This window comes from Prinia subflava, chromosome 1, assembly GCF_021018805.1.
Source record: "Prinia subflava isolate CZ2003 ecotype Zambia chromosome 1, Cam_Psub_1.2, whole genome shotgun sequence".
Classification (NCBI taxonomy): domain Eukaryota; kingdom Metazoa; phylum Chordata; class Aves; order Passeriformes; family Cisticolidae; genus Prinia; species Prinia subflava.
The window spans coordinates 62,055,508-62,199,686 of NC_086247.1; the positions used below are offsets into that span (position 1 = coordinate 62,055,508).

Sequence of the window (144,179 nt, forward strand, 5' to 3'; positions counted from 1 at the left end):
CTCTCTGTGTCCAGAATTGTGGCAATTTATCCATAATCTACTCTGTAGGGTAGAGTACATGCTTCTAAATGAGAATTACATACTTTAATTAAATAAAACCAAAAAGTTATTTGGTGACTTCAAATGTGGCATTTCAGAGGAGAAACGTAAGTTAAATACATCAGACAATAAAGCACCAGTGCAGAGGACACGCTACATCTTTATGGAAGTGTCTTTATAAATAAAACACTTAATTGGTAAGAGCAAGAAAGGATTTCTCAAATGGTGAGGTTTTGGCTAAGACTTAAGAATTTTTATAACAGGAAACTGGGTTTAGCTCATTCCTTAACTTCTAAAAAATTGCGCAGCTTTTGTGACACATTGAATCTGCTTAAGTAAGGGTCTCGACTAGTTTCAAATTGCTTTGGTTTGAAAATTGTTAATGTAGATATGAATAATGCTCAAACACTTGATATATATCATTACCAATATAACCTCTGACAAAAGGAGGGTTTTATCTGTTCACACTCCACGTAACTCTCTTGTGATCTTTCGCTGTTCTGTAATGTACTTGTTGCTTCTGGGACTCAAAATGCTACACAAATGCATCTTATATTTTACATTATCTTGGTTATGGTTTTAGCAGTCTTGTCTCTCAGAACTGTACTCACTACATGCATGGTGTTTATTTCCATGCAATGTTACCTCACAGCTCCTGGATTGGTGTGTGACTCACTGGTGAGTGATTCTGACCCTGGTTTCAAGCCTGGCTGCTGCACTCACAGGAGTTAATCTGCAGAGCTCACCTGCCAGCCAGCTTCAGCTGATCCTGTGTGTTGAATGCATTCAGCACCGGGAATGAGCCCCCACTGCTACGACAGCTCCATGGTTCTCTGACATCTTCACAATGATTATGAAAGATCAAATCCTATAATTCAGAAAATCCACTCCAAGTTACTGCAAGTTTATTGACCAAAATTTTGTAATGCTATCAGATAGAAATTTTTGGCTGTGGTGCATGCACTGACTGGCGCAACTCAGATTTCTCTAAATGTCAGATTGATTTACAATAGCCTGCTCTCTCCCTTAATTTTTTTTCTGAATTTTTTCCCATCAGCAGACTTAGCCTCTTGGTATTGGAGGAATAAATATTAGTGGAATATAAACTTGGAGATCTGCAGAGATTTATGATGTTATTAGTTTAAGATGGGAGATTAAATTACTAGATGTTCTGGAGTCCTACAATGACTAGTTATTATGTCCACAAAAAGGTTTCCAAGCCATGCCAGATTGCCTTTTTTTTTTTGGTGTTTTTTTTTGGATTTTTTTTTGTTTTGTTTTGTGGGGGGGGGTTTGTTGTTTGTTTGGGGCTTGTTTGTTTGTTTGTTTTGGGGGTTTTTTGTGGTTTTTTTTGGTTTTTGGTTTTTTTTGGTGGTGGTGGGGGTTGGGTTTTTTGTTTGTTTGTTTTGGGGTTTTTTTTGTTTTTGTTTGTTTTTGTTTTGTTTTTTGGTGTGGGTTTTGTTTTTGTTTTTGTGGATTGTTTGTTTGTTTGTTTTTGGTTTTTTTGTTTTGTTTTGTTTTTTGCTTTTTAAAAGGACCGGTCTTGTTTTAGTGGGCTAAACAACCAAGGATCTCTAAGTAATGCTTTCCTTGTGTAACTTCACAGGTAGTAGCTTGTGTATCTGTCCTAGATGTCTACTTGCTCAAGCTCATATATAGTCTTTATGAACCAAGAGATATTTTTATTAATAGGCAGAGTCAAAGGTACAGATCACACCGAAGACAAAAAGTCAAAGTACAGAATTAATTCTTTACTTGCTCAGTTCCTATCTCCTACAGGCTTTCTAAACAGGAAAAGATTCCTTTGGTTCATGATCCATTCAGACTTTGAATTCTGCACAGAATAATGATTTAGGACGGTTTCCTGATATGCATAAAGTGCTCTCAGATGTCAAGGGTTTTGGCAGGGAGTGCAAAACTCTAATCTGTACAATATACAGTACGTGGGAAAAATTATGACTCCTGACAATTTGAAATTCTGCCAATGCTATAGAAATTTTTATAATGGCACTAAAAGACACCTTTCTAACTCAAAGACTCTTTTCTGCCAAACTCCCCAAATATGCTGCTAATCATGATGGAATTGGAGCTGTTAAAAGTTATAACCATTTTATTTTATTACAGAAAGCACCAGACAAACTGCATTAGAGGCTGCTACTCCTTCAATCATAATGCCTATATGGTAATGAAATAATTATGTCAAGCAATTACTTAAAAAAATATTCTTTCAAATTTCAACTATATGGGTCTAAAAAGCTATCTATATTGAAGACTGAAAATGCAGTGCTTACATTTAGTTTGATAAGCTACCAAAGACTTACAAGCTTCTGACAAGCTGGAATTTTTCTTTTTCTGGGAAAAAAAAAAAGGGGGCATCCTCTTTGAAGCCACCATTTTAGTACTGGAATGCTGTGATGAGATCCCTCCAAGCCCTCTTGTCTCCAGGGAGTGACTAACTCCAGTGTTTCCTGAGAGGTCAGGTTCTCCAATCCTTTGGTCATTTTCCTGGTCCTCCTTCAGACTCTCTCCTCTCCTGTGTGTTCTGAGCTGTGTTCTGGGGACCAGAACCGAACACAGTATTACAGGCACAGCCTGATGTGTGCTGCATAACTGATCCTGTGAATTTTACAAGTTGGGATGACCCTTATTAATGAAAACCTTTTTGTTGTGGCTTCAAACCCTATTTTTAATCATGTAAAAATTAAGGAAAATGCAAACAATTGCTCATTTAAATCAGTCGATTTTAGGCTCAAGTAAAAAGCTTTGGGAAGACAGGCTATGCTTCAAAGGAAGGAGTAAACCATGCCATTTGTAAGACACAAATCCTGCAGTTTATATAAAAACTTACCAAGAGAAAATGTCCACAGAATTGAGAGTTGCAGATTTGGATCAGCGCACCCCATAAGCAAAACTACCATGGGAGCAGACAAGAAAGGAAGAGAATGCTGCTTTGTCCTTTTTGGAGTATGAAGTGTTAAAACCATCAGACTTTCTACACAGAGATATCATAAATTACACAGTTTTAACAGTAGCAAAGGGACTGAAGTTTTTAGGAGAAAGCACTACTAGCCATGTTTTTCCTATAAGTGTAGAGAAGAAGCTTTCAGTCAAAATAACTATTGCAAATGTGGTTAAAGACACCACAGATAAACTGCTTTTAGAAGATTTATTTGCAAGAAAAAGAAAACCAAGTTTTAGATATTAACAATGGAGGCCTACTAAAGCTTCCACAGGATTACAGTATCCAAAATATAAAAGATTGGCAGTAGCATTTTCTTCTTTTCTTTGATGCAAATATATGTCTTTTTTACCCACTGTTCAGAAACAAACCTTCTGGTCTAAAGAATTCATTACTGTCTTACCATTTTTAAAGCTTTTAAACCCAGCAACTTTTAATGCTGCTTTTCTGGTTTTGCTTGCTACTTATCTATTTTCAAGGAAGAAGGTAGGGTTGTTTAAACTCTCCTCTCATCAGTTCCCAATGATAAGCTTTTGCCTTGTTAGAATGTTTGCATACATATTCTTCAAAAATTATTATTTTTCCACAAAAAGAACCCTAAATATAAAAATATTGTGTCCGGAAGCTGTAAAATTTAGTTTTTGAAAATAATGTTCAAAACATCTGTGGAGAGATACAAGGAAGAGAGAGCTTAAAATACTGTATTCTAAAAATTAAAAGACCTTGCCAGTAATGAACACTGACAGTAAACTGAATGATATGATGATTTTGCAGCTGCATTCTCAGCTGTCCATAATTAGAATGAATACCACACATATATAGAACAATAATTATTGAGAATCTGTCCCAACATTGTGCCTCAGCTTCAAATGAACAATATCTATCCTACATGGACTTGTAGGATATGCATTCAGGCACAAAATTATCACCATACAAAAGTGAAAATTAACATCTTAAATTAAGAGTTGCTTCATGATTAACAATGTTATTTACAGTAGGATATGGAAAACTAGGGTATTCCATAAATAATATTCTATTCAAAAATGCCATTTGGTTGCCATTATTCTATTAGCAACAGTTTTCTTCCTCTTCCACTTGGTAACAATATTGTATATTACTTCATTTTTGTAAGTGTGAGAAAGATGAATGTCCAGAATCTGCTGTTATGTGAGTTAGGCAACCAAACATATAATCAGGAAACTGAGTGGTTACCATGGAGCAAAAGTTAAGGAGAAATGTGCTTGTTTACAAAAGACTTGTTCAGAAGACTGTGGAATAAAATTGTGTAGGGCTTGTAGGGCCCAGGGAGACTTCAGAAGGTGCCAGACTTCAGAAATCAGGTTAATTTCAGATTCTCCACTTATTTATTTTGTGTTAAGTAAATGGTCTGATCCATCTCTTTGGCTACTCAGCAAGCTACAAGTTTTTGACAATTTCTGGGACTACTACCATCACCCTTCCCAACCCTAAGTTTGATTCCTGACTAAGGCACAAGAAAAACTGCTGCTGCCAGAAGGCACAAAGTCAGACACTGGGACTTCCATTGTTTTGGAGCTTGAACAAATTTCCAGTAATAATGGTTAAAGTGGTTAAACACCTTGCAGCTCACATAGGTGACAGGAAGGTCTTACCTAGTGTCAAGAAGATACTGACAACTTAACCCATACCTCTATATCGTCAACCAAATCATCCCAAGCAACACTTCTATGTATGTATGACTACTTACTTATGTTTTTGGCTGTTCAAATTGCTTCAGCTCCCAAACCTACTGACCACAGCTTGTAGTGCCTGAAATGGGCTGTCTACAAAGAAGAGTTTAGTTTTAATTTTTGTGTGACCATGTGGGCAGATGCCAGCTTGTTTTAATGACATGGATGCAACTGCATTACTATCTGGCACCAAATAAGGTTTTCAGGAAGTCTGGAGAGACAAGTTATGACTTAGTGGATTGCTAATGTTGTCCCTGACTTATCGACTAGAGTGGCCTTGAGTGCTGTTTACTCAGAAAGCAGAGCTTGTTCTTACCTGCCATCCATACATCAAAACAACTCAGATAAAGAAAAACAGAGTCACAGAATACCCCGAGCTGGAAGGGACCCAGAAGGGTCACCAAAGTCTGAGCTCTGACAAAAGACAACCCCAAGAATCACACCATCTTTGTATAAGGAGCATAAAGTAAGTATAATGGAAGACTGGAATATGCAGGTCACAAGATAAAGTGATGAAGGAAATCTCTGCAGAAAATAATACAGCAAACGTAGCTCTATATGAAATATTAGATCTTTCTGCATTTTGCATCTTTGCATCTTTCTATAGTAGCCTTCTCCGGCTTCTGACTGCAGAGCTAGAGATTGTGGAGGTTTCATCATGAGTCCAGAAATAAATGATAAAGTGTGAAATATGGTCCAGAAATATCTGGTGTTCAACTTCAAGTTATTTGAAAAAGACTATTTTGAGTTTCCAGGCTCATGTTTGCAAAAAAACCTGAAAGCAGAGATTGCTGAATCATCTGATATCAGAATCCAAATTTTATTATTACTTTAATCTTAAGAGTGGAGACTTTTAGTCACTCAGGCCTGTTTTCAGCATTAGGCTCACTGTTTTTTAACAATTATGATTTGTCCTTCTCTTTTCCATGCTCATTTCTGAAATACTAAAGTGCGTGTGAATCAAGTTTTCTTTCTTTCCCCTGGAACTCCAAGCATTAGAAATATATTTTAAAGACACTTACACTGATACTCATTTCTATAAATATTAAATAAGCAGTACCTTGGAGTTTTAAAATAAACACCAGAAAACAAAATTCCATATGGAGTCACGAATTCAAAACAGGTAGATATTAAGGTTTTTATATCAAACACACACATTAATGTAAATTCTTACATTTATGTCTCCATTCCACTCTATGAATTAAGCTGTAACTGCTTAGGAGACAGAGCACACAGGATACCTGGAGGCTTTTCTGATCCACCAAATTTGAGTCAGCAGTGTGAGAAATGAGATCATGAAAAATCACCTTTCTCCTTTTCTCACAAATTGCACTGTTAGTTAAAACATTCTCCCTGGAGGACAGGACTTCTCCCACTTCAGGTTTCACTTTTGCTCCATCCTTTCAACTCGTAAAAGTTAGTCCAAGTTACTTCTTGGGCATTGGGTTGGTGGTTTCAGGTAAGCATCTAAAACACCCCTCAGTGAAAAATCAGACTCAATAGTGCTGCACTAAACAAGCACACGTTCCCATTCCATCAGGGACACCCACCCAGGACTGGCTTCAGCAGATGGTACAGGCAATGTTTGTCATGTATCTGTGGTATCCAACCAAAACATCTGATCTCTGCATTTGGTGAATGAAGCAGACTGCATGCACCATCCTTTCTTGGGACACCACTTAGGAGGGGATTATTTCCAGGAGGCTCAGAGACTACAATTGAATTGTGTAACTGCTACACCATATTTTTTCTTCCCTGGTAAAAACATTCCAGTAACCCTCTGTAGAAAACAAACTTTTCTCAGCTGTGGAGGAGGGTGAAGAGATGTGGTCATAGGGTCAATGTTTATACAATACTAATTTTCTGGCTACTCACTTGCTACCTGATTTACAAACAGGCCAAGAACCTCACACAGGACCCTTTACCATCAGTGCAAATTTTTCCTTTTAAGAACTTAGTCAGAAAAAGCTTACAAACTTGGTGCTTAGACTATTTTGCAGCAAGGGTAAAAATCCTTTTTTTCCTGATTGTTGCCAATCAGAAAGGAGCAGCTCTGCAGGAGTTCTCAGTGTTGATAATGTTGCTGAGCAAAACCAGTGGAAAAACTCAGAAAAAAACTCACAGAAAAATTGCAGACTTGAACTGGAATTCTTACATACAGAGGAGGGTTTTTTTTTGGCCGTCACTCATGCTCTATTTCCAATTTTGTTTCTCTGTTTTACTTTTGCACAGACATCTTGAAAGCATAACTAGTGGGAGAATTAGTATCTACTACATAAAGTACATAGACTTTTGTTACTTTTTGAATGTACACACATTAAAATGCATTTTAGTAGCTTTGTGTGATTGACTCAGATCTGTGAATAGCTCCATCCAGTTATACACTTCTAACTGTATTACTAAGGAGTTTTGTGAAGAAGCTTGCTCTCAAGCTGAAGGAAAAAGAACAGGCAACTGCTTTACAAGAGGAAAGTTCAAAAGGGAGTAGGAATGAAAAACATTGGAAAGCTAAAACCTGGAAATTTTCTTATGTCCCAAACAGAGGAGAGCACTGAACTGCCCACACCTCACAGCAGAAAATGAAGTGTAACACCTCAGCGAATTGTGATGACTGAACCCAGACAAACTGTAGCATCTTAAGTAATGCAGCAGCACCCATTTTGTAGGGCTGAAGAAAAACCATTCAGGGCATTAAAGGACAGGCTGCTGTTTTTTCCTGGAAAAGATTGTTAAGAAGTAAACCAGCAAGCACAGCTGAAAGCTGTACAAAGGAAAAAGTACAGAATTTGACAGCTATGACATGAAAAGTACCTATGTGCTTGAACATTTCAGGCAAATAGAATTGTGTCTGAAAAGTTTAAGTTCGGGACAGAGTTTTAGCAGCAGCTATGAGGCCACCAGATCACCTGAAACAAGGCAGAATGAAAAAGCGAGTACAGCACAGCATTTAGTGTGCTGTCAGTGCCCAATAACAGATACACTACTTACCGAGCTGTGGTTTTGTTGTCACTGTCTGGCAGCAAGATCATTTGTTTTAATGACCTTCTGCCATCATGTGAAAGCAATAGCTCTTTTGATTGGTCTTGTGGTAAAATTAAAGGCTAATTGGTATTCCACTGACAATATACAGTAGGTGCCTCATTGTGCTGCTGACAAGATCTGATGGATGCTGCTTCAGGTTCAAAGGAAATTAGTTTGATAGGAAAAAAATTTCTGGCCGTGCCAGGTTTTCAAGTTATCTACTGGTGTTCTCTTTCACAAGAGATATTATACCATCCAAATTTAATAGGTACCAGCCAGAGGAAAACATAGTAACAATAACATTATTGTGGTATCTCTCTGCTGTGTAAGGTTACTTTTGTATCATAGTTTTGAAACAATCACAATAGGAGGCAGCAACATTTAACAAGAGTTGATGACATCAGTGTAACAGTTTATCAAAACAGGCAACTCTTGAGACAAACAACGGGTCTTTTACTACTAGAAATGTTACAAGAAGTCCTCAAGAGTAGAGCTGGGCTGCTGAATATTTAGGAGCCCTACGCAGGCCAAGTAGTTGCAAAGGAGTAGCTTATCTAAAGTGTTGTAAGTGCTACATGCAATTCTAGAGTTTATCTGGTTAGGTACAATTAGTACAACACACTTTGGACACTGTCTGTTCTGCAGAATGCAAACAAGCAGCTGTGGCATGTCCCAAGAGCTACCCAACACACACAATGCTATTTCTTTCCAGAAAGTGCAAGAGAGAAATACAGCAACACTTTCAATGTATAGAGTATGCAATAAACAACTCTATCTGTGAGCCAGCATTTGTGTCAGATCAGGTTTACTTCTCACAGTGCATTAATGGCATTCACCAAAGCTTTACTGGTCAGAACTCCAGGTTACAGTAAAGGCAGGCTTTTAAACTGGTATGGGAACACTGGATCTGGACTGAAGAATAGAAAGAAGCAGGCTTAGATTCTGAGATGCTGAGTACTCATTAGCTTTGATGATTTCAAAGGCATTTGGGCTTGAAAACTTTGATTTTAAACTTGGGATTAGGAAGATAACTTCCCAAATGCATGCTTTCCAATTATCTTCTGTATTCACCAGAGAACCGAAAATACAGCAAAAATTGCAGTGCTCATACATGCTTTTCAAATCCAGCTTTTAACTGCCCTTTGCCAAGTAACATGATCTCCAAAAATTTATTCCAACAGTACATTAAGTAGCTATGACTTCCATTATAACAATCCATTTTCAAAATACACAAACGAAAGTAGCATCACTTTTCTGTTAGGATAAAGCAAAACAGGGTACAAAAAAAGAAGCAGGCTGCATCAAAGGAAAGGGTGGCCAGCCATAAATCCAGTCCTGTGTTCAGCCCAAATAAAAGAGCCACATCAGAGGTCATCCTAGTGCAACATTCCTTTTACAGACACTGCACTGAAAACTGGAGAGAATATGCTGCTACCACAAACATCATTCTTCATCACAAATTTTCCAATTGCAAGTGAGTGTTGCATGGTTGGCTCAGGTAAAAAAAGTGAGGGCAATGAGTATTGAAAAGCCCAGTACTAACCCAGTGAAGCTGGCAGCCCACCTTTGCTGACTGAGCTAGGGCATTGGAGATTCAGGCTTCTATTTACACAATCAAATGTGTAAAAAAAAAATGAACAAACAAATGAGGAAGCTGTTGCTTCTGTATTTTTAAAATATAACTTTTTCTAACTAAGCAGAAAGTTGCAAATTAAATAATTACTACCCCTGTAGTTTAGATACACATGAAACATGTACATTCTATGATGCAGAATCTCTTTGGCAACTTTTAGAAGTAAACAAAAGCTCTAAGCACCAGATAATAAACTGTACTCAGACACTTTATTATTATATTTCTATGGCACAAAGGAACAGAATCTCCATCCTGGGATACCTTTTAATTATGTAGTGAAATCTCCTGTGAAGATACATAATAACTTATGCTACTGAAAAGCATGCTATGCATGAATAAATGCTGTTTCTCTCTTTCTTCAGCATCTTTCAGTCAGTAGCACCTACAAGAATGTATAAAATTATTGCATATTATTGTACTGTGTATATATAACCTTGATATATAACAAAGTGCATTTTTTTTTCTGCAATTCTGAATAGGTTTCTCTGGAGTGTATATATATATATATATATATGTATACATATACATACATATATATATATATTTTACTAATTTTCTCCATATTCTTTTCTAGTATATTTTGATGCTGCCTACACTGTTTTCCTGAAAACTTAGTCTTTCTGCATCTGAGATCTAATGCCACCACAATAGGAAAACAACAATAATTCCTAGTTTACCCAATCTCATTACCCAGTAGAGGCGAGGCTGTTGCTGCTCTGGATCCCTCTGAAATCCCAGGGTCTCTCAAAAAAGGTGGAGGTGCACAGTACCCACACAGAGCCAGTCACACAGCCATCAACCAAAACACAGCCCCCACGCAATCACCAACAGCACCCACATCCTGTTCCTCCATCTGGCTGATTAGGATGAAAGCCTGTGAGCAAGGAATGCATACATGGATATATAACACATCCCTCCAGCAGCTGCTCCTAGACACTCCATCTGTCTAGTTACTGGCTGCTGGATCTTCTGGTGTCTCCAGTTGCTGGCACCTGGACACACAAGCCCCTGAGGCCCGTAGCCCCACAGGCTGCTGGCTCCCAGACCCACTGGAGCATGTGCACACATGCACACACTGACACGCACCCTGTGGCTCTCTCTGGTCTCAGTCAATCTGTACCCAGCTTCTGAGTCCTGGCCTGACAATTGCCTCACATACAAACAGGTTCTCTCACAGCCTCATCCCCTAAATCCATGGGTCCTTACACAGCTGGCCTGGACCTCCAGCCTAGTGTTCATCAGTAATCATTTCCACACTCCGATGTACACAGCCACACAATATGGACACTCTCCAGTCTTTCCAGTTGCTGTCACTGCAGACACACAGACACCTATGACACACTTGCGGCCACCTGCCCGCTTGCCGGCACCCAGACCACCACACATTTGTCCTTCCAGCTGCTGGTATCACAAGCAAGGCCCCTGTAACTCCTGGTATCCTCTCCAGACACTGGCACTTATCCATCCACACAGGACAGACAGACCCTCATGCACAAAGTTACAATGGCATTCAGGAACAAGGCCGGAACAGCAGCAGAGCATGTTCAACTACTTACCAGCAGCCCTTATTGTTATCTCTTCCCTATCTTCTCATCCTGTCCCTTCTCACATCACCTTGATCCTCCTTTTACACACCTTGGTCCTTCCCCTAAACATTTTATAAGCCTTGCACAATCCCAAGGATCTCTGTCCCTGCATCCCATAATGACTTCAATGTCCCTCTCAGGGTGACGGGATGTCTGCAGTGATCCAGCCAGCTTCTTCCATCAACTTATCTGATGAATTTCACGTTTGGTCCCAAGGCTGATCCTTCTCCTGTGACGGTCCCAGATGCAGATGAGGGCTTTTCCCTTGTGCTTATCCAGTGACTTGGTCCCTGGAGTTTCCCCTCAATTCACTGCTCCTCTGTGCCCATGGCAATGAGCCTCTGATAACCTTACTTACAGCTTATGCCAAGACGCTTTTCTGCATTATATTGCTACATTATCAAGCACATCTTAACAGCTTACAGATTATTTTCAGTACTGATATTCTACATGCATCATAAGCATTGAAGAAGACAAAATATAATCAGAATTACTGAACACAAAATTGCAGCAGACCCAAACTGCAAAGTTTTTGGTTTATAAGTATCTGTGATCATATGCTCAAATCCCTAGGGAGTTCTTCCACAGACTTCAATAACTGACAGATCAGGCTAAAGGCAAAAGATGCTCTGCAGGGGGAAACAGCGTAACTTTAGTATTTGATTTCTATTCTTTACTATTTCAATCATTTCAGGGCATATTCTTCAGAAATTATTTGCAAGCAGGTCATGTCTATAGCCACGGTTTGTAAGAAAACGGATGAGACAAGTCAAAGCCCCACCCTGGTAGTTAGCACTTCCCCAGACATCTGTGCAGCTAAGCCCAGCACAAAAGGATCCAATGCTCTTGCTGCAGCTTCCAGATAATTATCTCTTCAGCTAAAACCTCTCTGTTTCAGAGAGGTCTTCAGAAAAGAATTTGTTGACATGAGAATGAGCCACTAAAGAAATACAGGAGCGCAGAAGAAGGTCGTGGAGATTCTTGCACAAGGAATTCTGTACTGCCATATATTCCTACTTTTTTATTTAAGAAATTACTGTTATGTTTTTATGCTAATTAAAAACAAACAAAAAACCAAACCAAAACTCCCCTCCAGAGCTCAGCTTGTAGGCTTCTGAAGTATTGGGAAAATATGTAGCCATTTGGGAGACATAACCAGTAATACCAAATTTTTTTCCAGACAGTATTCTAAGGATTCTGAAAACCACCATAGAACGTGCACACAAACAAACAAAGGATACTGCTACATTAAAATGTATCTTTAAGACTTAGAATACAGTAACATCAAATATGCAATTGCCAACTTGTTGTTCAGCATAGTACTGAGAAGAACATATTGGAAAAGTAACAAGGAATTAATTCCTGATTCAGGGATTTCTTTACAACTGTGAAGAGTTAGTAGAATAAAAGGACTGCTGGAGATTTTAAAGAGAGATATGGGAGTTTTGTGTGAGATTTCAGCTGTCCAGAAATTGTATGGTAACAACTTCACAGTTTAAACTAAAACCGCATTTTTTAATTTTCAGAGTTTTCATTTATTTTATAAAACATTTAATATCTCTAATCACATAGCTGTTCTCAATAAAAAGTTAAAAGGCAAGAAAATAAAAAGCTTTCCAAATCTCAAGAAAATTTTAAGGGTAGAAGCTTAGAAGGACCACAGAAAAGTGGCTCTCAGCATCATGCTCAGGCCCACTTCCCCATCATCACCTTCATTAAGTGCATAACGTTGAGCTCACAGCAGGGCTGTGATAAAGCCTTGCTAAGAGCCTGGAACTGCACCTAGAGCCAGCTCCTTATGGTAAGTCTTGAGGCATTTGCACTGGCACACACTCAGCACAGCAATCAAGAAAGTTTTGGGCAACGCCAATCATATCAATTAAACATGGGGTGTTATTTCACAAGCTTTTCCACTTCCATCCTCTTCTTCCTCATCCATTTTCCATGCTGAAATGGCTGTCACTTCCTGAAAACAAACGAACAGAAAACCCCCCAAAATCCCAAAAAAGATGATCTTTTTAATTCCAAATGTACCCTTTTTGTAACAGGGGCCTGGAGCTACAGGCTATAGTTAAGATACAGTTCCATGAGGGGCTAATTCAGCAATCAAGCTGCTCCCTGGTTTGCACTCCACCAACTCTCTAATTAATGCTTCCCATTTGTCCATGGGCTGAGAGATTTTTATACATTCATTAAGCCATCCACAAGGGTCACCAAGACCTTTATTTTATGTAATCACAGCTACTCCAGAGCCCACGGCAGGATATGTATTCAGGCTAAAACACTAAATAACAGAATGCGAAAAAATTATTAAAGTACTTTAATTTTACCACAGGATAAACACACTGACATCAGATCAGGTAAAATAGACCTGACCTGAAGTTTTACTGCAAATAGGTGTTTTAGGTGAATTGTTTTTACTGTAATGGATTCTTTTTTTGCCTAGCTGATGTGTGTTAACAGTTCAAATTCAATAAAAAAGATAGCACTGAAGACCAGTTCCGTGTGACCTAAGCTCTGTTACTTGGGTTTGTAGGGTAAATGACCTTGACAAGATGTGAGGGGAAACTCCAGATTTGACACAATTAAACAGAGACAGTCACTCAAGAGGCTAGAAAAAGAGGCTGCATCATGTAGCAGCTGTAATTTCAAAAGGTTAAAAAAATAAAACAATCCACAAACAAACGCCTAACAGTAGCATCTTAGGCATAAATGTTGTGTTACTGAAATAATAAAAAGGCGTCTGGTAAATAGTATTCATGGAAAATGAATTTGCATTAAACAAAAAAAAAAATCCAAACACACTAACTCCACCCACTCCTACACTTATAGCCTTCCTCTCTTTCTTCGGGGGAAAAGAAAAAAAAAGAGTGGGGTTGAATGACACAAATTTTTTTTCAGTACTTCAAAAGCGAGTGCATGGAACAAATCCATAACCTTCTGATGTGTTGCTCTCTATTTCTGGAGCTGTTCACAAGGCATACTTCCCTTCTGTCCTTCAGTCAGCTGAACTCATGAACAAAGAGGTTTAATTCAGTCAGCGAGTGGGAGGTATTAGACACACAGAAGAGACATCTGTCACCTCCTGACTGGTGAGCAAGGTGGCACTGTCAGGAGTGCAGGCAGCAGGAGAAAGATGGCTGAGAAGGGTTTGGATATTAAGTTTAAGTCACTGTCATAACATTCAGAAGTCATCAGTAAAGGCAGATACTAGGGCAGGATTCAGTGCTGTCTTCACACTCCAGCAAGCTGAAAAACCTTGGCAACTGATCACACAAGAGAGGCCAAATTCCAGAGGCAGCAGGCATGGGAAAGCACAACTGCACCCACTTTACCAGTAACATTAATCATGTGGTGATAGAGAGAAAAACTCTGGAAATGTTGGAGACAGAAACAGGAAGTGTTAGAAAGCCTGAGCCCGGGACCGAGCGGTGAAGGGCTCATGATTAGTTAGAGTGGTACAGCAAAGCAACATTTGAAAAACACAGTAATTTTTTTTCAGAAGAAAGCAACATGTTTTTAGCAAGTTTCAAGCCCTTCTCCATGGTGATCTCAGTCCTTTCTCACTCTCTTTGTCCACTCGTGCGCAGAGTGATTCTTCTGCAGATCATTAATTATAATGACAGGCCTGACCGAGCAGCGCTCCCCGCCAGGGCCTCGTGGATGCCGTGGAACCCCGGCACGCCTCGGACACCCCGGGCCATTCCCCCGCACCTTCGCTCACAGCCGGCCCTGCCTGCCCGCATACGTTCTCCTTTCGGGACCGGGAGTCCTTGTACCAAACCCTTTCCAAGCCTCCAAGGAACGCCACCACACCCAGCTCCATCATCCAAACCCCGCTGCCAGCCCCGAATGACTCGTGTTTGCTGGGAGGAAAAGACCTCTCCGACCCTCACCCTTTTAACTCTCTGGGGATTATTCACACCTCCCCGAAACACTAAATCCAGACTTCAGTGTTTTCTGGGGCAGGGGTCCAGCCTTCCTGCCGGGCCCCTCCGCGCTGCGGGCCGTGCCGCGGCCCTGCCGGCGGGCCGCAGCCGTGGGGCGGCCCTGGCAGGCCCCGCGGCGGCTGCGGCGCCGTCGAGCGGCGGCGCTGGGCCCGCACGTGAGGCGGCCCCGCCCGCAGGGCCGGGGCGGCGCGGCCGCCGTACCCGGAAAAGGAAAGGGAAGCGAAGGGGCGCGGCCGGCGCGGGCGGGCGGCGGCGGTGCGGCTCAGCCCGGCCCGGCAGCGGGAGAGGTAACCTCGGGCTCCTTTTCCTCCCCCTCCTCCCCCTCGTTCCACTCGTGGTGCGGCGTGTGCCCTGCCCGGGCCCCGCCGCAGCAGCCGCGCTCAGGGCAGCGCGGGCGGCCGGGGCCGCCTCTGGCGGTGCGGGGTCGCAGCGGGGGCCGTGGGCGCTGAGCGGCTCCCGCGGGTCACGGAGGGACAGAGAGGGACAGGCTGGGAGGGATCACGGATGGGGCGTCCGGTCCCGCCGCCCCGCTCCAGCGCGGTCATCCCACAGCACGTGGCGCAGGATTGCGTCCGGACGGTTCGTGAGTCTCTCCGGCGAGGGAGGCTCCACACCCCTCTGCACAGTCTGTTCCAGTGCCCGGTCACCCGCACAGTAAAGTTCTTCTCGTATTCCGGGGCCATTCCCTGTGCATCCGTTTCTGCCCGTTGCCTCTTGTCCCATTGCTGGGCACCACCGAGAAGAGCCTGGATCCATCCTCTTGGCACTCCTCCTTCAAATACTTACGGACAACGCCGAGGCCCCCCTCGCAGCCTCTCTTTGCAGAGGCGGTGTGGAGTTTTCCAGGCTGACTAATATTTTTGGAGATGGAGGTTCTCCCTGTCTCCCTGGAAAGGGCTGAGGCAGCACAGCCCTGCACGCAGTCTCCATAGCAGTTAATTCGCTGCCCTGCTGGAGTATTTATGGGATGAAACACACCAACGCTCACACTTGTGAGCATCTGGTCCACAGCAATGGCCTGCCCGCCTAGTAAAAGGAGCCGTGCGACACTAATGTTAAAAAAAAGATATAACGTGACAGCATGAAAAACCAAATTTTTGTGGAGTGCTGGAAATACTTGCCCAGCTGGTTTGCCCAAATCTCTGCAAAGTCTGGTGGTGAGGGGTTGGGAGTTTCGATTTTTAAGCATGAACGTGTAATATATACAGCTTATTCATTGCTAAGAGAGAAATTACAGGGCTTATTTTAAGCACGACAAAACCCTAACCTAGAACTTAGTTGGTGCACCCTTGAGGGCTCTCACTGTGTAGCCCGTATTAGCAGTGACTCAGGCAGGGCTGAACAAAGCCAGACTGGCACCTGGGGAGGTGTTCATGGCCAGTGACCTCACTGTGGTATTCAGGTTGTTCTGTTGCCTGAGGCAACACATCTGGGAGAAGTGCTGAATGTGCAAGAAATTTTAAATGTCTCTTTCTGCATTGATACTTTGAGCAGGGTTTGGTTTTGTTTGTTGTGGGGTTTTTTTTTTGTTTGTTTGTTTGTTTTGTTTGTTTTGTTTTGTTTAAGCAAATTATGATTGTGTGTTACAGAGGACAATGTGATCAGTTTTATGCAAACTATTTAAATTTTCCTCTTTTTCCAGGTTGTTTTCACCACTGAAAAGGAACAGCAATGGAGAGTACGGTATCAGTTATTTTCCTTGTATCATTTTCCACCCTGCTGTGTGAAAGTTATCACCGGGGAGTGGAGACAGCTACTGTTGTGCATACGTCGGAGAGAGCGTTTCCAGAAAAGACAACGGGTGTTAATACTGACTTAGCAGGACTAATACAGAAGTTGCACCTTCAAGAACTTTTTAATCGTTATGGCGAAAACAACTCTCTGTCAATTGACGGGTTTAGAAAACTGCTGCAGAACATAGGCATAGATAAGATGAAAAGGATTAAAATGAGCCACGATCATGATCATGACCACAATCATGACCACCATGATCACGATCATGATCATGACCGCAATCATGACCATCACGACCATGACCACGATCATCACTCTCATCACAATCATGTTTCATCGGGTAAAAGCTCTGAGAAGACCGCTTGTCCAAGCCACGAATCCGATGCTAGCAAAGACCGCAGGAGCAGCCACGCGAAGGAGCCTCATAAAGGCGAGGGTGCGGAGCGGCAGCAGAACTTTGTGCGCAGCAAGAACGCGGTCCACGAGATCACGGCGTCCGTCATCGCCGGCGGCCGCGCCGAGCTGCAGAGCCTGCCGCCCGGAGACGGCAAGACCGTGCTTCGTGTGGGAGCGGCCGGCCCTGGGGCTGGGAATGCCACCGGGGGCCGCAACGCCACCTGGCCTGGCGCCACAAAGGCAAACGAATCTCGCGCTGCACCCAAGGAGCTGGAGAGAGGGAGCTACCTCTATTCTAAACTGAAGAAACAAAACACTCAAGAGGTGAGGCGGGTTCTGTTGGATTCTCAGGAGTCCAGATCCACCAGGAATGTTGCCATGGCTTATTTTTCAGGTGCTTAATGTTTACCTGGGTGCAGGTTTTGTGGTGTAACAATAACCATAGCCAAACATTTGCAAACAACTTGCCTTGGAACTTAATATTTTGAGGGAATATGGTGTTATGTTCACAAGCTCAGGGGAAAATTAAGTATAAACATACACTTGTTTTAATCACAGAATCACAGAATGACTAGGTTGGGAGACCTTCAGGATCATCGAGTCCAACCCATGCCTTAACACCTCAACTAAACCATGGCACTGATGCATTTATGATTTATATATTTAACTGTTACTGAATATTAAACTGTTTCTAAACATGAAAAACATCTACAGGTTTAAATGTGCAGTTCTGCCTTAAATCAGGAATCTCTCTTGTTTTCCTATTAATGGAGTGAAAGTAAAAAAATCCAGTTAAGGTACTGTGATTCTTATCAAAGCTGTCTCACACTGTGGTGGGGTAGAACCGTCCTCCTCTTAACACCTTCCCCTCCCCACCTAACAACTGTCTGTAAAAGCAACACTAAAAAAGATTGTGGCAAAATGTCACGTTTACTTTAAGATAGTATGAAATTAGCACTGGTAGAGTATAGTTGTGTTGTGGACATTTTTCTTAAACAGTCAGATCCTTTGCATTAAAGGCTTTAAGAAGCAAGCAGGATCTTAATGTTTGCATCCATGCCAGGTAATTCCGAGTTAACAATTTCAGCTGTGTGGCACGTGATGGGGGTACTGAATTCACAAGTAGTTGCTGTGTTCTGCACTGTCAAAGCAGAAGTCCTGCTGTTCTTTGAACCCACTGAGACTGTGTAAGTTGTGCAGTGGGGAGCTGTTTACTCGAGGGAGTGTATGTACAACATGCTCTGTACAAGACATTCCACAGCAGTCACTGCTGCACAAAGGGATTTGACCTTGTTCATGCTTCCTTACGTGGCCTTTAAAACTGACTGAAAATATTAGGCTTTTTCTATTTGTACATCAAAGCATCTGACCCATTTGGGCTGAGAATGAGTAATAATTACGTGTCATCTACCCAGACTCCCAAACCAGCTTTCTGGAGCAGGATTGGAGTGTAACCAGTTACCAGTTTCTGAGCTGTGTTGATATAGCTGCTTTCATGTGGTGCCACTGCATTTCAGTTAAGATGGGATGTGCAGTCCTTTTAAGATGTATTGTATTATTTTGGTTCTGGTCAATCTTTAACATGTCTCTTTCCACAGTGCTCCAATGCATCCAAACTGATGCAGTCGCATGGAATAGGCACTCAAGTATTGCTGACTGCTACAGAATTCAGTTATCTCTGCCCAGCTCTTATTAATCAGATTGATGGCAAATACTGCATAGTCCATGCTGCTAGTGAAAAAGCTGAAACTCCTCCAAAAAGTTACTCTCTGCAAATAGGTAGGCTGGTGTATTTTTTTTTCTTTGTAACATCAAAGCTTAATAGAAAAATGTTTATGTTAGTTATAAATCCAAGAAACCTATTTCATAGTTGTAAGAAGTGTCATTTTCTTTTGGCACTTCACCAAGATTATAGAGAGAAATCTTTCTGGCATACCTTTTGTAAACATCTGATCAATTTAATGGCTGGGTGTGTTTGATAACAGAAATGTTAAGCAAACAAAATCATGTATAAGTAAGCTGTTACTTACTATTGTTACTATTTTATTTTCTTTTGCCAGCTTGGATTGGTGGCTTTATATCCATCTCTGTCATCAGCTTTCTTTCCTTGCTGGGTGTTATATTGGTACCACTGATGAATCGAGTATTTTTCAAATTTCTTCTGAGTTTTCTTGTGGCATTGGCTGTGGGGACCTTGAGTGGAGATGCCTTCTTACACCTCCTTCCCCATGTAAGTATTAATTACTGTTTCATTCATTATCTCAAAGCAGAGAACTTGACAGCTGTATGTATTAGTGCCCTATGAACTAATGGTATTAGTTCATACCCATTTGATGAGTCATTTCTCAACCCTGTTATGCAGGTTGTTTGATGGAAAGGTTTTCCATTTGGAACATCTGTATTATTCATTTCACAGTCTTCAAATAAAAGTTCAAAAGCTTCATAGCATGATCCCACTCTCTATTTCTTGTTCTTTGCCCGTGCTGCCGTGTCCCTTTATTGTTCCTTGAACACAGGAATTTTGCATAAATTTTCTTAGTGGTTTATTGCAGTGCTGCCCCCTTTTTTTCCCCCTCAGTTTAATGGACTTTAGAGACAGTGGAAATTGCTCACTGAACACTTTAAATGTGAAATGAATAATCAACTATTTTTTGTTACTAGCCACTTATGTTGATGGCTTACCCATTTTGATATTTTTGTTGTTGTTGTTGTTACCAGAATCGATAATTTCTGAAGTCCTGGGGAAAATACTACTTGATAGATTTTGGAATTGCTGTTGTGTAATAGGGACAATGAAATGGGGACATGACTGCTAAATTTCTGCCTTTCTTGAAGTCCTTAAACAGACATTCTCCCCTCACTCCCCTCCCCAAAGTAACTTGTTCCAGCTTACAAATAAAATGGATAATAGTGACTGCAGATTCTGTGGTTTCCCAGTCCTGCCTGTAATCCACCAGGTAGATCTTTTCCCTTTCAGTTAATTTTGCATTTGCTGTGGGAGATAATGTAAGTCAAAACACGTGTAAATGAGATGTGCAAAAAGATTTTTTATTTCTGAACAAACCAGTATCCAGTAAAGAGAGGAGAAGTGTCAGACTTTCTTTTAAAGAAGGAAATTACAGCCAACTTCCTTGTAGAAAAAGTTGTTTGACATCTCTGAGTTTTCTTAGACGGGAAGCTAACTGGTGTGCAGGCTGTGACACTACTTTAAATGTGGTTTCCTTGATGGTGTCAGGAGTTTTTGTGTACACCTCGGATTAAGCAGTGTCCATGCAGTTTCAGTGTGTGTGTGCCAGTGCCAGGCCTGTTCTCAGTCCTTGCAATGTTTCTTCCTATCAACAAATTTCCAATCAACAGATTCCTTTGTAATCGTTTGAGTCTGTAAGCAGAGCATTTGCCCAGAGAAAATTGTCAAGTCTGAACTCCAGACATGAGGAAAATGATGTGAAGAATACTTTTTATGTTTCTTACATTACAGTTCTTTGGAATATAATGACTTTCCCCTTTTTGTTCTCCCCTTAGTCTCATGGAAACCATCACCATCACCACGAAAAGCCTCTGCTTGATCAAAAAGGCTCCATGTACAAACATCTTGTTTTTCAAAGTACAGAGGAGAGTGCTTACCTGGATTCTACATGGAAAGGGCTTACAGCACTTGGAGGCTTGTACTTCATGTTTCTAGTGGAGCATTTGATCACTTTAATAAAGCAATTTAAAGACAAGAAGAAAAAGGTAGGGAGACTATTACTTTGAAGCTCTATTGTATTGCATGCTCATTTCTGAAAACATTTATTAGAAAAACCTTCTATGAATATCATATATTTCGATTTAATAGCAATGGCTGACTGGATTAGTGTTAGAATTTTATTTTTATTAGGGACACATACACTTCTAAAGTATGTGATAACCATTTTGGGTGATCCTTTTATTAAGGGCTTTTCCCTATTTCCATAACCAGACAATATAGTACAGGCTTTGATATTGCAGTGAATTGTTTAATAAGCAAATGTCCAGTTGCATCTTTAGTTTTAGCAGAGTGATTTAAGAACTCACTTCATTACTGACTTCCTTCTGACGTGTTGAGACATTTATAACTATCTGAACTGGTTTTATTATTATTTTAATTCCACTCCTGGATGCAATAAGTTTGCACTGTACAGTTGAGGAGGGCACTTGCACAGACAGGTAAGGGTGGCAGTAAGTGCTTACATAAATAAGCATCCAAGTATGCTGTCGAAAATGACTTTTTGGAATAGCATGCCATGAGGAAATACAGTCTGTCAAGCCCCTGGAAGCTTTCCCTTCTCCCCCCCAAAAATGCAGCTCTCAGGTTGTTATGCTGATTTTTATGGTTTTTTTTTTTTTTTGGCAGGTCATTAGTGTTGGTAACTTGCCAACAGAAAACTGGTAACAGTTCTTTAAAGACCAGTGTAGCCAGGAATGAAGAATTATATCAAAGTTGACTCAGTAAGAAAGATTAAGCAGAAGTTGGTGATACAATAGAATCATAGAGTGGTTTGAGTTGGAAGGTATCTTAAAGGTCATCTGGTTCCAGCCAATTCTAAGCCTTGCTTGAAGAAAGTTAGTAAATACTAATTACTTAGTTTAAAAATAGCTAATTGCTAGGCTACCTCAAAGACTGGTAATCTCTGTTTAGTTTTCTCATTAAATTGGTCATTAAGGCAGTAGTTGCAGGGCAGATTCCATGTAAACTCTTTGATCATGGGAGGTTGTGTTGGTGTGGTTTACACTGAAGCTAAACTAACTGTGAGATTTCCCTGTCTCTGGTTAAATTTGTTTGACAGGAAAGAACATGAAGAGTTTCAAGCAAAGCAAGAATTTTGTCTCCTCCCTGCCACAAGGAATGGATTTCCTGTTAGATTAATTATGCCCTCCTAGATATTGAGTCACTGATCATAAATTGTTGTGATACAGCCTTTAGTGGGCAAGGAGGAGAGATTTTACTTGGTTTTCCTTCTTTCCATTATTAAAAAGCATTATATTGACATGATAGAAAAGAGTAGTAGAATAAATTACTCACCATTTGATGTGTTTTGCTTCTCAGATGAAAACCTTCTGCTTATTTCTTGTGAAAAATGTAGGGCATTTATGTGTGTGGGTTGGTTTGTTTGTTTGTGGTCTTCATTTTGTTTTGTATTTTCTCCCCTCCCATGGAGCCTGAGGAACCTTTGTCATCTTACTTTAGTTTCTAGTATTCCTCTTCTACACTCTTTATACGGCTTCCGTGTTCTCCTCTTTCTGTGCAGGCTGCATAAATGTTGTGAATATAATGTTGCTCATGTATATCCTGAAAAATAAGTAAAATAGTCATAACTGCAGTATTTTCTTTTGGAATAAGAAAAAAATTGAAGATGATGGAGAAAGTAAGAAGTTTTCAGCAAATGAAGAGAAGCTGGATGCGGATGATCGTAAGTGTCGTTGATATCACACCGTTGTTACTTGGTGGCAGCACTGTTTAAAAAGCACCTGACTGATGGCAGCTCGTAGATCTCCTCCTTACTGTAGGTTGGGTCCCTGCCTATTTGAATTATTTTCAAAACAAAACCTGTCTGTCTGCTGATATGTAGAGCACTAGGTCTATTTGCTGCTTTCCTTTGGAAAGGACCAGTGGGTTAGAAGAATTGAATTCACAGTTTTGGAACTTTAAACCTTTTAATTCTGGATTTAGCAGCAGAAGTTGAAGTCATTCTGTGAAAGTTGCAATATAGCTGTACCTACTGACTTCTGCACTTCTCTTTAGACTGTTAGATGTTATAGCATGACTCAGTATTTAGATTTCTGGGATTTGTTAGTTTGAATATGTATTTATAAGGGTAATATTACAAAATTCTAGACAATACTTGAAGTTCAACATTCAGAGTGCAAATGGCCATGTATCCCCAAGATCATGCTTTAAGCCAAAACACACCAGACTAGTTACTTGTTAGCTCTTGTTGCTAAAAGAGATGTTCAGTTTTTCAGAGTAATTTTATAACTAATGGAATACTTGTCTGTAATGTTAAAAAAATATGTATTTATTAATTTAATTGCAGAGGAAGAGTTTATCAAGTTTCAGAAATTAGTTAGAACCAACTGTGGTGTGTCAGCAATGTTTATATGAGGGTATTTCATGGTCTGTATTGATGACTTTGTTTTTTAGTGTTTATTTTCCAGGTGGTAAATACAAGTGTCAGTATTTATTTTGAAATATAGGAGTTTCCAAAATTATCTATAACATAATCTTCTGTATCCTTTTTCTTCAGCCAAGAGATACTAATTCAGAGATAACTAAATGGCACATGTTTCTCAGATACTTGGTTTTTCTGAAGCAATTGAGCTAACAGTCTTCATGCTCTGAAACTGGGCCTTGGAGCCTTTTGCTGTTGTGTTTAAATTGCAATGAGTCTTAGAGGAAAAGATTTTTTGCCTTTTAGGAAGCATTTGTGGCCAGAATGTAAGGGCTGCTTCAGCAGTAGGGGACAGAAACTAAAAGTTTTCCTTATTTTGAGGTATCGGGAATTATCTGAGAAGTCTGAATAAGCTGTGGAAATGTTTCAAAAAATCTTCAGGTTCAGAAAATTGGATTATCAGTCTCAACCTCCAAACTTCTTTACTGCTTCACATAGTCAAACCCATCGTTCATTGTATTTCACATCGTTTATTGTATCTTTGCTGCTTAGGTGATTCTAAAAATGTGTAACATTGTGCTCTGGGTTTTGTAACAGGGCCTGAGGGCTATCTCGGGACAGACTCTCAAGATCCATCAACCTTCATTTCTCAGCAGCCAACTGTACAAGAGGAAGAAGAAGTGATGATAGCTCATTCTCATCCAGAGGAGGTTGACAATGAATATGTGTCCAGGGGCTGTAGGAACAAATGCCATTCTCACTTGCACGATACTCTGGGACAGACAGACCGTCTGAGTCACCACCACCACGACTACCATCACATTCTGCACCACCACCACCATCAGAACCATCATCCCCACAGCCACAGCCAGCGCTACTCGCGCGAAGAGCTGAAGGACGCGGGGATTGCAACTCTGGCCTGGATGGTGATCATGGGAGATGGACTGCACAATTTCAGTGATGGGCTGGCAATTGGTAAGTGCTAACTTGGATGTGAAGGCAGTGAGGTCTTCTAGCTGTCTCTTACCTCTGTTAAGGATGTAGCTAATTAGCAGAGGATCTTTGAAGCCTAAACTTTTTTCTGAGAGCACCATCCTAATGAGTAAGAAAAATCTCCAGCTCAACAACCTGGAGGTAAGTGATACATGAAACAGAAATTATGTGTTTACAGCTATATTTCTTCAGAAAATCTTTAAACTAGGCCTCATTTCCTACTTTTGAAGAGTTAAAGCTAGCATTTTTCAAAACTAAAGCTAGGTTTATAAAAAATATGTAAGATTGCATTTGTATTTCAGTGCCTGCAAGTGCTCAGCAATTTTTTAAGATTATACTTGTTTTTAGGACAAGCTTGTATTTTTTGTCACATACAAAATGACTGTGTGTTTTTTGCTTGAATCAGGCCACTGGTATCATTGGTTTCTTTACCTTTTTTTTCTCTTTCATCTTCTCCTGTGATGCAGCCAGATCAGATTCCATACTTGGCATATCTGCTTGCCTGCCTGCCTGGGCCTTGGTTCCACATCAGTGTTGCTCTAGAGCACTGATGGGTAGGGAGATAAGGCCCTGGTATCAATCTGTCTTAGCCTGAAAATTTTGTTTTCTGAAACAAAATGCTATATGCTATACCCAAAACCTTGTTCCTAAAGCATAATAGTCCATTTTTAAAAATTTGAACAGGTATAAACAATTATTTTACTTGTAAACAAAGCATTTATCTTTTTGTTCCTGTTTAGTTAATGCCCTTATTTTTCCCTTAATATGTGTAGTTGCTCAGTCTTTTTTGATAATGCTTCAGTGAAAATAGTGCTTTATCACAAAAACAGTAGATTCTTGGACTTCTGTCTGGGAGGTCAGGTTTGGGAACTCTCTCATGTTTTTCCTAGAAGGAGAACTAGACTACAGGTATATTGAATTTAAAAGGTTAAAGGAAGTTACAGAGAGTGAAGTCAAATCAATAATCTTCAGTACTTATGCTAATCTTTCCTGATCTTGACTATTGTATTTGAGACTAATCTTTACAGGTATTGGATTCATTTCCAGGCTGTTTAGCATACTGGAGGCAGCTCAGCAGTATCAGTCTTCCTGTAAATTTTATTGTAGGAAAAAATTCGTTCTTGTTTGAAGAGGAAACCAAATAATAACTATTTTCTCACAGCAATATTTGCAGTTGTTCAGATTCAGTCAATTCAAAGTGTAATGTGAACAGAGACTTTCTGATTTAATCTCATTTTTGATGAAAGTTGAAGCATGAAATGTAAATTTTTGAGCAGATCAGTAGTGAAAAATGTGGTAGAAGGAAGATTTGCATACAAATGACACAGAATCAATTACCTCTTGGCATTAGGGAGATTTGGGAAGGAGCTATGACTTTATAGTTATGAAGGGAAAAGTATGAGAAAGGTTAATAAAGGCTTATTGAACAAGTGAGAGCAATAGCTTTCAGAAGTCCTGCTGTGTAGCTTGTTCAGGCTAATGGAAATATGGGTTTCTTTCAGTTCTGTGTGTGTTTAAAAGTTTTTAAGATGTTTTATGGGAAAACATCAATTTGATGGTGGTGTGAAAATGCCAATGCTACTTGTGTAGTAGTTCATCTGTATTTTAAAGAAGATGTGAACACTTCTGTAAAGATAGCTTTAGCCAGCATAACCCTTCATTTAAGTTCATTCACTTCATGTGATTTGTTATTCATAAGTTCCATCAGTTACTTTTTTCCTCAAATCTGTTGTGCTAATTATGTAGGAACAAGATTTAAAAGTGCTTATTTTTTTATTAAGGCGTGGAACTGTTGCATCTGACTCATTTGTGCAGAAGGATCATCTGTGATTTGAACTTTTATGTGTAATTACAACTAAATAAGTAAAATCCAGAATACTATTTTTACACCAGTCTTGCATACAAGTTTTTTTCTTTAGCTTTTGAGAGAAGTCGTGTCTTAAAAGTATATTTTGAGATAAATCAGCATCTTGAGAGGGGATAATGCCAGATATATTAATTGCATTTTCAGTTTGTTAACATTTCAGGACTTCTTTTTTAGCAGTGAAAAAATAAAATGAGATATTCTTGATATTTAAGCTTGTACTTTGATTACTTCTTACTTTTCCTCTTAGAACTTCGTAAGAATTAAGTTTGCCATGGTTTTGTCTAAAGCTCTTGTGCTTGGTGTGTCACCTCAGCTCTTACTTTCTGCCTGCTTTCCCCTAAATTTCCTGTTGGTGCCATCTGTTTTATCTAGATCATTAGTGAAGATAATGAAGAAAATGAGTTGCAGTTTTTGTCCTGGTGAGCTCTACATCTTACCAGCCATCAGGCCCTGTTAGCCCAGCAGTCCAGTCAGTGTGCAAGCCCATATTTCTTCTTTTCCTAGATAAGATTGCTATAGGAGACAGCATCAGAAATCCTACTTAAGTCCTGTTATGTTCATGTGTATGGTCAGTCATCTCCTCAAGCTGGGTGCAGCTTTTGGAGAGGGATATTAAGAGGGTATTGCGCGTGATCTTCTCAGGAACTGAGATGACACTGACCGCTCCTGAGTCTTGTTCTTTGCCTTTCTTAAAGATGGGAATAATGCTAGCCTTTCCCCAGAGTTCCTGTGGGGCCTTCCATAGCCATGATTTTCCACACGTGATTGACAGCAGGTTTTTAGTCACACTAGTAACTCTGTCAGTACCCTCAGGTGAGTCCCACGCTGGGATGCACCTGAACATTTCCATTTTTTTTCTGCATTTCTCTGAACTATTGCTTCTGTGGTTTGCTGTCTCCTTCTTTCTGGAATGGAGCTGGTGTCTGGCTTTGTTAACAAAGACTGAAATGAAGGCTGTGCTGGTGCTTTGCCTTTTGTTGCTGCTTATTTCCCTTCCTCATCTATCAACAGACCCGAATTTTTCATGAACTTTGTTTCTCAGCTAACATTCTTGTAGAACTGTTTCTTGTTATCCTTGGAGTCTTGTTAGTTTTGGATCAAGCTGGGCTTTGGTCTTTCTCCCTTTTGTTCCACTGCTTTTAGCTTCCTTGTTGCCAGTCGTTGTTCCTGTTTCTTGTGTGCTTCCTTTTTGAATCTTAATTTATTAGGACGCACTGCTTAGCTGGGCACATCTTCTGCAAGTGTTCCCATACAAAGGGGCTTGTTTGTTTGTTCATCTCTGTGCTTTACAAACTGGCCACCCCTTCTGGGCACATTATCCCTATTGACTGATTCCCAGGGTATTCTACACTGCAATTCCTTAAATAAGTCGAAGTCTGCTTCGTTAAAGCCTAGAGTCCTAATTTTGCTTCTTCCTCTTCCAGCCTCCTCCTGTGTCTTGAACTCAGTTACCTCATGCTCACACGATATCATTTTTTGCTGTATTTGTCGTCAGTTTTTCCTTGTTTCTGAACAGCAGATCAATTTACAATGCTAATCCTGGCTGGCTTTTGTGTCACCTGTAGTAGGAAACCATTACCAATAGAATTAAGGAACGTCCTGGTTTGTGTGCCCAGTACTGTTACCTTCAGAGCTGAAGATTCTTTGTGTGAATGGTGATGTCCTGTGTTCATAGATAGGCTTATCCACCACCTTTCCTTGGTTAGATGATTTGTAACCTTATTTCTAGGTTATTCTGATTGACCAAGAGACTGAATAGACATGTGCAACTGCAGTTCAGACATGCTTTTATACTGGAGGTCTGTGTGGTCAAAGAATCCCTTTATGGAGGCAGCCAAAAAAAACCCAAAGTGAATTGTATTCTGTCCCTGTAGGCAGTTGGTATCTATCCATGACAGGCCAGACAAGCTTTGGTGGTGTCTCTACAGCATCATTCAGGCAGGCTCTGGGCATCCCTGGACCACAGGTCAGCAGGTCTGTCTTTGTCCTGCATGGGAGGGAATCTCCTATCACTAAAAAAAAAAATCTTTCTTTTTGTTCATCTAATCTGATGTATTGAACTGCTGGGCAAGGCAGGACTCACCCAGCCTCTCACTGCTGCCGGGTTCTTGACCATGCTCTTGAGATCAGTAGCTGCAGTGGGGATGGAAGGTTCTTCCTTTGCCAGACTTCACTTTTTTCAAATGTTACTCATCTCAGAGTTCATGTTTCCTGTTCCAGTGCTACTTTGGTCTTGCCTTCCTCTTAGTCTCATGGGCTTGGGCTTTTGCCTCTGTAGAACCTCTTCTGAACACCTTCTTGATCCCGTTTGACACCACCCATCCAAGGTGCCTGCTCACCACATCCTGCGTCCTCTTGCCTGGATGCTACAGCACTCATCCCAGACATAATGTTGCTGCTGCTGTCGTCACTTCAGGGGGGAGTATCAGTCATTTCTTGCACTTGAAGACCTGGAGAGCCGTGTCTCCCTCAAGAGTTAGGTCAGCATGCAGTTTCCCCAGTGAAAAGAAGGAATTGTCGCCAGTGGAGTCATTGCCATTGTATTGCTTCCTCTGGGAGCAGTACTCCTTGGTCCCTTCTGTGCCAGCCACTGTGACATGGCTTTGTGCCTCTTTGCTTGTTGGCAGCATCTTGTCTGCTGGCTCCTGGAAGCTGAAGAGGAAGCTGGATGTGGCTCTGCACCCTTGGAGAAGCTCTCCATGCAGCTGGGGACCTGACGTGGCGTGTGTGAGCTGTGCTGCAGCTCTGCAGCCCTGCAGTGTCCTGCGTCCTCCTCAGCTGCTGCCAAACAAGACAAATGGCCAGCAACAGGAGGAGCAGAGAACGTGAGAAAGATGAGGATTGTTGGACCAGTTTAAGGGGCTTTTGTGGGTTTGGGGCTTTTTTGCTCCACTTAAAAACAAGCTGCTGTGGTATTTACTTAAAAGCAAGCTGCTTAGAAGTTGATCTGTCACTGTTGATTTCATAGCCTCTCTTATTGTTGTCTTGACTTTCCTATCCTAAGGTGTTTGACCCTCAGCTGCAGTTGAGCTGCTTTGTTCCCTTTGTATCTTTAAAAAAACAAGAATTTTCGGGTGGTAAGGGTTGTGTTGCTGGAATTTATTTGTCTCAGTTCAAAAACAAGATAGTGAAATGTGGTTTACTTTATTAGCAAGATTATGAAGAAGAATATTGTGACTTAAGAGTCACAAACAACTGTTCATTTAAAGTTTAAATGCTTCCAGGAAAGATTTAAATGAAATATATGTCCCCATGTGACACAAGCATGTGCAACAGTGCTTCTGCACTTGATGCCTGAATATGTAGTAATGTTTTGTTTGCTTTTTTTTTGTCTCTTCGTAGGAGCTGCCTTTACTGAAGGGTTATCTAGTGGTTTAAGCACTTCTGTGGCTGTATTTTGCCATGAATTACCTCATGAGCTAGGTAAGACCCCAGCATTTCCATATGCTGCATGTGTATGTACTTACAGGAGCATGGGGGAGAATAAAATTTGATCAGAATACTTCATCTGTGTCAGGTTGTCTATTCAAGGATACTTCTGATTTACTCAAGGACTGTTTAAACATTTCTTAATTGAATTAACAGTTTAAAAATCTAAATATTTCAGCTACTTTATTTAAAACTGTTTCTTGTACTTACAGCTTTTTCTGTCTACTTTAGGTGCAGTTTTTATTCTCCTTGTATATTACACAAGTTGTGAATTGCAGGAGAATGCGTGACAGAATTTGCTTTTCTCACTTCTCTCCTTAATTTTATTCTCGTGCTTGTGCTGCTAAAAAGAAGGTCACGATTAGTCAAAGTACTTTCCGCATAAAATTTGCTGCTTTTTCATTAAGTCTTGCAAAGAACTGCTGTAGCTCTAAATTAAACTTGAAACTCCTTAGAAATCTTTCTGGAAACAGTCTGTCTTTCAAGCCCAAGTGATTTAAATTCGTGTGCAGTCCCATGAGAGATTATTGTCGTGTCTTACAATATGAGCTCAGTATTTGGCCCTTTTGAAGGGCAGCTGGTGAGAACAGGATGGATGTGCTTAGTTGAACTCCAGATGAAGCTGATCTTTCCAGCTGTCAAATCATTTTGGATGTGCAAATGGTGTTTATTTCTTAGCTGTCATGGCCACAGTCATTCTTGGTGTATAGAATGAAGAAAGAAGAGTTTGCTTTCACTTTTTCTAAGGTTTAATTCCTCTGAGGGGAGAACACTCAGTTTCATTTAATGGAGCTTGTAAACTAGAATGTGTAAACATTAAACCCTCTATATAAACAATTTGATATATGTATATACAGTAATGTTATACAGAAATACCTTATTGTGGAGAAAACATACCTGATTTTATGGGCTGGGAGGAATTGAGTCTCGTTCATACTAATCATGGAACTTGTATTAATTACATGTACCAAATGTTGTCAGTTCAGATATAAGAAGTAAATTCATCTTACGAACCTGATAATTTTAGATTCAACTGTTCTGTTGGTTTTAGAAATAAGAAAAATCTTTCCAAATTTAAATTGTACTTCTTTAATCAGAACAGCAAACTTGACAGGAAATACTTTCTTTACCAGAGGACATGAAGTGGCATAGAAAAATGGAAACAAATGGGAGTAGTTGAAATTAGAAGCTGGAAATAAAATTGTATCGTTGTTGTTAATGCTAAGCAATGGTTTAAATATACCAGTTCGTCTTAATCACAATAGCTTGTAGGAAAGCCTGTTCTTACACATTACTCAAATCAGCTTTGAAAATCACTTTTGTTTACTTTAACTGGAGATAACTTATAAAGAATCCATTTTATTTTCAAATAATAAACTTATATTACTCAGGTTTAGAAAAAATATGTTCTGAATTACAGAAAAATCTGTTTCTGGCTGGTGGTCTATTATTCCTTCAAGTAAAAATAAGATGCTAAAGATCATTTGCAGAAATTAATGAAGAAATTATTTTAAATTTATAAAACAGATTAAAAGTACAAAGAGCAGTTACAGAATAATAAATTGAATTTGCAATTGAGTGGGAATATTTTATTTTAGGAACACTCAGGTGTATCAGGTACTGCAGCATTTTACACTGGTGGTTGAAACTCAAACTGCTTGAGGATCTGAAGCTATTAGAGACCATGAAAAGGAGGGGAATGAAGATGGTGAAGGGCCTTGAGGGGAAGCTGTGTGAGGAGTGGCTGAGGTCACTTGGTTTGTTCAGCCTGGAGGAGACTCAGGGAGACCTCACTGCACTCTACAGCTTCTCATGAGGGGAAGACAAGGGGAAGGCACTGATCTCTTCTGTCCTGTGACAGGACCCAAGGGAATGGCCTGAAGCTGTGTCAGGGGAGGTTTAGGTTGGATATCAGGAAAGGGTTTATCACTCAGAGGGTGTTTGGGCACTGGGACAGGCTCTCCAGGGAAGTGCTCACAGCACCAAGGCTGAGCATTCAAGGAGCGTTTGGAGGATGCTCTCAGGCACATGGTGTGACTCTAGGGGCTGTCTTGTGCAGGGCCAGGAATTAGATTTGATGATTCTTGTGGATCCTTTCCAAGTCAGAATGTTCTGTGAGTCAGCAAAAAGCTGCTTCTTTCAAAAATACAAAGACTTTAAAGTTACAAGCTTACGGTATTTGCTGCTGTTTTGTTCATGTGCACCCTTTTAAGTTTCTGTCCCTCAGTGATTTCTGATTTTATGAAGGAAAAAAAAGAAGGCAAATTACAGCATAAAAATAAGTTTAGTAATCCTGTAAGAGAACTGTAAGAAAGACAACACTGCAGTACTTACCCAAGAATGAAAACCTTGTCTTGTTTTTTTTTTCCTCCTGTTATAGGAGACTTTGCTGTCCTTCTAAAAGCTGGTATGACTGTCAAGCAAGCTGTGCTTTATAATGCTCTGTCAGCTATGCTGGCATATCTTGGTATGGCAACTGGGATCCTTATTGGCCATTATGCAGACAATGTTTCAATGTGGATATTTGCACTTACTGCTGGCTTGTTCATGTATGTGGCTCTTGTGGATATGGTAAGTGCCTAGACCTATTTGAATTTTGAATAATACAGCTTAAGAATTAATGATTTGAAGCGAGTGTTTCTTTTGAAGGCATTTAACACCTCCTTGTTTGTTTAGGTACCTGAAATGCTCCACAACGATGCCAGTGACCATGGATGTAGCCGCTGGGGATACTTCCTGCTACAGAATGCTGGGATTCTCCTAGGTTTTGGGATAATGCTGCTCATCTCAGTATTTGAACATAAGATTGTATTCAGCATAAACTTGTAATCCTGGTTGTCAGGAAGACAATTTGGTGTTAAATTATAGGTGGTAGGGGTTTTTTTTCTACGAATTTCCTTATTGGAAAGGTACATTTGATATAGACTAGATATTTTTATTGGTGTGCTTTGTTGTTGTGTTATTCCCTCCCTTCTTGCCTGATAGAAAGGAACACTGTAAAGTTTGGGGTTTGTTGGGAGTTTGGGTTTTTTTGTTTGTTTGTAATTGTGTTTTTTTACTCGGGATTTAGCATTGCTTATGGTACTGTGGAGAGTGGTACTTAGTAAAACATGGCCAAATCTATATTATTTGTATTGTCTGTATTGTTTGGGGGGGTTAGATTGTTTTTTTACTGAATTCATTCACTGTATGTAATTATATGTATTTTTTTACTTCAGTGGTTCTGTTGATTTAAAGAAGTAAAACAACAGTGGTTTTTGTTTTAGCACAATTAAAATCAGTGGATACAAAGCACAGTGAGCAAAGTAAAACAAGAACAAGACGTAATGGTTAGCATGTGTTTGTTGGTAAAAACTCATCTCTTCTGCATCCACCTGGTTTATACAGAAAGGCAGATAAGTCCATTCCATCCTTTGTGGTGGTGCTGGTTCTCTCAGTAGCTTGTGGATTCCTGTGTCTTATTCCAGTTGGTTTCTACTCCAAACGAATATAAAACCATGTTCCAAGTGTTTACATCAAATGTTTAACTTCTTTCATCCCTTCTGATATGAGTTGCTCTTCATTGATTTCTCAAATCAGCTGCAAAAGTCCAGTTCTTAAATTGCCAAAGCTTTAAGATATGTGAATTCCATCAAAAAGACTTTCAAAGCAGTGCTGTATCCCACTTGCACTGCCTGAAGTGACAAAGGTGTGTTAAAGCCTGTCTGATATCAAGGGGGAGGAGTGCTACAGGCTGAGAGAAACAATCATTTCCTCCAACAGCTTCCTGAAGTGTTGGTTTACTTTGGGAAAATGAGCTGAGTGGGAGAGCTGCCTACTTCTAGTTCAGAGTGATTGCACACAAACCTGGGCTATATTTTTTGCAAGTGCTAAAGCTGAGAAATCCAAAATAACCAAATTTCTTTGGTTCCATATCTAGAGAAGCAGTGTGTTAAGGATAATAAGTGTTTACTGAAGTATGGAGTTTAGGCCTGCAGTGTTGGTGTGTTTAACACCCTGAATGTCACTGAAGGAAGAAGGTTGAAAAAAACCAATAGCAAAATAAATTCTGCATTTGCAGGGAAGATGAACATGTCAAAGTTTAATGATGAATAAGTAACAGAATTATGCTATCTTACTAGCTAGGTTTAAAAATCCCAGAAATAAAACTATTAGAACCTATTTCTGATCTACTGCTTCAAATCATCAGCTGAATAAAAAGCTTGAACAAGAGAAATGTTTGAAAATACCATGTATGACAGGTTAAAACAGTTTTTTGGAAGCCAGGAACCATTCTATCACCTCAGAAACAGATGTTTTCAATTAATTAAGAGGTGAAGGGTTTTTAGGAGTTGAGAAATAGATACCACAGGAGTTTTTGCAGCCAGTGTACTATTAGCTCTTCCTCCTTCAGCCTTTCCTCAGGTTAGCAAGATTGTTGTTTACTTTGCTGCTCACACTGATGAAATCCTGTTCTGGGCCTCCCTTGAAGCCAGGGGTTGAGAAAGGTGTACTTCCTTCAGCTCTCCTCATGCATCCCTGTGTCCTAGCAGGCTTTTTAGGGCTTGGGCACGGTGTTTACACCATGGGTGTGGGGAAACTCCATAAATGCAGTGCACTTCACCCCATGTGGCTTCCACATTCTGCACCGCAATCCTGGCTGCTACGGAAACCAGGCATCTCTGTAGTCCTGGGGGATTTCATACTTGGATGAGCTCAGTTTGCTTTGAATTTTTCACTGCTGGTTTCTGTTAGCCTACAGCCATAACAGCTGCCAGTTCAGCTGGGCTTCTCTTGTCTGGATATGACACAGGAAGCGGGCAGGTAGCCTACTGTTGCTCAAGAGATTTTAAGATCAATGACTAAATGATGGAGATAAATCTACAAATTTCAGTGTTTCCAGTGGGTTCTTGGCTGGCTTTTGATGTACTCAACTGAAATTAAAATATCCACATATCAAAACACATTGCTAATTTAAGAAGAAGAAAAATTAGTGGCCTTTAGAGAATGTGGACAGAAATCTCTTTATCCTGTACACAAGCATATTCCATCCATTCAGTGCTCTTCAATCATTGATGGAGAAATGTCCATGACAGGCAGCTGTCCAAACTGATAACTGAGAAAGCTACAGACTAAAACTTGCTGTAGTTTTGTATCAGCAGGATGACAAAAGGTTGGTTGTTCTTTTTGTTTGTTTTGAGTTGGTTTGTTTGCTTTGTTGTTGTTTCTCTTTGTCATCCTTATAAAGTAGAACCTGCATCTGTTGCAATGTACTCGTGTTAGAAATACTCATGGTTTGGTAAACTGGTGGGGCAGAGCCTCTAAGTAGCCCTTTATTTTCATGCATATATTCTCTGCAGCAGTTTTTAATGTGCCTGGCTACTTTGGATAATAAATGCAAGTGTCTGCTTTGTGTATCTGTCTGTAGCTTAATAATGGTACAGACCATGATTTTTATGTTGTTACAGTTGCCTTTGGTGCCTGTGCTAGATGCTGGTAAACAGAATAGGCAAACAATGCTGGAATCAATTTTGGTGGTGTTTTTTTTGTGGTTTTTTTTTTTTTTTTTTTTTTTTTTTTTCTTCCTGTAACATATTCTAATCGTTTTGGCCTGTATTTTTACGGAAGAGGTGGGCAGCAGCAGTCGGAACAAAGGTGTGGAGGTTCTCAAATTCTCCCCTGCTGGACTGGGGATCAGGTGCTGGTACGGTTTCTCTGCATCCTTTGTGCCTAAATGTGGTGCCACGTGTGTTGTGGGAATGCAGGTCTTATGTTTATATAAAACACAACCCAGGCTGAAACGGAATTCAACGGCTGAAATGAAATTCACAGAGGCTCTCCTGCTGCCTGAACTGAGACACAGTTCAGAGCAATTAAAATCTCTGTGGGAAAACTGGGTCGTTCTGTTTTCCACGAGAAAAGATGTTTTATTGGAATGTGTTTCTTTGGTTGGTTTGTTTTTCAGGGGTTTTTTGTTTTGTTTTGTTTTTTGTTTTTTTAAAGTACGTTTTTGGTGTGTGCATATATGGTCACTGTAGCTGTTACTGTGTTGCTGTGTGCTAGAGAAAATAAACCACTGAACCAAACCGCAGGCGTCCGAGCGTTTTTCTCAGTGATGCGGATACGGCGAAAGATGTTATAGCCTGGAGAAGAGAGAGAGAGAGAGAGAGGAAAAAAAAAAAAAAAAAAAAGATACTACTGTATTTCCTCAGGGTTTCCTCAGGGTTTCCCGGGGCGGGGCCGGGCCGGGCGGGCCCGCGCTGCCGGGGCCGCCCTCCGCCGTCATCGCGCCGCGCCGGCGGGGCCGGGCCGGGCCGGGCATGGCTGCGGGGGCGGCGGGGCCGGGCGGCGCCGAGCGCTACTTCACACGCTGGTACAAGCCAGGTACCGCCGGGGCCGCGCCGCGCCGGGCCGGGCCGGGGCGGCGGGGCCCTGACTCCTCTTTGTGCCCTTCTTGCAGACGTGAAGGGGCGGCCGTGCGAGGACTTCTGCGTGCTGCAGCACTCCAACAGGCGAGTGGCCCCGGGTGCGCCGGGGCCTCGGGTGCGTTCGGCCAGGGCGCTGCCGCAGCCCCGGCCCGCGCCCCGAGGGAGCGGCGGCGGCTGCAGCAGCCGGGACACGGACAGGGCTGGCCTGGGACACGGCACCGGGCGAGCCTGCGTTGTCCGGGAAGGTGGGAGGTTGGAGAGTGAGAAATCGGCCTCCCCATGCTTTAATTGCTGCTCCAAGGAGAAGCGGTGAGGCTTGGCCTCTTCCCCGCTGAGGCCCCCCACGCTCATAGTGCTCAGCGGTGTCCGTGGTGCTGCCCTCGCTCCCTGGCACCCCCTCCTGCTGGAAGGGCCCCGTACCCGTCCCTAGGAGTGCTTATGGAAAGCCTGGACATGGGGCTCATAGCCGGGCTCTAGTTGACACGGTGGTGTTCGGTCGTAGGCTGGACTGGATCTCTGAGGTCTTTTCTAACCTAGTTCATTCTGTGATCATCAGTAGCAGGAGAGCTACGTTCCAAAAGGCCTTTGCCTAGTGACATTTTGAAGGAGTCGGTTTAACTTGATTTAGAACTCTTTCAGTTTGAACAAACATTCAGCTTTTTCTAGATAAAACTTCACTGCTTTTCCGTATACACGGGCACACTAATGGATGGTGAAGGCAAGATAGGAAAGTGTCTTGCTTCTGCTTGGATGTAGCTGGATATCCAGTTATTCGGAGTATATCAACCTGTACCTGGTGTGAGGTCTCCTTCCACAGCTTACCTCCCCCTGCTGCAGCCTGTTAGGACATCAGGAACATTTTTGGAGTGTTTAGTCCCAGTGGGAAGAACAGAACCTAACTACTGTCCACACAAAACCTGGCAGGGCCAGTGGCTCATGGGTTGAGGGAAGGTGAGGCAGCATTTGTGTTCCCGGTGAGTTGCCTGCTCTAGGAATTCAGAGTAAAAGGAAGGGCATGCTTGGCACAGGGCAGAACCATCACCTGGCTGCAGCCTTTGGAGTTGGAGCTTCTCTGTGGCTGTTTCCTTCAGTTCTTCCTCAATTCTTTCAAAAAGAAAACCAGAGTACCTTCAATTATCAGGAAGGACACCCTTCCATTTGTACTGAATACTAAATATAAGGTTACTTATCTCAGGTGTCTGATATAAACAATCTTTTAAATCCTATTATTTGTTCAATTCTCTATGAATGCTGTTCTGCTACTTTGAATTCTGAAATATCAGGACCCTTGGATTCCACAGCAGCTTAGTCAGATGTTCTGTATTTTACCATTATTATGTACGGGGCTGTGGCTCAGTTTGCTGTTTCTAGGCAGTGTAAAGTTGTCTCCTGATCTTTTGTTTTGCGAGGTCTCAGCTCCATCAGCTCGAAGATAATTTGTCGTCTTCCCCTGAGAAGGAGGCTGGGGTGAAGGGAGGTGGCTTTGCTGCTAGGACATGCTGGATGCATTCAGCAGGATCCAGCTCCCTCTTGTGGGCGCCGCGAAGCCAGAACTCCCCAGGAGGAGTGTGGGATACAGCATCCACGGGGAGAGAGATCTGTTCTGTGCCCTGGTCATCTCTGCAGTCACTCTTCTGTTGATTCTGGTGCTTGCTGTAGGTTTTATACTCTCAAACAGAATATCTTCCACTCTTCATTTACTGGCAAGTTCATGCTTGTGCATTAGGCACGATTCTAGGCCAGGCAGGCTGGGTTTGTCTCAAACTGTGCAGTGTCATGGTAAGAAATAACCCTTCTTTAGAAAAAAATGACATGCGAGCAGCAAGTTAACTAAGGCCCAGATCATCGAAGGATTCATCATTTGTAACTGCTCACCACAAAGGGCCTTTAGCTGTTGAGAAACTCAACATGCTTTGTGTTACATTTTGTGACCAAAGCACACCATGCTCTACTTGTCTTAACGTGCGTACCTACTTCAGCTACTGGCTGAAATGAGCCAACCATGCTCTCTTGGGGTACAACAGATAGAGCAGCACTGGCTTATATATAAAAGCAGTGGTTCTGTTTCAGTAAGAAGTGTAGGGCTTTTGACAGTCCAGTCTGGTATCTCAAAATGAGGCATTTTTTATGGGAGTGGCTTTAGGTCAGAATGCCACTTTCATCCAGTTTGGTACAGCAGGTGTCAAATGAGATAGGCAGAGAAGGTCGTGGGACTTGCTTAGAGCACAAAGGGGTGGCTTCTTACAACTACAGTAGAAAAATTGTATTCTTTTTTCTTTTGCAGAATCTGTGTCATCACCTTGGCAGAAGCCCACCCTCTTCTTCAAAGTGGGAAAACAATTAAAAACATTAATTACCAAATCAGTGCAAACTGTAGCAGACTTCAGAATAAGGTGTCTGGGAAGTCAAAAAGGGTATGGCTTTTGGATTTCCATAGTTTTGTTTAATCTCTCACACTGCCTCAGATATTTCTGTCCTTTCTTGGACAGAAACCCAGTAGATTACTTTTGTATTTCATTTTAAACCAGCCCCCCTGCACTTGAAGAATTTAGACTTCCTCAAGAGGTGCCTGGCTGCCTGTCCCAGCCAGGATATTGCAGTGGTCCTACAGCACTGGTGGTTTCCAGTGTTGCTGAAACCCACTCGCCTCCAGTAATTTTTCTGGTAATGTACAGAGGGACATACACATCCCTAAAAAATGAAAATTTATTTCCAAGATGTAAAGGAGTTGGAGACTGTTTTTTTTCAAGCAGATCTAGGTAGTAGATGGGCCAGTTCAATGTGGTGGGTTTTGAAGATGCAGTTTAACTTGCTTACACCAAAATCGGTGGTGCTTTTCCTCTTTTCTCACTCCTGACTTCAGTCTTATCAAAATACAAGTTTGCTAGTCTGCAAGAAACTTAATTATGACTAAATCTATAAGCTTGTAACAAGCTTCTTTTTTTTTATTTGTGCACATAACTAAGTTGGCATCTTCCCTTCTGTAGGGAAGCACACCTCTGGAACTTGGAATGGTCCATAAATAGCACACATCCTTCCTTTTAGACATTGCTGATGGTGATACTGTTAGAAGCCCTGTGTAATGAAAACTACAGACATGTTTATTTATTTTCCAAATGCAGGGAGCTCAGTTTCTAACAGAACTTGCCCCTCTGTGCAGGATATCTTCATCAGATGGAGAGGAATACACCATTTACAGGTAAGGTTTTTCCCATTTTTTTCTTGCCTTGACCTACCACACACATCTACAGAATCTGCACACTTTTGCAGTTGCATACGAGGGCGGCTGATTGAAGTGAATGAGAACATCCTTAGTAATCCTGCTCTTCTGCAAGAAAAGGTAAGACACTTTCTTGTTCTTTATTTTTCAGTTTTTATTTCACTGCTAACTTCAGTCTCGCTTTTTAGCCATCAACTGAGGGGTACATCGCAGTGGTTCTACCCAAATTTGAAGAAAGCAAGAGCATAACTCAGGGACTTCTGACACAGAAGGAGTACGAGGAAGTTTTGTTGAAACGCCGCAGCTCTGCTTCATGAAATCAATTCTACACTTCCTGTGTTTGATACTAAATAAGTGACTTTTATTGCATACACTGTGAGTTTTATAGTATTGAAAAGGCCCAGTGCCAGTTTTTAAAAGTGGAACTAAACTCTTTGATTCATAAAAGAATAAACCAGTGCAAATAGTTTGTATATTAAAATTTCTGTAAAAACTTGATGTAAATTTTGTCTTTTTCTCTGAATTCTGGGACTACAGGTTTTTAAATAAGCTCAAAATGACATGTTGGAGATTATTTACGTTGCACAATCAGCTTTGCTTCTGCTTAATGCAAGCATAGTACATATAGAAAAATCATAGCATTTAGCTATCATGTAATTTAGCTAAACTAATAAAATATGGAGTTTGCAACAGTGAATGGAAAATAAAAATGCAACAAAAGCCTATGTACAAAGAGCAGATAAACTTGAAAATACATATTTCACACCAAGTTGTACTTTTGTAGTATCCTGAAGTCAAATAATGCCCTTTGTACAGAATTTTGTAATAATCAGTATCTATTGTCTTCAATTTTAAATGGCATAATGTCAAGTCTGCATAGTACTTCAGTGGTTCTACAGGCAACTCAAATTATGCTCAGTAAGTTTTAATAAAAAAGAAAGCAACAACTGCCATCTACAAATAGGGTAAAAGAAAAAGGGTTTGAGTCAAGACTCTTAATCACTTAGAAATACACTTTTTGTAGAGATGAATTATGTCAAGAGTAAAATTTAGGGATGCAGCTATTGAAAAGGTTTTTTTTTTTTCCCTAGGACTACTTCATTGCAGATATAACTTGTAACTCAGGTAACATTTCAGTGCGTCAGGCTGCAGCCTTTCAGACTATATTCCTGATTCTGCTTTATCAAATACATAGACTGAAATAGGCCAGAGCTGAGTTTACAGACTTCAACAGTAGTGTTACATATAGCGTATGCAGCACAGGGGTCTTTACATAAAATGTCTATTAGCAGCATCTTTGGGTGGACACATCCATTAAGACATTCATAAGCATTAATTACAAAATCGGTATCAAGAGTGAGCATAGGAAAGGCATTCACATTATAAAAATACAGAGCATTTAGACTAGCTGGTGTTTTAATGGCTAAGTAACGGGACATCTATTAGATGTGACAAAGGTCAACAGTTTTATATCAAATTAACCTGGCTTGACTTTCCACAAAAGAAAGCAGTATTGAAGCTTCAGCAAGTGTTATTTTCAAATGGGAGTTCCTGCATTTCTCACAGTGCTATGATTACTTGCTCTCTAAAAATGTCATGTTTGTTACATGATTTTCTAAAGACTTGATGCCAAATGTGTCCACTCTTCTTTCTGGAGTACATGCATTTGCACCAGTTCGTATTCTGTCTTCTTTCCATGGTGGAGCAGGCTTAAGACAACCATTTCCCGCTTTACTCTGCATATGTATATAATAAAGAATTCTTAAAAACAAACAACACAACCAAACATACCCCAAAACTTTCAAATAGTACAGATTAAGCTAGTACTCACCTTTCGCAGTAATTTGCAGCAAAGTGGAAGAAGCTGACATAACAGAGTCATCACATTCCTTGTTTTCAGAATGCATGCATCAACCTAAATAAGACAATTAATAGTAGGGAATACCACTTGTGTTAGTTAGGCAGTTGTTTTTGGCATGAGATGGTTATCTGCTTTGAGCTGGGTTAAGTAATACTTGTCCTTTTGAAATATCTCCTAATCAAATGGGTTTGCTTACATTTTTTAAAATTTCTCTGTATAGTACATGTAAAACACGAGCATCCCTTCTGTTTAGCACAACTTGAGCTATGATGCAGACACATCCCAAGGGAATGAACTACTAATAATATTATATTAAACAGTAACAGAAGTCTATTGGAAAGGAGCTCTTACAATCTAAGTATGAATCATCACAATTCTTCATGGTTTTCCTTTTGTTTTATGTCTTGCTAGCATGATTTAGAAAGCCATGCATCATCTAAGTCTTAGTTTGATGTTACACTGAAAGTTATCTTAAATCTTAACACTCAGCACAGGTCACAAGTCTGAGCCATGGAACATTAGTTTGAGAACCTATTATTGCTGTGTACTGATATATCACTGAATAAACAGACTGGAGTTCCCATTTAATACAGAGAGTGTAAAACAAACCACGCAGTAGCCCCAAGGTGCTCAGTTTGGTTCTGAGTGCTTGCATGCTTTAGCCAGTTTCACACCCTGCTGTAAAACTGAAACACCCTTTCCACAGCCAATTGGAACAAACATCCAGGTGCATGGAAATGGTCTTGCTCACACTGATCACTGCTGGCTAAGGGATACTGATCCCCTCTGATCTTTGCAGATCTACACCTTGTGTTAACAGTGACGAAACTTTCATGGCAGCTGTCTCTGTAGGAATCTATAGCAAGTATGAATATTGGAAAAAAAATCTGTGCAGTCCAGGGTAGACACTACCTACTGAGAAGCCAATGTGTTTCAGTAGTGGAGTTGGGGGTTTGGAATTTCTTAATTTATGTTAATCATCAGTAACAATAATTACAGTAATTATTACAGTGAGAGAAATACATATTACCTTCATTAAAATTTAAGTCCATACTGAGGTACACTTAATTACAGTTCCTGTTTATTCAAATGGAGTTCTAGAGGATTACAGTACTACTGCAACCTAGTTCCATATTTTAACTGGAGCATAAATTAGCAAAGTACTTTATTTCAAAAAAAGTAGGTGTTAAGAAATATATATAATTTTTACTTTACCTTTGTAAATGTAGCGCTTTTACCCTGAGCAGAAGTTTTAGCTGTTATCTGGAGCTGCTTGCACATAGAAATGAGTTTTTCAGCTTCCAACAGAAGCAAAGGCTTGTCATCGTGTACCTGGTATGTGGTCCAGGAAGACAAAATAACTGTTAGACTCCAACATGAAGTTAAGGGAGAAGACAGCACAAGCAACTTCTAAGCAGTATCACTGATGTCACAAGATACATCACCTGATCAGAGAGAGCATGAAGAGCTGAAGCAAGCTTTGTGCCCTCTGTGGCAAAAATCTGAGAGGAGAAAGCATGTAACAAAATGAATCACAACAGAAGGTAAGGCTTTTCCCCTCCTGTTTTAATAGTGTGCTTTTAAGTAAAAAGGTAGTAGGAAATACTTGTAATAATTGTATACATCTATAACTCACAAGTCAGCAGTTTGCAGTGATTTCTGAAATAACAAGCTACACTACAAACTGCCATCCTCACAGATAAGCAGAGTTTAAAGGCTTTCCCTTTACATATAACAAAACCCTCAACTTCCAATTATTTTTGGCACTGTGGCAGCTCACAAATGTTTTGTGGGTAGATGACACTGGCCCTGTTTTATTGTCCTTTCAAAGGTAATCCGGTGTCCTGTTACACACAGGCATGCATCTTGGAAATAGCATCCCACATCCCTTCATTTGGGCCCTTGTCTTCTGTTTGCATTGTGCAAGTTTTTGCATCTTCTTTCTTTCTCAGGAAAGTCCTGCTGCTCAGGCTAGGATTTAGTATCTGTTAACACTAGCAGGGACTGAGTGACACAACAAATATTACAAATGTGTTGAAGTCCACTGTATTTGCCATGATGCCAGTTTGCTATCCCTCCTCCTAGTTGGAATCTATCAGTGTAATGATCCTGTCTGAAGCTACTACTGCAACACTGGGAAGTTCACTTTCAGATTATGTACCAGAGTTAGGCTGCTCAAAATCTACAGCTGCCAGTCGATTCAGGGTACACTGTACTTATGTGTAGGAAACAGACACTGAAGTTCCTGTTTGGCTTCATTCAGAGTGTCTATTTTTTGTCCTATTTTGTTAAAAATACATTACCTCTGCCTGATGAAATAAATCTTGAGTAGTTTTCAGAAGTCCTTCTCCTCTGTGGGAAACAACAAGAGCAGAATATACGCCATTTATAGACTGCAAATTATTTTGGTTGCTACTTAAAAAAAATTATAGTCTCACCACTGAACATTTTACAGTTCACTGGTGTGAACTGTAAATATCAGTCTTTGAGAAGATACTAGACACAACAATAACTACCTACAGGAACTGCATTAAAACTATTACTCTAACACCTCAGTAGCTACAGCACTGTTGGGGAATTAACAATGGCTCAGTTCTCATAAGCTAAACAACACTAGAAATCCACGTCTCTGGCATACTGAGTATAATTGAACTAGTAGGTAACAAAAAAAAAATCTCAACTCTGGTAAAATAATCCCCAGCAAACCTGAATTCTTCAAGTAAGAAAGCTGACATTGCACAAGCAAGTTTCAGATAAACCCTTTTCAGTACAGCAAGGATCAGTAATCCTCATCTACAGTTATATCTCATCTACAGGTGTATACTTGTGCTTTAATTCCCTTTATTTTCAAAGTATTTATGAACATACTTCTTAAAATGTTTTCTGTACCCAAGAGACCTTCAAATAGATGCCCTCCAACAAAACAGGTGTTTAGCCATTTAAAAATAAAAGGGGGGGTTAAAATTAGAAGGTTTTAAAACAGCTTAGAAATCTACAAAATTTTATAAAGCCTACAGACAGAATCAAGTTCTTTTCTAAATGGGTCCCAGTTATTATGCTCTGAAAATGAAATTTGTTCTTTCTTATAAACACTGTTAATGCTCTTTTTTCCCACCAAAATTTGCCACGTGCAGTGTAATTACCTGGTAAATAAATACATGGAGTAGGCCATACTTGACATGCCTTGCCCATGTTGCACAATCTCATTCTCTTGATCCTCCCATTTCTCTGTCTCTGAATCCACATCGGATGTTAGCAGATGCAATTCTAATCCAAGTTTTGCAATTTTCGCCTGTTCCTGTAAATGGTAACCATATTTATGGCACTTAAAAACATATTCCTTAGACAAGATAAAAATATGAGGTTTTTTATTAAAATGATGGCATCTTACCTCAGTGTCTAGTTTGACTGGCTTTAATGCTTTCAGATTTGCATTATGCTTCTGTTTCAAACAAAAAATAATATTTTTAAATAAAAGGAATTGGTAATCGTTTTACTAGCAAATCTTAAAGAGATAGCTCTATATTCAGAGAAAGACTTTGCAAGAGAGTTCCAGAGGTTCAAACAAACTTCTCAGCAGGAACTGAGAAGCTGTTCTGATCTGTCTATCCTGAAATGGCAGGTGCAGATGCCTTGAAATTGCAAGGGAAAGACCTCTTCCACAGTTTTCAGGCTCCACTTCCTAATCTAACACAGTCTCTTCCCTTTTTTTACCCTGTAAATCCTCAATAATACCCAGTACTAAACAGTCTTAAGCAAGTACTCCTGCACTGATTTTTCTATTGCTGATGATACTGATATAACAAGGATGCTGATTTGGCTAACAGCAAGCTGATGTAGGCTACAATCCATATGAATGCTGGTGTGAGGGGACAGCCCATTATTCTCTGTCACTCTGGGCAAGCAGCTGTAAACGAATACTGACACAGTGCTCTTTTAATAGGTTTCCTTATTTTATTTAGGTCATGAACTAGCCAAAATATCAGTCTGGCTGCAAGCCAAATACTAGCTCATATTAAACAGTAATTAGTGGTACTGATGTGAGTGGACTACCTGGTAAGGCAGTGCTTGCCAACTGCATGACACACTTAGGCACTAATTCATCATTTATTTCATAATTATTTGCTGCTCTTGGCTTTAATTTCATGTGCTGGTGCTGCCACTCTGCAAAGACAGCAAAACCACCAGAAGTGGGAGGCACAGTCCACATTCAGAAACTGGACTGCAGAGGAATAGTACAAAGTTGGTGTCATAACTTGGAGAGGTGTGAGGCACAGGAGGAAGCTGGATAATCTCAGTGCCCAACTGAGAGCCTTGTCTGAGATTCTGAAAAACTCTGAAAAAAACCTGCTGCTGTTCATTAGTGGGAGTACTTGGGCAAATTAGGCTCAGTAATGCCTGCAGGGGAAAAATAAGCAAGAAACAACACTGTTCATTGTGAACAGCATCAGAAATAAGATTCGGGTGCCATCTCCATCTCTCACTTCAAGAATCTGAGCAAAAGTACTCATACTGAAGTCTGTAGTGCAATTTGGTGCTCAGTTTTGCTTTCTGCCATTTCTCTTTTCCCATCCAAAAATGTTTAAATATTCTGAATCTTATGAATGTCTACCCAGATTAGACACTGCAATTCTGCCTATGTATCAGAAATGTTGATCTCATATCAAAACATTTAGCACAAAGACTGATACTCCTAATTGAGATTTGACAATACTGCTTATTAGAAATGCTATTTCAGAAATGCTGTTTTTAAGGCAGTGTTCTTTAAAAAAGAAAGGAAGACAAAACCAAACTAGATTTGTTTGTAAGCACAAACTTTGGTCTAGAAGGTATGGCAAATATTTAACCTACAGAGTGAAGGGTATTCAAGAAAACTAGCACTGGTTACAAGAAGTCAGTTTTTCCATCCACAAATAACTAAACAAAACTCAGAATGTTTTTGCAGTTTTCTCCACTCTGGTGTTCACTTGCATTATTTGAATAGTACTGTTGTTAAAAGTCAGATCAGTAGATATGTTATGATTCAACACTTTATAGAGAAAAAATATGTATTAAGTACACACATGAATCATCACTGCTGCTCTGGTCCTCATCTACAGCATGGTCTAGGGTGCCTGCCACTCATCACCAGCAAACAGCAATTAAACAGATGTTACAAAATGTATGATCTAATTAGATTGGCAGGAACAGTGTGGCCTCTGTGCAGGGACAGCGTGGGTGTCTGCCAGGCACAGCAGATCTGTGGTGGCAGCAGGGGGAGGAGAGGCTCTGCTGAGAGGAACAGCACCAGGAAGAGAGGCAGTTCCACAGCTCAGAGCATCAGTTAGGCAAAGAAAATGCTCTGTGAAGAAACTCTGGTGTCCTATGGATGCAATCTACATTTTCTGTCTACTTTCAAACTGTGCATTTGTAACTCCCCACAAGGGTAAGTAACTTGCAAAACTCAAAAACAAGGCAGCAACTTTTCCAACAATAACAAAGCAGAACTGTTTAAATGCTGATCACAAATTTTTTATTGAGGTATTTTTAAAACCATATGAATCCATGAGTGGGACTCTGACTGCAAACATTTAATCTCTAAATTATGAAGTCCAGAAGCTATGTATGTGTCTCAGTCAGAAACTGGTCAGGGACAGAAACCCTATACAAAGTTTCAATATTTTGTTCCATAATTGTGAAATTCACCCATGCTCATGCAGCCTAACATATTCTATTTAAGTCTGTAGATTGGATTTCTAACACTTTTTTATAAATATTGGATTTATAAAGCTTTTCTCTTTTCATTAAAAATCAGAAATTGTATTGTGTTTGAAGCTGTAGAACTGCACAACAGAAGACATAGAGACAGAAGACCATTTCAGACCCAAATTCCTCAACAGTACATGTTAAGGAAAGAAATCAAGGAGAGCAAGAAAAAAGCTAGAGCTTACTGTATCTTTTGAGACCATTCTTTCCCTTTTTCCTACCCATGGAAAGATTCAGTTCACAGCAAGTGGATCAAATGACCAACTACATGACACTGGCAAGGTTTAGGAGGCTTCCTAACACACAGACGCTCTCAGAAACATTGCAATATCAATATAATACAATCAGCTAAGGTTGTTAAATACCTCACACCTAAAAACTGGGTGTTTGGTGTAACTTTTTTCTCTACATTAAACACACTTAAGATCAAAGAAAGAAATAAGAACCCATTATTTAAAGAGGCTACAACAGGCTCGAATATGAACCCTTGTTCCAAATAGGTTAACTCAGGCTACAAGGTTAAGTTTTGGAAGTATGATCTATTTTTTTTTTTAGTTTTCACTACATTGCAGTATATTCCTACTGTTTTAACAGCAACAATGCACTTTATTATACGGCATGACAGTAGAGTATGTGGTAAAAAAATTAATGAACGGGAATTAAAGTTTATGTACAATAAAGTGATTAAAGCACATTACATAAGTAGTTACATTGGTCTTCAGATTATTATTCATTATTATAAATGAATAATATTTATTATTCATTTAATAAATTGACAAATTTTACTATTTTACTTTAGCCACCCAGTCAAGATGCATGTTACCAAGATATTGTTATGTCCTCATCAAGTTGTAGCAGGGAAAAAAGTGAAACAGAGAATAGCAGATACAAAGTAAACACAACAAACCCCAAAGCAACTTACCCCTGGTCTGGGCAGTGATAGGTAGACACGCTTCTCTCCTATGAAGAACACACAGGTTTATACCAAAATTTGTATGCAGGTTGTAATCAGAGGGATCAAATGCCTTACTTCATTCTTCCTTAAACTGCAGTACTATAAAAGCAAATTACTTACCTGTAATTCCTCCTCTCTGAACACTGCAGAAGATCCTCTGTCTCATGCTTTCAGAGACAGGCCAAGGGCTCTGTACTGCTCAGATTTTAGCAACTGGCAATTAAGAAAGCTCTGAACATTTCCCTCAGTAATATGTCTAGTCTCCTGCATATTTCACAATTAAATAAAGCAACTCTCTCCAGTGACTTACTAGCTACCTGCAGTTATTTTGTTGCAAAATACAGAACACAAACGTGTAGCTCCATGTATGGCTTTTCTTGGCATGGGCTGAATGGTCTGAAATTTGGAGCAGACAGTGCCACTAGTGAGAAAAACCTAGGCAGGTTTTCCTAAGTAACGCAAATACAACTCTCATAATAAAACTGCACTATACGTATCCCATGTGTGCTGCATTTTATAAAGAAGGAAGTTCTACAGCATTTTACACGCTTATTGAATTGTTTCTTGTATTGCCAGAAGCCTTCAACATTCCAAGTCTGAGCAAAGCAAATTAAGAAAGAAAAAATCCTTTTTGGGTATTACCTAGAAGTTGATAAGAAGACTTTAGTTTCAAGAAGAAACAGTGCCTGGGCTAACAGCCCATGATTAGAGTTTCAGTTACCAGAAGACGTAATAGTCTCTAAAGACTTGCATTTACTACAATAGATTCAGGAGAGGAAGGTCTGCTAAACCAAACTAAAATATGTAAAAATCTTAAGTGTTAGTAAGACATTGGTACTATCAAAAAACCCCCACCCCCACCAACTAAAACCCAAGGGCTACTACAATGGAGGTCAGTACAAGTTTACATAGAGAGGATGCATTGCAACAAAGGACAAGCAACAAACCCCTCTACAAATGCTCATTCCTCCTCTTGTATCAGCTCCTAGAGAAATTCCACCCTGAGTCCTCAGAAGACAGTTCTTTTGTGTGTTGAGGACTTTTTGAAAGCATACCCTTTATCTCCCAACCCAACAGGAAGATCATAACCTCAGTGTCTAGGCAACTGACTCCTAAAATTTTAGGATGGCAGCAAGCACCCCTATGCAGTTTTTCAAATATGAATGAGCTAACAGGGCACAAACTGCATAACCATTTTTTTTTCAGAATGCAGAGTTATTCAGATATTAATTGCCCAAACAGGTATCCAAGCAAGATTTCTCCCTAAAGACTGCTACAAATTATAAGAAGTCATTTACAACATCCTATACATCAAAACATCAGCTAAAGGGCATGTAAGAAAGCATCTAAGACATACCAAGAACAAAAGTGAACTTCCAATTTTAAATACTGCAGCATAAAAGATCTCCTTGGAGCTACATAAAAACTTTTTGTGCCTTGTTAGGAAGTTCAAACACAAAAAGCTTTGACATGATAAATAGAATTAAAATGCTCACTGCAGTGACATAGTACTTGCACACACAAGGCAGGCATTCAGAATTACGGAAACCAAATGGAAAGTGGTGGCAAACAAAAAAATTAAAATTGCCTTTGCTCTTCTAGTAATTCCCAATATTTGGCTTAGCAAGATTTAGTTGCTCACCATATTCAAAAAGAAGGAAGATGTAACTATTTCTTGGAACATTTTAAAAATCTCTGAAGACTACAAAATACTCACACAAAAAACACACTTCACTGGACACACAGATACCAGGCCTTTCAAAAGAGCAGATCAACTCAGGTCAGAGATAATCCTACTTAATCAGAAAATACTTAATTCCATCAGTGTAATCACAGAACTTTTATTTTATTCCATTAACAGAATATACATCTATAGTTTTTCAGTATTTAGTTTCCTTAATTTGTGTGTCAGATCTTTGCTCTTGTATCAAGAGGCTTTTTTCACCACATGATGGTTTTCTTTTTATTTGACTCTGCCTTTTTTTCCCCTGTGTTTCCTTAAACATGTTTTTCCTTTTTTTTCCCACTAAAATTAATTTTCATTATTTCATTTTCTTTGTCTTCCAATTTTCTGCATTCTACTAGTTCCAATCCTGTTCTTTCCTCCATAATAGCCCAATTACAACTTTTAATTCCCACTTTTGATGTCACTTCTTCTCTGAGAGTATGGCAGCAGGCCTGCTTCACTCTTCTTTCAAGAATTTGAGCTTCCTAATTCTGAAATTTTGATCTGTATCACCTATTCATCACCTACAGCTCTTCAAAAACCTCATGGTCATTCAACTTCTCTCAAATCAAGTGGGCAAAACAGAAGAGAAGGGCAGAAAAGTATGTTACCTTCAGAAACCATTCTCTCACTTCTGACCCAAGTTACAAAGGAGCAAACCAGAAGATTATTTATTTACATTATTCTCCACCGTTCAAACCAAAACATTAGAAAAAAAGGCTGACATCCTGCAGCTTGGATTGAGGAAAGGTACTTTTGTAAGGTGGCTCATTTCACAGTGCGAAAGCCTGAGAGTTAAGCATCAAATGGAAATGAACCAAACACTCCCTCTGTGGGCAGAATCAAACTTCCCATGCCTGGCAGGAGCCACCACCCTCTGGAGGAGCCTGTCACCCTTCTCATCCCAGCCTGGACACACCAGCATGGTGGAGAAGAGGCCTCCTCACTGCTAGATCAAAAACTGGTTTAGGATTGAGTAAAAGGAAGACAACTCTGCCTTGCTGTACAGTTCTGCACAGTGCAGGAATATTTCCAACATACAAATGAGGGTTACTGGGCTGTGCTCACCAACCTCCCCCCACCATACCTGTGAATCCTGCTCCCCTAGAGAAGCCCTTTTTAATTTGGGCATGTTCTGGTATAATTTCATTAAAATTGAATAAAATATTGCTTCACTTTCAAGCTAAATCCAGCTCCTCCCATGCGCGTTTGGAACCTCAGCATGAGAAATACCTCATTTTATGTTATGAAAAAAACACCAGATAAGGAGCTATGCCATTGCTCATAAAAATAAAGAAATGAGTATAAACAATGTGGATCTAGTGTAATCAGAAAAATGCTTCTTTTATTTGATGTGTCCAGCACATTTAGTCACCATTCAATTTTTACATCTTAAGCTGTATTCTGAACTCTCTAACAAAGCCAAACATTAAAATCGGTAGTACAAAAATACAAGTTTTTAAACTGAGGAGAAAAAAAAATATACCTCTTACTGTAATTCTATCTCTTGTTACATACAGTCACAATTTTACTAAGAATAAAGCACTTTATACATTTTAGTCTGTAAAGTAAAGACACTTCTACCAACCTCAACGTTAAGACAAAGTATCATGAATTACGAGAAGAATAAAGTCTTAGCAAATATTGTGAAACTTCATCGTGTTTGGAGGCAAAAGTTTTGTGAATGCCACTCCCATAATCTCTGAGCAAGTAAATTTGTTTGTTTTATTTATTTACTGGATCACCAGTTGTGTTTTCTCGGAGAAGGAAAATGTTGGAAGTGGCAAAGTAACTTAAGGGTATTTTCTGGTAGAAAATAGGTGGGGGTATTTGGGCAAAATTTTTCCTGTCCCTCTTTTTTTAATGACAAGAGTCACTCTTTAGTCCAACAAGAGAAAACAAGCAAACAAAACCAGATGAGCCCACAATACAGAGGAAAACTTTGTAGAGGACAGGTGGATCTAAGAGACAAATTACTTCTAAGGACATAATTGGTAGCTACTATGAAACAATGCAGATTCAGATGAAAGTCTCTTACTAGGCTGGCCCATGTGACCAGGAAAATGGAGATTTCTTAACAGTGTTCTGGCAATACAAGATCTAATGTACCCAAGGCCACAGAGAGAACACAAGCTATGGTTAGTGCATTACCAGTGGAGGTATCTGAACATTTTATGCTGAAAGAAAGACTGAGGAAATGAGAGACACTAACAAGAACACACTTGTGTGGTTATGCCAAACAAGAGAAGGCTTCTCTGCATCACTCACAATGGCCTCCAACCTGCTCAGCAACACCTACCCATTCTCCTTTCCCTCCTTCAAACAAGGATGTTGGGTTGCCCTTGTGAAATGATGCTTAAAAGAAAGTGAAAAATATCTTTTATAGAAAATATGTTATCTGGCATCAGCAGCCCCAAGAGAAAGTTATTAACTACAGAACAGGCTGGGCATCTGACATCAAGAACAATTTGTTTGGAGAGCCAAGGATAAGCTTTGCTGTGGCTGCATGATTCTCATCCTATTATTTTTAAATACAGTAATATCTATATATATATGTATGCACACACACACAGATAGATATAAATATATAAAAAGGTTATCATTCAACCTTGATAGACCATTGTATGATTATGAAGAAATCAGATACTGCATGATGAGCCCTAAAGATTCTGAATTTATTCTAACACATTAACAATAGCATAATACCACAATTTAAGTTTTGTTTTATAAAATATTCTCTTTAAGTAAAGACAGTGTGACCCTGGCTCCCAAAACAAACAAACAAAAAAATCTGCTGAAAGTTAAAAGGCCCATGAACAGGTTTCTTTTTTTTCTCTGATTGCTGCACATATTTATGTGGTACTCCAGACCAAGGTGGAAGAACAGCTGGGATAACAATCATGTTTTTCTCAAAAGTCTCAAACTTACCAATAACCAATTGGTTAGCCAATAACCTACAGTACACACAATTCTTGTAAACCCACTCAGAATTTCAACCTATGTTTCCTTTTCACAAGTCTTGAGACTCAGGCACACATTCATTCACCAACCAGCAGCAAACAATTTAAGACATTACACCTGGTGATTGGTTGCTACTGTGCTCAAAATACTGGCAGAAAAGAACTGCTTACACAAAAAAAAAAAAAAAAAAAAAAAAAAAAAAAAAAAAAAAAAAAAAAAAAAAAAAAAAAAAATCAAGAACAGGAAGTTAAACTGCAAAATAAAGTCTGAAAATAAAAAGTGGTCTCAATAGCAAGATGAAATATTGTATCATAGATCAAGTGTCATCTAACCTGAATAATGATTTATTTTTTCTGGTTTTGGAAACAAAAACTTAAGTGCCTGTATTTAGTTAGCTAAGCTTTTGAACCTGAGCGATTTTCTTAAAAATACAAGACATTCAGTATTATTATATATTACATTCTATCTGTATGCAATTATACCTTAAAGACTGAAACAAACACGTAGCTCTAGGAAGCATGGCAGGCTACACTAAAGACATAATCTGAAAGAAAATTATGTGGTATAAAAATGAAAACCAAAATGCCTTCAATTTTAGAGGTAAATTACCCTATGCTAAAAGTAGACACAGATTTTTTTTTTTCCTTAAGAATGCAAGCTTTCTTCTACATGTTGTACAAATACCAATAAACTTACCAACCAAAGAAAATATCCCAAGATTGTGCAGAGTCGTCAGAAATTCCATCCAGGAGAAAGGACAGCAGTTTAAAAATCAAATAACTACATTCACTACATTATGAAGTGAATACAAGGCAAGCTGACAGTATAGAATATATATGTATATATGTATTTTCCACAAATACAGGGCATTAATTAAACATATCACAATTCAAGTTCTATCTTGACTGTCATGAATTGATGATGTGTTCTAGATAAAACAAAGGGTGGGTGAAAGTCCTATATCCCTTGTATTTGGACACTGCTGGCAAAGAGCTGTGTCTAAAACTTTTGTGTCCTTTGAATAGTTTCATTTGATTTTGCTAGAACTAATCCCAGAGCAGAAAATTAAGCATAGCTAAACTTATGTAAATCAGACCTTTAAATATATGGCTGCTTTTATTTGAAAAAAACCACAAAAAAACCAAAAAAAACCCCAATAAGCAGCCTGATTTGACATCCATACAAACCCAACATATTTGTGTATTACTACCTAGATCCTATGGGATGCAGAACTGTTTACTGCACTCCACTCTTAAGAAAACAGAATTTCCTAAATACCACTTAAAATTCTTAGATTTGAAGTTACATTTTTCTATTTCTACACAGCATTCTTACCTCTTCTTCCTTCAAACACATCATTGATTTCTCTTAGCAACAAAGACATGTCACTCAGTTGAGATTCCCAGGCCTCACAGAACACCTCAAGATTTTCTTTTGCAATCTTGCTAGATGGATGTAATGCCAGGGTTTCTGCAGCAGAAATTATCTGGACAGAGAACAAAGCATTTGCTATTGCAAGTCCTAGTACACAGTGTTCCACATGAATTCACAAATGCCTCCAAAGGCAAAACACAAAATTAAACTGCTACTATTACATCTCTGTAGTGTATTCATCTGACATTTACAGGCTTGATGATCTTTCTTGTGCGTTCTTTTAGCTACCACCCAGCATTAGAGCAAAATTCCTTCTTAGAAATGACAGCTTGGAACAGTTAAACATTAGGTCTCCTAGAAATTCACACAAGTAATGTTTGATTTATGTGTAGTAGAAGAGGCCAGTTAAAAGCTGAACATACCTGTGGGCCAGTGACCTGAAAGGTATCTTCTGCATGTATGCAAGTAATCTCCAGGGGCTCAGTTCCAGAAACATGCCTCAATAAGCGACACATCTGAATTATTTGAAAAAGAAATGAAAATAATTGTAAAAAATGTGCATTTGTTAGTACTGAGAAAAGGTGCACATACAAAAATATACACAAACACAAAGTTACTGATTGTCCTTTCAAATATTTACTGAGGACTGCACAGCTGGGTGCTTCTCAGGGAGAATTAAAAATAAAAATGGGGCTAAATCCAGACTTGAAAGATGTGGAAAACTACTGAGAAAGGAAAGTCCTAATAACTAAATTAAAGTGAAACAAAAACAATTTCACATATTTATGACTGAATAAAACTGAAAGTAAACACACACATTTAGAGCCTGGAAAAACTGTAGCACAAATAACTTTAGCAGAACAGGCTTATTCAGCAATTAGCAACCATGTGGAAAATTTAGGCTTTTCTCATCCAGGGGACTGAATTATCTTTGAGCAAATCAGTGTCAGATTAGTTTAGGGAAGTAATACGGTTTCCTTTCTCTCTCTCTCTTCTTTTTTTTTTTTTTTTTTTTTTTTTAAGGAAGATCAAGAGTGAACCTTGAGTTGAGAAGGATCATAGAAGTTTTCAGATCAAAAGGAATTTGTAAGACAGAGACAGCATATATAAAACTTATTGCACTGTCCATCATCAGACATGCTTGTAAGGTTTCACAAGCAAGCACTATTTAACCTTGTGGTTATGCCTGAAAAAAAATTACTGTCTAACTGGAACACTAAATAGCCATAGTTCAAGGGCATATTAGAGCTGAAATTAGGAATTCAAAGCATTGTTCTGCCAATCCTGGAAGTTCAAGGGTGTTGACTCTGCATATTCATAGTTCTGTACAGGATATACAGTCCTGTATATCAAATTTTTTTAGAAATCAGGTTTAGATACCATGCAAGTACAGCTGGTGGTATCACTGTATTTCAGATCAATGTTATTTATATTTGTACATCTCCTGTTGGCATAGGTACCTTTGTTTGTCTGTGAGAGAGAGAGAGCAAAAAGGTACACATGGCTGACATCTCCTCCACACACTGCTTTTTCACAAAGGAGGGAGATTTTCAGTGGCTCTCTTGACTGATCTTCAAAAAATCAAACTCACTGTGTTCAGAAACTTAACCATGTTGTTCCAGCATTCTCATATACCTGGATTCAGCTATTGCTGGATGCCTGCTGCATGAAAAAAAGGGGTTATCATTTTCTCTTGGATCTAGAATCTTAGTTTTTTATTAATATTTTAGGCCAAATGTCTACATACAGATTGAGTCTAGATCCATGAGGAGAACTGGGGACAAATGTAAATCCCTTCTACAACACCAGCTTGCCACAGTGACATCTCTGGCACAGATCCTGACAAGAACAACACAAAATTCAACAGCATACTAGGAAAATAAAATAAAGTTTAAAAATACAGACCAAACCCTTCCTAAAGAACAGATTGATACAAATCCAGCCACTCATTTTCTAAATATCCTATAGAATGAAAGCAGCTGTGAACTTACCTCAACAAGCTGCTCTTTCTGCTCTGATAGCTTGCAAGTATATTCTGCTACAGCTTCAAGATTTCCTTCTACTCCTGTAATTTTTAATGCTCTGAGAACCATATGATCCGTATGGTATTTCAGAAGATCTGCTGCCAGAGATGTTGCTGCACTGTGGACCTTGAGTAGCAGTAAAAAGAAGAGATAAACCATGGAATGAAAAAAAAAATCTATTCAGTACCAAGTCAAACAAGTGTAAAAGACAGATTAACTTTTTTAAGAAGCAAAAAATTTCCTGCCATGAAAGCTCATATACAGCTTGTTTATTATCTGGAGTTTTTATTTCTTCAATTACTATTCAAAGAATATGGATAAAATCCACTGCAATAAAAAAAAGCCAAAATACAAAGCCAAAAACCTCCCCCCACAAACAAGAAAAATCAACTCCACAACCAAATATGGGAAGAAAGAAAAGACCAGCTGGGTAAAATGAGGCCATGAAGTTATCACACTGCAGCTTTCTGATTATGTTACAGCTGGGGAAAAAACAGGTGCATGAATCTGTGGGTCACCAAGTTCAGCATGAGCAAAGCACACTGGCCATTCCACTTCTCTTAAAGAAAACACATTGAACTGTGTGAATCAGACTGAAACCACACAAAACTGTATTTATTAGAAATAAGAATTATCAGTGACACAAAGAAAAGCTTGGATATATTCAGCTTGTGACACAGCCTTAGGAAAGTATAAAGCATCTTTTCTACAAGGAGACGTGTCTTGAAGAAAACTCAATCAATCTCCCTACACTCCCAACAAGCAAGGAGAAGCTTCTCATTTGCACACATCCCTAAATCCAGACACACACTCAGAAACTGTGTGACTCTGGTTGACAACAGCCATCAGTTCTGGTAAGCAGACACTAGGTTACCTGCGCCCTGTAATCAGCCCCATCTTAAGAACATTGGTAAAACCAAAACAGCAACAGCAGAGCATGCTCATGGGACTATTGTAAGTGTTGTAGTACTGCACTTACTTTGCTAGACTACACTGAGTACAGAACTAACGTGGTGGTCAAGAGGAAGTATTTTCCCAGCTCTTATGAATGCAATGAGCTTGGAACTCACTCTGTAGAGAAGAGTTTACTGGAATGGTATGTTGGGGTTTTTAATTCACTGGACTCCATTTTTGCCCCTTTCCTCTGGCAGTACTTCCTGTGTATCATAATTAAGGTCTTCTGGATTTGTTTTTTAATTTCACAAAAGGCAAGACAACTGAATTACTGCCTCAAAACCTGCTGCAATTGTTTTTTAGAGCGGGAAAAAACAGCTATGACAACCTGTTATAAACTATTTATATAACATTGCTCACATGGCATTAAAAATTAGCACAAATCACTTATCCCAGAAATGAAGTCAGCTCTGAAGAAAGGATATCTGAAAAGCTTGTAATGGTGGAGCAGGAACTGGCAAATCTCATTTATATGTAGACTACATAGAGATCACCTTTCCATCAGAGACTCTTTTCGTCCTGATCCAAACTAGAAATATACTTCTACTTAATGCTGTGTCTGATCATTAGCAGTAAAATCACTTCAAGAAAGGAATATAACTTCTGCTTCTTCCATAAAAAGACAGAGATGGGTGAGAACTACTTCCACAAGGCTGTCTTTTGTTCTCAGCCACTCAGGCTATCAAAAACATTTTAATTAGAGTCACAATATTTGAATTTAACCAGTAGAAATCCTGGTTGCTGACTGAAACACTGCAGCACCCCAAGTCATACTGACAGGACAGCCTTCAGCCATGTACAGAAGCGTGGCCACTCTGCGATTGATTCAATCACTACACAGAGAAAAATATAACAATTCTCTGAACTTCCTTTTAAGAGCATGAATCTTTTCTTTTACACAACATATTCCAGCCACCTGTGGCTTTACGATCTATGCAATTAAATAGTTACATCCTAATCTGACTGGGAACTCTTCCACCTCATTCAGCACCTGGAAACAATGTTACTCAAAAAGGATAATCTCACAGTTAAAGCACTGTGAAGAGCTCAAATTCCAAAGTGAATGCCACTTTGGAAAAGCTCTGCTCCTCATTTTCTCCATAATGGTGACCAATTACAAACCAGCACATAATCAAAGTTCAAAAACTATGTATCCTCCACTTTCTGGAGCCAAACATTCTGCCTGACAGCAGAACTGCAAATGAATTGAAACAGACTGAAAGCACTGATCAAATCTTCAGGACAGCTGCAGGAACTATGGTCCAGAAGACAAAATTTCTCATTTAGCCTGTGGTAAAAAAGAGAAGCATGATTTTTCCAACAGTTGAGGTTTTCCAGTTACAGCAATTGACAGCTCAGCCTAAGCAAGTTCACCACACTTCTCTAACATCTTTGCACTGCTCTGTGTTGAAACTCTCACTGTTCTTAATCTTCATTTCTCCATCTGTTTAAAGGAGCAGCAATTTGAAGCAGTTGAAAAGATAGCTGAATGATGTGCAAATATTTAAGAAGCTGCCAGAAACCAGATTCTGTATTTGCTTCAATTCTGTGGAACAGACAAGGCAGCAATGCTATCCTTAACAGGAAAAATGAAGACCCTGAGCAGCAAGTGCAGTCCATCCCATGTACCAAATGAGGCAGCTGTTCCATGTGTGTATGCAAGCTGACCTCAGCATACTTGCACTTAGGAAAAGAATAATGATTTACCACAGACAAATACACAGCTGCAAACTGCTGAGAAAAAAGAGCCCTGAGTATAAGGCACTGTCATAACATATTTCTGCTAAGGAAATCGATAGGAGTGGTTAAATACAGATAAACTGCAAATGTAATTTATTAATTTAGGTACATACCAGAAGAAAACATATTTACAAACAGTGATGGATACATCCCCAAGGGGAGTTTGCCCCTACATTTAAAATAATGATTACATACATAGTACTTACTTCCAAACACTTCTTTTGTGTGGGTTAGCAATGAGTCTATACAGCCAACAGATTTCTAATCAGTAAGGACAAAGATGATGTAGCTAGCTCCATGATGTAATTCTGATTTGGTTACTCTTGTCTATAAACAGACAATAGTCCTCCTGGGTACAGGATCCCATTTTACAACCTCACATACAAAAAGTAAGAAATTCAAACTTTTATTCATCTGATCTGGCTCAAGCTGTACTTACCTCTCTTTTAAGTTCATTCATGCATTGGCACGTTTTTAAAATGGCTACTTCCAAGTCTTCCATGAGATCCTTTGTCTTTTGGTTTTGCTACAAACCAAACAAAGAAGCCAACAAGACATTACACAAGAAACCCAGCAAACCCCATCTTCACATCATACGTCATTAGCTCAAGAAACTTCAGGAGACAGCCTGTTCTTTCTAGGTGAAATACTTCCACTTGTGCAGCCTGTGTATATTCTACATGAAAAAATATTTTCTAGAAACATTTATCACCAAATTCAATCTAAAACCAACAGTGATGCAATCTGATTGACTGCTTGCATTCAACAGGAATTTATTTCTAAACCTTATCGAGCTTTTTTCAGGAAAAGAGTTTCCTTGACATCTGCCAGAAATATTCTACCTGACCATCCTAAAGTAAAACAAGCATTTATGGCATTTTTTTAATATAAACACCCTTTTAAAATAAAGTGGTACCTAAAATGTTATACCAAATGTTCTACATTGAATTATAAAATGGTTCTCCAGAACATTCATTTTGCAACGAAGCTGTTGAGGTGAAACCAAAAATCCACTTCAGTGAGCTGTTATTATTTTTTCTGCTACTGTGTCTTTAGTGACAACTAGGCTGGGTTATTTATTAATGAAAACACTTAATGCATAAGCACACATGTGCATGCCCAAGTATTTTCACAGATCATATATATGCATAATCTTGTACTAGGCTCTCATTTCTATTTCTTGAAACATAGCCTATAAATTATTTAGAGGTGATTATTTTCCACCAGTACTAGAGCTTAGAAATAACCAAGTGTCCTGGTTTTGGCTGGGATAGAATTAATTTTCTTTAGAAATGTGGCACGTTGCTACTTTGGATTTGTGATAAAAGCAGTGCTGACAACATGGGTTTAGCTATTGCTGAGCCGTGTTTGCACAGCTGCCTACCAGGGATAACCACTAACATCAAGCTTAACACAGGTTTAGCTCCTATAGTTAAAGGGGGTCTATGCAATTGACTGTTCTGTATGTCTTGTTTGTCACAAAAATATTCTGTATTATCAGTAAGATTTATATGCCCTTCAAACTACACTACTGCATTAAAAACATCTGAATGCAGTACTTGATTCAAAGAGGAAAAAATGAACAAAAATGTTTTCTCATAAGAAATACACTCAATTAAGTAAATATCCTATACCAGGCCATAAGCCATATTTCAGAGTGTTGATAAGACGATACATATCCCCAGGAACAAGACTGAAAGCAAGTCAGCATGAAAACCAGAAGCTGCATTTTCCATCTCTGCTTTCACTTCCCTTTTTGCATGTATCTTCTATCATTTTCAAGGAACAAGTAAGATAAATGACAGAGGCAGGTTTAATGTGCTTCTCTAAAAGCTATCATCATTTAAATCATGTAAAAAAGGACAAACAAAACCAGCCAGTCTTATTGTTTCTCTTCTCTCTCCATAATATTAAAAAAAAGTCGATTTTTTACAGTGTTTCCTTTTCCAAGAGTTTAACTGTTTCCAATATTCCCTTGAAAACAAGAAAGAAAACTGCTGTCACTGCTATGGGATCAAGACAATTGAAATCTCTGAACTACTCCACCAAAAGACTTCCCTGTTTAAGAGTGTGCAATGATACTTCAGTTGGCTGCCTTGTTTCCACTCACATTTTCATTAAAATTAGTCTACTACCATCAGTAGCCTAATTTAGCCATCAAAGAATCAGTGAGGCAATACCACTGGGGTAGGCGGAGGACAGAACATATGGAAGCTGCAGAAGCACAGAACAAACTGTGGCTTCCTAGATCATCTCCCACTGGGAGGAATACACTCAGCTCTCTCTTCCTAGACCAGAAGAAAGACTGCATTCAAAATTTCTTTTCAAAGTAGAGGTGAAAAGATTTACTTTGCTAAAAAGCTCTTACAGCTTGCATCCACACTGAAACCAGCTGCTCTAGTTCCATTTTAGCCTGTTTAGACAGCTCCAAAATGTGTTCTCTGTGCTCATGGCTGGTATAGGCAGAGTCTGTGAAGTCTTCTGTATGTTCCAGGATAACTTCCAGCATTGTTGAAAGGTTCTCTTTTGAGAGAAAATAAAGATTCTCACGGAGACCTTCCACCTTATTCTGAAAAAGAAGCACATAATTTCCTTGAGAATTTATATGATTTAGTTGTGATACATATGCAGAAAGCAGATCCATCATTTCACATTTTATTTTTCTCCTTAGTGCTTTTTAAAATTTTTCCCTTATTTTCAAACTACTCCAACAATTTGTTTGTGTCCAGACCTGCAGTTTCGGGATGTCTTTTAAAAGTGATAACACAATCAGTAGTTTATTAGCCCCCTTATCACGAATAACAGCAAATACATCATTGTTCTACTGCTGTCAGTAACAAGTTTCTAAGCTTCTAAGTTCAGTAAGTTTCAGAAATTTAACATGTTTTCCAATTTTGTTTGATCCTTCCACATCCATGTAATCCATTTTGAGCAGTTTTCTAAAAATGTGTATGTAGCAAATTGAATACTTTGGAGCACTCTCAAAGAATTTCAGTTTAAATTTAAAGAGGGAAATAGATAAACAAATAAATTGAATCGAAGTGACAGGCTCAAAAGCAGTAAGCTATGGTTGCTCATTAACCGTTCTTAATGGAGTATGAAATTTAGAAAAGCCTTTATGAGGAAAAAATTCCACTGAGCTACAGGATACAATTTCAATTCAGAACATTTCTTTTGAACAACAGTTTGCTCTTTTAAATCTTTGTATTAATATTTTTGCATGCAGTTTTAAAAACACTAACAAACTTTAAAAAACACTAACACTTACAAAGCAAGAATTCTAAAACAACAACTATTTTAGTGAAGGTCTGATCAGATACTTCAGTTTATTCAATGTCAATGCATCACCTCAACAAAATATTAGAGTTCTGAATGCATACTGGTTCAGAAGGAGAGGTATATTTTGGCAATGACTATTAAGTTACAGTCAACTCTTGACAGATTCTTTAACATTTTGGGACAGTTATTTAAGTCAATGCTGCTGAAGAGATGCAGCTCCATGATCTCAAATCTAAAACCACTTATTTTTTTCCCAAAAATCCTAACTAATAGGTACTTTATTGGCTGTAGAAAACAGTATTTTTTCTACTCTTACCTTGAATTCTTTGATGCCAGAATATATGCTGATGGGGGCCATTTCACTTTCTCCATTTGGTCTTGAGTCAGTTACAATTTCTATTACCTGTTCCAAAGCTAGTCTCATCCGGTGAAAAACCCCATCTTTGTTAATACGAGCAGATTCACAGTCTGGATGCCTCAGACAAGTCTTTTTAAAGAAAGTAGAACAACTATTATGAAGAGTACCTATGCAGTATATTGAAATTAATGCTTCCTGCTAAGGCAAGTCTAAAGAATGTGTTTAGAATATGGTGAATTCTCTGTTAAACTGCTGTTAAGGCCAATTCACACTGTTACTCAGAATATATTTTCTTTCCTCATTTTTTATACTTTTACTCTTCTTTAGCATGAAATCCAAAGTGGGGCTGAGAGAGGACAGTCAGCTCTCCTGGCAGATGCCATGCTTTGCGATTTAGCTAAGCTGTGTAAGGGTGCACAAACTCACTCACCTTTGAAGCAGTCAGGAGCATCATAGTGCACTTCTCAAGAACAGCCCTAGATGCTGCCATTCTAGCCTTTTTCTTCTCATCCTTCAAATCCTAAACACACACACACAAAAAAAAAGGCCCAAACATTACACAGTATTTAAAATATTAACTGCTTGTGAGACTGGAAAAATGAAACTCTCTTGCAGGTGAATGGATTGTAAGAAAGCTTTCTAATTTCTGACAACTGCTATTTTCAGCCTAACTCATGATCTAGAACTTACTTTTCAGACAGATTTTAAATTATGCATTTATTCTTGGCTCTATTCAACTCGGATTTCAAAGAAGGAAGATGTCCAAGATACAGAGCATGTTATGTAAACTGTTGCTAATTTTGATACCTTTATCATAAAGCATTATTCATAAAACAGAAAAATGAGGTGAAAAAATAGCTGACAAGAAGTATTTTCTGAAATGAAGGGGAGGGTAAGATAGAAACAGAGAACATCTGCTTTTCGTTGTACTGCAGTGGAGGAAATGTAAACTAAATCTTTTTTCTACTTGAGTGTTATATTTGCTACGTACCAGTAATAAAATAATTTTAATAGGTTGAAAAAGCAATTCCTCAGTATTTCTCTGCTTTGAGTACAGAAACTTATCAAGAACTTTCCAGGGAAAGATGGATACACCTGCAAAACTAAACTATATCACCAGCAATGCTCATCAAAACAGAAGAGTTTAGACTCCAAACCAGGATGTGGGGTAAGAGGGCAAGACATGAATCCCTCAACATGTAAGAGAGTCAACAAGGGGAAGAACCTAGCTACAATTACAGTCTTCTCACTGCTCATAAAGACAGCTGAGTGCTGAGTGTCAAACAGGCAATTGAATGGGACCTGCTGCAGGTTTACAGGATGTAATTAATCCTAATGTACCCTAGATTAACAAAAACACCTAGATAAATCACAGCAGCAGTCTGTTTTGACATTTTTATCATGTTTGTATTTAGCAACTACAGAAAACCTTTAAAATCAAAATCAAATTAAAAAACAAACCAACAAATCAACCAAACAAGTGAACAGTTAATTTCTGAAATTCTGACATTACACTCTGACAAATCTGATGGCACTCAAGAGCTTAAGGCATTCTTAAAAATACGAGGGATGTTTCCTCCCCATGAAACTAGAAGCGCCATATAGCAGTCTAGACACTGTAAACTGAGCATACCATGAAAGTCCTGACACAATTGAAAAAGTGGTAATGTAGCACTCTTTCCAAAATAGCCAAGTAGGCAAGGAGGGGAGAGCAGAAGACCACTTAAAACTGAAAATCCAACACTGTTGAAAAGACTACAACTTTTTAATAATGCATGTTTCACTTTCAAAAGAACAACTGCTTCAGGGAAAATATACTTCAGGGAAAAAAAAAAAAAAAAAAAAAAAGAGTTCACTTCTAAGCAGGTATTTCCTTTCATTTTAAGTAGCTTTTCCAATAATGATTCTTTGGCACCAAGCATGCACACATTAACAGTAAAATGAAACTCATGATGTTGATGATGTTGGCCAGTTTGTTTATACAAACTGAATTCTGAATTTTGCTGGATATTAGGGAATATGTATATTTATATCAAACCCTGGTTTAGCTCTGAACAGAGGACTGGATTGTCAAGGGAAAGCAACTAGAGCTCACAGCAGAAGTCTTAACCCTCATCAAACCCTTAAATTTACATGGAAGTAGTGGGAAAAAAGCTTCCAGTATGAATGAAAGGCTTTGAAGGAGTGGCTGCATGTGAGAACAAAAAATCATTGCCCTAACATAAGAAGGTTTCAACCTAAACCTAGAAAAATATTCCAGGATGATAACAATCAAAAACCAAACTCTAACAAGCCATAAAGTAGATACTTTATTAGAATCTGTTTGGAGTTTTCTAAAATAATGATGTCCTTTCACTACATGCAAACATCAAATATTTCTGTCAAGCAACAACAGACAAACTCTCTACCAGAGTAATGAGCCAGAAAAGTCAGAGCCAGAAGACAGTGACTGAGGCCAAAAGACAATGCAAATAACACACACTCAGGCTTCTGGAAGATATGCAGGGCAAACAGTGCAGCCAGATTTCTCAGGCTGAGCTTAAAAATCAGAAGGTGTGTTTTGGGTGGAGCAAGGAGAGGGCAGGCTCCAGAGACAGGACACCAGCAATTGTTTTGTTTTCTTTTATCATCGCAGAAGAACCCAGACTTTCCTGGTAACAAGCTGAAGATGATACTGTGCAACATTTCTCACAACCTTTTACCTACACTTACATTTTGCCGATCTCCAGTTAAATGGGCAAACTCCACCATTTCATTTCCAAACTGGCTGAATATTTGTACAAACTCCTGGAAGCTACTGACTTTTTCTAGTTGGTCCATTGTTGCAAGAACCTGCAAGATAAGGGAAAACACTGTAGAATATCAAGATGCTGAACAAAAAATCATTGAACTAGGGGTACTATTATTTACAGACACTTCTAAGTTGTGTAGTTTAAAATGTATATATTTTTTTACTATTTAAGCATTAACAACTCAGCAGCTAGAAATCAAATGAAAGTTAATCATCATGCTTCATTCAAAATGAGTCGTTTATTGTCAGCCCTCAAAAAACATTTACCTCGCTCCTCACAATATTAAGAGTAACAGTATTAATGGATTCAGCTTCCAGATTCAGGAAAAAATGTGGTTTTAAATTTAATATGACAGTAACAAGTGCAGATTATATCCCTGTGTTATAACTCTCCATTTCAGTTGCCTAACTTTTAAGGGCTAAAATCACAGTTGCACAGATGTGTTTCAGTACTCTGCATATTAAAAAAAAAAGCAACAGAATTCAACAAATCTGAACAAAAAAAGTTAGAAATAAGTGAATACATAGTTTTATACATTTCATAACAACCTACTCTAACTCTGGAGATTTTTATTAGTTGCATATAAAACAAAGAATTAAATTTATCCAAGTTGTATCAAGCTCTTACTCAAGATACACTAAAGCATGTAAAAATCAGTGGTTTTTTTAAACATTCAGCAAAGACTATCATAGAGCTTATAAATTACTGATTACTGAAGGTATCCTGTGAAGTCACTATATTATGGATTATAACAGAAATTAGTATCTGCTTTTTTCAGGTTAGACATATACTTGCTAATCTCAAGCTGGTCTTTCAAATCCACTAAACGTCTTCAGAAGGGAAAACACTCTAAGCAGTTCTGTATTGTCTTTCAGACTGGAGATAAGACACAGCATGAAAATTTAACTGACTTTACCTGAAAGTGAGAAACTTCAACTGATTTTTCCTTTTCTATGCCAAAAGTATCTTCCCCCAGCTACAAAAGCAGTGTACACACCTGACTATGACAAAGTCTCCCATCCCCCTTCCCTGCAACCCTGGCAAACTCTCATAGAAGCACCCATTTGTCTGTGGCAGAGCAGCCACTCAATCTCAGTTGTACCCTAAGTAAAGAACTTGTCCCTCTAAACCCTGCGACTGCTGTGGAATTCACTGCTTATTCAAGCAATATTGGACTGCACCATCTGTTTGAGTATATTATGTTGGGCAGCCAGTTCCACCAGAGCTGCAGAAATAAGGAGTTTTCCTGATTGAGGTGTTGATGCATGAGAAAGGCTGGAGTATGAAGGACTTGGAAGGAAGATGCATAAAGATGTGAAAATAGCAGTATGAGAGTGAAGAAGAAAGAACTACAGGAAAGTGAGGATGTAGAAAAGTAAATGTGGATAGAAGAGAAAAACATACAACCTAAGGTCCAACTTTCTCTTCTAAGAATAGATAAAAAGAAACATTAATGATGCTCAACCATTCTAGGTTTAAGCAGATGTAGAACTTTATGAGTATGATCTTGGTTGCAAACAACTGTTACAGTTTTCTGTGTTTCTCTCATGACAAATTTCTTGTCAAATAAAAATTTCAGTGAAAGCACATGCATTTCCATTACACTGAATAATTCTAGACATCTCAGGCACACCTGACATTCCAAAAAACTGTATAGACAGCTCTAAATTTGTCTGAAGCTTATTCAAGATGCTGATACAATACAAAATACCTGTGATGTCTTCATAATTTTTCATTTTAAAACTTTTTCAACAAGAAACACACAAATAGTAATGAAGACATACATTTTTTAATTAAAAAGTTAAAAAATGTAAAAACCTGAAGGCTTTAAACTCTTAGTAACATCTAAATTAGCACTGGGTATTGCACAGCTACTGCTGCAGGATGAATGTTGCCTTGCAGACAGCAGTTGTAGGCTGACATCACTTCAGGGCACATCCACATTTTGATCCAAAATGAACAGTGCAGCAACTCCCCCACAATCTGTCACTTCCCTGCTTATTGTTCTGGCTCTCCTAACCTGACTGGTGACAGCGAGTGGAGCAAAACCTTAAGCTGTGACTTAGTCAATGCAGTGACTAAGTCTGACGGACAATGAAACTGATTTTGTAAGGTAGGAAAGATGTGGGCAGGTATGGAAGAAAATGTATGCAATCCAAGAAACAAGGACAGCATATATGGTGCAAAGAATATGGAAGCAGAACTGGATCACTGGGAATCCAGAGGCTGGATTCCAGAACAGATCACCATTCTGGAAGATCTCAATCACATCATCTGTTTAATGGATTGGATGTCAACCACTCATCTGTTTTTCTATCCTTTGCCCTTGATTGACTCCTTATTCAAATGAGGAAGACTCTGACAATGGAAAAAAAAAGTGTTCAGAAATATGCAGAAAAAAAAAAAAAAAAAAAAAAAAAAAAAGGCAATAGCAGTTTAACATTAGGCATGCAGTCTCCAAGATAAAAATGGAGCTGAAATCTTCTGGAACAGTGATGCATTTCAAGAAGCCAGAATCTTCTCCAGCTGGCAGTACTGATGATTCTCTTCCTACCTTTCCATCCTCTTTGCCATATTATACTACACTGTCTCAGAGTACTTGTATGCACTTCTGAAATCCCTGCCCAAATTATCCCCCTACCACAGTGTCTCCTACAGGAAGAACCTCTCTGCTGTCCACCATAGCAGTGTCTGATACACTTTTCAGGAGGGTACTTTACAAAAATCAGGGCATATATAAATATACGGCCTGTATAAGACACCATCATTTGTTTAATCTGGTCCTAGAAATGTGAATTGCTCTACTGGTGCCACAGACAAAATCAGACTTTCCCAAACATGTGCACTATGCACAGAAAGGAAAATGCACTAAATCCCAGGACATCACAAAGACTAGCCCTGTCTTGGGGTTCATCAGGCACAGCATGGCCAGCCGGGCAAGGGAGGGGATTGTCCTGCTCTGCTCTGCAACAGCCTCACCTTGAGTGCAGCTTTGCCTGCCACACTAGAAGTGGGATATTGAGCCATTAGAGAGTGTCCAAAGGAGGGCAACAAAGATGGTGAAGGGCCTTGAGGGGAAGCCACATGAGGAGAGGCTGAAGTCACTTGGTTTGTTCAGCCTGGAGGAGACTCAGGGAGACCTCACTGCAGTCACAACTTCCTTGTGAGGGAAGAGGAGGAGCAGGCACTGATCTCTGCTCTGTGGTCACCAGTGACAGGACCTGAATGGCCTGAAGCTGTGTCAGGGGAGGTTCAGGTTGGATATCAGGAGAAGGTTCTTCACCCAGAGGGTGGTTGGGCACTGGAACGGGCTCCCCAGGAAAGTGGTCACAGCACAGCCTGGCAGAGTTCAGGAAGTTTGAGCAATGTCTTGGGCACATGGAGTGACTCTTGGGGTGTCCTGTGCAGGGCCAGGAGCTGAATTTGGGTCCCTTCCAACTCAAGATATTTTAGGATTCTATGTCTATGGCAGTCAGATACACTTACTCTGGACTATGACATGGCTTGAAATGCTTTCAAAATTAGATGTTGCACCTATGCATACTATATTCACATCAGTGTATACATGACAATATTTTCATATATACTTAAAATTAGCAGCAACCTAGCTTGCTCCTGGAAGGATATATCCCTTCTTATCCTTTGATGATACATGCATTTGCACAGTTGCTCCATAGCCTAAACCCACCACTTCAGGAAAGGTAAATTAATTAGGATTTACTGCATGGCTGCAGATGAAAGCAGAAAAGCAGCAAAATGTACTAAATGCATCATTCTGGTCCTCAGAGCAAAAAAAAGACCAAAGCTGCAAGGAACTTCAGCAAACTGGTATTGATCAAACTGCTGCCAACTGAATCAACCACTGGGAGAAGAAACGAGCACAAAGACAGCAGACCAGTGCTGCCAAGTCTAACGCCAGAGAGAAGCAGGTGATTTCACTGGTTTTGAATCCTGGACTGAACTAAGTGTTTTGGACCTAGGTGATGCAAAATAGAGACCAGCAGGTTTGGAAAGTAAACCGGGACAAAGGAATAGAGACAGCATGAGGAGTCAAAAGTGGAAAGAGGGGCACTGCTCTGGATTACAAGCTCAAAATTAATGGAAAACTCCAGGCCTTATCTGGTTCTCATTTTTCAAACATAGGATTTTTCTATTTTTGTTTTAGCACATTGTGAAGAAAAAAAATGGAAGAATATCCTACAGACAAGACAGTGAAGTCTGCACTGCATGAAATAGATTACATTTGAGGTTAAATGGGCCTTTATACATTATTTAAACCAACCAAGTGGTTTCATCCTAAGTTTCAAGACCTAAGTTAAACTGCATAAAAACCTTTTAATCGGTAAACCTCACTTCCCTGGTACAGATTTTTATGTGCACTCCTCATCTAAGCTTTTTGCTTAGATGCCATAACACTCTCCTTGTCTTGATCCTGAGAGTACAAACATTCTGTCATTAGCAAGTAGAAAATTTATTGACCATTTTAGCAATAGACACACTTTTCACCTCACAGCAAATTTAAAGTTAAATAAGCAATAACACAGCATCTTCTCCAGCATAATAAGAGAATAAAACAATGTGGGTGACACAAAATGCAGAATCACTGAAAATTATTATTTTAATCTTGATTTAGAGCCATCCACTTTCAGATACCTGATAAGTAAACATGTGCAGGGCATTCATTTCTATCTCTTTATTTTTTAATTCCTCCAGAGAGACAATGACAGTATCACATTTACCACCACTCTTTTGCACTGACTTACAAGTTAAACAAAACAGAAAAGAAGCTACAATACCTTGTTCCTGGAAGTTATAATTTGCTTAATAACAATTCTGTCTGCTAACACCAGCACCTTTGTGACAGAAGAAAGCAACAGCCTTGCAGCTTTTACCACACCCGTTTTGTCCGTAAAGATTGTTATGTGGCTATCAGATTCCGGATTATCCAAGCTTGCCACATCTGTAAGTTGTGCAATTGTTTCACCTAGAAGGAAAAAAAAAAAGTGACTTTCCATACTTAGAAGAAAGATACTGGGCTGTTAGCATTCTTAGTTTTTACTTTTGAGGGATAAGAATTTCAGACAACTCTTTTTATTTCACTTCACTTCCTTCGACTGACTGTTGGTGGCACTCTCTCCATGTTTAAATGTGGATTACTATTCCCTACTCTCATTCTTCCATCCGTGACATCCGCTAATTTTCTTACAGTAATCTTCAGCTATTTGAGGGGGGAGTGATGGGCGGAATTAGGGAGTGTGGAGGGAGAAAACGTTCATGGGAGGCATTTTTCTGATTTTAATAGCAAAAGTCAAACCAGTGTCCACACTTGCAGCATCAATCCATTGAAAGAGTGGGATGGAGCAAGGAAGAAAGAACTACAAATTCCCTTCCACTCTCCACATTTCGATTAGCATTCCAATAATTTATGAGTTTCCTATTCCTGTAGAAGTCTCCAGACATGGATAATAAAGAGATTCCAAACAGTAACTTTACAGCTTCAAGGACTGAAGCATCATAGTGAGACTATTGCACTTCACATTCAAAGCTACTAAACAGGGCACTGTCAGAGACAGGAGAGGAAAAAAAGGCAAAAAAGTGCTGATTTTCGGTTCATCACTATCTTTTTATTCAACTTGCATTTAGTTAAATAGGTTTAATTGGCCAATTTCGGATTTTTTTATGCAGTTAAAAACTCAACATCCACTGCAGCTAATGGACTTCCTTATCTGAGAAAGAAACACAGATCCTATCCAACTGAATCTTCTGGAGTACTTTAGATAGTAGTGCAATACAGGAAAGACAGTAATTTGCTAGTCTGTAACCAGAGAAGGGCTGCTGGGAGACTGAGCTCAGGCAAGCTCTGAGACATGATTTTTGTTAGCGTGCAAGACAGGATGATCAATCTACAGCTGACCTATAGATCATCCTTAAAGAAAAAAAAGCTAGGTGATTTGATCAAATTCCCTATGACTCATCTTCCAAACCTCAACAAAAGCAATTCATCTGAGCAGACAAAATACTCCAAAAGCCTGCTAAAGCCAGAGCTTCCATTTGAAGAACCTGCATTATTCTGGTACTCCAGAAATACCACACACTATAGAACAAGGAAGGCTTAACACTCCTTCAAACCACAGAGCTCCACATTTCACAGTGCTTCTCTCCTCTGATAATCATAATCCCTTGGGTTCTTAAGGTGCCAAAATAGTTTTGAATTATGGAAAGGAACTTGCAGTACATTTGCTGGCACCAGGCAAGGTCACAAAAGATATGCTCCAAATAATCAGAGCATCACCCCAATATATCGTACTACAGTACAGTCTGAGACAGTGAGTTCCACAGCTGGAAGCCCTGAAAATGGATAGAGGCAAGAGAAGTCATAAAAGTACAGCTACAGTTCAAAGGGTGATGGGCAGCCAGATGCACTCCTGTGAAGCTGTAGGACAAGTCTCCAGTCAGTAGATCCAGGAGATCATTTGACAGTAAAACACATTGGGCATTGCCTTCCCCACAGTCCAAGTCATTTCACTTCACACCAGTCTCTACTTGTTCACCTTTGTCAGCAGATTTATCTATTTCTTTGACATCACAGTATCTGTGACAACACAAAATGCTGTAGAAACACACAGAGAACAAGTAAAACAGATGCAAAGTTCTTTTGGTAACCCAGAAAGGATGAACACCATTACCCCATTTCTTATGCTATGGGATTTACCTTCCTGAGGATGAATCAAGTCATAGGTGAAGCAGCTAGTCATACAAAGCATTATCAGAGAACACTGAAACACCTGGAAATCTGCCTGTCAAAAGCTCCAGCCAGCCACAGAAACTCAAGACTTCTGGTAACAGAACAAAGGCTTCCTTTTCTGCCTATAGCTCTGCAACTACGGGAACAGGAATTACCCTGGGAGTTAGTTATGAGGAACAAGACCTGTTAGGGTAAAGAGAAGGAGCTAGGGAAGCTATACCCAGCTAGGTGTACATCAACACATAAAACACATCTGAGCATGTCAAAGAAACAATTCAGTGTCACTGTAATTCTCCTATCATGACTGAGAGATTATGACAATTGGGTGATATTTCCAATGATAGAAAGACAACTGCCACATCTATCTCAAAGAAGGTTAAAAAGAAAAATTTAGGCAATTGTGGGCTAGTCAGCCTCACATCAGGCTCCAGGATTGCCACTAAAATAATCTTGGAAGACATTACTACATTAACCAGGAAAAGACAATCAGGAAGAGCCAGCACCGACCTGCCAGGGTGAATACTCCCTTGTTGATCTGAACACCTTATACAATGAGATGACACTGTTTTTAAAAAAAGGAAGTAACAGATGCTGTGCATCTCTGCTTCAGCACAGCCCCTGCCATGATCTCCCACAGTTTCCTTATAACTTCATCAAGGCAGATGAACTAAGTGAACAAAAGGTGGGTAGGAAATGAACCTGACTGTTGGGCTTGGGATGCTGCTATCGGGTACAAAGTGCACGGGGCAGTCAACTTCCAGCAGTGCTCCTCTGAGACTGACAGGAGTCATCCAAACTATTCCCTGGATGATGACTCAGCATGTTCACAAGTGTGTGAGTGTCTGATACTGCGGAGGGCAGGGCTGCTAGACAGAGACACAGGCTGAAAAAAATGATCTGACAGAAAATCTATGAAGTCCAACAAGGGCAGTGAATACCACAGCTGGGCCAGGGTAACACCACTCAGCCCTACATGCTGAGATCTGATGTCAACAGGGAATCTTTGTGGGGAAAGACATGGGGGCCAACAAAGACTTGAACAGGAGTCAGCAATAATGGCCAGCTGCACCTGGAAGGCTGCAGAAATGATTCCCTTATTTTTGGCACTTGTGAGGCAGCATTTAGAGTTCCACATCCACTTCTGGGCTCCTCAGCACCTCACCTGACAGAGAGGAAGCAGTGACATACAGGAAGAGGGGAATTTTATTCTGCCCCGAGAAGAGAAGGCCAGTGGCAGAGCTTTCTGTGCTCTACATCTATCCCCTGAGTGGGCAGGTATGGAGAGACACAGAGAGAGTGATCCCAGTATGTATGGTGATGGAGCAAGAAGCAAGGAACAAGATGTAAGAAAATACTTTCGCCACAGCAAAAGTATTGTACCCGTGAGTAAGGCCACAAGAAAGAAATAAGAAATGAGAAGCGTACAAGAAATTGCATGATCTCCATTCCTGGGAGTTAAAATGCCCCTTACAACTTCAGTTATTCTGTGATTCCATTTATCCATTTAAATTTCCATTTTTCAGCCTTCTTAATTTAGCCCTCTGTACTAAAACCCAAAGCAAAAATAGGAGAGAGCTATTTATTGCTTTTATTTTCTTCCATGTCTTCCTTTAGGGCTACATAGTCAACTGGCACAGAATACTGGAGAAGCTATGACACTTATTCCTGATGTGCTTTCTCTTTTGAATTAGCCAGTCTTTCCTAGTTTTAGAGAGAAAAAAACCAAAAACCAGCCACAGATGGGCATCTAAAATGTGCTTCTTTAAGTTACATTCCACTACTATATTGTCATTGTAAACATTGATACAGTGCAAAAATAATGTTAGGCAAAACCTGCTACATGACCCCCTGCAGTGTTTTAGGATTCTATTTTGAGTCAATCAAATTACAAGGTTTATTACAAGGAAATAGTCATAACAAGTCTGAAACACTTCAGATCACTGATTATACCCTTCAAGACAGATACAACATCTGTCATCCTTCAAAGCCTCTGCAGGGTACGCAATTGATTTAAAGACTCCCTACTTTTCTCAGAAATTGAGATGCTTAATGTTCTAAATCCTTTTGTGTTGAAATCTATCTTTTATGCCTAACAAAATCTCAATTTCTGAGACACAATCTAATTTATTGTCTAAAAAGAAGTATGAACAGCTCTACAAGACTCCCTGCCCTAAAGAGCAAAGGCTTTCTACTGTCTATGCCCTCAGAACACAAGGTTCCTTAATATGGGTCAATATTCTTGGTTATAACAGTCCAGGACATTTATTTGGCTTACTTGGGAACATCAAAGTTATCAAAAATTGCAACTGAGTAACCATGTTCAGAAAGTGAGTTCAAATGACATTTCTCCATAAGAATTTATCTGCTCAAAGTCTATGTTACATTGTCCAACACTGAACAGTCCACAGAGATACTACTGGCACAAAAAACCTTCCATCAAACAAGTACCCAGGAGCAAACGTTACTATACTGAATTTCCCCTGTAAGTTGTCAGTTAGATCTCAAATGTAGGAACAACTGAGCCGTGCCAAAGTAAACGTGAGGCTGACAGAAATGTAAACAGCCCATATCTTCACTCCTCTAGACTGAGGCTATTACTGCATAACAGGAAATAAAACTTACAATGCCAAAGAACTATAGTATTTTGCTGGGATAAAGTACCGCAGACTATTTTTAGGTTCTGAGCTCCTCCTGCACACAATGATAGGGAGAAAAATCTACTTAACCACAGCATAACTGGCAAGTCAAGAAACAGAGATTCAGACTGCACTGCTCTTCCAGCAGCTGAGATTATCGATGTGAACCTTGGCAATTTTGGCTTGTCAGCATTTTACTTGGATCTCTGAAGAGAAAACACATGCTTCACATAACAAATGGAATGTTTTTTAAATTAGGACATTTCTGTTGGGGCCAAGTTTACTGGGGCAACTAGGAATTTTCAGTCTAAAGTTTATCCAGAACAGTCCTTCAAATCACAAGAACAATCATTCATCATCAGTGTGTTTCTAGACATTGTGACTCATTGTTGAGGGATTTTCAGAGCACTTGTTACAGCATCATGCCCAATTTCTAAGCTTCTTTTCTCGTTTAATCACAAATAACTGCATCCCCAAAGTCTGAGGTCAGAACAGCGATTCAACAAGATGTACCCCAGTTAGGACAGCAAAGACAAGTTTTGCAGGACTCTGAGGCCATTTCAAAGATAAAATACCAAACACCCACCCAAGCTCCCTTCTAAATTTAACAGATGTGTTTCAAGTACAGTCACCCACATCTTGGAGTAGAATACTGCTCCATCCTGCAGTAATCAAGATATTAGTGTTGAAGGGTTGTTGAAGGATCATTTATTTGTCCCCAAAACAGAGCTCAAGACTGTCTCCCTGAAGCCACAGCAAGCAGAACGTGTGTCACACTTGCAGGTTCATCCACCTGCTCAAACTGGGAAAGCTTCAATTAGAATTTCCCATAATCCAAAAGTATTTGAAAGAAAAAATAAAACCTCACCCCACTAACAACAAAAGTAACATTCTATTAGATGTCATCTTGAAGCCTTCACTGGAGATCTAAGAATATGCATTTACTGAGGGCCACTGAAATATTATGCAAGGAATAGTATTTAGTATCTAGGAAAGTAATTTCTAGCACGACAGTGACCTTCTCTTACAGCATCAGAGAATGCAACCCCCCTATTCACCTAGACAGAATCTTCTGAGGGAAGGAGAGTGAGAGCAGGCAACTCAATTATCCACACTTCACATTCAATTCACACCACAGCAAGTTTGCAACAAAACCTGAATCCAGCAAAATGGCAAGCACAATATGATTTTCATTTTACTGAGGGGAGTCATCAGATGACTGATGTGAGTCATCTTACAGAGTCCTGATGAAATACGGGTTGACACTGACCTTCATTCAGACACTGAGATTTGGAATGCAATGACCTCAGTAGCATAACACTCAAATAACTTAAAATCTTTCACTGTTTTAGCTTGGCAGCAATAAACTCTAAAGTTGTATTCCCAACACTCTGTTCTTTGTCTGCAGTAACATCGTAAAAAAAAGAGCAGTCAGGTAATTCCTTGTGGCAAATGATCCTATAAAAATCAAAGCCAACACACAATTCCATTCCCTATTCATAAGATGACAGTAATTTAAGTAAGTGACAAAATCAGGTAACAGATCAGGCCTTGAATGAACCAGCAGAGGAAGGTTAGGCAATTAAACAATAAAGTTCTTACATTATGCTTGACACTAAAAATAGTGTGCCAAAAATGGCACAAGTACAATTTCATGAGTAACTACATACCTGCTCTCCTTGCCTCGATGCAAGCAACGCTCATTTCCTCCTTCAGTTCATGGTTTTCGTTGGCTATGGCTTCACCCACAGTAACAAATCTCCCCACTGCCAGGTTAACGGCTTGGCCCACTCGCTGGATTGCTTGCAGGGTCTTGTCTGAACGCTTTGGCTTATCCTTATGATTAATAAGGGTAGTTATCTGCAAGCAAGAAGAATTATCTATTAGAACATTTTAACTTTAATACTAAAGGCAAGTTTTGAATTGAACTGAATGACAGGTTTGTACAGTACTTCACTAATAAAATTTAGTTTTGTGCTGTGTCATGAAGTATGATTTAATTTCTCAGAGAATGAAAAAAAATTGAAGTGTAATTAAGGTTGATCACCTGCTCAGTTTACCTCAAATGAAAAGACGGATTTTTATTTTTATTCCAATCCCATCTGCAGTATTAAAATAAGCTGCCCTGGGTCTCAACAGCCTTTTACACTACACACACTGCCCTCTCCTATTAAAATATCCACCATACTCATAACTTAAACATCCTCAGTTACATGTGTTTCCTAGAATTTAGAGAAAGGTTTCCATTTAGATATAAGTTATCAGTAAGACAATTTGTGAGGACATTCCTATTTTGAACTCCTGACTTGGCTTTTCTGCCCACTGCAAAGTGCTACACATTCCCTCTCAGATCACACGGACTGGAGATCAGATGCACACCAGCTGCAGGAGACTGAAGATTTGTCCAAAACACCAAACATGAGGAAACAAAGAGATCATTTCCCCTCACACAGAAGCAGCTTCTCAACCAAGGCATCAGGTAAACATGAGAACAGTATGCAATCCTGCCACTCACAATTAACTAACTATAAACTGCATTACAAAAATGAGCTTTACATTTTTTGCTACAACTCTTTTCTAGTGAGAAGCAGGAGAGAAATTAAACTCTGTAGTTTCAAACATCCTAAACCAGCATAAAACCCCAACAAAAACAGTCCTGTCCTTGTCTCCCACACTCATGTTTGCAATGAATTTATCTAAGGTGGGTTAAACCTCAGTTGTAGAGAAAGTGATGCTTGTTGTTTTAGTTTTCCCCATAATCAGGTCCCCAGTCTGGTTCACTGCACAGCTTCCTGAATATATTTGGTGGCAAAAGAGAAACAATACAGCCTGAGGAGAGAAAGATGGGCAGATGCAGTCCTTTCAGCAGGAGTAGTGTTTAAAATGCCCACAGAACTCCACTGTAAGCACATCCTCAGGAGCTCAAAGATGTCTGTTTAGAGAATCTCAGAATTACATGTAAGTGTCTGAACATCTCAGCTACATCAGCCTGATCACAGACGTCTTTGCCGCTCCACAAAAAAACAAACCATCATTCATTCACTCCTCTACCAGTGAAGCCTGTGGTGGGACAGGAGCACACAAGCTGTACCTGTAATGCTCACTATGGATTCAAGGACATAGCAGGAAGCAGTGTAGGAAATGTTCTGCTTCATGATTTGATCAATGCCCAAAGTTTACCCTTCAGGTATCACTGAGTCACCTTTCTGGAGAAAAAAAAAAAAAAAAGAGTGGTGTTGTTTAACACCTTGCTGAGGCTGGTTTTGAATGCCAGGAGCTGGTTTAGCCAAGTTTCCAGTATTAAACTCTTTGCAATGAGAAATATCAACACTTCACAGAGTGCTTTTGCACACACAAGAAAAATAAAAAAGCAAACAACCTAAGAACAGTGCTGCCCTAAGGAAGACCTATGAGAATGGAAGGATATTTTGTTCTGGTACCAAACATCAGTACAGAAAAGCATTGTCTGCTCATTGCCTTCTTATATGTGCCCTACTTTTCCAATTTGTACCCAAGGTACGAGGTCTAAAGGAAAGCAGCTTTCTACAGTTCATACAACAAATCTGTCCCTGTTAGAGTCCCCTGGATCACCAAACTTGACTCCAAAGCCTATGAACCCCAGATACCTTTACAGTGAAAATATTTTCTTATGATGAAAACACAATCCTAATAGAGAGTAAACAGAGGAAACATCTGAATAACTTCAAATTTGTTTTAGATGAGGAATGACATTCCTCAAAACACACAAATACCATCACCTCAATGGAAATTCAGACCAACATGAAATTCATGGTAAAAACAACTGCACTATGCAGCTCTCCTGAATTCTTGCATTGTAGGTACTTCAGGTATACAGAATTAAAGAATACCTGCCAGCAGCTAATCTAACAGTGCCAACTGCTGAATTCTTGAATAGGCATGGCTAGCAAGCCAACTGAGAGCATTAGTCCAAGTGCTGAAGAAAACCAAACTGACAGAGGGCCACAACTTTGTTTCTTCAACTGTTTTTTAAGCAAACAGCAACCCAATATTGGGTTAATATTACATTCATACAGTTATTGACTTCTCAGCAGTATATATAAAATAACACTGGCCTAAAACAAACTGCAAGTTTACATACTGGCTGCAGGTTTACCTCCCACAGCATTTTACACCAGTAGAAGTTCAAACATGTTCTGCATAACCCTGAAAAAATTGCATATGCAAATAACACTGCAGAGTGAAAGGAATCCCACTGTCTCTTACAAATCATCAAGGGCATTTATTTTAATTCCCATGTTACTGCAGAGGTATGCAAATAATAAAAATCATGAAGATATCACAGCTTAAATTGCTTTACTAGAGTCTTACAAAACACTCTCAGGAACACGAGTGCCTTTTACATTTCTATAATTTGTTTAGCATTCTCTTCAGAGGTCATCATAGTTTTTGCAGCAAAAAACAACCCTCTATCCCCCCTGCCAAGGTTAAGCAAGAAAAAGCAGCTGTTTTGCTGGGTCTATCACCAGTGTCATCTTAACCTCATGAAGTTCAACAAGGCTAAACACAAGGTCTTGCACTGGGGCTGGGACAATCCTGGGTACCAGTGCAGGCTGGGGGATGCATGGATGAGAACAGCCCAGCAGAAAATGACTTGGGGGGACTGGTGCAAGAAAAACTGACCATGAGCCAACAATGTACTTGTATCTTGGGCTGTGTCAAAAGCAGCGTGGCCAGCAGGCTGAGGAATGGGACTCTGCCCCTCTACTCAGCTCTGCCGAGACCCCACTTGGAGAGGGGTGTACAGCTCTGGGGCCCCCAGCAGAAGGACATAGACCTGTTGAAGGCAGTACAGAGGAGGGCCATGAAGATGGTCAGAGGGATGGAGTGCCTCTCCTTTGAAGACACACTGAGAGAGCTCGGGTGGTTCAGCCCGCAGAAAGCTCCAGGGAGACCTTACAGTGGCCTTTCAACATATAAAAGCGGCTTAGAAGAAGATTAGGAGACTTTTTACCAAAGCCTCTACTGATATAGAGAGATCAACAGTTTTAAACTAAAAGAGGGTACATTCTGATTGGACTTAAAGAGGGAATTCTTTACCATGAAGGTGATGAGGCACTGGAACAATTTCCCTGAGCTGTGGAAGCCACATCATTCTAAGAGTTCAAGGCCAGGTAGTTTGAACAACCCAGGGCTTTGATGGTGCTTTAAGCAACCTGGTGTAGTGGAAGGTATCCCTGCCCATGGCAGGAGGGTAGAACTAGATGGTTTTGAAAGGTCCCCTTTAACCCAAACTATTGTCTGATTCTACGACCTACTCTAGACACCCACTTGAGTAGCTTGTATATGAGGATTAAAACTCAACCTATGGTTATACACAGGAGTGGAGGCTTTGCAAGTACCTCCTGGAATAATGAACTCCTGGCTAGGTAATATAATTCCTTCTCAGACTGGCCAACTCAGGGCCAGTATAGTAACTATCTTTAGCATTGGAATGGAGGGAAGTTGGTTAAGCTCTATAACTTTTTCTTTTCAGATAAATCAGAAAACTCTATGGATTGACAGTTAAAAACAACAATTGTGAGAGAACCAAAAGAGAAGTTGGTCAAGTTTGAAACACCACAGCAAACAGCTTCATGTAACACCTCTTTCAAGCGTGATCAACATTATGTAGCAAATGCAGCCTATACTTTTGCAAATCTGATGATTTGCAAAAGAGGTTTCCTATAAAAAACTAAGTAACAAACAGCCCTGAAATACGAGTAGGTAGGTCATGATAAAAGAAAATGAAAGATATGAAATATAGATTAGTTAAAGAAAAAAGGACTGAGTTTGGTTCTAGAAACACGAGTTACACATAACCCAAATGTAATAATGTCAAAGGCATGAGGAAAGCTGTTTAGATACAAGATAGGCTTCTCAAAAACACTACTTTACGAACAGGGAGAAAGACACTTTTCAGAATTATGCACTCTTATTTCCTCACAGAGTGACAGGTGATCCATGTGAAATGAAGTTTTAAAAAAGCAGAGGTAATGGCAGCTGCAGTTTAGGATTCTTTTCAAGACTGAATTAAGCTTGTAATTAACAGTCAGGGTTAAAAAAATAACAAGATCTTAACTCAGCAAGGAGAGGAATTCCATTAGTACATTAAGTGACAAACTGAAGGAAACTGTGATGCTCATAAGCAGTGCAAAGATTATTTAACCAGTCCAGCACTCAATAATAATTGCCTCAGAACACAAATACAGCAGTGAGCATTAAAATGCCAATAAGAAAGGCTTCTAAAATAAAGAATAAGCAAAGGTTTTGCTCCCGACTTCTAAACAATGTTTAAAACAAAGATAAAAAATTGGACAAGTTAAACAGAGAGAAGGAAAGACCCAGAAGATACTTAACAAGAAATTTTCTCCCCAACAACCAACCAAAGGAATCCTAAAGAGCCTATAAAAAAACTGAACTAGTAAAACTTGCAACATTTAAGATGTTTCAGATTACAAGAAATTGCTTTTCCCCTGCAGTTCATCCAGTTGGAACCGGACTAGAACTATTACCCTGTTTTAATTTTTTTTTTTTAATGAAGGAAACCCCTGCAAGTGCAAGAACATCACCTAAGACCCCCCTCAAGCTTAACATCTCCCAAATATTTAACCTGTTATATTCTGATCAAGTATTTCCCAGTCACCAACATCTGTGATGTTTGGACAGGAGTTAGAAGCTGAAAAGATTACCTGCAAGTCTCTTTGAACAAGAGCAATACGTTACATGCTGTTTACTTAAGGATTTACTGATCAGGTCCTAGAAAGGAAACAGTCCTTTTGATGGTAGTCACCCACTGTTTAATGTGAGCTCTCACACTATTTCCATGGAATGTTTATCTGAGGTTTGAGTTTAAGGAGTGTCTCAAGAATCTGTCAGCTATAATCTTTTGTCACTTGTTATGAGAAGTCACAGAAAAATAATGGCCTTTTCTCAAGAACTTTACCCAACCTAACAGATATAGACATAATGTGCCAAAATGAACTTCATATTTAAGGAAACAAGCTCAGTTGTGGCAATTTTTGAGCAGCTGTTTTCAGATCTTTTTGAGGGCCTTCAGATACTGACATTTAAGTCATTATATGCTTCATGCTCAGGAAGCATCATGACAGCACGCTTAGCTAAAAATACTCTAATGTCTATTTATTGTCAGTGTAATTAAGTCTTGCATGACAGAATTAAGTGATACTTAAAGAGACTGGGTTTCAGGAAGTATTTATAGACATCTATAAATAAAACCAGAGGAAACATAACTATTTCACAGCCCCTGCTACAAACACAAGAGTTAAACTGACTCTCAGTTGTCATGTTGTAAGGTATCCTGCCCACCTCTCTCCCTAGGAAAGTACTCACATTATACACAGCATGATTTAGACTCTCAAGAGTAGGGTTTGTTACTGCCTCTTGTGTGGTATCTGGATGCCAGGTGCTCACCAAAGCCACTCTGTCATTCCTGTCCTCAGCAGAAAAACAGAGAGAAAATATAATAAAAGACTTGTGGGCTGAGATAAGGAATGGAGAGCTCACTCACCAGTTACCGTCACAGTCTAAATAGCCTCTGCTTGGGGAAATTAAATGAATTTATGACCAATCAAATTAGAGTAGGATTGTGAGAAGTAAAACAGGTCTTAAAAATACCTTCCCTCTACCCCTCCCACCTGGCCTTTACTGCTGATTCTCTACCTCCTTTCCCCCAGCAGCACAAGGAGATAGGGCACAGGGGCTGTGATCACTTCCTCACATGCTGTTTCTGCTGTTGCTTCCTCCTCAGCCAGAGGTTTCCTTCCCCTGCTCCAACATGAGGTCTCTTCCACAGAAGATAGTCCTCCATGAACTTCTCACACACGTCCTTCCCACGGGCTGCAGTTCTTCACTAACTGCTCCAGCATAGGTCCCTCCCACAGGCTCCAGTCCCTCAGGAACAGGCTGCTCCAGCATGGGTGCTCCTTGGGATCACAAGTTATGTCAGGAAACCTGCTCTGACATCAGCTCACCTCCACAAGGCCACAGGTGCTGCAAGAAGCCACTCAGCACAGGCTTCCCACAGGGTCACAGACTTCTTCAGATATCTACCTGCTCCAGCATGGACCTCTGCATCCCTATGAACCTGCAGGGGGACAACTGCCTCACCATGATCTGCAAGGGAATCCCTAGACCTGCAACTGGAGCACCAACTTTGGTGTGTGCAGAATTGTCTGTCTCATCACTCCTCTCTTCTCTGGCTGCAATCACTTCTGCATAGTACCTTTTCCCTGCCCTTAAACACATCATCCCAGAGGCGTTACTGCCACCCAGACTGGCTCAGCCAGTGGGTCCATCTTGCAGCCATCTGACGCTGTCCCTGTCAGACATGGGGGGGGGGGGGAAGCTTCTGGCAGCTTCTCACAGAAGCCACCCCTGTAGTCTCCCCAGCACCAAAACCTTGCCATGCAAACCCAACACACTCATATTCACCCTGGAAAAGTGAAGGCTTCGAGTGACCTCACTGCGGCCTTCGGTGCATGACAGGAGCCTATAGGAAAGATGGAGAGGGTCTATTACAAGGGCATGTGGTCACAGCACAAGGGGGAATGGCTTCAAACTGAATCTGTTTAGATTAGACATTAGGAAAAAAATCTTTACTCTCAGGGTAAGGCACTGGAACAGGTTGCCCAGAGAAGTGGATGCCCTATCCCTGGAAGAGTTTGAGGTGGGCTGGATGGGCCCTGAAAAACTTGATCTAGAGGAAGGGCAAGGGAGATTGGAACTAGATGACCTTTAATGTCTCTTCTAACCCAGGCCATTGATTCTTTAATTCTATATTGATCAGCTTTTCTGCTAGAAAAAATTCAAGATGTTATCTCTATGCAATGAGGATTAGCTGCGTTAGAGTAACAGCTCCTCTCCCATTTTGTGTGTTTTCTGCTTTATACCTTCCATTAACTTTATAATAGTAGAAAATGTTTCTTAAAAAAAATAAAAGTAATACCAGGAATGAACAGTCTTTGCTAAGAAAGTGTAATAGCACTACATACTAGGAAAGAAGTTACAAACCCCTACAGGAGTGCTGTAAGGTAAATTCAGTTGCATTTAATACAACACACAGAAATCTTGGTCAAAAAGGTCTTTCCCACACTGCTTGTTGTTTGATTTTGTACTTTCATTAGTTCATCTTGAGTTTGGGGGCAGAGAGGAACTTCTAATATTCCATTTTAGGTAGTCTCTGATAAGGTCTTGTGTACTCCTTGAGGACGCTCAGGTGTTCAGACTCATTCAGCCAGACAGCAGCACGCGCTGTTCCAACACCCACACCTGCTGCAGATACAACCACGCGTCAGAGCGAGCGCAGGAGCAGCAGCTGGCATTCGACATCCTGCCCATAAGGGCTACAAGCAGAACTGCCACAGAGACTTGTCATCACAAGATGAGCCTCAGGGATCTTAGGAAGTGAACAAGGACTACCTGCTCACCTCTCCTAGAAAACAAAGTCTGTTAGGATTAGATGCCTGTCCAGGCACTAATGGAAATCTTAAGCATTTTGTACAATTTCAAGCACCGAAATATTTTTAAAAGTTCAGCTAGTGTGTGGATTTTCAGAATCAGAAAATTCATATATTTCTATTCATATTTAATTTCCTAGAAAAAATCAACAAATAAACTTTGCAGAAACACAATCTTGAAAGTTTTCAAAGGTTGGAAAAGACTAGCCAAAATGAAACTCATCTGCCCTAACTACCAGCACACTAGTTAATTGTAAGTATCCATTTTTTTCATGCTGAAAACATTATTTCAGACAATTGCCCCTGCTTTATGGACTATTGAACCAGAACAGTTTCCTCTATGTGTTATTATGCAAAGAGACAATCAACCCTTCTTGTAGAAGTCACACAGACCTCACCACATCATTTAGGATGGTGAGTCAACTTTTGAGATAGCTCCCATGAAGTGATATAATCCAGCTACTCCCTATTTACGAATTTTCCTCATAGTCCCCCTGGACTGGTGTCTAGAAGAGCAGTACAAATGGACTGCATATTCCAAGACTGCTGAGTACTTGTGGCATTGAGACTGTTGTATTTTTACCTTTACCTGGAAGCTTTTTAAAAGTATCTTTTCATTGGTTTTATACACAACCTTTGTAAAAACCTTCAGGGAAGCAAATCAAATAAACAACTTTAACAACCTGTAGGCTGGTTTACTTATCTGTGGGCAAATGCCAACACGCTTAGCATAGCCTCAGGCAATCTTTCACATGCAGTGTCTAACAAAGTGGTAAGCCACCTCTGAAAAGGAAGGAGGAACAATCCGTGACCTGCAGTGACAAGCAGGAGCTGCCAAACAACACAAGAACAGCCCTACCAGCTCAGATCACTGGGGTACCTAACCTGCTATCTTATATCCCACAGTCCTCCATATGCTTGCCCAGAAAAGATCATGAGAGTTAAACAAGCAAACTCAACACCAGCTATAATGCACTCATAACCAGATTTCCAGCTGGCTAACTGCAAACTGTACATTAATTTTTAGAACACCACAATACCTAATTGTGCACTTCTCACAAGCACAATAGCTTCAGCAGATAGAAATATTATCTGGAAGGGGTGAAAACAGTCCTCTTCACCTCCTTCACATCTACACTTCAAATCTATTCTTTGTAAAGTTCACCAGGAAAGAGAAGAGTACACATTTGAACTTCAAATTCAAATACGCACCCTAGATTATTAGTACCATTGCTATGTACTTGTTAGACATTCTTGGAATTCTTAAGAGATCAAAAGAAAGGATTCAACTCAGAGCAAGACTGTTCTACAGTAGTGAATACCCTTTCTTTGTGCTGAATGCATTCCAAGAAAACCAAGGAACTTTTTAATTTCAAGTTGCAAACCAAGCACCATTGAGAAAATGATTAGCTAAAATGTGATATAGATGAACTTGTTCAAACGCAGTGCAGCAGTTTGATGACAATTTATTTCCTCCAGTGTGGGTTGTTTTGGGTTTGAGGATTTGCGTAGTAGGATTTCTTTGTTTGGTTTTTTGGTTGGGCTTTATTTTCAAAGAAGCAAGAACTCCAAAAATTTCAGGACTTTTTTTTTTCCTCGTGGGATTAAATTATTTCCGATTTTTTTTTAAATTATGAAAAGGAATACCAGAGGGGGGAAAAAAAAGAGTGAATACAGCTCACTATTCTTGCAGCCTGTGGGTTCTTGATATTATGTAGAGGATTGAATTACTTTAATGATGCTATTAAAGTACCCTGCTGTAGAGGAGAAATATTCTTTCTTTTTAATGTTCTCTTTTCACAGACTCTTTAAAACCAGGAATCCCCACTGATCTGCAGAGGTGAAGCAGAAAAGTACACAAAAACTGACCTGCATTGCTGCTATCCTCTTTTTTCCACACATGGAAGAGGAGACCAATCACTGGGAAATCCTCAGTGAGGCTTAACCAATGATCAGGCACCTTGTTTACTCTTACTGCCACATGCTGTACAAGTCAGAGGACTGCCCCACCTGTCACTCAAAAAAGGTGTCTTCAGAATTTCTATAGCAATGAGTAACCATGAAAACCAGACAATTCAAGTTCAATCCTTCTTCTCTTTTTAAAGAGACGTATGCAAGTTCACAGACTGAGCTGGCACCATAATTTGTACTTCTGAGCAACTTGACATGAGTTGGCAAAGAGTTTTTCAGACACGGTCCAACTTAAATTCTTCTGGTAATGTGTATCAACAAGCATACTGGACATCATGAAATATGAATTTACCTAATACAAAATGTGTTCAAAAGTAAATCTGGCTTTCTAACTCAACTTCCGTCTTAAAGTTTGAAATGCACAACTACTTCACCAGAAAAGGTGAGCATAAGCTAGTAGACCAAATAATTGGGTTTCAGGGCATACAAGGCAGTATACTTTCCTCCCCTCCTGTTGCCCTTCAGTATCTTCTTACTCAAACAGCTAGATTTTATAAACAAAGCAATTCCTGCTTTTCATTCCACACCTAGAAAACCTGGGCAGGATTAAGCCTGAGAAAATCCAACTCAGAGGGAAGTTCATTGTTTAAAGTGTACTTTCAGAAGTGGTCAAAACAGATGCAGACATGTTTTCAGCACCAGAGAGATGCAAGTCTCAGAAGTAACTCAATTTACTAACATAATCATGTAACCTCAAAACCAGAGACTAGCAGACAATAATTCTGGCTTTTCCCCCTAACTTGCTGTTGTTAATGTACCTCACTTTGTACTGCTTGTGCAAACAATGCCTGAGCCGGTGTTGAGCTGCTTATTCAAAAAAAAAAAAGCCCACCACTGTTGTGGAACCAAAAACTCAGACACTGTAATGATGGATGTAGAAGGGAGAACACACTTATTTCACCTGCAACTGAGAATTCTTTCTATTCAAACTGGGATTGGCTCCTCAAGATGTAGAAAATGTTCCTTGTTGGTTCATAAGCAGGTGGCTTCCCTGCCATGAATACCAGCTATTCAATCCTTCTTACGTTGCTTGCTCCTGACAGGAGAGTTCCTGCAGCGCCTTTCAGAGAAGGCTTCCTGAGCAGCATTTTGACATCCCACTTCAGTTCAGAGTGACACCTGGTATTCCATTTTGAAAAGCACAGACTTGCTCTAGGGATTAACTTAGAAGTACAGTGTGCTCTGGAAAAGGCTATGCAAATCCAACTACTATCCATCTACAGGAGTGCAAAACAAAACAAAAAGTTCATATCATGTAGGAACTATTATCTTATTTATGCTAAAGTGCCTGTATGTTCTTTTGATTGCTTCACTGAAGAGCTCAGCTCCAGAGCAATAAAAACTTATTCAGTTGGAAAATTTAAGAATATTTAAATGTAACATAGAGATACATTACAGAATCTTTGATAATTAAAGGGGAACGCTACATGCACTGATCTAACTCCTACATATAAAGTGCTTGCAACATTGGATAATATCACCCTTCTGCTTGTCAACATTTTTCATGCCTGTGAATAAATAAACAAACAAAAATACTGTCACAACCCTCATGTTGAAAAGATTATATTACTACAGAACAAATAAACTTTATGTTTATTTGAAAATAGGATTTGTGTGGTTCCAAATTGTTATGTTCATTCTGTTTAATAAAATCATGTTTCTATAAGACAAAAGCAACAGCACAATTTCTTATTTTTCTATGAATACTTGAAAAAACTTAGGGAATTGCTCATAAATTACTTTTGCAATTTGCGCTTAGGAGGTATCTTACCATTTGAGAATTCCTTTTAGGCACACACCTAAGAAATAATCCAGTTCAGTATCTAAATTAGAGTAACAGTTATAAGTTGGCTCTAGAGTCTAAATCACCTCTCATTTACTCCATTAGCTTTAAACAAGGCTATTAATGAAATGCAACATAGCTCAAGAAATAAAAAGTAAACTTTAAGGTTCTATCTAGCAAGGGTTATACTTTTCTAATGAATTAAAAAACATAAAATAAATCCATGCAGAAAGCCACAGGCTCATAGTACCACACAACAGTTTTACTAAACTATAATCAGAGTTGTTTGCAATCATTAATTCATAAATCATCCTTTGGGGATTTCCCTATTTAATCTGTCTAAAACCATCTGTTAACAATGCTGAATAGCAAGAAAGCTGCTCTAATTCTTCTTGTGTAGGATCATAGAGAGGCAGTTTTGATTTAACACTCATTCTCCTGGAGAACTACAAAAATTTATTTAATCTGCAGGAAAGTCATTAATCAGTTCCCAAAAATATGAAAGATAAAATACCATTGAAAAATAGCAATTGATTTTTAGCTATGTCAGTAAAAACCATCATCCTTCAGCCACTTGAAATGCTGGTCTGACTCATTTATCACATCAAAGACTAAGGTATTGAACATTATAAAGCAGTAGCCAAGCTTAACTCAAAGCCAATTTTACTATCCAAGGGTTCACAGAAAAAAAAGCCTGAAACCACAGCTGTTTCACGATGGTGCTGTTGCTCATGTGATAGAATGTTCAAGTGTTATTTTCCTTGTAAAGCAGAATATAATTAATGATAGTAACATCAGTAATTTTTAATGTAATAAAAGAATTTAATTTACCTCTTTAAGTTATTCTATGGTACTCCTGGGCTCCCGGCATACTTTATAAATCACAACTGTAAATGATTATCTATTTCTCTTTCAATGTTTCACAATGACCTAGCTTCAATGACTAAAAGCCATCAATTAAAAACTAGTCTCGTTAAAAGGAAATCTGCAACCACATTAGCAAAGAAATACAAATGATACTTTGAAATAATCACCTTTTCTACATCTAGATGACAATCCCCTAAGATTAACTCTTCTACATAAATCAAAGGGAAACAATCAGGCTCCTTTAGGGGCACAGAGCATGAAGTGTAGGCTGAGTAACAGCTGAGCTTCTGCCAGAAAAAGAATTTGCATGGAGCACAAGGTGGTTAACGCAAACCAGAAGTTCCCAAGTTAACCTGCAATAGCTGTGGAATCTCAGGGAGGAGAGTCACTGAGCTAGTGACAATTGGAACTACAGAGGTGCAGCTCTGCACACAGCAGCTGCAGACACTTCCAGACCCACAGCAGTTTACAGCATACGATCCAAGGCAGAGTCTCTCTGCTGTAGGGGATGGAAACTCTTCTGAGTTTAGCAGGAGGTTTCCATCCCTGCATACAAGTTACAACGCAAGCCTTTACACCACAGTTCATAATTTTATTACTCAACAGTAGTGCCAAGCTTCAAGCCTAAAGTGAGTATCAAATTAATTCATAAACAGAAAACTCTGAAAAGAGGAGAAACAGCTTCTCAAAGCTTTCATGTTACCGGGATTTTTAAAATTCTGAAAAACAAAGACAAGGTCTCAAGAAGCATTTTAAAAGGAGTGCATGCAGATCTTTTTTTTCCCCTCAGATGCAATGAGCTAAAGACAAATATGGATCATCCTACTTTTTTCCAAAAAAGAACTTTCCCATTCTCCAAAAAGAGCCATAAGGGGCAATGCACAAGCTCTGGCACCACACTCAGCAACAACAGCCAGCAATGTAAGAACCTTTTAGTACCTTAGACATATGAAAGGGAAAGACCTAGAGGTAGCAAAAAAATGCCCAGTGAAATAAGGCAGCCAAGGGATTTGCTCGAACAAATCTGTCAGTGCATCTGCTGCAGGGGAAATGCAAATAAGTTGAAATGGATCTGAGTTTGGACTCAGTGCTGAAGTTCAGAAGGGAATGAGACTACGCATATTCCTTAAGATTACGAATATTGTCCAGAGAGTATATGAGACGCTTCTATTTAGACTCTAATTGAGAAAGAGAGAACACATGTGATTAACAAGTTCAAAATATGTTATGAGCCCGTACTGCACTACAATACTGTGGCTACAGACATTCAAATATTAGCTTATATACAAGACTGATACATGATGCAGAGGCAAAAAAGACAGTGAGACTGTGGTGGTTCCCCCCACCTTTTGTAGACTTCCAAGAATAAAGAGCTAGTGATAAATAAATTAGAAGCCTAACAGTGCTAAGCTGTTAGAAAAAAACAACTGAATTTCAGAAGGTTCCTCTCTTCCAATCTCTCCAATCTGTCAAGGTCTCTCTGAAGGGCTGCACAGCCCTCTTTGGTATCAGCCACTCCTCCCAGCTTTGTGTCATCAGTGAATTTTCTGAGGAGGTACCTGCTCCTTCAGCCAAGCCATGGATGAACAATTTAAACAATACTGGGCCAAGTGCTGAACCTTGGGGGCACCACTTATGATAGGCTTCCAACTAGACCCTGTACCGCTGATTACAAACCCTCTGGGACCTGCCATTCAGTCACTTCTCAGACCACCTCACTGTCCACTCATCCAGTCCACACTTCCTGAGCTGGCATATGAGGATGTTTCAAGAAACAGTGTCCAAAGTCTTGCTGAAGTGGAGGTAGAAAAGATCTGCTGCTCTCCCCTCATCCATTCAGGAAGTTGTTTTATCATAAAAGCCAATCAGGTTGGTCATGCATGATTTACTTTTAGTGAATCCATGCTGGCTACTCCTGAACCCCTTCTTGTCATCTGTGTGGACAGAGATTGCTCCCAGAATGAGGTGCTCCATCATCTTTCCAAGGATTAAGGTGAGGATGATTGACCAGTAGTTTCCTGGCTCCCCTTTCTTACCCTTTTTGTAGGCTGGGATGACATTTGATTTCTTCAGTCCTCAGGCACCTCTCCCCATCACCCTGACCTTTCAAAGATGACTGTGAGCAGCCTCGCTGTGGTGTCTGCCAGCTCTCTCAGCACTCATGGATACAGCCCGTCAGTGCCCACTGACGTGTGGATGTGAAGTTTGCCTACATGTTCTCTAACCCAATCTTCCTTGATGAGGCAGAAATCTTCCTTCCAACATTCCTTTACTCTGGTCTCCTGAGTCAGAGATTGCTGAGGGCTGGTGCTGTCAGTGGAGACTGATGCCACAAAGGCATTCAGTAACTCTGCCATCTCTGCATCCTCTGTTACCAGGGTCCCACCACCATTTAGCAACAGGTTCACATCCCCCTTAGTTTTTCTTTTGTTATTGATGTATTTGAAGAAGCCATCTGAGGACTTCCAAGCCAGCAAATCCACAAAACAGCTTCTCCAAAAACACTGCTAGCCTACGGACAGATTCCAAAGGCCAATGTCAGTAGCACTGGCTTTGATTAATAGCATACTTGAACTCCATGTCTGCAGTTTTACACTTCTCTTAAATCTCTCTCTTGGACAGTACATTATTTTTCAGTTCCATGGAGAATAACATCAGTTCCACTAAAGATACAGTAATGTACCAGCTATTTCAGTCCATTTCTTCAGAAGTTATAACCCTGATGTACTCTGTTACTTCCTCACCACAGTTTTGCCCTGTTCTTTTGACAGAAAGTAAGACCAGAGCTGAGCAGCTACTCATAATTGTGCTCAACTGCAAAAGAAAATGCACAAAGATGCAATCCCTACTTCAGACTGTACCTCTGTAAGTACTCAGAGAATCTGTGTGGAATCAAAGTGATATGCAGAACATGATATGAAAGTGTTAGATAAAATGAACTGGAACAACTTGACAACTTCAGATGTTATTCACTAGAATTTCAAGGGGCTCAAAGATACAACGGAATGTATCAACTTTTTCATGCAATCTCCTGCTTAAAAACAGGTCAACAGTGGAGGTACAATGTTGCCCTGACAATTGTACATGTAAAATCAACACAAAAAGTTAAAAAGAAGTAGTGGATGCCTGTTGTTATGATTTTCAGATGGCACAGAAATAACAACATGACTCTCTATACCATGGTAAAATGACAGCAAACTTTATTCTTCTAAATTCTACTTTTATAGAGTAGCTCAGTACAAAGAACATGATTGGTCTTTAGAGTTTACACCTTTTTGTAAACATTTCTCACTTCTCAAGGATTGTTTTTGGTTTCTTTCTTAACATTTCTTAGGCCACTTTCTCTGGCCTGTGTGAAGGCAGTGTGTGATGATTTCACACAGACACAGTGTCTGCCTGATGCCTAATTTCAGACTATTGTCAGTACTACAGACACCCACATAAATATGACACGCTGCAAAGATTTAACAAAGGTGTTTGTTAAAGGAATTACTGCCTCACAACTAGATTTCTCTGTAGACATCACCAATTACATGGATAAGAGGGCACTCTGCTAAAAGAAAACCAGGAAACAAAATTCACACCACAGTTTTCAAAAGACATCAAGCAAGTCTCCAAGAAAAACAGAAGCAGATCTTTGGTATGAATATTGAACTCATCAAGAGACAGAATGATGAGAAGAAAGATGAAGGATATCAGAAAGTGAATGATTACTTACTTTAATAGAGTTACACAGATACCTGTACTGCAACATAGATTATTATATGTAATCATAAAGAGAGAAGAGAGATAAGCAAGTAATAAAATAATGAAAATTTTTTGATGATCCCAATTTATTTGAGACAGTAAAGCTAAGATCTGATTACAGAATTGCAGAAACATCTTGCAGGACTGACCAGGGAACAAAATGTCAGACCGAAAAAATCACTGCAGATCAAAGTGATAGAGATGGGAAAGTACATTCCTAGCTGTGAAAAAGGCATATTGGGTGTGTGGCTCTACGCAGATATTTACTATATGTAATATGCTAGGTAGAAAAGTTATGCAATATTAACATTTAAATAATGTAGTAAATGTAGTTTTTAACATTGAATCTAAGTAAGAATTGTGTGTAAGGTATTGTCCTTAGCTCAAGAGCAAAGAGAAGATAACCCAGAGGTTTCTACACAGAGAGAACAATTACAACAAGCCATACTAAAAACCCCTCTTGGATGTTTCAGAGGGAAAGATACATATCTCCTTGAAACCACCCTGGTCACTCCAGACCGTGCATATCTCCTTGAATCTACCCTGGTCAAGCGAGACCATTGTATATCTCCTTGAATCCACAAAGCCACCTGGTTAAGCCAGACTCCAAGACGCCAGGGGTTTTGCAAAAGGCTCTTGGCAAACGGGCTTTTCTTAGATAAAGTATGCATAATCATCAAAGTTTGTCCTCAAAAATAGAGATGCTTCTCTCTAACGGGGCCCTTCTTTCTCGCAGCTTTTGTCTGAGAGGAGAGGGGACGGTAGACCCGGGCTACCTTTCTTTGCTCTTATTGCCTCATTATTTGTCCTGTCTCTGAAAACTTTTTAAACTTTTATTATTGTATTAATTTTTTTGTAACCAATTTTTATTCTTTATTAAATTTTCATAAATTTCAAGAAGCGAGTTATTGGCATATATCACAATTTGGTAGCAGAGGATGGTTAAAATACCCCACTGTGGGTGCTGTGAGAGGATTAGAGACCAGGAAGACGCGTCCCGCCTGCATTAGGCGGCCTCGGCTCTGGTCCTCGCTAAGTACCCCAGAAAGGGGTAAGATCCAAGGACAAAAGGAGACAATAAGGCAAAGAGAAGGGAAAGAATTCCCTAAAAACCGCGGTAACCAGCTCCTAACATCAAAGTGTGCACGAAGAATAAAGACCCAAGGACAACGGAGTGGTAAGAATTGCTGGGATTGGGGGTGGCAGCGTTTTGCGCGGAACGGGGGCTGAAAGTGTGTGTGTCTGAGAGGCGGGCTGGGGTAAAACCCAGACCTTCCAAGCGAGAGCGGAGTCCCCTACGCTGCGGTTCCGTTGTCCCGCGAGGGACGCGGCCAGCACCGGGACGAAAGTGAATGGTAAAAAGGAGTGAAAGAAACCCCCCCCGGGAAGAAGTGTGTGAAAAGGGAACCCTAAAAGCTTTTGCTGGGTTGAGGAAAATTATTCCAAGAACACCCAGGTTATTTTAATAATCGGCTGGGTTGAAGAAATATTCCAAGAACACCCAGAATTTAGCTGGGTTGAGGAAAATTCTGAGAGCACCCAGGGTTGATAACCAGCTGGATTGGAGAGAAATTCTGAGACATCCAGGGTTATGTTAAATTCTGCAGAATCTATGAAATAAACCCAAGACATCTGGGGTTGGGAAGAGAAATCCCAACATTGCCAGATTGAAGGTTTGTGAAATACATTATCTGGCCAGGGACTCTTTAAAGAGTGTAAAAGTTGTGTAAAAAAAAAAAAAAAAAAAAAAGGTACCTTGTTGTTGTCATGATTGTTGGTTGTGTGTGAGAATAAGTGGAAAATAGGGTGGAGTGAATGTGGATGAATGAAAGTATAGAAAGTGTAAATTTTTATTTTAAACTTTATTATAGTTCCTCAGAGAAAGTAAACTGTATTAAGAAATAGTGTGAGAGAAAGGAAAAAAGTAGCTTTTGTGGGGGTAAAGGGAAGTTGAACAGAGACAAGGGGGGTTGGAGTAGAGAGAATATTGAAAAATGGGACAGAAATCCAGTAAAGAGAAGATAGGGAAGAAAAGAAAAAGTAAAAAACCATCCACAGAAATTCCTCCAGACAGTCCACTGGGAATCATGTTAAATAATTGGGAAAAAAACCCTTGTACAAGGACAAAGGATAAAATAAAGATGATACAATTCTGTATGCTAGAATGGCCAAGAGAGAAAATAAGATCTGATCACGTTTATTGGCCTAGATATGGTTCCTTCGAAAAATGGATTTGTCAGGCTTTAAATGAATTTATAAATTCAAAGGAACAGAGTGATTTAGAAGAAAGAAATTATGCGGCCTGTTGGACTGGAGATTATAGGAGAATCAAGATTTTTAAAGTAGCAGAAACCCCTGGAACAAAGCAAGGGAGGAAAACAGGGAAAGGGAAGGAAGGGGAACAGGAAAAAGGGGAACAGGAGAAAAAGAGAGAAAAGGAATGGGACCCTCTGCAGTTTCTACCCCCTCCTTTTCAAAGCACGCCTGCATTGCCAGAGTCAGGACCCAGCGGGAGGTCTCCCTCGGCCCCAATGTCGGAGTTCGTCCCTGCACCCGCGTATACCACGGGTCCCGGCTTGTCGTGTGGTCTCGCCCCGGTTCCCGTCCCGGGCGTGGGTCCGCTTGGGGCGGCAGCCCCGGTGGCACCGGGCCCCCTCCCCCGCCCGCCCCCAGTAGTGGCTCCCTGTCTGCCTGGGGCAGCAGGAGCGGGCTTTCTGACCCCTTCCTCCATAGTTGTAGGTCCGCACGCCTTTTCGCCCGCCGCAGTGGCGGCGGCGGGAGGTCTCCCCTCCCTTTCTCCGCCGGTGGCGGCGGCGGGTTCGCCCGCGGCGGCGGCGGCGGGGGAGGCTTTCCCTTCCCTTTCTCCGCCAGTAATTGCAGCAGACCCTCTCCCGCTCGCGGAGGCCGCCCGTTTCTTGCCCCTTTCCCCCGCGACCCCAGGTCCCCAAGCTTTTCCGCCAGCCGCAGGAATAGTATCGCCAGAAACGGCGGCAGCAGCGGCCCGACCCTTGCACGCCTCTCCTGTGGCTATGAGATCGCCAGCCCTCCCGTCCGCCGCGGTGATGGCGCCGCAGGCATCTGCGGCTCCTAGCCCTCCTGGGACGGCGAGTCCCTCGCTGCCAGCGTGTGGCGGGTCTCCGCCGGTCCCGTCTCCGAGGACCGTGGCGACGACCCCGGCCCCGGCGATGCCGGGCGCTGCTGCCGCGGCCCCGTTTGTGCCGGAGACGGCAGGCCCAGCCGCCATGGGCCGCGTGGGCAGCCCAGCCACATGGAGTAGACAGGAAATGACTTCCCCTTCGGAAATTCCGGTAGCAGACCCCGCCCATGCCCCTCCTCTGGAGGACTCAAACTCTATAGTTACTTGGGAGGACCAAAATTCTATGGTGAGTCCTCCAGGAATTCCACTTCCTGTTAGGGGAATCGTCTCTATGGAAACCGCTGCCGCTACGGTTAAAAAGAGTTCTTTGTCTCTGCCAGATGCCCCTTACAAAAATACTAGAAATGCAGTTAGGAAGCAACTTTCTCCTGATTATTACTCACCACATGAAAACAAAACTAAAGAAAAGGAATGGGAAAAAGAAATTGGGCTATTTCCCCTAAGAGAGGTACCCATGGGAGGGGGAGGAACGGGTTTCGTGAATGCTCCCCTAACCTCCTCTGAGGTCAGGAGTTTTAAAAAGGAAATAAGAGGGATTCTGGAAGACCCCATAGGCACAGCTGAACAGCTTGACCAGTTCCTGGGACCAAATATCTATACTTGGGAGGAATTGCAATCCATAATTAAGATATTATTTTCTCATGAGGAAAGGGAGATGATTAGAGCAGCAGGAGTAAAAATATGGAATAGAGAGCATCCCCAGGGACCCTCTGGAGAAGACATAATGCCGACAGAACCTCCAGAATGGGGTCAGAATAATGAGGAAGGGAGGAAATGTATGAATGATTATCGCAATACCATAATCAAGGGGATAAAAGAGGCAGCCCCTCGAGGAGTAAATGCTAAAAAGGCTTTTGAAATACAACAGGGAAAAGAAGAAACCCCAACTGAATGGTTAGATCGACTTAGGAGAAATATAAAACAATATTCTGGAATAGATCCTGAAACTGAAGTGGGAAAAGCTTTATTGAGAGTAAATTTTGTTACAAATGCTTGGCCAGATATTAGAAAAAAATTAGAGAAGATTGAGGATTGGCATGGAAAACCCTTAGATGATTTATTGAAGGAAGCTCAAAAAGTCTATGTTCGAAGGGATGAAGAACAAACTAAGCTACAGGCAAAAATTATGGCAGTTACTATGAGGGGAAGCAATTTCCAGAAAAATCAGAGATACACAGGCACTGCTTCTAAATATGATGGTCATAAAGACAGGAGAATGGAAAAAAATCAAAACCCAACACCAACAAAGCCACAGAGGCATTCCAAAAATGTCTGTTTTTTCTGTCAAGGTGAAGGGCATTATAGAAGGGACTGCCCTAAACGGGCAAAAGATCTGAAAATCTTCAAAGAGATGAATACAGAAAGTGACTAGGGAAGTCTCAGGCTCTATTTTTTAGGGGACAAATACCATCTAGAGCCTGTGATAACCCTAAAAGTGGGTCCCCAAGGAGAGGAAGTGAAATTTGTAGCAGACACTGGCGCAGAAAAAACTTGTCTCATAGATATTCCCAAAGGTTATAAAGTAAGTAAAGAGACTGTAAAGGTAGTAGGTGCAAAAGGAGAAAGTTTTTCTGCTCCAGTCATCAAAAATGTATTAATAGAGGGAGAAACTAGATTTTGGGTAGGAGATGTTTTGCTGGTCCCGGGGGCAGGCAGTAATTTATTGGGACGAGACTTCCAAATAAAATTAGGAATAGGAGTTATACCAGAAAATGGGAAGATGACAGCTAAAATACTGAAACTAGAACAGGAGGATGAAAAGAAAATTAAAAAGGAGGTATGGGCTGCTGAAGGAAATAGAGGAGGATTGAATATTGACCCCATAAAAGTTAAAATTGAAAGAGAAGATTGTCCCATACGGGTGCGTCAGTATCCTATCTCATTAGAGGGACGGGAAGGGTTGAAGCCAGTAATAGAAGGACTGATAAGGGATGGTACACTAGAACCCTGTATGTCTCCTCATAATACCCCCATTCTTCCAGTAAAGAAACCTGATGGGAGTTACAGACTGGTACAAGACTTAAGGGAGGTGAACAAGAGAACTCGGACCAGATATCCAGTAGTTCCCAACCCGTATACTCTCCTAAGTAAGGTCCCTCCCCAGCATCAGTGGTTTAGTGTAGTGGATCTTAAAGACGCCTTTTGGGCTTGCCCATTAGCCGAGGAGAGCCGAGATATCTTTGCCTTTGAATGGGAGAACCCACAAACCGGGAGAAAGCAGCAATTAAGATGGACAAAATTGCCGCAGGGTTTTACTGAATCTCCAAACTTATTTGGACAAGCTTTAGAAACCATATTACAAACTTTCCCCACTCCCTCTGGGATACAAGTTATCCAATATGTAGATGATCTCTTGCTATCAGGAGAAGTAAAAGCTGAAGTCAGAGAGGCTACTATAAAGCTTTTAAATTTTCTTGGAGAAAAAGGATTGAGAGTATCAAAAAGGAAATTACAATTTGTGGAACCAGAGGTAAAATATCTTGGACACTTAATAAGTAAGGGCAACCGGAAGCTCAGCCCAGAAAGGATTGCAGGAATATTATCCCTTCCCTCTCCCTCTTCCAAAAGGGAAATCAGAAAACTACTCGGCTTATTGGGATATTGTAGATTATGGATTGAAGGATACACACAGGCAGTAAAATTTTTATACAAAAAGTTGACAGAGGGAGATGATATAAGATGGAACAAGGAAGATGAGGATAAATTAGGAAAACTGAAGTCAAAACTGGCTTCAATCCCAGCATTAAGTTTACCCTCACTATCAAAACCCTTCTATTTATATGTGAATACAGAAAAGGGAGTGGCTCATGGAGTTCTAGCTCAGGAGTGGGGAGGAGTAAAGAAACCAGTGGCTTATCTATCAAAAATGTTGGATCCAGTGAGCCATGGCTGGCCAGTGTGTATTCAAGCTATAGCAGCTACTGCAATCCTAGTTGAAGAAAGCCGTAAACTGACTTTTGGAGGTAAACTAATTGTGTGCACACCTCATGCAGTTCGAAATGTGTTAAACCAAAAGGCTGAAAAATGGTTGACAGACTCTCGGATGCTAAAATATGAGGCGATCTTGATAGACAGTGATGATTTGACATTAGAAGTAAATAAAAGCCTGAACCCAGCTCAATTTTTATATGGGGAACCAACAGATAACTTAATACATGATTGTCTAGAAATTATCCAATACCAGACAAAGATTCGAGAAGACCTTGAGGACCAAGCCCTTTTAGAAGGGGAAATAATTTATGTGGATGGTTCTTCCAGATGCCTACAAGGAAAAAGAATGTCCGGATATGCAGTAGTTGATGGGAAAAACATGCAAACTATTGAAAAAGGGAAATTACCCTCAAACTGGTCAGCTCAAACCTGTGAATTATATGCTCTAAAAAGGGCACTAGAACACTTAGCACATAAAAAGGGTACAGTTTACACTGACAGCATGTATTGCTTCGGAGTAGTACATACCTTTGGAAAAATTTGGGAAGAAAGAGGATTGCTTAATTCAAGAGGAAAAGGATTAGTACATGAAGGGCTCATTTTAGAGGTCTTAGAAGCATTAAAATTACCTGAAGAGATAGCTGTAGTACATATTAGAGGTCACCAAAAGGGAGTAACTCCAGAAGTAAGGGGAAATAATTTGGCAGACCAAGAAGCAAAGGACGCAGCAGAGAATGGAGTGGAAAGAGTAATGTTAATATTAACTACAAACGAGGAGGAATTGGAAATTCCAAAATTCAGTGAAACTGAGGAAAAAGAGTTAAAGGAGATAGGAGGTGAACAAGATGAATCAGGGAAATGGAAACTTCCTGATGGAAGGCAATTACTCAATAAAATACTTACTAGAAGGATATTAGAAGACATGCATCAAAAAACTCACTGGGGTACCCAGGCTTTGTGTGATCATTTCTTAAGAAACTATGGGTGCATTGGGATTTATGGGGTAGCAAAAAGGGTAACTGAAAAATGTATAACTTGTCAAAGGATAAATAAGAAAGTAATGAGGAAAACCACCCGGGGAGGTCGGGAATTAGCCCTTAGACCATTTCAAAGTATCCAAGTAGATTTTACAGAACTTCCTCAAGTTCAGCGATGGAAATATATATTAGTAATAACAGACCATTTAACTCATTGGGTGGAGGCAGTTCCCACTGCCAAGGCTACTGCTAATGTGGTAAGTAAAACCCTTTTGGAACAAATTATTCCAAGATATGGGATGGTTAATAGAATAGATTCAGACAGAGGAACACACTTTACATCAAAAGTGTTACAACAATTAATTCAAGCCTTGGGGATAAAATGGGAATTACACACCCCATGGCACCCACAAAGTTCGGGCAGAGTAGAGAGGATGAACCAAACTTTAAAAAGAACTTTAACCAAATTAATAGTTGAAACCCGAATGTCATGGGTACAATGCTTGCCTTTAGCATTACTGAGAATTCGAACACAACCCAGATCAGATCTGGGAGTGTCACCTTATGAAATGATGTTTGGGTTACCTTTTCTGACCACTAAACATGAAAATGCTACTTATGAAGTAGGGGAAAGGAGTGTTAAGGGATATATTAACACAATTGCAAAAACCCTTGAGAATTTAAGACTAAAAGGAATAATCCCTCAAACCACCCCTTTAGACTTTAAAATCCATAATATTCATCCAGGGGAGTGGGTATTAGTAAAAACATGGAAAGAACAATCTTTAACTCCACAATGGGAAGGTCCTTTTCAGGTATTGCTGACGACCGAGGCGGCGGTCCGGACCAGAGAACGAGGGTGGATCCACGCCAGCAGAATCAAAGGACCTGTGGAAAAGCCTAAGGAGTGGACAATATCATCGGAACCGGGTGAAACGAAATTAACCCTAAAACGGAAATGAGAGGTGATGAACTGGGGAGATCCGCATGATCCAGGAAACATACACAGGATCACACCAGACTGGGAAGCTAGACCGAGTTTGCACCAGTGGTTTCAAATACCACCTGGGAAAACTTTGAGACACCTCCGGTACCCTCCCTGGGGAGGAATACTTCCACCACAGACAGGAGGATCGGGATTGTTTCGGACAGAAAACCCCTGTGTTTTTGCCTTAGCCTGTGATTTATATAAAGAGGAGGGGGAATTACCTCATACATTGCCAAGCCAAATACCCTGTTTGATTCACCCAAATACTGGACATGCTGGTTGGTGTAAATGTAAGTGTTTGAGCTGTGGGAAAAATTGGTACTGTAGTTCACACAAACGACGCTCTCGTTGCATGAAGTGTAGAGTGTCACCTGAGCCCCCTATCCAAGCAGAACTTGAAGCTACTGAAATAATAACTTGGTTGTGTGGTTGGGAATTATTAGTGCCTGTTGAATGGGAGATAGCTGAGGAAGAGTGGGAGACCACGGTCAAGAAGTGTCAAAAACGATTTGCCTGGAAATTAGCTAAGAGAAAGTGACAATAGAGGAGAGGGCAAGACCAGATTGGCCTCTGTAATCGCCACCGAGAAGATCACATACACCTGCTGTGGGCTGCAACCCCATAGGCATGGGAGGTGGGAGTATAAGCCATACTGGACCTCTGCTGGTTCTGTCACTCATTTTCTGGCTCTTCCCTTTTGGGATGCCGACCAGGCCATGCTACAGGTGTTACCAAAAACTGTATATGGAAAGACACCGAGGCTCCTTCTTTATTTCTCACACTCATATCAACAGTCACTGTTATAACCCTTCCAAATTGGGAAACTGCATACACAATGGGAAAAAGTACTGGATGGCGGAAAATGTGAGGGGAAGTGAATGTGCAAAAGGGGAGAAATGGATGTGTTTCACCCACATTACTGGGAGTAAAACAAAGGATTTGGTAAAGGAGGAATTGATAAGCAAAAAAGCTAGGCCTGCACCACCACCAAAGCCTGTACCAATCTCGCTGGATGGTTTGTATAAGAAATTGGAACAACAACTGGAGAAAGAAATAGATATTTCACGGATGGGTAAAAATCTGTTTGTGGAATTGGGAGAAAGAATAAGTAAGGAACTCAACGTAACCAATTGTTGGGTCTGTGGAGGGGCTTTGATGTCAGAAGAATGGCCATGGAAAGGCAGCAGCTTAGGCCCAATCGAGCTCCTTAAGTGGAACCAAACAAGTATAAAGGGAGAAAATCGGCCAGGGGGATGGATTTTAAGTTCAGTAGTCATAGGGGAGGAATGTCTTTGGCGTGAAGGAAAAAAGTTCCTCCGTGAAGTAGGAAAAACTCCCTGTAAAAGATACAAGGTTAGTAATGGAACCTCTGTATGGTGGATCCCAGAAGAACCTACCATGTACTGGACCCAGAAAAAAGAAAAAAACGGAAATTGTGAATATAATAATAAAATCAGGCTTTTTCAATGTAATGATACAGGAAAGAATCCTTATGTTGGCATCCCAGAGATTTCTAAATTTTGGGAGAATATGGATGAGCAAAAATTGGACTATTGGAAAGCTCCAGACGGTTTGTTCTGGATATGTGGGAAAAGGGCGTATCCAAAACTCCCTCCCAAGTGGAAAGGGAGCTGTACTCTGGGTGTCATACAACCAGGATTTTTTCTTTTGCCCGGACCTGAAGGGGATCACTTAGGGATACCAGTTTATGAGGATCTAAAAAGAAGCAAGAGAGATGTAATTGGAGGATTCCAAAAATGGGGAGAGGATGAGTGGCCCCCTGCACGCATACTGGAAACATACGGACCAGCCACCTGGGCACAGGACGGGAGTTGGGGATATCGAACTCCCATTTATATGTTAAACCGTATCATAAGGCTTCAAGCAGTCGTAGAGATAATAACAAACAAAACTGGTAGTGCAATGGAATTAATATCTAGGCAACAAACTCAAATCAGAGCCGCTGTGTACCAAAACAGGTTAGCACTGGATTACCTATTAGCTGAAGAAGGGGGCGTTTGTGGAAAATTCAATACATCAGATTGTTGTTTAAAAATAGATGATAATGGAGAAGCTGTCCTGGATATAGTCAATGATATCAGAAAAATCGCCCATGTACCAGTCCAGAAGTGGGAATCCATGCTAAGTACCAGCTGGTGGGATAATGTGCTAGGAATAGAATGGTGGAAGAAACTAGGTTTTTTCCTCTTATGTGCTACAGCTGGTTTAATATTCCTCCCTTGTTTGATCCCTTGTTTTATCAGATTAATCACTAGTGTAGTTCAAGGTATGCAATTAGTGACCTTGGATCAAAAGATGGATACAACAAAAACGGTACAAAAGATAATGGTATTAAGGAAACAAAACAGAGTAGCAGACCCCCTCCAGGAAGCCAGACTGATTTATGAAGAAAATGAACATAGAAGGGATGCAAGAGAGCAGTAAATATCGCTCGAGCCAATTTTATTATAAAAAGAAAGAGGAGGGATTGTGAAAAAGGCATATTGGGTGTGTGGCTCTACGCAGATATTTACTATATGTAATATGCTAGGTAGAAAAGTTATGCAATATTAACATTTAAATAATGTAGTAAATGTAGTTTTTAACATTGAATCTAAGTAAGAATTGTGTGTAAGGTATTGTCCTTAGCTCAAGAGCAAAGAGAAGATAACCCAGAGGTTTCTACACAGAGAGAACAATTACAACAAGCCATACTAAAAACCCCTCTTGGATGTTTCAGAGGGAAAGATACATATCTCCTTGAAACCACCCTGGTCACTCCAGACCGTGCATATCTCCTTGAATCTACCCTGGTCAAGCGAGACCATTGTATATCTCCTTGAATCCACAAAGCCACCTGGTTAAGCCAGACTCCAAGACGCCAGGGGTTTTGCAAAAGGCTCTTGGCAAACGGGCTTTTCTTAGATAAAGTATGCATAATCATCAAAGTTTGTCCTCAAAAATAGAGATGCTTCTCTCTAACGGGGCCCTTCTTTCTCGCAGCTTTTGTCTGAGAGGAGAGGGGACGGTAGACCCGGGCTACCTTTCTTTGCTCTTATTGCCTCATTATTTGTCCTGTCTCTGAAAACTTTTTAAACTTTTATTATTGTATTAATTTTTTTGTAACCAATTTTTATTCTTTATTAAATTTTCATAAATTTCAAGAAGCGAGTTATTGGCATATATCACACTAGCTTTCCTTATTTATGAAAGCTAGGTCTGAGCTGACCATTACTCCTCAGCAGCAAGATCTTTTGATTATGAAACAGACATCCATGAAAAAAATCAGACTTGCTTATGATGAAAACAATTTCCAGGATCATCTAGTCTAGTTCCCTGCTCAAACCAAGTCCAGTTAGAGTGTGCTGTTTATAATCTTATCCATTCTGAACACCTCAAAAATCACAGACTCTGTAGAAGTTCTGCACACCTCATCCAGTGTTTGGCCTCCCTTACATTGAAAAAAGCCTTCTTATATCTCATTAGACTTTCCCACATTTCAACTTCTGTCCATTGCTTCTTGTTCTGTCACCATACATGTCCGGGATCAGTCTGTCTCTGTCTTCCCCATACCTGCCACTAGGTGGGTAGCTATAGACCGTGGTAAACTCTGCCATTGTCCAGACAAAAAAAAGAATAAATCACTGCAGATTCAAGTGATCTGGAGAGGAAAGTACCATCCTAGCTGCTAGCTTTCCATATGAAAGCTAACAGACCATTACACCTCTCTTCTTGAGGTGGAACAAGCCCACTTCCTTCAGCCTCTCTCCTTACATCACATACTCCACTATGTCAGTGTTTTCCCTGGTACTGTGGAGCACAGAACTCAACACAGTACTGCACCCCATGCTGCTCCACAAGTGCCAGACAAAAAAAGAATAACTTCTGCAGTCGTTGCCTTCATGCTAACAACCCCATGTGCAGCTGGCCATCACTGCTGACCCCCATTCAACTTGTCCAGGACTACCATGGAAAGTTTTCCTGTGGACAGCTGATCCCAGCCTGTACTGTTGCATGGTGTTACCCTGGCTCAGCTGCACCATTTGGACTTCACAAACTTCCTGTCATATCATCTTTCCAGGCTGTCCCTCTGTCTGGCAGCCCTGTCATCCACAGTGTCAGACACTCCCCAGCTTGCTGTAGGGAAGTGCAGATGCCTGCTGAACATGCTGGTCCATGCTCACCCCAACATTCAGATCATTAATAAAGATGTTAACCAGTACTGGCCATATCAGTCCCTGATAACTGACAAAAACCAAACTGAGAAAAGTTTACAGATTATATACAGACCTCTGGCCTGATGCACAAAGCTATCCTAAAGCCATACCTTCAGTCTGAAAACTGCATCAGTGAACTTTTCACGTTATTTGGAAAACATCAGCTGTGGATTCTTCTTTGGGCTCTAATACACAACTCCAGAAACTTCTGGAAAAACTGGCAGAACATTATGTAATGTCATATAACATTTACTGAAATGGGAATTATTTTATCTTGGTTCAGAGAAAGCAAGGAAACAATACGACAGTAAAGAACAGGTTTGCTTCATTCACCTCAAGGCACTGTTCACTTATGTAGAATCTAAGACTGACAACAACAGCATTCAGAAGCATTGGTATCATGGGCTGTTTGTAGCTAAAGTAAAGAAAAGCTTAAAAGCTTATATTTTTTACTGTATAGGTCAAGTCAGTCCCCAAACCTCTGGCAGGATCTCCTATCCCAAGAAAACTGGAAAAACATCTTCAACAACATATGGGCACACAATCATTCTCTGAAGGGTCTAAGACAAAACTGAGCAGCTGTAGTCACATTGGTCTGCATTCCAGATGCTGGAGGATAGGTCACCTTCAACCGTGAACAGTGACTTTGTTCTTCTGGGAATATAGAAGTATAGGATGATTTGGGATGCAAGCAAAAGGTGACCTAGTTCCATTCCTGCTCTGCCAAGGGCTGGGACACCTTCCACTAGATCAGGTTGCTCAGAACCCCATCCAAGCTGGCCTTGAACACTTCCAGGGATGAGGCACCCATAACATTTCTGGACAAGCCACTGCAGTGTCTCACCACCCTCACAGAGAAGAATTTCTTCCTAACATCTAATCTAAACATACCTACTTTCAGCTTAAAGCCATACTCCCTTGCTCCATCACTAGACACCTTTGTAAAAAGTCCCTGTCCAGCTTTTTTGCAGGTCCTCTTTAGGTACTAGAAGGCTGCAACAAGTCTCTCTAGAGCCTTCTCTTCTCCAGGCAGACAGATCTCAAAGTTTCCATCTTTTCCCCAAGTACCTGACTGTGAAGGCTGACAAATACCTATTCTGCTGTTTCTCAAAATGCTTCCTTCGAACAGATGTAGACAGACAAACTCCTACAGCTGGGGAGGTACCCGACTGCCCTGCCTCCAGCTGACAGGTACAGAATGGCAGCTGCGGAAGCCACTGGTGGAGCCACATCCTGAAAAGCGCTTTTTCCCCCTCTTTGCTTTTCCTCAACTGTTTAAATGACTTGTTATTAAATGAGTCAGCACTGACCACTTCAAACACCCTTCCTGACGTGTGTTGCCAAAATCTTTCCATTAAAAAATGAGCCCCAAAATAATTAGACTGGAAATGAGTAGCAGCAGTGAAGGAGGTGGCTAGACTTTTAAAGAATGCCAGAGTATTTATGCATGGAAAACTGAACTAAAGACACCTATCCCAGAGAAGAAAATAGTTATTCTTATTTTAAAGAAAACTGTGGTGCTTGACCCCAGAAGCCATATTTTCTGAGCGGCATGCCACATGCTTTGCAAAATTCTGTACAATATTCTTTTCACAGTAAAGCTCAGTAGATAGTGACAAAGAAGCATTAACAAATATGCTTAATACTATGGCTTAAATTGGTCATCTTTGTCATCTGTGGCACTCTTAAAAATGGGCCACATCAGGGTCTGAACAGATCTAGTTTAACTCCGTAAATACTCTAAGTTTTAAAGTAAATTTTAATTGGTTTAATAAGTACATGCAGTAATGACTCTAATGGTTTTTCCTGCTGGAGAAATAGGAATCTTATACCACTGCTGATAGCAACTGTACTCAGTTAAAACATAGTCTATAAGGAAAAAAACCCAAGCTGCAAAATGCAATTTAAAAAACTCAAACAAAACCAATCCTCACAATTGCTGAGGAAGATGAAGCAGGCAAACAAATGTTTATAATATTACAATGAGGACGATGTACGGTACAGTACATGAATTTAAATAAGAATCAATGCAGCTTTTTTTTTTTTTTCTTAAAGAAAAGATTTAGCCCCACATGAGAGATTGAAAGTGAGTTTGTCAAACAAGGCACCTTTTGTTTCCCCTTTGCTTAAAATAAGTAGTGAAAAGCAGCAGGAACATTCTGACTACTTTTTCGGTAGTATACAAGTATCACATAGCGCTTCTCAGATTTTAACAAAAGGGTAAACTGTGAAGTTACTTCACAGTAGGAGCAAAGCCCTTTGCAAGTGTATTTTGTACAAGCAGAAAAACAAAGTCCTGAGGGTTACTGCATGCACAGCTTATGCAGAATCTACAAGCAAATTCTGAGACTAAGAAGTCCACTACAAACACCATTTTGCATAAATTTCCGGACAAAGCCAGCCAGTGAGACCTCAGCTGAGCAATCCAGATGGACTGGTATAGGCAGAACTGATAAAGCGCTGCGGTAAGTGGGGCACTTCACCAGGCAGGTGTAGGGAGCGATTGCTGACACCACCAGCAGCTTCAGCCTGAATCTGAACGGAGATCAGCGCCCGCGCTCCAAGGGACACGCGAGTCGCAAGTCTGGAGTGCCTTAGCAGGAAAACAGTGAGCTCTGAGTGTTCACAAATACTCAGACACCCTGGATACAGGGAAGTGAAAGCTGCTTAGCCCTTCTGGAAGATGTTGTCACGGGATTTGTGGTCAATGAAAAATCGTACATGACACACTTCTGTGTGGGCTTGTTGCAAAGGTAATAAGACCACTATTATTAGAGTGTACTCCAGAGAAATAAGAACATCTTTACATAAATCTGTTAAAAGTACAAATTTAACATAAGCAACTAAATCCATCTTTTGCAACTGGTTGTGTTTCTGATTGCTCTTGAGCTTCCTAAAAAAGGTCTCCCTATTTTATCTCAGTTGTTTCAGGACTAGAAAATTCATTTAAATGTACTTGCTTTGGAGCAATTGGTTCAATCCCTTTGAAGGGCTTTGCTGTACTGACTGTGATTTCTCCAAACAGAAAAGTAAATACGCATTACCATGATGGGTACAGAAACACAATTACCCATCAGAAACCCTTCCTGCAGCCCAAACATACAAATGCAGAGCAAGGCTTGCCACAGTTTGTTTCCAGATGGATTATAAAGATATGAACACTATTTGACCTCACCAGAACTAGTTATTTATGTATAACTGTTACATATTGTTTAAAGATTTTGTAGACAGGTTTTGACTTGCTAACTTTATTGATCAGTGCTCAAAGCACAAAAATCCTATACAGCAAACACTTATTTTTCAAGAAAAAGTCTAATGAGTATGTCAAATGCCAATTTTGTAACTAAATGTCTGAAAAACCCAACAAGAACAACAACAAACACCAACGCCAAAGTGACTGGCGTGTAACTACTTAGCGGAGCACTGAAAAGCCCGATTTGGGGGGGTTTTACGGTCATTTAGCACAGTGCGGGACACGCTAAAAGGTCATCAAGACAGTTTGCCTATTATCGAACCTCTCAACAATCGGGCACTACTCCGGGGTGCAGCAGGAGCTCCAATCAATGCAACGCCGAGGCCAGACCGCGAAAACACAAAGCTCCGCCGAAGCCCCTGGAAGACGAGCGCTCTCCGCGGCGCCGAGCCGGGAGAGGAGCGCGCTCCCACGCGGGCAGCGGGCAGCGGGAGGCTCGGCAGCCCGGAGCGCCCGGGCGGCGGGGCAGTCCCGCCGTGCCCCACCCGCCGCGGCGTCCCGGGGCTCGGATCGCCGGAGGCACCGCAGCGCCCGGCGTTACGCAACGCTCCCCGCGACCTTGCGGGGAACTTCGGAGTCTTTCTCGGGGAGGGACGTGCGAGCAGCATCACCCGCACGGCACCGGCTTCGGCAGCCGCCCGCGGCCGGCGGGACCGCGGGACGGGCGGGAGGGGGCGCGGCTCAGAGAAGCCGCCCCCGCCGGCGCGGCCGGAGACAGGGGGCTACGGAGCGCCGCGACCCGAGCGCGCAAACTTCGGCGGTGGCCGAGCTCCGTCCCGGGCGGGCAGAGCCTCCCGGAGCTTGCGGGGGGAGGGGGGCGGGAAATCGTTCTCCCGCGGCGGTTTTCCTACCTGCGACACCAGCGGCACCAGCGTCTGCTCCACGGAGCGCGTGCGGATCTCCAGCCCCGCGTCCGCGCCCAGCCCGGACGAGGACGACGAGGAGACGCCGCTGCTGCTGCACGGGGACGTGGCCATAGCGGGGGAGCCGGGCTGGGACCCCCTCCGGCCGCGCCGCCGCCGCGCTCCCCTCACGGGCAGCTCCCGTCAGGGCAGCCCGCGCGCCCCGCCGCTGCCCGCGCGCCGCCCCGCCCCGCCCCCGGGCCGCCGCCCCCGCCGGGGCTCCGCGGCCGCGACGCCGCGCGCGCGCGCCCAGCCCCCCTCAGCGGCCCCTTCCCCGCCCCTCGGGACGGGATGGATTTAAAGCGGCAGCTCCCGCCCGCCGCCTCCCGCCCCGCCGCGCCGCCACCGCCCGCCGCCCGCCCTCCCGCGCCCCTCCTTGCCCGCCTTCCCTTGGAGGAAGGGAACCGGGACTGGTCCCGCCACCATCGCTCCCACCCGGAGTTTCCCGCCCGGTCTCGCTTGGGGCGGGGGCGGGCGGAGGGTCCCTGCCCGAGGGGGGAGGCCGGAGCAGGCGGTGGCTGAGGGGCTCCGCGGCCCCAAGGAGGGGCGGTCCGGGCCGGCGCGGGAAGGCGGGTCTCGGTCGGGAAGTGCGGGGCGCGGGGTGCGGGCCACGGAGAGGCAGCCGAGGAGCCGCTCTCTTCTCGGGAAGGGCTACAGTCACGATTCGCCTACTTTCAGCATCCGGGGGGCTGATGAGGTGTCTCAAACTAAACGCCATCAGCTTCTCTCTTAGCATCACGGCGAAGGGGAAAAAAGGCTTTGGGTGATTTGTATTCCACACCTGGCTGCTCTTAGTGAACAGCTATCGTGCTTATCCAAAAAAATCCGGGTTTGCCCAGCCCTGGTGCTAAAGCAAGAACATCTGTGATTGATCTAGCAAAAAGAAGGCAAAAGTAATTCAAAGAAACAAAAGTGGCTTGGTCTGTGTTGTAGGGTTTGTTATGGGCTAAATTCACTTCTCCACTTCATTTAGTGACCTGTATTTGAAAAGTATCCGTACATGGATGGCTACAGGTCTCATTTAGCTTGCGTATATTTGATACGGCTCATCCTTCTACAGGCTCGTCTGCCCAAAATCGTGGCCAGGAACGGAGCTCCTCTGGCTGTTTCCCAAACCAGCGAGGTGCAGAGCAGCTCCAGCTCAGTGCTGGGGCCGCTCCGGGCAGCGCCGTGCAGGAGCGGCAAGCCCTGGGCAGGGGCAGGGACAGTAGAGCACTTCCCCGGAACCGCTTCGGTTCCTGGTCACAGCTGATGACTTGTGTTTGACTGCTCAGCTCTCGCACAACACAACTCTGTAATCGTGTCTTTGGCTGTTTTTATGTTTTAGATTAGGGACTTTGTATCATTTTATGTCTTCGAAAAGATTTCTGACCCTTTTTGCACATAGCATCTTTTCCACAATTTTGAAACACAGACATAAGATAAAGGACAATATTTGTTGTCCTTTAGAGTCTATAGACTTATCCATATTTATTAAAAAAGAAAATTGCCAGAGCTGCAAGTATAACACTAGATAACAGTATGACCCTATTCCTATCTCTTCAGGAAATTGGTTTCCAACACAGTCTCATATTTTCTAAAATGACATCTTATATAACATCAAGTGTTTCAGGAGAGAACTGAAGGCTTAAACCTGCCATGGTACAAACACATCTGAATGATGGTGTAGACTTGAAATAAATGCTAGTCATGCTTGATCAGTGGTTTAGAGCACACTTGGAGATTCATTGTTTTGTTCTTCTCAAAAACTTTTCATTTTCTTACAACATCTTGTGTTCTTTTTCAGGTGATATGTTTTTCTTTTACTTCTCAGTAGCCATATTCTAAGCTCTGGCAACAACTGCTTTCTCTTACATTTTGATAGAGTACTGAGGGCAGCTATGGTTGCAGCCTCCCCAAGATTCTACCCTGATACAAGAGAGTTCTGGATCATGAGCAGAATCGTCCACCAAGGTGTCAATAATATCAGAGAGAAGTGCATTCCTTTTCCCTTTTCCCCCTGTTTTTCCCACTTATTGACTATTTTATGTATATTGCCATCATGCAAATTAATTCTCGTCGGCATCTACAGATACAAATCTATAATTCATGTCAGAAATGCACTAGAAGGACATGAACACTTGGATGCGCAGGTGGTTTATAGTTTGACAATTTGTGTCACAATTTCAAAGACAGCTGCCTGTCGTCTTCAACACAATAACAGATCAGACATTACAGGAATGACATTTTCTGATTCAAAGCCGCGTTAGTACCAGAGGTTAATGATTAATTTTGAAGATTGTAACTTTTTAAGAAGAAACATTGAGTTTAAAAGTAGCAAAAATAGTTTAAAAATAATTCCTTACACTTAGTGGACAAATCGTGTGAACTTTGCAATGCCTTTCTGCAGATACAAGTCCTGTTCCCAATCTACCACTTTGTTTTACTGCTTGCATTTTGTTTTCACCCGAGAAGCAGCGTTAGTGGGTGGTGCTAGTGACAACACTGTCTAGCTCTCCCAATTCTCCTCCTCAGGTGCTTCCAGTTTTAAGCAGGGAAACCACTTCTCTGCTTCTGGAATCCTGTGCTAGGCAAACAGAGAGCATGTGCAATGTTTTTAATATAACACAGTTGAAATGCTCTAGCATGCTGCAGACTAATACCTTTGAAGACACCTTGAGGAGATCGTCAAACATCATAGCCTGGAGCTTAATTGTGCTTTTTAATTATGTTAAGACAATTTGAATGAGCCAGTGTGATAGATTGCAACCACACCTTTGGCACGCCAACACATACCTCTGAGGGAGCTCACTGTGCAATGCACAGCAGAACATTTTGCATACAATCATCTTCAGCCCACGAAAGCAGTAGCCCATCACCCCACGAAGAACACCCCTGGTGGCTGCAGGGTGTGAGGACCACCCACTGGCCATGGCAGTCTCATGTTACCACTTGAGTTAGCACTGTTCAACTCTGCTTTTGAACCTGCAAAACACTTGAAGTATGGAGGACAAGAGTAATGCCTAATGGACTATATTTCAAACTTCATAATTTAGTCAAGTGGTCAAGGGGAAGGAAGTGATTCATATCCTCATAGCATTATGAACATGTCAGTCTGGTCCTCCTTGTATTGTTTCCAGACTCCACTCAAGGAGGTGACACCTGCTCCTCTGTCCATGATCTCCCGTGAGCTTGCGTTCTGTGACTGCTGACAGGCTCCTACACAGAATGTAAGCCAGTTTTCCCTCGTCTGGCTCTTCACTTTTATTGTTCCTATCTGAAGTAGCTTTTGTGGGAGACAGCATTGCTACCTAGCACAGTGCTGTGCCAATGTTCTCACACAAAAGTGCTGTTCCCCACACGCTGACATTCTGTCAAGGATGGCTGTTTTGAGCCTTTATGTGTAGTTAGACCTCTCACCATGGATGCTGACCTCTTAGCTTTGATGAGAATTATATGAAATGTACTAATGAGTGTACTAAGCGTATCTTATGGTACCTGTGCCATGGCTTGTTTGAAGAAGCTGTCAGTCAGCCTCAGTTTGATGGAGCAGCTAGCACCTGCTCTTACCTTCTAGCTAGGATGCGTGTGTTCCCTGGCCTGTTTAAAGCAAAACAAGGTGGGTGACACATAAACAGTCTAAATTATGCTTCTACTAATCTGGTCATTTTGACCAGCATAAGGTTCAGCAGTGAAGACAGAAGCCTTTTCCACATGGAGAAACCTTCCATGGGAAGCAGGTTATAGTTGTTCCATATGTGCTGCTGAGGCACATGTAGCAAAGCAGATGCCATTTAACCAGTCAAGACGGTTTTGAACATGTGAGCTGTGAAGGGGAGCTTAGCAGTTTCCACAAGGAGCAGTTGGTCTAGGAAGCACAACCTGCAGGGAGAACAGGGAAATACTAGTAAAGGCCAGCTGATGGGATCAGAGGGCTTTTGAGTCAATTTTGGTAATGAGCACTTTTCAACACATGCTTATAATGAATAAAACATAGGAATTAGCTGAATTATTAACACTCTGAGGATGAATTCCAAGGGGTAATTGGTCTTCATCCTCCCACAGAATGCATCCCAAATATCCAGGGGAGTGAGGAAGCAGTGCCTCCATTGCTTCCTTATCTCCCAGCTGCAGTCTGGGAAGCAGAGCTGAGTGGGCTGTGTGTCAGATTGCTCCCGTTCTCTTTCCTCCAGGTGAGATTAAAGTTACAGCGGTGTGGGAGGGGAAAGCACATCAATCACCCTTCCAGATGAAATTTAGAAACCCACTTTAAGATTAAGCTTTTCCCTCGATTGCCTCTAGTTTCCTCTAAAATCTGACAAAGTCATATTTCTCTTTTTTTTTCAGTGGGGATATTTTGCAGGCAGCTTGTGAAATCAGTAATTTTAAAGATGGCTAAAAATTTGGCTTTTGAGAAATGCCAAAAGATGGGAGACAAGCATTGGGTGAAATGTCTAGTCCTGATTGTTAGTGGTTATTAACTCCAAAGGATGTTACTTCTTTATAAAAACAATCAATCTTTTTGTTTGCTTCATGCCTCATAGTAAAATACTCTTTACAATGACTTTTCTTTTTTTCTTTTTTTCTTTTTTTTTTTTTACATAGGGAGCATTTTATGTGACTCTACAGTGACTATATCTGTCACTTTGTGAATTTACTAGTTTCACAGTGGGATTGCAACAGTTAATACAGAAACTATGAAGAAGAGGGGACATAAAAGTAATGGATAGATGTATCTGAAGGACTACAAGCTAGTGTAGCTTTATCTGAAGGTTTATCCAGAGTAATGATATAATAATTTATATATATTCAATATATGTAATATCTGTGCCCATACAGACAGAGGGTGATTTCAAGCTCTCTCTCCCTTTGTGTTTATGAGGTGGTAGCTGTCAAAATCTTCAGCAAGTAACAGCTATTTGGCAATGCTACCAAATGTTGTACACCTCCAAAACACTTCTGTCCCTTTTGGCTGAAGAAAATGAGGAATCTTGTTTGGATGGTCAGGTGCTGATAGCCCATCATGGCTTCACTGCCTCTTTTACAGAGCTCAAAGAAATCCAGTTACCTGTGCTAATTCTCCAGGAAGTCTAAGGACACAGTACTTTTCATCCATCCCAGCACCATCAAGAGGCATCTGTAATAAGTAGCAGTTTTGAGAAAGCATCTAGGCACAAAACCTATGTTTCTTGTATCATGTTGAACACAAAGAGCACAGAAGCTTTAATCAACCCATCAAAATTAAAGAAAGAACATTAAAGTCAGGGTCTGAAGGTTATATCCCACATTTTCACTGATGCTTCCTGCCAAAGCCACCTGCAGTTGTAGAAGATGTGTGTTTGAGGTAGGGAAGAGTAAAGTAACAATTTTCAGTCCTGTAAAAATTTGCTTTTTTAATGATATTAGGAGACTTTATTGGCAAGGAAAGATATGGTGGATAATATATAATGGATACTGCTAGAGTTACCCAAGACTTTCCATTGTAAGGCCCGTGCTTTTGGTTGAATATGAATATGCTGAGGTTTAAAACAGGTACTATGTACTTTAGGAGAAGTTGAAGCTGCTCTGTAATAAAGCCTGGGGAGGATTTTTTGGTGTACTTAGAGCTTCCTTGTGCTGTCCTTTAATACATATTACTGATATATAGACTTGAGTCTATATCACTGACGTTGGTGTGACAGCTTTTGGAGGTAAAAAGTCTCATCAGTTTAGGTTCAGCTGTGAATTTGGCCTTATTTCAAAAGGATATCTGAAAAATACAGTTTCAACATGACCTGTAAGTAGGAATTAATGGGCAATTTTGTAAAATCATACCCTATGAATGGTAGAGTGCAGGATTCTTTTCAGACAAACACTATATAGATTTATCAATGCATTGTTGTACTCTTTGAAACTCAATGCTGCTGTAACATCTCAGGAAAAATCCCCTAGATGATCAGTTCCTAGATGTTAAGCACAAGTTTTGCCTTCTTTCCTTGCAGTCTGTGAAGTTCTTCTTTTGCATGTATACATTTTTCAAAGGACTGTGGCTGAGGCTTATTCATTACATCAAGGACCTTGTTCTAAACAGGAGCTAACACCAGTTTTAGAAGAAGGCATGAGCAGCCTTGCAATATGCAGATACAGGATAATCAACCCTCATGAAAGTCTTAAACTGACCTGTAGCTAGCACTGGGAATAAGCTTTTGATGCCAAATCTTTTATCTCTTTCAAATCTGCAATCATCCTAGCACTGAGTGGTATTTTGTTGTTTTTTTAACAGTTCCTATGGGTTATAAAATAAATATAGAGGATTAAGGGTTTGAAGAAATCTCTAGCCTGCAAAATCTTTAAGAGCATTTGCCACCTAGCAACAGCCAGGAACGTGCATTTCCTTCAAACAATCTGCAATTGTGTGATTCAGAAAAAACCTCAACAGTGTTTATAACTGCAATTGTAACTTATGTAGGAAGGAAAAATGCAGCAAAAGGCTCTGGTTGCATCACTGACAAAGGATTTCATTACCATAAGAAGTCCCTAACAGGGTGACAAATAATCAAGATTAAAAAGAATGTGTGAGACCAGCAGAAAGGGAAACAATGATGTTCCCATTATAGCTGTGGCCTTTGCAATAAATGATATGTCAGCTTTTTCGTTTTGAATTGTGCTGAATAACTTGGTGATTTTAATTCATCAGCAAATGAATACTTAGATTAGAAGCTATTTTATTTTCAAATGTGCGTCTGCTAACTTAGTCATGCAATAAATACCACACTTCTTGAAGTGTGATAATATAGATACTGTTTATAGATGTTAATGATTTAAACCACAGATACTCTGTTAGTTTGCTCAGATATGTGAGGAAAGTAGGGGAATTACACGAGAGGAACTGTAATTGCAACATGTATGAGCTGGCTGGCTGTCAAAATCCTGTTGGTCTGCATTTTGTGATGTTAATGAGATAGTAGGGGGAAATTACACAGATGCTAATGCACATGGGTTCTATTTAGATGATTATCATGCATAAGTCTTTGCAACATCTAAGAATATACCTTACTGAGTATCAGTTATCCCAGCTGCTTGATTTCCCCCTTTTTTAAAAATCTCCTTAAAGGAAAGAACCTGGGGATATCTAAGGACACTGCAATTTTCAGACCTCTCTGACCTCAAAACCGTTGTCATTTGTTAAGGAATTTTACCCATGTGACATTGTTAAATTAACCTGGATCTGTTCTAAAAAAATGAGCAGCTTCTAGACTTGTGTTCATAGCATTACTTAAAATTCCTTATTAACAAGGTATTAAAGCCCACTTTGTTTCAACTTATGTTCTTTTCAAAACATGGGTTGTAGTTTCTCAGTTAACAAACCAATTTAAGCCCAACAAAGACATTACTAATACACATTACTAACAAAATACTTCCAGTGCTAAAAGATATTGTTGCTAACCCCTTACAGGCAGCTGGTAGGATTCAATCCTGTTTCTGGCAGCAGGAGAGTACATGCTGAAGTATCAGAATTGGAGCAGAAAATTGTAAGTGCAGCTGAAATGGAAGGGAAAGTGGCAAGCTATTGCCAGGGGAGCACAAGGATTTTTGAAATAAGTACATTCAGTGAGTTTATACAAAATATTAAAAGTTCCAGAAAGCATAATATAAATAACTGAAAATTTAGAAGCCTCTCTTTTTCAGTCATGCTCAAAGTACTAAAAGCAATTCTTAGAACCTGACATTTGTACTGAATTGCCAGTGGAATATCAGCCATTTTTAGAAAACACACTAATGTAGACAGGCCCTAATAGGCAAAAGTTTTGAAAGCAAAATGAGATGTTGCAGTGCAAGGAGAACATGGACAGAATGGATTTTTGCTGTACTCATTAACAGTAGTCCTGACCTGGTGACTCTTCCATTGAGGTACTTTGGAGTGGTGCCACATGAGGACTGCACGCTCAGGTATGCTCGGGACACTGTTCATGCTCCTCAGCAGGAACAAGTTTGCAGATCACAGATGGAAAGCACTTCAAAGTCCAAACTTTCTTCTTTCACAATCGGTCTATTCTAGCAATCAGAATGTGAAATCTAACTGTGGGCTTTGCATAAGGAGAAAACAGTTTCCTAATCAATGTTTCTTTGATCCTGCCATAAAGGACAGCAAAAAACCTTCTTTGCTGAAAGAGAAGAAACCAGTCTATGAGAGACAGTTTGTGTTTTCAGAGTTCCAGAATTCATGCCAGCTATTTAACCTGTAAGTTGCTTCAGAATTCTCAGGACTTCATTTACTGTCTATATATACTATATATACTATCTATATATATACTGTCTCTATATTGTACCATTTTGATTTCTCACAATACCATGTATCTTACCAAGTGGCATTATTAGAAAAATATCACTCTATTTTAAAACAGTGTATTTTTTGAAACTTAAAATATCACAGAGTGATATGTAATTGATAATTATATCCTGATGTAATTGCTCCCTACTCTGCCTGTCATGCTCAAATACTGGTACATATTGGGTAAGGAATCTCAGCCATTCCAGCAGAAACTGCAACAACTGTGTTTTATCTACCTCTGTGTCCTTCTCAAAAGTTATGATCAAGGTTCTGAGGGGATACAGCAAATGATTAGATTCTTTTAGCTCTAGCAGAGCCTATCCTTGGCTTTGAAAGACAGATGATTAAGATGCACAATTTTTTAAAAAATGGGCACAGCAGAGGCAAGACATAAAGTGAAAATCCACCTAGATTAGTGTAGCCTGGTGTACAGGTCACACAGGTAGCTTTCATAATCTGATTTAAATCCCTGCTTAGCCAGCTTCAGTTCATGGTCTTGAAACTAAATTCCCACTTCCCATCTGTGTGTTTAGCTATGGATGTTTCAAGGTGGTGTCTTTTTTTGAAGAAATCTCAGTCAGGCTTTGTCTTCATTCCAACACAAACCAGAAACTGCTGTGTTCCCGACAATTAATTCTTACCTAAGTTCAGGGGAAAAAAAAAAGATTCAATAGTATCTTTTCAGTCTTAAAATTTTACTAATGTACGTCTGATTTACTGCTCTTTTTATTTCAAAATGGAGTTGGGACTTAAAAGTGGGATCTGGAGCAACTCATGTTATGTTTAGCAATGTTTCTGAAGACCTTTCATCCCAAACACAGAACGGTAGAGTCCACCTAAGGTTTTAAACATAAGTTTCTTTTGTCCTTCCTAATGTTCTTTTCAGTATCTAAAAGTGCTTAAAGACATGTCCCTCCAAAGCCTTCACAATGGAAACTGAATTAATCATCCTAAATCATGCATCTTTTTCCTTCTTCCTTTAAAAACTTTCTTAAAAAGAAGTCACATATTAAATATGAGTTTCAGAGAGAGTTCAGTCTTCCAAGGGCACTTTATAAAAGGTGTGAGAAACTGTCTTCAGACAAGGATTTTGTGTAGATATGCTGATACAAATAGACTTAATGTGCATGATGGAACTGTACTATAGCTGTGCAATTTGAATTAGACTGGTAGTTTTCTATCTCTTATCACAACTCCTTTCCAGTTAACATTCTCCTCATTTAAATCTCGCATTTGTAATCCCTTAGGGTATTTTCCCCCCAGTTCTTACAAATCAAAATATTCATAAGATTGGAATCAGTAATTTGTCACATTCCTCATTTGAATAGATTTGCTTACCGTTTGTTCCATTCTCAATTCTCTACCAAGGCAGAATAACACCCTACAAACTGTTTTGTTGCCTTACACTTCTCCCATTAGGATTTCATTGAAGGAAATTATTTGGTGAGAGTCAAAACCCTTCAGACACTGGCCCAAAACTGTTCCAGAGGAAGCCAGCTGTCATCTCCTGAGTCCTCTGGGTCAGGCACAGGTCAATAAAAGGCGCATTTGTGAATTCCCACTTACACAGCCCAAGCTCTGGTCAGGAAGCTATATTCTGGCTTCCCACCACCTGATAACTTTTCTTACTTATCCTCTGTTCAGCACTATGGATGTTCTCAGATTTTGGCAGGCTAATGTGGAAGGATTGCTAGCAGGAATTAGGCTCAGGGAACACACACCTATTGAACCTTACAATATTTATAGTCATCATGACTCTATTTTTGTCCTGTTCTAGAGTTGATAGTGAGAGACAGTTTATCCCTATTTACTCATCTCTTTTTACATTTACTTCCTGTCTAATGTGATGGATGCAAATTGGGAGGGAGGGAGGGAAGGGAGGAGGAAGGGGAGGAATTTCTTTGCTGCTCTTTGCTTATGTGACCCTGAACAGTACTGATCATCAAGTATCCCAGTCACTGAAGTCACATTCTAAAGAGGAATTCACCTTGTAAAGATACACATCATTAGTTATTCCTCTGCTTTTCAGAGATACAGACTTCTCTAGTCAAAGATTAATGACAAACTCAGAGAGAGCAGAAGTAGATTTGTTCCCAGTAAGAAGGTACTACCTTCTTTTCCTTCCTTGGCAATTTTCCTTCAGAAGAATCAGTCACTGATTTTTTTTTCTTGTTTTTTAAGAGATTTCCCTTTGATCCTAAGAATGTACTGAAAGCTGATCCAACCATAGTTAGTGTTCTCTTTTCTGGATTATTTATGTGAGGCTGCTGGGAGAATTGGTCAATTCTCTGGCTTCAACTTTTTATAGATCCCAGCCTTGGAGAGCATCTTGGAGAGTCAGAGAAAGTAACAAAGTAACAAATGGTCTTATTGTTCCACAGGACCTCATACAACTCCAAAAAAAAAAAAAAAAAAAAAAAAAAAGGAAAAGAGGATATGCATGGTTGAGCTGAGTAGGTGTTTTAATGATTACTAGTTGAGACATGTTGCTGTGTAAACTTTTATCCCTTTCCAGTGGATGACAGACAAAATTTTGGTACTGTTAACTGAAGGGTAATTTAGAAGAGTTTTTTAGGTGGGAAAGTAGGACTGTATTAAGTTCAGCCTTGGAAGAAGACAATGCCAGGAACTATGATCAAGGATAAAAAGGCTAAGTTTAGGCCACTCCTTTCAATTTTTTTATCTGAGGTCAAACTCTTATTGTTAATAGCTGCTTCTCTTTGTGCTAAGTCATACAGTTTAGAAAGAAAATAAAAAAGAAAATACCATTACAATCCAACATGGACATTTCAATTCATACTTTTCCAACCATGCAGCTGTTAAGCACTAACCAGTTCATTCATAGCCATTCAGTCTGAGAAAGAATTCTTCAGCCAGCTTTAATATTACTTCATGGAGGAGTTCCATGTTTTCAGAGGAATGTTTAAAATCAGTGCCTATTGGCAAATGGAGATGGCTGAGCCTCCTCTGTTCTACAGCACTAAAGCACAGAGGGCAGGCAAGGCCAACAAGCTAAGCAGGCTTGTTAGACACAGTTTTCTTTTTAGGACAATTTCTCTGACATATTTTGCTAAGCTCGAAGTTGAATATAGGTGGAACCTGTTGCTCCATTATAATGCAGAGCTGGGAACCTTCAACTATCGCAATTTCTGACCTAAGACTTAAATACATGGAGAAAGCTGTTGATCACCAATTCAGAGATTAGAACAGGAATCTGGAACCCTATAACATGCCAAGCTTGAAGATACTGTTTGAATATGGTTCCCTAATGTTCATAGGTATGTAGCCATCTTAGCTCAACAGAATAAAGGGATACTGGATTAAGTTACAATATCTGGTAGTTCCTGAAAATGCCTTTGCATTTGAAAGAGTCAGGAGCCATGTATTAGTCATTATAAGGAAAACCTGAATAAGCAATTTCATAAAACTGGAAGAGTTCTTGTGCAGCAGCATTTACTTGTGCACCAGTAATATGTTCCAGGCAGCTGTGATTGCTTGGGGAAAGCTATAAAGAGCACTAGTCTTGTTTTCTGACAACCTGTCATATAATTTCTAACAGCCTGATGCAATAAGTATAATTTCTTTCATTTTTTTTTCCGGTGTAGGCTTTACTGGAAAATGTAAAACAAAGTGTTCTTTAATTTCTTATATTGTGTTATTTGTTATTTGAAAGCAAAAAATGAGGCTAATATTGTTGGTTATAGATTTGCTGGTAATTTCTTTTACTTGATTTAACACAGAGCTTTCATTAGATTTCTACAGTGAATATTTTCCAAAGTAAATTCAGAATTATTTTCAACAAATGTTCGTAGTGAGACTGAAATTCATCTTATGCAAACATATCGCAGATGGTACCATTCAAATGAGTGAGCATAGAAAGTAATGCATAAAATTGATTCATCAAATTATTTTAAATACTTATGGGAAAAAATTTGTATCCAGTACTATTTTCAATGGATTTTGTATCATCTCATTAAAAAATGCCATTCCCACAGACTTTTTTGTCATGGATTAGGAGTGACGTTGTTAAAGAAATATGTCTTTATGTCATGAAGTATAAGCCTGCAGCCTCTGAGCTTGTCTTCCCTATTACTTTTTCCTAAATGTATTTTTAAAAACCTCTTAACTTGTTTTCTTTCATCAACTAATGTGTCTATCCTGTATTACTTCCCTGTAATTATTTTCTAAATTTTCCTCTGTAATCATTGTCTGTGTCATTTACCTCAAGGGAATTCAAATGATTGAAACAAGCAGACTATTTTGTCATCATTTTAATGATATAATTTTGAAAATTTCTTTAATATTTACAGTATAACTCATGGATCTAGTCATTCAATAATGCACTCTGCAGTAACTAAAAGCCTGCTGATGAAATCTCTGTACACAGATTAGTTTGCTGATGTTTGTCACTTTTTCCATGAAATGACATTTACCCATTTTATCTGAAATATTAGCTGGTGCAAAAGGATGGCTGGAGGAGCAGAGTCTGCAGTGCTTCCATCCCCTGCCACTGCTCTGATAATCAGGAAAGCAGCACATCCATCACTTTTAGTGGGTGCTGCCCTCTGAAGGGAGACACCTGAAGAGATCTTACCTGCAAAGGGCTATTTGCACCCATGGTGTAGGACTCATTCCCATATGCACTCTCTTCCAGGCACAGCTTATGGCTTCCAGCTTGGTTTTAATAAAAACAGTACTCAAATTCTAAACACTTCTGATTGATTTTAGTTCTGTTTATCAACAGGTACACTATGGTCAGGTATTATTGTGAAGTTAGAAAAGCTGCTAATGCCAGAAACTGAAGTGGCTTTTGTATATTTTAAATATGTAAAATTCATGAGTATTCATAAGTGATGCTGCATCCCATACTTTCTAATGAAACTTCACTTGATAGCATTTCAGAGTTTACACAGTTCAACTTTTCAGGTACCTTTCATGTCCTAACTCTGCCAAAGTATTTTTTTTAACTAATGTGAGAAAAACACAGCTTTTGGTTTTAGCAAGAACTGCTTTTAACCAAAATGACACAGTTCACCTTTCTTTTCAAATGGATTTCTCATACTGCAATGTGGTCTATGCAGTTAAAGATGTGGCAATAAAACAAATAGTCTTATAAATTCTTGTACAAGATGTTCCAAAAATGCAGTCAAGAAGAGAAGGAGACAAAGAGGACTGGTGAAGGATAAAACATTGTGCAGGCTCATTTGCAGTTCTAAAGTGAATGCCTTTATGTGGCTGATGCCTTTATGTGGCTGATGCCTTTCCTTTCGCCTCCTTCTCAAAAGCAAGAGACTTCCAGGAGAGACTGAACTTTAAATTCGTTTTGGCATTTCTTACTGGGAGGAATTTACTAGTAGCTGCAGCAAAAAGAGTTAGCGATTTAGGACTAACTTTGACATATTTGCTTTTTCTTTAACTCCTTAAAGACAAGACTTAAATTTTACAACATAACTAGCTGTGGTTTTTTTTCTTTCTCTAGTTTGCAGACTGAGTTTGGGGAATATAAAGAGTTAAATGTACTTGGATTTCCACAGCAAATCTGTAGCTGTGTCATAAACAGATGCCTAGGTTCTTCTGTCCTCTGCTCTAAGCATGAGACTCACTGTGTTTTTGCCAATACATATGTGATTGCTCATGGGTTTTGAACCGATAGCATTCTGGATAGTTAGGAAGCTGCTCAAGCAGAAGCTGAGTCATTGGTGGGTTATATTTTTAACTGGTGTCATCTCACCATCTATTCTACCTAGCATGAGTTTGGCTGTGTATTTCCTTGCAGGCCACCTATTTCCTTTTACTCCAGTCCTCCAGCAAGCATTTCTAAACTGTTCTGCAGTACACTCTGCCGCTTATGCAAAACCCTTTAGATATTATAATATACTGCTTAAGTGAAGCTAGGAACCTGAGCACTCCATGAGAAGCAGTTAGGCTTTGTTTATATCTAGAGTAGAATTCTGAACATAGAGGCAAAATATGCCAAACACTACATAGACACAAAGATAGCAGATGTCTCCTTACCAGGTGTATTTTTTATTGCAAAGCTTGAGGATGCTTCAGGTTTACTTTCACACAGACTATTGTTACTATTAATGCAGTGAGAAACTCTTCCAACCACAAAATTTGAGAAGTTACCAGTTCCAAGACATTTAATAAAGTTTCACAACTACAAAACAGGAGGATCTCTGAGAGTCAGATAACAAGGAAAGAAGTGTAGAGGCTGAGTTCTGGCCAGGTTTTTAAATTGTCAGGCAAATTGGAAAGTTGACTAATACACCAGTTACACTTTTTGCAACACTGTGCTAAATGCAAAACCACCTTTCAAACATTGGCATTGTTGAATCTCATGGGAAATCACTCCAATCCCTGTGCAACACAATGAAGAAGCCTTACCACCCTAAACCAAAGGAAACCCAGGGCAGATACTTTTAACAAAAGGATTTAACTGTTTCTCTCTAAAACAAACCCAGAACATTGGCTTTCCACCAAGCAATTCAAGCCATGCAAAGGAGAAGCACAGCCAAGCTGACCTGGGAACTCTGACTCATGGGGTCAAGCGTCCTCCTTGTTGCAGAGGGGAAGTGGTTTGCACCACCCTTTTTCCTGGCACAGCCCATTTCCTCCTCTCCTGCTGCGGCATGCAGCCCAACCCGCTGACCCATGAGCCCATGGTGTTTTACGTACTCTGCCCACCCCAGAAAAAGAAGTCAGTCCACCAACAGCTCCTTGACATCTCATACAGGACAGCAGCTACTTGCTCTTCTGTGCAGGCATTCAAAAAGGCTCACAAGAGGGCTTCAAATATTTTTGTAAGTGTTGACATTTTGGATGAAAAATCCTTAACTTCATAAAATAAAATGTTACTAATCTAATACTTTAGCAAATTTGTAATTGTTTTTTGGCATATCCCCAGCAATTTCACCATAGTGAGAACTCCCATTGTTCAGTTTATCTCAAATACACTCTATTAAGGGTTCAAAAAAAGTTGTCAACTACTGATTAAATGCATTGAATATGGTTGTGGAGTCTGAGAGTGTGGACAAGGTTCCATGCTAGTCTTCCCAAACCTGGCCTTCAGTTTTGGCTCACTGGTCTCCTGACCACTCACAGAAGAAGTTAAATTGAAGGGTACACTCTCAGTTCTGCTGTAATTAAGTTCCAGGAAAAGCACGAATTCAGCTGCTGATGTATACTGGTCTTTCACAGCACAGACTTCACTACTGTCAGCCCTCCTCTCCAGATCACACAAACTGTGCTCAGCTCTGTAGCAGACCTCTCCTTTAGTCCTAGCTTGGTAAATTTTGGCACTTGGACTCAATGATCATTGTGGATTCCTTCCAACTCAAGATATTCTATGATTCTAAGTTGGACCTCTACCTCTGCAAATTGCATTCCTCTCTTCTTGTTTTCCTCAAACTTGAAGCACTGGAAAAAATACTGCAGGTACACCCAGACCCTGTGTTTCTCTGGGATTCCACTGTCCTTGCAACCTAACTGTCCTGCAGTTACCCAGAAAAAAGGCTGTCCCTTCCCTCTCCTTCCGCCCTGCTCCTTTAGGTGTCCTCCCAAGTGAGACTGAGCTTTCTGCTGTATTTGCTGGTTTAGGTACTGAGTAAAACCCAGGACAGATCAAATGGTGATGGTGACCCCCTCCAGCAAATATCTACACATTGCCTGTGCACCTCAGAGCCAGAGTAGAGCGAAATCCAAGCCACTGACAGACTGAAATTGGTTCAAGATGGAAGGCGTCATTAATTGGGATATTTTACTGTGAACCAGTGTACTACTGCTGTTTTGCAACAGCTAGTTGAGGATTATGTTTGGGGATTCAGAAGTGTTGCTTTAGATATAACTTATTTTCATGAGACTGTTATTTTCTCCTGTGCTATGCCACCTCTCAGCTGTCGTGTTCAAGTGAGAGATTTCCGCTGAAGGATCTCGAGGCAGTGCTCTCTGTGCCTTTGTTACCAGTTTGGAAGGGGGTGTCTGAGCATGGGGGAAACTGTCATTAGTTCCATCCTTGTATTATGTCCTTTCTATGTGTACATAAAAGAAGAGTCAACAAACAGCGAATCAATTCTTTCAGTAACATTCCATTGCTGTATCTTTACAGAGTGTTGGTGTCAATGACAGTCTCCAAATCTCAGAATTCTATTCCTGTTTCTGTTGTTCCTTAAGGAGGGGAAAATCTCCTCCAGTTTTTAAAAAAACATTTTCCAGCTTATGCATATTGTAGACACATGATTAAAATATACCATGAGTATGGCAATGACTTCACAGTTACTGCTTCCCAGTTTAAATTGTAAAACTTATGACTGCTCCATAAAAATATCTTGTAAGTTTTTCTCTTAGGGTGAATTTTCATTATAAACTGCTTTATAAATTCAGCATGAATATAAAAGGAAAAATTCATGAAAGTTGAGCACACTCTGAACACAAGCTGAACTTGGCAGCTGCACTGAGTAATATCCATGACAGAAAAATGGAAAGAGAAAAATTAATAGGCAGTGGATATGAATATGAAATATGTCAGAGTTGTTCTAAATCCCTAATGTTTAGCAAAATATTCATTCTCCAAAGATAATATTTAAATTATTGGATTTCCACCACTTAATAAAAATTATAATTGCTTTGAATATCTTTTTGAAAAAAAAAGGAAGCAGAGTAAGGGAAAATTATCAGATTTACTTTCCTGTTAAGCTCCAGTAATGAAACACCTATCTAGAAATGCATTTCTTTCTCAATGTAGGCCAGGGTAGTAAAATTGTACAAGATTTCTTTTCTTAATAAAAGTTATATAGGCCCAAAAAAAAAAAAGATCATTTCATTAGGAAGCTTCAAGGGTGTCTCTCTTGAACTGAAACAGCTTAGTTTGGAATAATTTTTTTTTTTTTTTTTTTTTTTTTTTTTTTTTTTTTTTTTTTTTTTTTTAGTTCCAGTTACTCTACAAATTGCATCTGAGGTACCAAAGGAAGAAGAAGGGACAAGATGGTTTCAAACCAAGACAAAATTATGGGATTTTACATTTCTCAGCTGAAATTTGCTAATTGAAAATTAATAAATCAGTATTTTGGGGTTTGGGTATCATCTATTTTTCAACAGTAGAATTCCCAGGAATGACAAATTACCAGTTTTAAGAAATACTGCTGGAAAATAAAATACACAGTGGGCCTCTTAAATACTTCTTACAGGAACAGCTACCTAAGACCTTCCTCTCATTTAGATTTCAGCTTTACAGGTCACAGGGGCACAACAGTAAAAGCTTTCCGAAGCACTCAGTTACTAGTGCTGTTTCAGAAGATATATTTCAGATTTGTGGAAGTTCTGAGTGCTAAGCAGCTGGGCTGGTATGTTGTAAGAACTTAGTCTGAGATAAAATGGCAAGTCACCATGCAAAATAGTCCACTAATATTTAGACAATCCGAATTCCAGTTTTGTCTTCTGAGGCTTGGCTGCTTGCTGGCTTCCTAAGCCTGTAATTCATTAACAGAAAGATAAATTTCGTATCCATGACTGTGGCAGCCAGTATGCCTTGTCTATTGGAACAAGCTAGGAGTACTCTGTATAAAGCAGTTCCCCAAGGGGCCCAGAACATTGAGGATCAGTGCCTGGGCAAAGCAGTGCTCTCCTCTCATTGCTACAAGCAAAAGAATCCCACCACAATCATTCTTCTGTTCAGAGTATTTTTCTTTGCTTTCTTCACTTCCTTAATTTTCTTCAAAGTCCTCCCAGTTTCTAAATTCTACATCCTCTGGTGGCATAGTCAAGACTCTGTGTTATTCCAGAGCATTTGCATTTTGGTGTGGGGATAGTGCACACCTTTTCACAGTGAAACAGAGCACAGCCTACAATATGAAATAAGAAAACACTTAATAGATATGGGTCAAATCGTATTCTGAAGAATTCTACCTCTATGCTGTGTGATACTACCTTGTAAGCTCAAGTTTCATTCTTCAGGTATGTTGTTCTGAAAATTTGATGTTAAAACAAACGATGACATTAGGAACTGGCACAGTATTAGGGCAGAGAATTGCCTTCATTTGCATGTTGGGGGAGTGTTATTCGTTGATTGCTTTAATTTTACACTGATTATTTTTGCCATTTTTTCTGTTTACTATTGTTCAGCAGCATTTTATTTTTCAGGTATTTTGGACCTAGTCACTTCATTACTTGAAATTTAGAGGTGTTTTATCCGAGCATAATTTGCTACTGGCAAATTACTCTTCTCAAGGTCACAAAACAAGTTCCACTCACTCTCTGTGCTCTCAGTCCCCTTTATTTTTCCCATGTAAATAGTTATGTGGATTTGAAGAGAACCTCAGACTAAGGGATAACAGAGCATGGGGGGACAGAATAGGAGTTAATCACACCTTACAGCAGGCAGCTGGGTACTTATCTTTTTTCCAAAAATATTTTTTGGTACTAAGATGTAGGAGATGATACCAGTTATTTCAAATATTTCAAGGACTTAGGAGGAACACAACGGTTTCCAAGCTCTCACTAATTTATGGATTCAGTTAAGTTGTTTCTTCCTCTGATGACTGATACTGCTGAGAGTTAAATGGATCACAGAACTATTCAAAGCACCAGGAAAAATAATTGTAAAATCACTAGTCCCTGGAGAGAGTGCTATTGCTCCTCTCCCATCCCGATAAACCTGAGGCATGTTAACTGGGATGCCTGCAGGAAGGGTTCAGCTAAGAGAATACCAGGGTCCTCCACTCCATATTTATTGCTGCTGACCTGTATTCAGACTTTGCCTCCAACATGAGTAGTTGGAAGGGCTGCCATCCATGAGAGTATGGGAAATGCAATATTTTTGCAACTGATGAGTTTTAGCTGCACTGTACTTTGTGTCCTCACTGCTCTGTGTTAACCACTGCAGTTGCACTGAACACACAGCCTCCTCCATGAGAAATTCCAAGGGATTATAGAAAGCTCTCTCAGGATTTAGGTGTCTGTGGGTTAAATCCCCGAGAACATGGTGCTGTTTTCTTCTAAAACTGGAAACAGGAATGAAATTGTGATTTTCTCATAGGGCAAAACAGCTTCTGTTAAAGATTTTGGAAATCGCCCACAAGGTCTATGCAGCAGCTGTTGTGAAGCTGGGGGAATGGCAGAGAGCTGGGAACTGAGACCAACAGCTGCAGAATTATTTTTTACAGCTGTCTCATGTTCTTTTTCTTGGATATGCTTGTTTTGGTTTTCTGGAATTCGAGAACAATTTCTCATGACAAGCATCATTTTATGGGTCTGGGGTGGGGTGAGCATCCCTGAGTGACAAGAAGGTTTCCTGCTTTGTTGTGATGAGCTGCCTGGAGAGCACTTCCACTGGGTTGAGAGAAAAACCCCACATTTTCTATGGAAAAGATGTGCAAGAAATTGAGCTGAGCTTTTTGAATAGCCCTTGGTATGTGATGCTGCTGAGGAAGACTTCAGGGAGACACTCACTGATGGAGCCCTATGTCCATTCTGTGTGCCACCTCTAATCTCTTTAAAGCCCAGAGTACTATATTTAATAGGAAAGGAATAGTAACACATTGTGGTGAGTATTGGAGGAAAGACCATAAATTGCACCAGAGAAAGTTTAGATTGGACATTAGGAAAAGAAATTTTTCACTGAAAGGCTAGTTAGGTATTGGAATAAGTCACCCAGGGAGGTGGGGGAGTCACTGTCTCTGGAAGTGTCCAAGAGGCATCTGGATGTGGCATTTGAGGCTGTGGTTTAGGGATGATTATGCTGCTGCTGGGTTGGATGACCTTGAATGTCTCTTCCAACTCTGATGATTCTGTATTTAATGGTGTCATTAGAACTATCAGGCAAGAGCTAAAAACTCTAGACTTAACAAAAGCAACTGAAATTATGTGACCACCTTGAGATGGAAGGAAAGAGGATAATGTAAAAATGTCAGGTGGTGTTTTAAGTAGGAACTCTGTAAGCTTTAGGTGTACATTCACAGCTTCCTCAGATAAATTCTTCATATCTACTCAGAGATTATTCTTCATATGTATTATTCAACAGTCTAATTCCAGCCTTTTGTCTTATTTCAGCCCTTCAGTCCTACTTATGTCAAAAAATGATACTTTTCTATAGGAGGTGGATGAAAATTTGTTTACTTACACAAAACTGAAAAGTCAAGTTTCTGAGAGACGAGGTGTGCTACTGAATTTATCCCTTCTCACAGACCTTGTGCTTTGTTTTGCTGTGTTTCTTTGATAAAAGTTACTGCTATGACAAAAGAATTTGTCATCAGTTCTTTGTCATTGCTCTGCAGAGAACACATCATTTCAGAAACCTCAGCATATAAAATTAAACTGCTCCAACATTACACAATTAAAAGACTTCTAGCTCACTATAAATGAATATAAGCAGCATTTCAGTTACGAAAAGTGATTTGCCATCATCCACACCTTCACCATCTTGAAGCAATTTAGAGACTGCATTTAATAAATCATCACCTAACATACAGAGGTGACCTATTGGAAAGTTTTTAAAGGCCTTTTAGTGATAACATGTATTGTTGGTGAATAAACCTCAGAATACCTCTATATTTTGCTGACAAAATTAAACATGTCCTGAAATTACTAGCCTTTTTTTGGCATAAATGAGAATGACAAGAAAGTTTTGTTACATACCTTTAAAATCAAGAGTTATGTTATGCATGTTGTTATATGTAGCATATGATCTCAGCAGTTAGATAGAAACATATATTCTTGTATTCCTAGTAGAATATCCTCCTTGTAAACTGATACTAATAATACTGTGGTAACTTAATTCCAGCTATTAAAAGTATCAGAGGCTACTGAGAAAAAGATGTCCTTTTCATCAGTCTTTATTTTCTCATTTAAAAGAAGTAGCTATTATAGTTTTTAAACTATTTTAAACTTTTTTCCCTTCAAGTTATTAGAGAATGAGTCACCCATTTCATCTTAAATAATCTACTGCCACAATTATGATTTGTTTGCTTGGCATACTTTTTATTGCTTGTGGTACAGTCACTTCAGCCTTTTTCTTACCAACAAAATAAGGTTTGGTAATAATTTACTTGGCAGAAATTCTGGAATTTGTTTTTATGTTTTCTTTTTCAACATTCTATCCCATGTCTGACAGTCCATAATGAAAAATTGGAGAGCTTTTACCTTTTTGATATGTGCAGAATTCCTCTACAGTGAAGGGGTACCTCTTGTTCTGCAGATGAGTTATTTTAGTTATCTTTAAAGTCACATATATAGGTATATAATTCAATAAATTGGTAATTCACTAGGTCCATAGCCAATCCTAACCCACAATTACTCACATCTTCAGTTCCTGTCCAGAGACAGGCCTCATGTTTGACTGTATAGGACATTTTAAACAGGTAGGATAGCACAGTCTTTATTGAAGGCAATTCTAGCTAGAGATCTTGGCAATCAGATAGAGCTTTTCTGGAAGACACACAGGGTAACATCTTACACTTAGGGAACAGCTGAGATCCTTTTCATATGAAGTTTATGAAGGAACATATGAAATTTGGGGTTCAGGATTTAATACTTGGAAGTCTCTCTAGCAGTGAGCACTCATACTTCTTTCAACTATTTCTAGTCTTCAGAAAACAGATGAAATTTTCATGCCAGTTTGTTTTTAGAGGCTGTCTGGTCTCTGGAATGCTCACATGGTCTTTCTCTTTATATCAGAAGGGTCTCAGCTTGCTTCCAGTTCCCTCAAAAGGCTGTAACTTTTATTTGTTCAGTATGGTAGTCTGTGGGGATGAAAACATCAGTGACACAGTAAAACCCCCAGTTACTGAAGGTCTCCTTTATTTATGGGATGCTGAGCCTGTTATGAAACTCCTATAAAGCACTAGTAAAGGTTCTACAAAAAAAAAAGAATTATGGAATCCATATGGGCTGATTTGATTCATGTTTCTGCCCTTCCCACAGTACTCACAAACATGTGCAATAATATATTCTAGACTTCAAATAATGTGAAGTATTTTCTGTTAATATAGCCCTACATGAAGCCTGAAGTCTTTGAAAGGTTCCTTTTTTTTTTTTGCATGCCATTTCCTTAACTGGGTTAAAAATGCATAAACATCACACTTCAATAGCTAATGGCTCAAATACAATTCCACACCCATAACTTTGTATTTAAAGCTAGTAATTCAGGATAGCCACAGAATAACAGAAAATCATCTTTTTGTTAGGCTTTGTGCTTAGATTTTTTAAAAAACATTTCATTTCCTCAGGCTGAACTACAGCCTGAGAAAAGGCTTTATTCAGTGATTGGATCTGTTGGTGTTGCCTGGAAAAACTTATAGTTTTGCCAGGTTTTTGAACCATTCAGTATTTGACTGAATGGTTCAACCTTCCCCATATCCTTTGGAAAAGTGAATGAAAAAAACGATGTCCCTTACAATTACGGATGGCGTGCACCCATGGTGAAAAAGGTTCTTCTGCCAGCAGGGAATGCTGACCCTTGTGGGGTCTCATCAGCCTGCACAGACTTGAGCACATCAGAAGCTGCCCCGCTTTCGACATCGTCCTTAAAACCTGCCTCTGGTTAGCTAAGCCCAGGTAGATGCTAGCTCAGTCAGAATGTGCTGGCACTAATGATGTATTTCAGATCAAAATTATGCTTTTTAAGTGATTCTCTTGACTATATTCACTTACCACGTTTTTATTTGCATCACAGAGAGGTCTTTGACACAGATGGATGAGGTCTTCCTGAGGTCCCTAGAAAAGCCCTTCCTTTAGCATGGAAGTACACTGAACATTGGGTTCCCTCAGACAGTGTGCTCCAGGACTGCTCCCTGTGTGTGCTAGGCACTGCTGGGCTGCCAGTGCAGGTGACCAGAGAAAAGCTGAAACACTGAATGTCAACACTGGATCATCACCACAGCCTCAGACTGGGGGCTGCAAAGCTGGATTCGCTCCACTGGCGTTGCACAACTTGTTAATGGAGACATTGCCTTGGCAGAAAACAGCTGGGGAGACTTTTATTTTTTAGAGGTCACAGGGAAACGTCTTTTGGGTGGCAAAGTCCTGTGTTCAGAGCTCATTGTTCTAGTTAGCATGCTTCCTGCGTTTGCATAATAGGTTTTGAAAATCAAAAGGGGATTTTGGACACAGCAAATTGGGAGGACAGTTCTACAGCCTTGAGATGGCCAAAAGACCAAAGCTGCTTGATTTTGTCTTTAATGAGGCTGTGATTAAGTCATGATGTCTACAGGCACATGCTTTCAGACTGGATGCTGGGCACTTGTTAAAGACCTGCAAATTAAAATTTTGGTTTATAAAATGGGTCACTGCTGGTGTATATTTGCACCTGCTCATCTTTGCTGTGAAACATTGTCTTCACTTGGAAACTAGAACACAGCTGACCCTCCAGAAATGGGATAAAAACTTACCTTCTGGATTGCAATGTTATTATCAGTAAGAGCTTTGCATTTCCCTCCTTAGGAAAATTTTAAGTAAATAGCTGAGTTCAATGTCAATCTTGTGTCCTTTAGGTTTTGATTTTCCCTTCTGCTGTGATTTGTTTTTTTCTTCTCCACTGCCGCCAGGAGCTTCAAAGCCAGTCATGGGCCCCAAGAAAATCATACCAGTGGGGCAGGAATGGGATGGGACACAGGTATTTAGCAGAAAATTATGCTGTTGTCCCCAGTGGTATTAGGCCACCCCTAGTAGAATAAAGGAACAGCTGGATATGTGCAGCAGTTATTTTTGGCTTCTGGAAAAATCAGTTTAGACTAGCAGAAGCTAGGTGCAAATTAAAGAGACCCATTGCTGTCGTAAATTTTTGAGGATTAATGACTTGTCAGTCAGCCCTAAAAAGGGTGAGCAGGAAGATGGAGGATAATCTGTTCCAGAAGAATTTGTGAGCTGCGTTGTCGCCAGCATTTGCCCAGAAGAAACATTCAGCCACGTCATGTTTACAGCAGCTGCTCTGAAGTCTGAGCAATCAAAACAGATTTCTCCCAGCACTCTGAAAACAAAGCAGGCCCCACTGAATCTCCCATGCGCAGATGAAAGCTCCCAGCCATTATTTTCTGTTTATTTAGCGTGCCTGTGGAATGGACCGTGACCGGTGATTTCCAGCCCACCCCGCTGTGCCGGCGTGGGCAGAGGCACCACACGCTCTCTCAGGGGTGGGAGGCAGCCAGGCTGCCTGCAAAGGCAGTGCTGAATGCAGGGCTGGGACTGCTGCTCAGGAGAGATCACGCTGCCCATGGCAAAAGAGCCAAGGCTTCCATCCCACAGTGCTGAGTGGGACGGTGTTTTTCTGTAGCAATCCTTCCCCTGGATAAGTGACAAGGAGGAGACAGGGACTTTACAGTGCAATCCTGCCTCTGGCTGTTGGAAACTTCATCACTTGCAATGGTGATCGCTGACATGCAGGGTGACACACAGCTTCTCTCTTTTTAAAATGAGAAGAGACCACTCTGGTGACAATGGATGAGAGATCCGCTTGGTTACAGGAGGAGAGGATAAGAGCACATTTGGACAGAAGTACAAATGAAATCAAGCATTTCAAAACATAATTATGGCAGAGACACTAAACTGCACCCAAAGGACAAATTCTGCACCAAAGTTTCAAACCCTGCCTGTTTATGTGCATTCAGGAACAATTTTACATCAAAGCAAATGCTTTTTTTTAATGATGGCTGAGTCAGAGGGCAGTAGGATTTTCTCTGTAGAGTTGCACAGCTTTTTCTTTGGAGAAGCAAGGCCTGGTATGGTTGGCTTGAGTGGAAATCATAAAAGGTTCCATACTGAAACTCATAAGAAGTGGGTTTTCTTCTCCAGATGAGCCTGATTGTGCTAAAGAGTACCAAGAGGCTGTAGCAGAGCAGTGGGTAATATCCAAATTTCCCCTTTGAGCTTTCACAGGGTTATATCAGGTAGGTCCCACCCTCACAGAGTGAAATTAAAAGGCATGTTTCACCCTTCAGGGATGTGAACTGAGCTTGATGAGCTGCATTTTACAAAATCTTCCCTGTTTCTTTCAGATATGTGAGTAACTAGGCTGACATCTCCAAGCCATCAAGAGCCCCAGACTGCTCTATGGGTGATGAGTAAGGTCCTTTGCCTTTTGCTGGTGGCATAGTCTAAGTTTCATATGACTGCACAGACACTAGAGTTTGAGAAATCCTAATATGCTCATTCCTTGGATAGTAATATCCACTAGCCAGTCTAGTTCCCTAAAACTGATGATCCTCTTATCTGGATTATTTTCCTAAAACAAACTTTCAAATGCAAATTCATAATGTTTTCTCCTTCTATTGCTTTTCTCAGCCTCACTCACAGGCCTGCAGGGTTACAAACCCTCTCTGATCATATGCTAATGAGTCATTAATACTGGCTCCCTGTAAATGTGCATAAATACTAAAATAAATAAGGATTATTTAAGAACAAACCCCCCTTCTTAGCCAGCTTTTGCCCAAATAAAGAAGACTATTCTGATAACAAAAATTTTAAAACCAGCCAAGAATCAATGAGGTAAAATTAGTACAGCTCTTCCTCAGGGCTGCCTGGAGCAGAGCTCAGCTCACACTGCCTCAGCCTGGCTGATCCTCCCTACCACTGGCCCTTGTTTTATTTAGGCACTTTGAGTCTAAGATGGTGTAATGAGGTTTCAGTCAGATTTTAACATCCTCAGATGGCCAAGAACAAAAGGTCAACACTGTTACTCACTGTGTGGCTTTACTGAAGTGTGACTTTTTACCATAAACTCGGCACAAGGTCATTTAAAGACTTTTTTACACTTTTCTTAGCAAAAGGGAATTAGCCATTCACTTCTGGACAAGGTTAAATAGCTGACAACAGCTACAGGTTAAATATTAAGCCGCTGGTCCTTCCTTTCAAGTAAGAAATTCCAGCTGTCCTCAGAAACACTTGAAAGTTCAGGCAACATCTTGGAACTGGTACAAGGAAAGGCCACTTCTAATTAGCACAAGTGAAGTCTACAGATTTTGAGTCAGACTCTATTGTCTTGTACCTTCATACAATTTTGCAAGATTAATAAAGGCCATATGTTGGTATTTGAAAAACTCAGCAGATTTTTTTCAAGAGCAGCCAGTGTTTGCTTGTTTTATACTCAGCAGGTCTGAAGGTACAATCAGATGAGATGGCTGAGCTGACTTCACAGCTTGCTATGTCTAAAAAGTAATTCTCTCTCTCTCTCTTTTTTTTTTTTTAATACTCATTTCTACTACTTTCATGAGTTCAGCTGCCAGGGAAGTGGTAGGGATCAGTGTGGTAAGAGTAAGGAGGATACTGGTGACAAAAAGGAGGAGAGGGAGAAGAACTGCTTCTTTTAGTAGCCCTGGGCTGATGGATCTGTTCAACCTATTTGGTCTGACTGGACCCTTGCAGTCCTACAATAGATTTGCAATAGCCCAAAGCCTCTGCAGTCCAAGCTTTTGGGCACAGATTTAATAAAATGTTTAGGCTTGTGAGTTTTTCTGCTAGACTTGTAACTTCTTTTTGATTTGCTTTTCAAAGAGTTTGGAAAGCTCCAGCTAGCTTCTATACCTTATTGTGTTTGGATCTGTGGAATTATGATTGTGGTGATAACTTTGAAAATATGAACTGAGTTCAAGTCACCAGTTTGCTCACAGCCTGCAGTAATAGCCACTGCAGGGAGTAAAAAGCTGCCTTCATTTCAGACAGGGACTGTGTGCTTCCAGAGTGCATGATTTTGGCGTTTATTCCAAAATGTTACTGAATTTGGTATTTGTACTAGAGTGCACCAGCTCGTTGCATTTGGCCACCATCCATTTCTCATTCATTTGGAAGGCCAGGACGTGCTGGCAGCTCAGTTTTCCTTTCTGGTTTTCCTCACATGGTTTTCCAGGCTGCCTGAATTGTGGCACATGATGTCTGAACTCTAGACCTTTACCTGAATAAAAGCATATACCCTATTTGCTATCCAGCCATATTCCCAGCCCTAGACTGTGGTGTGCTCTGGCTTAGTTCCTTGAGGATGTGGTTCACAGCAGAGGCAAGAGCAGCCACATTTCTGAAGGTGGCCATGACCCATGTTCTACCTGCTGTTTGGCTTGAAAAAGTCAGGCAGAAGCAGAGGCTGAAAGTTGGCAGTCTGTAGCTGCACAGAAATAAGGATTATTTTTTCAATTGCACCACATGTGAAATTTCCTAATTCACAAAGCTTCAAAGTGAAACACATTATCTTATTAAAGTTGTGTTTAAAGTTGCGTTGAAAAGGGCTGTAAAAGCTAAAGTGTCCTAGTATGGTCAGGAGGCCATTGAAGAAAGTGAAATGCCTTCAGCTCATTTTTTGTCTTCCCCAAAACAAAGTTGGACTCTGTGAGTCCTTCTAGTTCACTTTAGATCAAACTAAAAAAGGTGCTTTCCACACACCTACCTAAACTTGCTCTAAGATGAGAAGGGAACTTCAAAGAGAGGAGATTCCCAAAAAATGGTCACTCAGAAGTTTTTCCTGCCTGCCCCTCAACTGCTGGCTGCTCCTGGCTGGCTGAGCAGTACCCAGTAGTGTGCTGAAGTGGCCAGGACACCAGGGGGTCAGGCAGGACTTGGAAGAAAGGTCTCTGTCAAGTTTGGATGTAGATATGTTCCAGTGGTGCTGCAGGCTTTGTGCAGTGGGGGAGAAAACCCAATCCACTCTTGTAGTGTTTTACAACCAGTATCTACTGCTGCTTTGCTTTTGATATTAGGTACTTGGCTATTAATGTGAAGTGTCTGTGAGGCTTCCTTTTTATTGTCTTTTATAGATGCAGTATAAGGCTGGTTCACTGGGACAGATGACTGAGGATGCAGTCCTCTTCTCAAATGATGAGATGTGTCCTGTAACATTTGCTGGCCACATTTGCTTGGGTCTGGGGGTGGTGATCACTGCCATGGGACTGCTTTTTTTGTAAGTAATACTCTAATTCATTTAATAATGCAAATGTGGTCCCAGCAGTACAGCTTTACTGCATAATGACTAATCTCTGTCACAGCAGGATGCTGAGAATGAGTTTCTCTGGGAAGCTGTGGGTATGCATAATGAACAGCTATCCCTAATAAAGTCTTTTTAATCAGGAGTGTTTCTCAGATCAACGGAGTTAAATGAGTTTGCACTCTGTAAATACAGAGGTCAGAGTCTCTGACTTGTATAAAACACCACGTTTACTGTGAAGTCAGTGAACATTTAAATCCATTGACATCCTGGCCCCAAGAGCTAACTCCTATGCTCACATGTGTGACAGGAAAAGCCCATGTCACTCTACACTGCCTCCAGTGAATGAATACAGAGCGTGTGATACTGCTTTTTGTGTACAGATTTCACTTTCCCCCTAATGACCTATGAATACAAGTCATAGCCAAGGACTCTGTCACTGTATTTCAAAAAGTTAAAAAAAAAAAATAAAAAAGATGTTACAAAGATGCAAGTTTCCACTGCATTTGAAGAAAGCAGGTGAGAAAGGAGAGAGATACAACTTTAGGAAAGCTTCATCTGGAATTCATACCTTATTAGATGCCAGGGAGCCCAGTCTTCCATCAGACTCTATCTCTGCTGATTGCTCCTCGGGAGGGAGATCCCTCTGAAAGCAAGCAGGACTCCTGAGATCTGGTGTTCACAGGACTGCCTGTTTAATAGAAACAGCTCTGCTTCCAGTTTGAGATTCATACAAATATGACCAGTAGAAAAATATGCCCTGGGAGTATGGGCCATTGCAGTTGTTTTCATGCATTAAAAATCATTTCAGCAACACATTTTGTGTTTGAAATGCTATATTCCCTCGTGGATTTCATTTGAATGTCACAGCATTACAATCAGACGTGAGAATCAGTAGGTAAAATGCAAAATTTGCCCTTGATGGCCTTCCTGAGTATGAAGGCCCATAACTTTTTATAAATACCTAAACAACAGCATTATACATAAAATAGGTATAGCACAAGTCTAACAGACTGATATTTTATTCACAGGATCACCACCAAGGAAATTAATCTGTGCTTCTTAATATGACCATTGACTTAACAAGGTTGTGCAGGCTTACCTCAAATTGAGGTGCATCTTTCCCTTATTGTCTTGTACAGAGAAGGTAAGTCTGTCTTGTGCTCCAGTAAGTATGACAATCTAAATTCTCAGTACAGATGGACCCATGAGAGTAAATTACTCTTTTTCCTTGAGTGTTTCTTTGTTAACTACTGAGGTAAGAGCAGCCAGTCATAAAAATTCAGATATTTCTGTAGTTCAGGTCACTTTGTAAAATAGGCTGGAAACATCTTTTTATGTTTTATGCCTTTTTTTTTACTACATATTTAATGAAATAAGAAAGACAAGATCTTTTCAAAGATCTAAATAAATGTGCAGGAGTGGTTAATAATTTCTGCCTACTTCCAACATCATTTGCAAATACTGTTCCCCCTAGAGTTTCACACCAAACCAGTTTGGTACAACTCTAATCCTCTAAATTTTATCTCTTAACTTTTTTTATCACACACAATCTCTCTGTCAGAGGGAAAGCCCATAGCCCACCCAAGGATGTCACACTGATTCTGCAGCTCTACCGTATAAGCACAGCAGCTACTGCTCCCTCTTAGAGGTGGAAACACTCCAGTCTTCTCATGGAAATCCAGCATAGGAAATTTCTTCTGTGAAAAAAGGGGGTTGCCTCTATTTTCTGGCTATGATAATATGATTCATTTCTCCTCTCATACATACAGCCAAAATTTTAGTTATTACAAATCCATGTCTTGCTTCTCTGGTTTTAGAGCTTAACAAAGCAAGTCACCACTAGGATGGGAAACATAGAGTGATCTGTGGAAGATCTGATAAAAATACGCCTACCTGTGGTGACACAAAGAGACATAAAAGAAAAACAAAGGGTTCTGGGTTCCTTCTGCTAATACTTCACGGCAAGTGTGAACCTGAGGACTGTTTGAGAAGGCCAGATCTTTTTGCTCAAATTTTTAACCAAGTGTTCTGCACCTAAATCTCCTTTCTGTCTGCTGAGACTGTATGTGCAAACTACAGCAACGTGTTACCTAATATGATGTTCTTCCTCTTCAAGGAAATCTGTGAGGGACTTCTAAGTAAGGCTCAGAGAAAAAAATAATTATAGATTAAAAACCTGGGGTATTTTAGCTTGTTGGAAAATTGGCTGTGGGATGTTCATGAGAGTAAAAATTAGTTCATGAATAGTATTTGATTTTTTCTATTTAAGCACAATCACTATATATTTATTTAAATGTTTAAAGAAAATATGGAAGGAGAGACAGAGAAATTATTTCCAGTTCCTCCATTCAAGGAATTCTCTTCTTCCATTGAGAAGAGCTGAGATATGTTCAAGGGAAAATGGATTTTAAACAACTCTTTTGTGAAAGTGGTAATTGATAAACTGGTCTGATTTCACAGTCATTCTCAGGAGGTCTCTGAACACTGTCTGAAAATGAAATTGCATGTTAAGGATATTTTCTAAAAAGAATTCACCTCAATTTTGCAATCAGACTTACATGGCCTAAATTAATTTGTTTGGCAGAGTGTTAGCTAAGATACAATAATTTTTAATGTTGATATTTTTGTCTTCACAAACCTACAATCCATGTAGTTTAAATTGCCACTGAAGCATAAATCAAAGGCTTTCAGCATTCCCTTCTGAGGATGTATATGAGGTATATATGTATATGTTAAATGTCTATACTCATACGGTAGATTAAATTTCATAATAAACAAGATGCAATATGCTTCAGGAAATATACTCTCTAAGAAGAGAGCAGCTTGAAAAAGTATATCCCTTATCAATATGTTTAAAGACTGTCACTGTGAGCAAAAAGCCCAGAGATATGTTTAAAGGAAATCCTGCCTCTGCTCTCTCCTGTAAAGACCAGGCTGAGGATCACAGAGTGTCCCTGGCAGGAAACCTGCAGCTGAGGAGGGAAACTTTGCCCCACTCTTGATGGGAGGGGGAGTACTCTGATTACTACTGGTGAGAGAAAAAACCAGGGTAAACAAACAGCATTTGGCTGTTTCCTGAGGGATGCTCCTTGCAAGGAGATCCTCAATTCTTATTGATGCTTTCATATAGCTGATGCCTTTGTAAGGCTTCAGGAGTCTCAGAAGTTGTTGGGAAAATAGCCTTGCTTCCACTTTCAGGAACTGGTAACATGGGGTTCCTTGGCTAAAAACATTTTATTTCTTTATTTCTTTCTTTATTTAAATCTCCTAGGGACTGGAACAAATACCCATTTGAGATCCTAGAGAATCACAACTCTTAACATCTATCATTCCTGTGACAGGAATTTTGGAGAGAGGGCTCAGAGAGCGCAAAACAGGAGCAACAAGCAATTGTTCAAATCTGTTCTGCAAGCATCCTGTAAAGCACTAGAAGCTGTTGGTAGTCAGTGCCTTGCTGGCTGCTGGCTGCAGGACTCTGAGCTCTGCCTCTATGCAATCTGGCTGTTTGCAGTGTAGTGACCCAAGTTTTTCCATTTGAGCTTCTTTATTTTTTCAGGATGGTTCTTTTCCAGGTTCTCTAAGATAATTTCTTTTAGCTAATCTTATCTCTAAAATAGTCTGAAAAACTGTAGCCAAAGGCAGTGCAAAGAGGACAGCACAAGCACAGTCATTCTGCTGCTGTTTAGCACAAGGAGACAAGAGAGCTCTTTTGCTGGAGTGTTCACATCGTTTGCAGAAATGTTCTCAGAGTACCTTAATCTCAAGAGATATAACATGGCAGTTCCATTTTAGCCTTAAGCTACTGGGAACCAGTACCACACCTAAACCACCCTTGTCATGAATATTTTAAAATTGCCACTCCTCAAGAAATTGAGCACAACTGTCTCAGCTTTACTCAGATCACAGTGATAGCATATATTGGCTGGATGCAATATTATTCTAGGTTTCAAATGGAATATGCTCACTGTGGGAGAGAACCCATACCAACAACAGCTTTAGACAGGGGATGATGTTTCCCTTTGAAATATTCCAGACTTTGTCCAGCTTTTTCAAATTGTGTTGTAAAAGCAAGTAAACATTCACATTTAAAAATACCTTCACTGTTTTATTGCCTAATTCATGCTCACTGTAGTATTTTTTATTAAATATGAATTGTATACCTTGTATAGAAAGCTGTGCTCTTCAGAAGAGGAAGCAATTTCCAATTAAGCATTCCTCATAACAAAAATATTAGAGTGATAATGGTTCCTACATTTAAATTGTGAGATAATTTGCATTGTGAGATTAAAAAATCCTCATAACAATGCCGAAGGCAGAACATTTCAAAAGAAAAATGTTCTGTCTTACAGCCTGTCTGTGGAACTGAGGAATGATAACACTTGACAGTTGTCTCAGGCTGGGGTGTATGGAGCCTTGGTTAACTATGAGGAATAATGACAAATCTGGACACGTGCTCTCTTTCCAGTTCTCTCTATGTTGTAAAGGGTTGAGTGTTTTTAGTGGGACTGTTTTCCTTTCTTATCTAGTTATACTCAAACTACTCCGGGACAGAGTCTGGAACGTGTGACACTTCAGGAACTGCCTTGGGCAGTGGGTAGTGGTGGTGCTCCAGCCTCAATCCCACTCACATCCCACACTGTCTTCTGCTCTCTAGGGAACGGTTTTGGCTGCATTATTCTTTCATTGAGTGCACTGTGTTGTTTCTTACAAAGATGCAACATCTTTTTTTGATAATAATATTAAAAAAATGTATCTATAAAACACAGATATGACATTTGGGGCTCTACTGGTTTTCCCAGTGTTAATAGTAGCAGATGGAGGAAATAAATTTGCTATTAATTTGCTTTCATGTCAAACACTCAATATAATTAAGCAAAGTGTCATCTAAACTCTGATTACTTACTTTCAAATTAAAATCATGTGTTAAACAGACTCCTAATTATCATGCTAATACCTGTGAAATTCTGTTTTCAGTTTCCAAGCTCCACAGTCTTTTTAGAATCAGACTTCAAAGTCTCCTGACAGAAATTATGGGTAGGAAGGTCAGGACTTAGAGCTAGATTTGTTTAATACTATCCTTCATGTGGGAGCTCTCATTTGGGTTGTTAATTCCCTGTGCTAAATTTTACACACACAACAAAGCATGACTATCAGTGTTATACTTGGGTACCATTTGCTCCAGATGCACATTAAAAAAACCCCAAAAGTGTTATTCTCCCTACTACCAATAGAAATTACCTAAGTGCACCACAGGCGTGATTTAAAACCTTAACCACAGTATATATCTGTGCTTATATTCAGGACAAACCTCTATTTGTGTTAGTGTTAATTAAAGCCAAATTAAAAGAATAGAAAAACAAATCTGACTGAGGAAATCATCATGCATGCCACTTGCTTTGTAATTGTGCACATACCTAATTACCCTTCCATAGAGAAGAAACAGAAAGAACTCTCAAGCCCTTTTGCTTATTATCTGCTTTAGTACAACATTCTTCTTCTACGAGTTATTGCACCCAAACTTGTTTTCAATGTTTCAAGCCGCTCAAAATTATTTTTTTTCTCCTGGGGAAATCTCTGTTCAATATTTTACAAGCTGACTGAGAAAATGTTTCCAGATACTCACCCAGCCTTTTTTATTCCTCTGAGTAATCTAATCCTTCCTATGTCTGCTGCTGGACTTCAAAATAGGATTATTACATGTGTGTGGTTTACAGCCTGAAAACTAGATATAGGATTAGACATTTTAGCTCAATCCTACCTGATAAACAGTGAAATAGTAATAGGAGAAGAAACCTTTTTCCATGCAATAATTTTCCACATAAGAAATGTCTTAGAAATATTGTTGCCTCAAACAACAGGAGAAAATCACAAATGCTGTAAGTGGGAGGAGAATGATCCATGCAAAAATTCTTTCTCATTAAAATTTCTTGAAAAGGTTTGAAAATTAGCCTCAGCTGAACAACAAGGAAGAAAAATCAAGGAGCGCAGCAAAGATCAGCAAGGCTATCATTATATTTCATCAGCAGAGAATACAGCAAAAAGTAATCTACAGCCAGAAGCTCTTTTCAGCAAGGGGAGGAAACAAGAAGATACCAAATTTCAAGAAAACTAGCCTTACAGGGCTTTGGCCAGCCTGCCAGTAGTAGGCTGAGGACAGCCTGTGTAGGTGGTCCAGAAGCAGCTCTGGAAAAATTTTCCAGAATGTCTCATACAGTGTTGGGTGATTTGCTTTTATATAAGTGGGCCCTGGCATTCCTGGCAGCCCTACATTCAAAGACAGCAGAAGGACTTAGCTTCTAGTTTGGAGATTAAATAATTTAAGTTTTCTCATTTGCAAAGTTAGAACCTCAGTGGAGTCTGGTAAAAGCCCTGCTGGAGGCTATCTAATGTCCACCTTGAACTCTGTATACTGTAGTGCAGCTTATGCAGGGGCACATCAGCAGATGAAGGGCTCCGAGCACATCACATCCAGTCATCTTCAATACTCCCTCCCAGGCCTTTATAAATGATGCTCAGAAAAACAAACCAAGTCTATTTTAATCCAAACTGTACTCAGTCAAAAATAAAACAAACCCTGCAGTTCTTCTGAGCCACTAAAATGATTCATGTAAGGGCAATTATTTGTATTAGAGATATGAGCATTAAATGTAAAAATATTTGCTGAACTCAAGAATGGGACCAAAACACTTCTCTATCAAAGCAACAGGTTTCCAGGTAGTGAAGACCAGTATCACACCTCTGACTTGCCTTCATGTGGGAGGGCATTTCACAAATGGATCAAAACGATCACAGTACTGAGAAGTGGAGGAAACACTGGGGTTAAAGGTGTTACCTAAATGATAGAGTGACATCAGCAACTACTTGAAATCAAATGACATTGAAAAGATGGATATGCTTTTGAGACCTAGATGTGCAAATTTGTGATAAGTGTGAGAAGCTACAAATGCACTGTGATACACTGAGTGGTTCTCAAATTCTTGAACAAACCAGATGAAAATACAATATATGTTCTTTACCTTCACTGTTTGTCAATGAGATGGAAATGGAAACAAATGTATGACATTGTACTTTAATTGAAAACATAACTCGTCTTGCCTTGAAGGAACTCTGTTTCTTAGGGAAGCAACAGAGGAATATCACAACATCTCATGATAAAAGATGACAGTTCCATTATGTGGCTGCTGGAAAAGAAAACAGGACAGGAAAAAAATAACAGCTCTGACAGATAAGAAGCCTCCTTGTTTGTGAATATTGTGTTTTGCCTGGTTATTATATTCACTCTATGGGTTGAGGAGTTTGATCAAAAAGTTCAGACAAAACTTGCTGCAGCAATTTAGGAAATAACAAAATGTGCCAACCCACTCTGCACTTCGGTGTGGGTGACAGCTCTCTAGTGCAAAGCAAAGCTGGCAGGACAGAAGTGTTGGCTCAGAAACTCTGTGCAAAACTGGGCTTCTTAAGCTGAATTCTTGCTACTGGAC

General features: G+C 40.1%; 3 protein-coding genes across 3 annotated transcripts; 2 read left to right on the plus strand and 1 right to left on the minus strand.

The window, feature by feature from the left end:
- Positions 1–15,084: 15,084 nt before the first annotated feature.
- SLC39A6 (solute carrier family 39 member 6) lies at positions 15,085–35,509 on the plus strand. The gene is made up of 10 exons (XM_063398306.1): positions 15,085–15,184; positions 16,540–17,351; positions 18,626–18,806; positions 19,088–19,257; positions 20,550–20,759; positions 22,387–22,456; positions 23,753–24,130; positions 29,358–29,438; positions 31,825–32,015; positions 32,121–35,509. Exons 2-10 carry the CDS (start codon positions 16,569–16,571, stop codon positions 32,271–32,273), a joined length of 2,217 nt encoding a protein of 738 aa, XP_063254376.1. The 5' UTR covers positions 15,085–15,184; positions 16,540–16,568; the 3' UTR covers positions 32,274–35,509.
- A 162-nt stretch (positions 35,510–35,671) lies between these two features.
- Positions 35,672–39,564, plus strand: ABITRAM (actin binding transcription modulator). Its single transcript, XM_063398321.1, has 6 exons — positions 35,672–35,807; positions 35,884–35,935; positions 38,136–38,265; positions 38,974–39,050; positions 39,122–39,191; positions 39,260–39,564. Exons 1-6 carry the CDS (start codon positions 35,744–35,746, stop codon positions 39,386–39,388), a joined length of 522 nt encoding a protein of 173 aa, XP_063254391.1. The 5' UTR covers positions 35,672–35,743; the 3' UTR covers positions 39,389–39,564.
- A 536-nt stretch (positions 39,565–40,100) lies between these two features.
- Positions 40,101–108,717, minus strand: CTNNAL1 (catenin alpha like 1). The gene is made up of 19 exons (XM_063398295.1): positions 108,461–108,717; positions 75,892–76,081; positions 69,637–69,824; positions 64,761–64,880; positions 62,479–62,568; positions 62,007–62,177; positions 60,780–60,980; positions 58,851–58,937; positions 55,685–55,843; positions 54,116–54,208; positions 53,655–53,805; positions 47,600–47,637; positions 44,324–44,374; positions 44,076–44,230; positions 43,236–43,284; positions 42,378–42,434; positions 42,148–42,264; positions 40,903–40,986; positions 40,101–40,807 (listed from the first exon to the last, which is right to left on the minus strand). The coding sequence occupies exons 1-19, from the start codon at positions 108,584–108,586 to the stop codon at positions 40,646–40,648; spliced, it is 2,289 nt and encodes a 762-aa protein (XP_063254365.1). The 5' UTR covers positions 108,587–108,717; the 3' UTR covers positions 40,101–40,645.
- Positions 108,718–144,179: the final 35,462 nt, after the last annotated feature.

Coding starts and splice junctions, on each gene's coding strand:
- ABITRAM (XM_063398321.1), top strand. CDS start 35,744: ATGGCTGCGGGGGCGGCGGGGCCGGGCGGCGCCGAGCGCTACTTCACA. Junction 35,936..38,135: donor GTGCTGCAGCACTCCAACAG/GCGAGTGGCCCC, acceptor TTTCTTTTGCAG/AATCTGTGTCATCACCTTGG. Junction 39,192..39,259: donor CTGCTCTTCTGCAAGAAAAG/GTAAGACACTTT, acceptor CTCGCTTTTTAG/CCATCAACTGAGGGGTACAT.
- CTNNAL1 (XM_063398295.1), bottom strand. CDS start 108,586: ATGGCCACGTCCCCGTGCAGCAGCAGCGGCGTCTCCTCGTCGTCCTCG. Junction 54,209..55,684: donor AGAAAGAGCAGCTTGTTGAG/GTAAGTTCACAG, acceptor CAAATAATTCAG/ATGTGTCGCTTATTGAGGCA. Junction 43,285..44,075: donor TCCATGTATTTATTTACCAG/GTAATTACACTG, acceptor TGTTTCCCACAG/AGGAGAAGGACTTCTGAAAA.
- SLC39A6 (XM_063398306.1), top strand. CDS start 16,569: ATGGAGAGTACGGTATCAGTTATTTTCCTTGTATCATTTTCCACCCTG. Junction 19,258..20,549: donor TCTTACACCTCCTTCCCCAT/GTAAGTATTAAT, acceptor TTCTCCCCTTAG/TCTCATGGAAACCATCACCA. Junction 29,439..31,824: donor TGAATTACCTCATGAGCTAG/GTAAGACCCCAG, acceptor CTCCTGTTATAG/GAGACTTTGCTGTCCTTCTA.